Consider the following 144,179-nt stretch of genomic DNA (forward strand, 5'->3'; position numbering starts at 1 on the left):
GTATTATGCTGCAGAGGTGCTGGCCTGCCATGCTGCAGATTGGAGAGGGTGATTATGGCACCTAGAGTAGTGGTGACCAACAGGCAGTGGTGCTCAGCAGAGCTCGAATATTCGAGCTCTTTTTCAGCTATTCGAGCTCGAATACCGAGCTCGAATAGCTGCAGCTACTCGAATGGGCTATTTGAGTGAACTCGAATAGCCCATTCACTATTCGAGCTATTCGAGCTAACAGCGCTATTCGAGCTCGAATACCGAGCCCAGATTGGTGTCCTTAGAGCCAATCAGAGGGCTCCCAGGCCCTCTGACGGCAGCCAATCACAGAGGGGGACCCTGGCCAGCCCCTACCCTATAAATAGCGGCCGCCATGTTCCATTTTTCCGTCCTTACCTGACTTTGTACAGAGAGAGATCTGCTCCTTTGTGCTTTGGCTTAGCAAGAGCTTTATTGTGGTCAACTACCTAGCGTTTTTGCTCACATACACCTCCTATACACACCTATATTGTTGTTAGTTAGATAGACATTGTATTTTAGTTAGTAGCTTGTGTGTTACATAGAGACAGACACAGCTGCTGCAGGCAAGCTTACACTGCTTTAGGCCTCAGGGCCTTGCCTGTGTGGGCAGCTGTCCTCCTGTGACTGTCCTCTGTTAGTTTATTATACCAGTGTTTCTGCTGTCCTACCTTTACTACTGAGTGATTGTATTTTGTAGTAACTGTACTAGGACACTCACTGTCACTGTTTGTTCATAGCTCCTGCGTGTGTGCGTGCACAGTACACACACTCTATTTCCTTCTGATTACTATTGATTATTGTAATTTCTAGTTGTACTTACTAACTACTTACTACTAGGGACACTCAGTCACTGTTCATAGGCTAGCTCCTGCGTGTATGTGTGTGTGCACTGTCTGTACAGTACACACACTCTATTTCCTTCTGATTACTGTTGATTATTGTAATTTCTAGTTGTACACTTACTTACTACTAGGGACACTCAGTCACTGTTCATAGGCTAGCTCCTGCGTGTGTGTGTGCGTGCACTGTCTGTACAGTACACACACTCTATTTCCTTCTGATTACTATTGATTATTGTAATTTCTAGTTGTACTTACTAGTAACTACTTACTACTAGGGACACTCAGTCACTGTTCATAGGCTAGCTCCTGCGCTGCGTGTGTGTGTGCGTGCACTGTCAGTACACACACTCTATTTCCTTCTGATTACTACTGATTATTGTAATTTCTAGTTGTACACTTACTTACTACTTACTACTAGGGACACTCAGTCACTGTTCATAGGCTAGCTCCTGCGTGTGTGTGTGCGTGCACTCAGTACACACACACACTCCATTTCCTTCTACTTAATCTGATTACTACTGATTATTGTATTTTCTAGTTAGTGTACTAGGGGACACACTCACTGTTCACTGTTCACACTTATACTGATTACTGAATTATTGTATTTTGTATTAGTACTGTACTAGTAATCACTTAGCGATCTAATCACTTAGTGATTAGTGTCACCTCACCCACCAACCCACTCCATTAAAGTACCCCACTTTTTCACCCGCCCTTTTAAAAAACTTTTTTGTTTATGCCCAAAACATCAAAGATGTCTGGAAGTGGCAGCCAGCGCGGTTTGGGCAAGGGGAAGGGCAGCAAGGGAATCAAGAGGAGAGGGAGCAGCATTGTGGCAAGCCGCGGCCCGCGCCACCATGCACAGTTCCGCAGCAGCAGCTGCGTCAGTGGCTAACATTCCTCCTATAGCCACTGGCCGTGGATGCCTTGGGCGCCGCCCAGCAGGAGCAACTCACGCTGCAGAGACACAGCAGCAGCAGCAGCGTGTAGTACCTGCTCCTATTTTCCTCCAGCCGGGTCGGAAACGTCCCATTGAGGAAAAGGATGCAGACACTGTGGTGCAACTGATGACGGAGGATGAGCAGCCCGCCATCAGCTCTGCATCCGAGGCCTCCACCCTCACCACCACCACCACCCCTGTTCGCAGCAGCCGCCCAACAGGGCCTGGGGAGGAGGCCAGTTCACCGTCACAAGTTGGCGACCTGTCACTCAGCAGTATTTTTACCCCAGGCACCATCAGGGTATTGTCTGCTGTTGTTGGCGATTTGGAGGAGGAGATGCTGATGGGCACTTTGGGGGATGAGGGATTGGACAGCAAGACTGTGGCGACAGTCAAGCAGCCCATCCATGCATCAGGAGAGGAGTTTGGGGGGTCATCATCCCAGCAGGACATGTTTCAGGAGGGGGAGGATGATGATGATGATGATGATGACGTGGTGACAGACAAAGACTGGGTGCCGCCACCACCAGCACCTGGGGATGTCATCATCAGCAGCTCTGAGGAGGAGGAAGAGGATGCGCTTGTGGGCCTTGCAAGGAGGCGCATCATTGCAAGCATTGGCAGCAGTAGGCAGGTCCCACAGCCTGCTGGTGTCTCAGGCTCAGCAGCAGCAGCAGCAGCATCTGCCAGTACCACCACCAGCCGCACCCAAGCCCCCACCCCAACCACCACAGGGAGACAGGCAGCAGTGGCTCCAGGCCGTAGGGGGTTGTTTTTGTCACCAATCTGGCGATTTTTCACCATGCCCACAGTGTACAGCAAGTACGCCACTTGCAACCACTGTCAGCGGAAGTTGAGCAGAGGTGCAGACCCCTTAAAGTTCAGCACCAGCTCGCTCATCAACCACCTTGCTGCGAAACATTTCCACCAGCATGAGGAGTTCCAGAGGCTGAAGGCATCTGGTGCTGGCAGTGGCACCACACCCATCACTGCACAGCCTTCAGCAGCAGCAGCAGCAGCAACATCAGCCACCCGCCCCCCTGCTCCTCCAGCAGCACCAGCAGGAGTGCGGAAACGCACTGCTCCTCCCCCCTCTGCAACTCCTGCCGCCGACACTGAGGCCTGTTCTGGCAGCCAGTCCTCAGTGGCCTCCTCTGCTGTGTCCGCTGATTCCCGAGGCAGCAAAAGGCCACGCCAGAGCCTTTTGAGCGAGTCCTTCCAGGGGGTGGTTAGGGCTCTGCCTCCCAGCAGCCGTCGCGTGCGTCAGCTAAACGGCTTGCTGGCACGGGCCATGTGCTCCCAACTCCTGCCGTACACGCTCGTGCAGGAGGGGAGCGACATGCGTGCGCTGCTTGCTTGTGCAGCCCCAGACTGGCAGCTCCCCAGCAGACACTTTTTTGCCCGCAAGGCCATTCCTGCACTGCACCGCTTTGTGATGGCCAATGTGGAGCGAGGGCTGGAGCATGCGGTTGGTGAAAGGGTCCACGTCACCATGGACTCCTGGAGCAGCCGCTTCGGGACAGGCCGCTACCTGTCCTTCACTGTCCACTGGGTCAGCTTGGTGGAAGGGGGTGAGGATGGGAGAGCAGCAGCGGGCACAGCAGCAGCAGCAACACAGTGGGTGGTGCCACCCCGCAGGGTCAGGGGAACTGCAGCAGGTTCCTCCGATCCTCTGCCATCCTCCGGCACACCTGGCCAAACCCCCCGCCTCAGCAGCAGCGTGAAGGCCCGCCACTGCCAAGCGCTGCTGCACTTGGTCAGCCTTGGGAAGACCAAACTGACGGCAACCCATGTGTTGGCCAAACTCCAGGAGCAGGAGAGGATTTGGCTGACCCCCAGAGGCCTCAGAGTCAGAGAGGTGGTGGCCGACAATGGGGCCAATCTGGTTGCCGCAATAGACAGGGGAAACCTGACCCACATCCCCTGTCTTGCCCACGTGCTGAACCTGGTGGTGCAGAAGTTCTTGCGCACCTACCAAGGGATGGGCGAACTGCTGGAAACGGCAAGGAACGTTGTGCGTCACTTCCGGCGCTCGGCTGCAGCCTGTGCGAGCCTGGAAGACGTGCAAAAGGAGCTGGAGCTGCCACGCCATCGGCTGATCCTTGACGTTCCAACTCGCTGGAACTCCACCCTGGCGATGTTGGAGCGTCTGGTTGAACAGAAGCACGCTGTCAACCAGTACCTTGCCCAGGCCACTGTTTCCGCCGCTCAGAGAAGGGACAAGACCAGCAACATCCCGTCCATCATCCCCGATGATGACTGGAGGCACGTGCAGCAGGTGTGCTTAGTGCTGGCTCCCTTTCTGCAGGCCACTAACATGGTGAGCAGGGACCATGCTATGGTCTGCGAGTGGGTGCCCCTGGTTTGTCTGCTGAACAGGGCCCTTGATGCTTTGCTGGAACAGGGAGCGGCAGCCTTGGACCAGCAGGAGCGGCAAGCAGCTGCACAGTCCACCTCTGAGGGGGAGGAGGAGGAGGACTTGGTGGAGGTCCCTGACCTTGCTGCTGATGAGGGGGATCAGCACAGCGCAGCTGAGTTGGTGCGGGGGTGGAGAGAGGATGAGGCTGAGGAGGCAGACGAGGAGGATGAGGACAGCACTGCTGTCGATGTGCCAGCACACGTGGCCCGCCTCTTCCCAATGGCAGCGCACATGCTGATGTGCCTGCGCAAGGACCCCAGGGTGATCCAGATGAAGCAGAGGGAGGACATCTGGATCAGCATGATGTTGGACCCACGCCTCAAGGGGAAGTTGAGCCAGTTCCTGCCGCCTGCAGGAGGAGACCCAGCGCAACAAATAAGGAGCTTGCAGCAGGCCCTTGTTGAGCGCTTGAAGGAAGCCTTCCCCCAGCCTTCCACCCCCACTGTCCAGCCAGCACAGAGGCAGCAGCAGGTGCCTGCATCCAGCAGCAAGCGCCCCACAGACCTGCTGTCTCTCAGCAACAAGCTCTACAGGACTGTAGAGGCTCCGGCAGCAGTGACTAGAGAGGAGGTGCATGCAGCAGCATCCTCCTCCGGTCACAGCCAGCGCCTGACCCGAATGGTGGCTGACTACATGGGGTCCTATAGCGGGCTTGACAGCGATGCCCCTGTTGATCCCATGGAGTATTGGGTCAAGCGCCTGGAGATCTGGAGCGAGCTGGCGCAGTACGCCCTGGAAGTGCTGTCCTGCCCCCCTTCCAGCGTGCTGTCCGAGCGCTGCTTCAGTGCAGCTGGTGGCGTGGTCACCGAGAAACGCTCACGTCTGTCTCACAAGTCTGTGGACAGACTGACGTTTCTCAAGATGAACCAGGCGTGGGTGGAAGGCGAGTTCCTGGCCCCTGTTGTCGGCGAGAGGGGGACATGAACTGGCTGCCGGAAGAACCATCGTTAATGAGCCTTACCACCCTTTACCACCTCCTGGCTCCTGCTCACTAACCCAGCCTGGTTCACTTTGACTATTACGTCGCCTGCAGCCACACATTTTACATCTACAGTGGGCTGCTGTGTACTGCCCTTCTGCTGTCTGTCTGTCTGTGTTTCCCACTGCCAGGGTACACAGAATTACCTTCTGCTGCCACTCTGCCACCAGCTATTACGTCCAACAATAGCTATATCTGTGTAATTTGCTGTAAAAAAAAAAAAAAAAAAGTAAACCATTAAAAAAAAAAAAGGTTTAATTTTTCTGAGGTGCCCGGGTTGAAAACTGTGTTGTCCCAGTTGTGTATTGGACACGATGTGGGCTGCACGACCGCTGTCTGGGACCTCCTGTTGTGTTTATTTACAGCCCTGGTATCAACGCTAGGTACCAGGGCTATTATGTCACGCTGCCTACCTACCTGCTGCCACACTCACACTACTCCTCCATTCCTCCTGCTGCTGCTGCTTCCTGTCTGTGTTTCCCACTGCCAAGGGTACACAGATTTTACCTTTTGCTGCTGCCACTTTGCCACCAGCTATTACGTCCAACAATAGCTACTCTCATTACTCTTCCATTCCTCCTGCTGCTGCTGCTGTCTGTCTGTGTTTCCCACTGCCAGGGTACACAGAATTACCTTCTGCTGCCACTCTGCCACCAGCTATTACGTCCAACAATAGCTATATCTGTGTAATTTGCTGTAAAAAAAAAAAAAAAAGTAAACCATTAAAAAAAAAAAAAAGGTTTAATTTTTCTGAGGTGCCCGGGTTGAAAACTGTGTTGTCCCAGTTGTGTATTGGACACGATGTGGGCTGCACGACCGCTGTCTGGGACCTCCTGTTGTGTTTATTTACAGCCCTGGTATCAACGCTAGGTACCAGGGCTATTATGTCACGCTGCCTACCTACCTGCTGCCACACTCACACTACTCCTCCATTCCTCCTGCTGCTGCTGCTGCCTGTCTGTGTTTCCCACTGCCAAGGGTACACAGATTTTACCTTCTGCTGCTGCCACTCTGCCACCAGCTATTACGTCCAACAATAGCTACTCTCATTACTCCTCCATTCCTCCTGCTGCTGCTGCTGTCTGTCTGTGTTTCCCACTGCCAGGGTACACAGAATTACCTTCTGCTGCCACTCTGCCACCAGCTATTACGTCCAACAATAGCTATATCTGTGTAATTTGCTGTAAAAAAAAACAAAACGTAAACCATAAAAAAAAAAAAAAAAAGGTTTAATTTTTCTGAGGTGCCCGGGTTGAAAACTGTGTTGTCCCAGTTGTGTATTGGACACGATGTGGGCTGCACAACCGCTGTCTGGGACCTCCTGTTGTGTTTATTTACAGCCCTGGTATCAACGCTAGGTACCAGGGCTATTATGTCACGCTGCCTACCTACCTGACTGCCTGCTGCCACACACTCATCCTCCTCCTCCTGCTGCTGAATTTACCTCCTGCTGTCTGTGTGTTTCCACTGCCAGGGAGCACATACAATGGCGCTTCCAACATGCGTGCGCCACCAGCTATTCTTCTTCTCAGACAAAGTCTCCTCCATACGATCTGCCATTCAATTCACAGCCCCAGAAACCCATGCAGAGCCATATAACAGGTGCAAAAATAGCCTACCACCATGGTCTGATTTTAAGGTAATCACTGAAAAAGACATCTTGGATATCCTCTCAAACCTTCGCCAGACTACCTGCGATCTGGACCCTGGCCCCACTAAGTTCATGTTGAAATGCCCTGAACTATTTACACCGGCATTCCACAAAATAGTCAACGGCTCCTTACAAGAAGGGTGGTTTCCCTCTACTCTGAAAGAAGCAATCGTCAGGCCTCTACTCAAGAAACCATCCTTAGACCCAGATGCTCTAAACAGCTACAGACCTGTCTCAAACCTCCCCTTTCTGGGAAAAGTTATTGAAAAGGCTGTCTACCTCCAACTTAAAGCCAGGCTCTCCAGAAACAACATCCTTGACCCTCTTCAATCTGGTTTCAGGAAATATCACAGCTGTGAAACAGCCCTCACCCAGATTTGCAATGATCTGCTCATTGCAAGAGACAAGGGTCAATGTTCCATCCTGATTTTGCTCGACCTCTCAGCGGCTTTTGACACAGTCGATCATGAAATCTTACTCAACAGGCTACAAGAGTACTGTGGCATAGATGGCATTGTTCTCCGGTGGTTCAACTGCTTCCTGGCTGGCAGAACACAAAGGGTAGCCTTAGGGCCCTTCCTCTCCAACCCTGTACCACTAAAATACGGTGTACCTCAGGGCGCAATATTATCCCCTTTACTGTTCACCATATACATGCTGCCACTTGGAGAAATCATACAAAAACATGGCCTGACATATCATTGCTATGCTGATGACACCCATATTTGTCATTCAAACCTGACGTCACAGACCCTACTCCACAACTAAACGCATGCTTAGCTGAGCTTCAGGAGTGGATGAATAATAATTGGCTAAAACTTAATGCTGACAAAACTGAGGTTCTTGTTATTGAGGGCCAGGGCTCAACAGCAAAGCAGCTCCAGTCTCAACCAACACCGCTAAGGATAGGGAGCTCAGACCTGAACAACTCAGACTGTGTGCGCAGCCTGGGAGTACTGATTGATGGGAAATTAAGCTTCAGGAATCAAATCTCAGCTGTTGTGAAACATTCCTTCTTTCACCTAAGGAATATTGCAAGGATTAAACACCTAATTCCTTCAGAGGATCTTCCAACCCTAGTTCATGCCTTCGTCACATCAAGGTTAGACTACTGCAACGTCCTCTACACAGGCCTGCATAAGAAAGACTTACACCGCCTGCAATTAGTACAGAATGCCGCCGCAAGGCTGTTAACGAGCCAACCCCGCCATTGCCACATAACACCAACCCTGAGCTCACTCCACTGGCTACCGATGAAAAGGAGAATTCTGTTTAAGATTGGCTTACTGACATTCAAATCCTTGCACAATCTGGGCCCTGGATACCTGAAGGACTTGTTGCAACTACATCACACCCCCCACAATCTTAGATCAAAAGGACGTAACACCTTGGTCACCCCCAGAGTCCACCTCAAAACCTTTGGAGACAGAGCCTTTTGTCATGCTGCCCCTACACTTTGGAACTCCCTGCCACACCCAATCAGGACAGCCCCATCCCTGGAAACATTTAAGTCTAAACTGAAAACCTACCTTTTCAGTCTGGCATTCATGAACATCTGACTATCTCCTCTGTAACACAACCCAGCCTGAAACCCTGTATTAATCTGAGACACAGCTATGCGCTTTGAGTCCTATGGGAGAAAAGCGCTTTACAAATGTTATTGTATTGTATTATTGTATTATTTATTATGCTCAAAAATAGCTGCATTTCTTTAAAAAAAAATATATAAAAGAGAAATAAGTGAAGAAGAAGAAGACGATATAGAAGAAGAAGAAGATATAGAAAAAGAAGAAGACGAAATAGAAAAATAATAATTAGAAGAGGATATAGAAAAAGAAGATATAGAAAAAGAAGATGAAGAAGAAGATGAAGAAGAAGAAGATGAAGAAGATGAAGAAGATGAAGAAGAAGATGAAGATGAAGAAGATGAAGAAGATGAAGATGAAGAAGAAGAAGAAGACGATGAAGAAGAAGATGATAAAGAAGATGAAGATGAAGAAGATGAAGAAGAAGAAGATGAAGAAGATGAAGAAGAAGAAGAAGAAGACGATGAAGAAGAAGATGATGAAGAAGATGAAGATGAAGAAGATGAAGAAGATGAAGAAGAAGAAAATGAAGAAGAAGAAGATGAAGAAGAAGATGAAGAAGATGAAGAAGAAGAAGAAGATATAGAAGAAGAAGAAGATATAGAAGAAGAAGATATAGAAGAAGAAGAAGAAAATGAAGAAGAAGATATAGAAGAAGAAGAAGAAGAAAATGAAGAAGAAGAAGAAGAAGAAGAAGATATAGAAGAAGAAGAAGAAGAAGAAGATATAGAAGATAAAGAAGAAGAAGAAGTATATACACTACTGAACAGAATTTTGGACACAACTTATCTTCTCTTTCCACCTTTTGTTTTAAAGGAACATCCCCACATAATCACTTGCTGTTGTTACTTGGGAAAAAAAGATGTTTCTTGCATCATTCACCCTCAAAACAAGTGTTGGAAGCTATTTAAGGCCAATTCAGCTCGAATAATGAGCTCGAATACCGACTCGAATAGTGAGCTCGAAGTCCGAGGTCGAATCGAATAGCAAAAAATATTCGACTCGAATATTCGACCGAATTCGAATAATTTACTATTCGAATTCGACCAAACTCGAATAATAAAAAGGGGTATCCAAGCATCACTACCAACAGGCATCTCCTTCTTTTTACAAGCAATGTAGACTGTGAGACTTTCTTAGTAGTATATCTCCTCCTGTTGCTACCATCTTAGGAGACACAATTGTTTGTACCTAGTCTTGCATTCATACTTGCACAAACATGTATGACAATGGTACCATTATTACATCCTTGATCCCCTGTATTGCCTTAACCTGGCTTGTGGCTGGTAACTGCTTGTGAAGGAATAGATGTCTGTATGAGGAGAAAACTGTGTACAGAACCTTCTGTGTCTACTCTATTAACTGACTAATGTCTTTGTTGTAGAGATCTGAATAACATCCATACACACCCCAAATAAACTATAGTTTTACTCACTGACAATCAGTGGCGGTTGGCCCATGACGCCAAGTGACGCATTTTCATCAGGTGGCATGAGCCCTGGGGCGGCATTACACCCGATCCCCTCCCCCCGCCACTCGCAAATATACTATCTATACTGGGGCAACTATGCTATCTATACTGGGGGCAACTCTACTAGTTATACTGGGGGCAACTATATTAGCTATACTGGGGGCAACTATACTAGCTTATACTGGGGGCAACTATACTAGCTTATACTGGGGGCAACTAAGCCATCAAGACTGGGGGCAAATATACTATCTACACTAGGGCAACTATGCTAGCTATACTGGGGGCAGTTATACTATCTATACTGGGGGCAACTATGCTATCTACATTGGGGGACCTAAACTATCTATACTGTTGGGCCACTATGCTATCTATACTGGGGGCAACTATGCTAGCTATACTAGGGGGCAACTCTAGTATCTATACTGGGGGCAACTCTAGTATCTATACTGGGGGCAACTATACTAGCTATACTAGGGGCAATTATGCTATCTATACTGGGGGCACCTATGCTATCTATACTGGGGGCAAATATACTATCTATACTGGGGCAACTATGCTAGCTATACTGAGGACAACTATGCTAGCTATACTGAGGGCAACTATGCTAGCTATAGTGGGGAAACTACACTATCTACACTGGGGCAATTCTACTATCTATACTGGGGGCAACTATACTAGCTATACTGGGGGCAACTATACTATCTACACTGGGGCAATTCTACTATCTATACTGGGGGTAACTCTACTATCAATACTGGGGGCAACTATACTAGCTATACTGGGGCAAGTATACTAGCTATACTGGGGGCAACTCTACTATCAATACTGGGGACAACTATACTAGCTATACTGGGGGCAACTATACTAGCTATACTGGGGGCAACTATACTAGCTATACTGGGGAAACTATACTATTTATACTGGGGGCAACTATATCAGCTAGATATACTGGGGCAGCTATACTGGAGGCACCTATACCTGGCTACCTACCTATATTGTGGGTGAACATTTTTGGGTGCTGTACAAACACTCCAAATCAGCTGAAATAGGCAGCAAAAGTCTAGAACCAGCCCTGCTGACAATGGTGAAAAATTGGCATCTGGGAGGCAGGCCAACACTGTTTGTTACACTGATAGAGCCTGCTAGCTATACTGGGGCAACTATGCTATCTATACTTGGGGCACCTATGCTTTCTATACTGGGGGCAAATATACTATCTATACTGGGGGCAACTATGCTAGCTATACTGAGGACAACTATGCTAGCTATACTGGGGAAACTATACTAGCTATACTGGGGGCAACTCTACTATCAATACTGGGGGCAATTCTACTATCTATACTGGGGGCAACTCTACTATCAATACTGGGGGCAACTATACTAGCTATACAGGGGGCAACTCTACTATCAATACTGGGGGCAATTCTGCTATCTATACTGGGGCAACTATACTAGCTATACTGGGGGCAACTCTACTATAAATACTGGGGGCAACTATACTAGCTTTACTGGGGCAACTATACTATTTATACTGGGGCAACTATATCACCTAGCTATACTGGGGCAGCTATACTGGGGCCACCTATACCTGGCTACCTACCTAAATTGTGGGTGAAAATTTCCGGGTGCTGTACAAACACTCCAAATCGGCTAAAATAGGCAGCAAAAGTCTAGAACCAGCCCTGCTAACAATGGTGAAAAATTGGCACCTGGGAGGCAGGCCAACACTGTGTGTTACATTGATAGAGCATATCATGAGGATCATACAGAAAGAGAAACATATTTTTTAGGGTGCTGTTGATGCTGTATATAAAATAAAACAAAGCTTCTTTTTTTTTTTTTTAAGGTGTATCTAAAAGAGACAAAAGTGACTCAAGTACTTACCTCAGTACAGGTTCCCTTACAACTCAGCCATTCTAGAGGCTTCCCTCTACCGAGGTAAGTATCTGACATTCTCTTCTAAGGAACTCACAGGTTTCCTTTAACAAATATGTTGTCAAAGGATTGGTTACCAACATATGATGTTGCTGTTAGGAGTCCCAGAAATGACCCTTGGTGATGCTGTAAGATCTGTGACTTTCCAATGTTTCCCTTTCCAGCCACAGAAAGGGTCCCATCCTACCACTTTCTATGTTTTTCAACATTATTTTTAAATAGCAGACTTATTACGGGTGCCTTTGGCTCTTGTATTTGCTCTCTAGAGACAATAAACCAATAGGTTTCCACATCTAGTGACTAGCGTAAGGATAATGAAAAGACTTCTGAAAATCTCATCTGGACACCAAGAATATGGAAGTGCCACAATGCAGCTGACTTGCGAAAATGAACATCCTCGCTGGTTGCTGACTTGCTCGTTTCCTGCTCTCGACTGTCAGGAGTGGAGTGGTTGTAGCAATCTGTTTTTGTGCTTGAATTCGCTAAGAAAGGTTTTGAAAATTTGCCATTGATAAATATCAGTGATTGTATTTTGCTTTCCATGACATGTTAAAGCAAACCTAAAGCTAAAATTAACTTATGAGATAATGAATTGTATGTGCAGTTTAGCTAAAAATGGAATATTAGTCGCTAAGAAAGGAGTCTCCTATTGTTTCCAGTACAGGATGAGTTAAAAAACTAGTTGTTGTCTATGCAAAAGAGCTTCTCTGAGCTACGAATAGAGTCCTTTTTTATGAAACACTTAAACACAAGAAGCATTGAGAGATAGCTTGGGATAAAGTTTTAATGCAGGTAAGTTTAAAGGGTCATTATTGCTGCTTTGTTCCATAGCTTAAAAAGACAGAGCTCCATATGCAATTCACTTTTTCTCCTAAGTATTCTCCTAGGAGATCATTTTTCATCTTCAATTTAAAATTACTTTTTAGCAATTTGTGATGGAAAAAGTACCAAAAATTAGGTGAAAAAGTACTTACAAAATTATTTTGAGTATTTGTTTGCTTGTTGATGGTGTAAAAGGCATTTTATTTACACGTTGTGAAAAAATCACTTTGGAGAAAACTCAGGAGAAAAAGTGAATTGCATATGGGCCAGAGTGTGGTTCTAAAATGGCAACTCTGCCAGTATGATGCCATGTTACAAATAAAGCTATATAACTGAGAATAAAAATATGAGACTCTATTCTTTGTTACTAATGTTCTAGTCATTATCCGTACTACACATACAATGCATTGTATCATATTTTTTTTTCCGCTTTAGGTTTGCTTTAAAAACAAGTTTTATACAAATATCTCATCATTTTTATTTAGTGATATTCCCCCCTGATAACAGAAAGATACTATCCAATTAACGTGACTTATGAGAGGTGGCAGAGATAGTTTAAGAAGCAAACACCTCCACTTCTCTCTCTCCTCCATTCTAATGGAGATCATTAGCCCCTTCACATTGAGATCTTAGCATGCGGGCTTTAATGAGATGATTAAGGAACTACCGAAGCAGTGAAACTCAAGCGATTCACAATTAGTCTTCATAGTTTAAAATGTTAATAATAAGTTGGTTTAAAGTGTACTGTGCTTTTAAATGTCTGATTCCCGCTAGGCTTAATTAAGTTCTATCAGCAGTGTGTGCTATAATAAAAGGTTGAAGGGCTATGAGAAAGCACGCTAGCAACACTCAAATTCTAATTAAAACACAGGCAGAGTGTACATTCATTTAAAAATAAATAGTTTCCACTGTTTCATTTACATAATCAGATGTTTAAACATTCTGTGAGGAAAATGGATTGTGTAATATATCTATCTTCATTTCTGCATTGCTTCTACAGTGGAATCCCCTATGAAAGTTGGATCTGGTTAGCTGATTATCACAGAACTGATTCTGCTGGTAGTCTAACCTGACAGACATGCTTGGAAAACAGTATCTGTTATGCCTGGCTTTGCCTTATACATTGCATGCCTGTTGTCTAAAGAGAAAACTATAATACACAAACTCCTTAGAGGAAAAAGGCAGCAAACCACAAACCAGAAGGACTGTTTGCTCAGAAAGTTGCTGACACTTGCCAAGATTTTTTAAATGCTTATAATAGTTTACTAGCCAGATAGAAACTTGGTATTGATACAAGTATTTTTTTTCTCATTCTAAGATTCCTTAGTAAATTGAGTATCGCTTGGAAGCACTCAAATGACATACTGTTGGACTGAGAACAGCAAGCAGTCATGCAAGGAAGGTGTAGTAATACGAACAATACTCAAAATGCGTACGTACAAAAAGGGCGTCGGGAAAAAAGGGCGCGTGGCATAAACGATAAATGGAAATATCGTTTATAGAAATTATTGTGTAGAATTTCGTTTATAAATAGTGATTTAAAAATGTATAAATCACTAAATAATGTGTATAAGATCGGCAATTCTTAAAACGTTAATCTTCCCTGTTTGTAAAGTGAAACTTATATTTTCGTTTATTAAAAACCCTCCCTGTACCTATCCCTAACCCCTAGACCCCCTGTTGGTGCCTAAACCTAAGACCCCCCTGTTGGTGCCTAAACCTAAGACCCCCCTGTTGGTGCCTAAACCTAAGACCCCCCTGTTGGTGCCTAAACCTAAGACCCCCCTGTTGGTGCCTAAACCTAAGACCCCCCTGTTGGTGCCTAAACCTAAGACCCCCCTGTTGGTGCCTAAACCTAAGACCCCCCAGTTGGTGCCTAAACCTAAGACCCCCCTGTTGGTGCCTAAACCTAAGACCCCCCTGTTGGTGCCTAAACCTAAGACCCCCCTGTTGGTGCCTAAACCTAAGACCCCCCTGTTGCTGCCTAAACCTAAGACCCCCCTGTTGGTGCCTAAACCTAAGACCCCCCTGTCGGTGCCTAAACCTAAGACCCCCCTGTTGGTGCCTAAACCTAAGACCCCCCTGTTGGTGCCTAAACCTAAGACCCCCCTGTTGGTGCCTAAACCTAAGACCCCCCTGTTGGTGCCTAAACCTAAGACCCCCCTGTTGGTGCCTAAACCTAAGACCCCCCAGTTGGTGCCTAAACCTAAGACCCCCCTGTTGGTGCCTAAACCTAAGACCCCCTATGGATAATAATGTTTTACAGACATGAATAAATAAAGAATGTAAAGAAAAAAAATGTAAATTATTTTTTTGGGTGGATAATAATGTGTTAGAAATGTTTTAGAAATAGTGATTTATTATCTTCATAAACGTTATTCGTCACGGGTCATTTTGTAAACTTAAATCATCACAAACATAGTTATAAATCCTTAAAAATCTCCGGGCGCCGTTATAAATCCTTAAAAATCTCCGGCGCCTTATTTTCCCCGTTCAGCGCCCATTAAACGATATTTATAATGAAAGTGAATGGGGCGCCCTTTTTGTCCACTTGTCTCATGCGCCCAAATCTACTGCTTCCACTCAAAATACCCCTGTGTAGGTAAGAGGAATATATATAAACCTACATGATCGTGAAAAGGGGACATACTGTACCCTCACTGCTTCTCCTTTGACAGTGCAGTAATCCGAATCAGGTAAAATTGGCACACTTTAGGTGCCGGCATAGGCCACTATGTAAATTACGGCTATGACAGCACCAAGGTAATTTGGGTGCTGGAGTTTGGCTATAGTATGGATGAACTCCAGCTAATAGCGCTGTGGCAGTGGAGTGAAACCAGGCATTTGGCTTTATTATATCGGAACACTGGGGTGGGGGGGAGGGGATTTAAATTAGGCTCTGGGTTTTCAGTGGAGTATTGGAGGATCTATAATAAATAATTGGCTACTAGATGGGTGGTGGTTAGTGTTAGGTGTATACAGGGTAGAATTTCCTGGTTTCCTAGGTGCACTGCTATGTGCACTGCTACTTGCAGTGCATTACCTAGGGAGGACCCCCAATAGTCTTTTTGAGAACTCATCCTGACCACAAAATAGACAGGGCTGTATTTGGGATATTGGCTGTGTAGCTGCTTCCTAGATGTACTGCTACTTGTAGTGCACCAGCAGAGCCAGGACAAGGTCCTCCAGCACCCAAAGCTGAGACACCAAAGTTCGCCCCTCCATCCCTTCCACCCCAGCCGTCCCACACTGATTGCTATTAGAGTAAGAGGTTCCCCAGGGCACCCAACCCCCCAACATCTTAATCTCTAGTTATCTGGCTTGCAGTCACTGCTATGTATCCCCTTTTCTTATTTCTCTCTGCTTCAAACACAATAGGGGAATGATAGCTGAGTGAGATGTGTGCCCCCTACTATACTGCGCCCTGAGGCTGGAGCCTCTCTCGCCTCGGCCTGGCCCTGTGCACCAGCTATGGCCCCTCCAATGGTCCTCTTGGTGTACTGATATGGACGCTGCTGTACTGATATTTTGTTGTTGCATTGTGGTGTGGTTTGTGTTGTAGCAGCACAACACCTGTAGACATTGTTGTGCGTGGCTGGTTGCATCAACGTTTTAGCCTGCTGTCTTTGTGCATATGTGATTGATTGTCCCTGACTTTCACATAGTCACCCGTTTCACCGAACCTTACTGTGAGTTTACTGGCAATAATATCAAGCAGTAAGTGTCACAGTCAGACATTTATGTCCCTGAGTGATTTGCGGCCTACAGTGTTACACCAACAAACCTGTCACCTAACCTGACTGAGTTTACTATTGGTGATATCAGACAGTCAGTGTGTTCTTTAAAAAAAATAAATACATACATAAATAAATACAGTGGCATGGACACAATTGAATACAAGGAAAAAACTCCTGTAATCTCCCATGATGAATTGGGACACCTCCTGTCTAAGAGGAGTAGACTCAATGGACACCTAACTCACAAGACATGATTGGCTCACAGCAATCACGGGGTCAGAAGCCAATGATATACTGGAGCTGTGCTGTAAGCATGACAGCAGACCAAGCAGTTGCAATGACGTGAACAGCAGAATGGTAGAGGTGAGTGAGATCTATGTCCTGGCAGAAATAACAGCACACAAACAGGGTTAGATTTCAATCTCAGCTATCCAGAAGAGGTTAATTTGTACATATTTGTATTGTTTTTCTCCTCACTCTATGAATACCTGCAGTGATTATTGTTTGACACATCTAAGGGTTACAGATTACACTAGTCTCCATCTAAATGCCGGAAGCTGAGCTCAGCTGACATCTGCTGTAAATTGCCTAAGTGGAAATTTCAGTCACTTTTCGTTTGTAAAAATTGTTCTTTCAGTAAAGTTGTGATCGTTTTTTCAGGCCTATTTGAGGACTAGCGTTCGTTTTGGTTGAGCAGGGAGGATGGTGTGGCTGTAAAGTGGAGTTGTTGGCAACATGCAATCTTGAGTTGAAATATTTGAAATGTTGAGATTTTAGGTCACAAAAAGTCTCAGGACGTAATAGATACATTTGCGATAGAATGCATTTTTGGGTCTCTGTTAAAGTGGCTGAACATAACAATTTTTAGGCCTTTATTTGAAAAATCTAGAAACTATATGTGATTTAATTTTTTTTGGTTTGCATTTACACAAGAAAAAAGCCTCTGTGTAAAATGCATATTTCTTGTGTAACAATCAACCTTTGATCCCCTGTAAGATCATCGGAGTGCTCATGGCACCGGAACACCAAGAACCGTGCTGAGGCGCAAGCCGCTGACGTCACTGGAGCACAGCCTGGTGATCAGCTCCCATTGTATAGGCGGTGGACACGCTCTCAGTTTGCGCTACGCCGCTGTAAACATTAGCCATGTGTGTGTGTTGCATGTCAGCTGATCTGCTGACACGCTGGTATGCCATTGGTTACTTTCGATTCTTTTGCTTTCTGATTGGTTAGTGCTTGTATTTAACTCAGGTAAGCGCTCCCAGTTATCGCCCGTGATAACATTTAGCTTTTGGTGTGTTGCTGGGTATGTGCTCACAAACTATTTGCTTCCTGCCTTGGATTTTTGACCATGCTTAACTCTACATTGATTCCCTGTTGCCGACCCTGTCTTGTATCCTATTGGATTACTGGTTGCCGACTCTGCTATTGTACCCGGACTTTGCCTGTCTGATGCCTGGAATGACCTCTGCCTGGATAAGGACTGGAATGAACGCTGCCTGGACTGACATCTGGCTAGTAATGACCACGCTATCTCTTAAGTGCCTGAACTGCATAACCGTCATCTGACTCTCATCTGGATTGCCTCATCCTCCAGGCCTCAGGTGACTATTATACTTGTGAACACTATGCCTTGTATTACTACTATTGGTTCTGTTTGGTGAATACGATCTGTCAGTCTGTATGCTACATCTACCTGCAGGGTTATTGTAGTTCTGTGTTAGGTAGGAGCTTGATGCAGGTGTTACGGGCCGGGCTATAGGTCAGTCATATGGGCATACAGCCTGACCTATAGTCATTGACCAGACAAGCCTGACATCCCCATCTACCATGCCACTGTTCAGGTTTTTGTACACTTTGTAAACCTCTTTTTTTAAAGAAATTGTGGCTGCAGAAATGCCCTGAAGGTTTCAGAAGTTCATATGCCATTAACCACTACAGGCTTTTCCCCCTCTCCCCCCCCCCCCCCCCTCCGATGTGACCAGGCTACTTTTTACAATTCAGTGCTCTGCAGTTTTAAAAGCTTGCTGCACAGCCATACAATGTAGCACACAAACCAATCACCCCCTCCATTTTCCTGCCCAACAACAGAGTTTCTGTTGGTGGGCTCTGGTTGCTGCTGTCAGTTTTCTTTTTTTTTTTTTTTTGTTAATACATTTTTTTGTTATTATGTTTTGAATAAAATTTCTCTCTCTTTTTTAAATTTCTCCCTCCCCCTCCAGCCAATCACAGCGACCAGCTCTCATAGCCACCAGCCTATGAGAGCTGAGTGACACGGCTCTCCCCAGTACAGCGCTGCCATAGATCGCAGCTCTGTACAATGTAAGTAGATGGCGGTTTTTCCATCTATCAGTCTGCTAGCGGCGATCACTGCTGGTAGACTGATGATGGAGCCGAGCTCCGTCACTCAAGTGGGGATGCACCCGCATTGGTACGCAGTCCCTTGCAAAGCCCTGCCCCAGGACTTGACGCCTTTCAGCGTTAGGCGGTCCTAGGGCTGCCACCTTCCCAATGCCTATCAGCATTAGGTGGTCAGGAAGGAGTTAAAATCAACGGGCCCACCACGAACAATGGGTTTGCGAACATTCACTGTACCATTTGTGAACATGTTCACAAATGTGAAATCATGATGTTCAGACATCCGTAGTGTGCATTAAGGATTTGAAGGTGTAGTAGAAAGTACCATTAAAGGTGTTTGCACCTGAATGCATAAAGGGGCACTACAGCGAAAAACTGTAAAATTTAAAATATGTGCAAACATATACAAATAGGAAGTACATTTTATCCAGAGTAAAATGAGCCATAAATTACTGTTCTCCTATGTTGCTGTCACTTACAGTAGGTAGTAGAAATCTGACAGAAGTGACAGGTTTCGGACTAGGGGATTCTCAGGGATATATTTATTTTCAAAAGCACTTAGTGAATGGCAGTTGCTCTTTCCAACTGCCAAAAAACTGTGTAGGGAGCAGGGAAGCTGGTCAGCATCATTGTTTAAATCCTTTTTCGGGAATATCTTTATAAAGAATAAAAGCCTTGTTGAGAATCCCCTATGAAGAGATGGACTAGTCCAAAAGCTGTCACTCCTGTCAGATTTCTACTACCTACTGTAAGTGACAGCAAAATAGGAGAAAAGTAATTTATGGCTCTTTTTACTCTGGAAAAAAAGTACGTCTTTGTATATGTTTGCACATATTTTAAATTTTACAGTTTTTCGCTGTAGTGCGCCTTTAAAGAGGCCCTTAAATCTAGAAAAATCAGTTTTACTTACCTGGGGCTTCTACCAGCCCTCCTGTGCCACCGCAGTCACTCACGGATGCTACTGTCCGCTGCCGCCAGTTACTTTCATTTTACCGACAGGTCCGACAGGCCTGGCCATGCATCTCCCTCTATGTGTTCCCGTCTGCAATAGCATCCTGCACCTGTGCAGGGTGCTATTGTGGAAGGGAACACATAGAAGGAGACACACGGCCAGGCCTGCGCAGGCGCAGTAAGCCTGTCAGACGAAAATGAAAGTAGCTGGAGGTGGGGGCCAAGAGGATCCGAGATTGACTGTGAGGGCATGGGACGGCTGCAGGGGGCTGGTAGAAGCTCTAGATGAGTAAAAACTGATTTTTTTTGCTTAGGCTTAAGTATCCCTTTAAGGAATGTTAAAGGGAAGGTTCAAGCAAAATAAAAAAATGAGTTTCACTTACCTGGGGCTTCTACCAGCCCCATGCAGCCATCCTGTGCCCTCGTAGTCACTCACTGCTGCTCCAGTCCCCCGCTGGCAGCTTGCCGACCTCGGAGTTCGGCGGGCCGCATTGCGTACATTTTTACGCATTCCCGCTAGTGCAGGAACATTAACACATACATTTTTACGCATTACTGGTTCACTGCACTAGCAGGAACTCATTTTTTTATTTTGCTTGGACCTTCCCTTGAAGCATAAGTTGCACACATTTCAACAGAATTTGCAAGGTGTTTGCTGTCCCTGGTATGATATGATAATTTTCAACCACTTTGCAACCTCAAAAGAAAAAATAAAGCATCACCACTGTCGATTTGAAGGGCTGATTTTGACCTATTTGAAAATGCAGAGAATGCATCGCTACTACCACCACCATCTTCAAACCGACATTACGCAATATGCTGTTAATACTGAGCAATCACTTAACAAGGAAAACACCTTCATTTCCTTAGGATAAAATAATCACAGAACAACAGAATTGCATAACAAAAGAAGTACTTTGCCACGAACTAGCCTTTCAAAGATTGATGGGGCTGTTGCTAGGATCCTGGAAGACTTGGACCACCACCGAGCACCAAAGTAGCTGCAGATGTGTGGTGCACTATGTGCCCTGAAGCAAAGTTAAGAGCAGCCAGGAGAGCTGCTCCAGTGTGACTCTCTGCTTTGAGGCAAGACATGTCTAACACTGCGTGACACCGTCGTACCTGGCATGCAGCATAGGCCCTGGGGTGCAGGGGCTGTGTAGCTGGAGAGGAGATCGCGGCACCAGCCAAGGAGGAGGAGGATGATGACAGTGAAGAGGTGGTAGCAGGCAGAGAGGAGGTGGCTGGAGGCCTGCCTGCAAGCCGTGGAGGTGTGACAAGTCGGTCCGCTGCACAGCCACGTACTCCCTGCTTGCTGCTATCGGTCTCCAGGTTGACCCAATGGGCTGTGTATGTAATGTAGCGGCCCTGACCGTGCTTGAAAGACCAGGCATACGTGGTCAGGTTGGACCCTTGACCCAACGTTCTTCGCAATAGATGACACCACTTGCCTCTCAACTGCACGGTACAGTTTGGGTATGGCCTCTTGTGAAAAATAATTGCGGCCTGGTATCTTTCACTGCGGTGTACCAATGGCCACAAACTTACGGAAAGCCTCCGACTCCACCAGCTTGTATGGTAATAGTTGGCGAGCTAATAGTTCCGCCACGCCAGCTGTCAGACGCCGGGCAAGAGGGTGACTGGCAGACATTTGCTTCTTCTGCTCAAATACTTCCTTCACGGACAGCTGGGTACTGCTGTGGGCAGAGGAGAAGGAACCGCTCAAGGGAAGAAGCGGTGTGGAGGAGGGTGGCTGTGAAGGTGCAAGGGAGAAAGCGAATGAAGACGATGCACCTGAAGGAGGAAGAGGAGAAGGAGGGTGGCTTGTCTTTTGGGTGCTACTTTTCCTCAGGTGTTCTTGCCATAGCTGTTTGTGCCTTCTCTCCAGGTGCCTTCGTAAGGTACTTGTCCCTACGTGAGAGTTGGCCTTTCCACGGCTCAATTTTTGCTGGCAGACAACAGATGGCTTTGCTCCGATCTGAGACACACATGTTAAAAAATTTCCAAACCGCTGAGCCCCCCTGGGGTGATGGCGCTACGGTGGCATCAGCAGCTGATGTTGATGGGCATGTTGGCTGGCTGTCCATAGCTGGCGATACATGGCGCCGGACACTGCCCCCAGCTGTTTCTGAGGACGAGCTCCCTCTGCTTCTATCATGGAGTCCTCTCCTCTACTGGGAACATACGTGGCATCCATATAATCATCATCATAATCCTCCTGCCCAGCTTTGCTTTCCTCAGACACCTCCTCAACTGCACCAACTTCAGGTGGTTCATCATCCCCCTCCTCACACGTTACGTCCATACTATCGCCACCTAACTCAGACGTATGAGGTGGTGTACCTGCGCCTTCTTCTTGTTGTTGCAGTAGTGGCTGGGAATCAGTGATTTCACCACCACCACCAAATAACTCCTGTGAAGTGTCAAATGCAGCGGATGTGGTGCGCTGGTGGCGGCGGGAGATAAGGTGTTCTGTGTTAAATAGTCAAGCACGTCCTGATCTTGGGAAGTGATGGCACGTGCCTTCTTCTGAGCACTGTATTTTGGACTAGGTCCGCACAAAATCACAGCAACACCACCACGCACAGACCTGCCAGTGCCTGGTGGCCTTCCTTTTGGTCTGCCTCTACCTCTTCCTCTACCTGTTTTTTCCATTTTGTCCATCTCAGGGGGATGCTAGGTATATGCAGTGAGCTGGGTTCACTCAACACAACAGGTAGTTTTATGCAGTGAGGTGGGTTCACTGAACAGTAAAGGTAGTTAGATGTATTGAGGTGGGTTCACTGAACAGTAAAGGTACTTAGATGCAGTGAAGTGGGTTCACTCAACACAACAGGTAGTTAGATGCAGTGAGGTGGGTTCACTGAACAGTAAAGGTACTTAGATGCAGTGAGGTGGGTTCACTGAACAGTAAAGGTACTTAGATGCAGTGAGGTGGGTTCACTGAACACAATAGGTAGTTAGATGCAGTGAGCTGGGTTCACTGAACAGTAAAGGTACTTAGATGCAGTGAGGTGGGTTCACTCAACATAACTGGTAGTTAGATGCAGTGAGGTGGGTTCACTGAACAGTAAATGTACTTAGATGCAGTGAGGTGGGTTCACTGAACAGTAAAGGTACTTAGATGCAGTGAGGTGGGTTCACTCAACACAACAGGTAGTTAGATGCAGTGAGTGGGTTCACTGAACAGTAAAGGTACTTAAATGCAGTGAGGTGGGTTCACTCAACACAACAGGTAGTTAGATGCAGTGAGCTGGGTTCACTGAACAGTAAAGGTACTTAGATGCAGTGATGTGGGTTCACTCAACACAACAGGTAGTTAGATGCAGTGAGCTGGGTTCACTGAACAGTAAAGGTACTTAGATGCAGTGAGGTGGGTTCACTCAACGCAACAGGTAGTTAGATGCAGTGAGCTGGGTTCACTAAACAGTAAAGGTACTTAGATGCAGTGAGGTGGGTTCACTCAACACAACAGGCAGTTAGATGCAGTGAGGTGTGTTCACTGAACAGTAAAGGTACTTAGATGCAGTGAGGTGGGTTCACTCAACACAACAGGTAGTTAGATGCAGTGAGGTGGGTTCACTGAACAGTAAAGGTACTTAGATGCAGTGAGGTGGGTTCACGCAACACAACAGTTAGTTAGATGCAGTGAGCTGGGTTCACTGAACAGTAAAGGTACTTAGATGCAGTGATGTGGGTTCACTCAACACAACAGGTAGTTAGATGCAGTGAGCTTGGTTCACTAAACAGTAAAGGTACTTAGATGCAGTGAGGTGGGTTCACTCAACACAACAGGTAGTTAGATGCAGTGAGCTGGGTTCACTGAACAGTAAAGGTACTTAGATGCAGTGAAGTGGGTTCACTCAACACAACAGGTAGTTAGATGCAGTGATGTGGGTTCACTGAACAGTAAAGGTACTTAGATGCAGTGAGGTGGGTTCACTCAACACAACAGGTAGTTAGATGCAGTGAGCTGGGTTCACTCAACACAAAGCTAGGTATATGCAGTGATGAGGTGGTTTAAGTAAACACAACAGGTACTGGGTATATGCAGTACAGGGTAGTACAATGTTCAGCTCCCTGTCACACACACAGGTAGTCACTGAATGTGCTGGGCTGCTGGCAGTGGCACACACACTATCAATTAGCAAGGCTGTGCATGCAACAAAAGTGTCAGTTTGACACACAGAAAAAAAAAAGTACAGGAATAATAATCAGCCAGGAGCAAGCTAAGCAGCCAAGAACCCAACTAATCTGTCCCTAGAAGAACAAGTCTGCAGCAGCTGTCCCTAGTCTGTCTCTAGCAGGCACACGAGTGAGGCTAATGGCCGCCGGAGCCTGCCTTATATAAAGGGGGGGGGGGGGCTACAGGGCTTAGTGTAGCCTGAATGGCTACAATGTGCCTGCTGACTGTGATGCAGAGGGTCAAAGTTGACCCTCATAGTGCATTATGGGGTGAATCGAACTTCCGCAAAAGTTCGCCTGGTGCAGGCGAACGCGAACCACTAAAGTTCGCCTGGAACCGTTCGCCAGCAAACCGTTAGATACATTTCTAGTTTTAAAGCACTTTAGGCCTGCAATTTAGCATTCAATGTGATTTTTGCCCTTAAAATGTTGCTTTGCGTCAAATCCAGATTTTTCCCCGGCACTTTTGGCATCTATCCCACTCATCCATGTAAAAACTCCGATGTTAGACCTCTTGAAACATCTTTTCCATCACTTTTCTGGCCAGCATAAGTGTTTCTAGTTTTCAAAGTTCGCCTCCCCATTGAAGTCTATTGCGGTTCGCAAAAGTTCGCGCGAACCGAACTTTTGCAGAAGTTCTATTCCCATTATTATTATTATTATTATTATTATTTTTTTTGGGGGGGGGGGGGGGGTGACATTTATACCAGCCGAAAGGAAATTTGCATGCTTCAAGGACATAGGGTTCAGCAGCTACAATGTTTTCTGTCCAGCAGGTGGCACCTGTGCATTTGAGATAATACATTTTCTAGGATACAGGAATCTATCACCCACATCCAGGACAACTGAAATGAGAGGTATATGGAGGCTGCCATATTTATTTCCTTGTAGGCAATACCAGCTGCATGGCTATCCTGCTATCCTGCTGATTCTCTGCCTCTAATAGGTTTAGTCATAGACCCTGAACAAGCATGCAGCAGATCAGGTGTTTCTGACATTATTGTCAGATCTGACAAGATTAGCTGCATGCTTGTTTCAGGTTTAATGATTGCAGTACTGCAGCTAAATAGATCAGCAGAGATGCCAGACAACTGGTATTTAATAGGAAATAAATATGGCAGCCTGCATACTCTTCTCACTTCAGTTGTCCTTTAAATTTTACATATAGCATCCTGCTTGGAAGCTATTTGCTCTTTACAATCTACACTGAGCAATTAGCCCATGTTCAAGGGTTCATGTAAAGCTTCAACAAATTATAAAAAAAAAAACTAGCTTAATTTCTACCACTGTGTGTACTCTATAACTTTATGGTCAATTCACAGACCAGAAATAAGAATAGACTTACATAATGGACAGCACGGTGGTGTAGTGGTTAGTGATCATGCCTTTCAGCACTGGTTCCCTGGTTCCCTGGTTTGCATCCCAGCCAGGGCAACATCTGCATGGAGTTTGTATGTTCTCCTCGTGTTGGTGTGGGCGTACTCTGGTTTCCTCCCACGTTCGAAAAACATACAGATAAGTTAATTGGCTTCCCCCGAAATTGGCGCTAGACTATGATACATACACTACATGATGCATACATAGACATATGACTATATGTCATATGTTAATTGAGCACCTGTCTCATAACATTAAAATTCCTTACGTGTGGTGATGTGCATTTAATCCAGTGAAATTCCCCTTTCCTCTGTCTGTGACCATTGTCACTTATGCTGGTGGGTGTATGGTGCACATGGATTTATTTTGTTAGCTCCATTGTGGGATACGTTTGATGCGCTACCTGTCCTAAAAGAGAATGGCAGAATACTGTATGTGCTCCTATTCTTTAGATAGGTTTGATGCAATGAATGTTTGCACTATGCATGTTACAGAGCCAAACAAATTCTGTAATTACCTCGACTCCAGTGTAGGTGCCTATGCAAGAAAATGTATTCTTTTGTAACAAAGACCCAGCTTTTAACTTAGCTGTAGGGATAGTAGGGGTTCCTGAATGACTGATTTGGATGAAAGCATTTGCATAAGCATTTGCATAAGAGTTTGCAAAGAGCTAATTGACTTTGCCGTTTTGTTGGCCACACCCCATTTAGCATAACTTATTTAAATGTCCTCACGAGGTGATGTGCCTGAATCTGTGTGTTTTACTAGTAAAGCTTTCCTCTGATCCAGTTCTTCAATACAGTTAACCCAGCCAGTCCTCCTACCTTTCCTGTTCATTCTCCCTTCCCACACTGCAAGGTTCACACTTCTGTTCTTCCAGTCATCGAGGGGGCAATCTCAGGGGTCATGAACTGGCCCATCATCCCTTGTGGGTGCTCTGGTGAAGACCGATGGGCCCATCTACAATTAACTTTTTCTCCTATGTTTTCTCCTAGGTGAAGTGTTAACACCTTGTCAATAAAAGGTTTTTCAAACCACCAGCAAGCATGAAAATACTCAAAATAATTTTAATAGCACTTTTTCACCCACTGTTTGGTACTTTTCAATTGCAAAGTGATGAAAAATTATATTACATTAAAGAGAAGATTAAAAAGTATTTCCTAGGAGAAACCTCAGGAGAAAAAGTTAATTGCATATGGGCCAAGGTCACTTAGACTCCACATCATGGAAGTGGCCACACCAAACACTGGTGCTGTGATCAAAAGGGCTTTAACAAAGGGAGATTCTTAAATGTCCCTGCCCAGAGGTAGGAAGTGTCATTAAATATATATATATATATATATATATATATATATATATATATATATATATATATATATATATATATATAATTTTGGCACAGGTTTCTTCTAGTGGCAGAGTACTGTACCAAATCAGTTATCAGTTTAAGCACAAAGCTTAGACTCTGGGTGCTATTACTTAACCACTTCTGGACCACAGTGCTAAACCCCCCTAAAGACCGGGCTATTTCTTTCAAAATAGGCCACTGCAGCTTTAAGGCCAAGCTGCAGGGTGGCACAACACAGCACACTAGTGATTCCCCCCCCCCCCCTTTTCTCCCCACCAACAGAGCTCTCTGTTGGTGGGGTCTGACCCCCCCCCCCCCCCCCCTGTTTATTTTTTTAATCAATATTAAAAAAAAATCAATATTTATATTGTTTATTTTTAAATAAATATACTTATTTTTGTATTCCCCCCCCCGTCCCCCCCTCCCCGCAGTGAGCCGATCGCTCTCTTGTGCCCCAGGGGCAGGGATGGATCTCGGGGGGGCAAGCGGGTATCTTGCCCCAGGCGCAGTTTGTTGAATTTTTAAAAAGGCGGCAAAATGAATGGCAGTTTAGGCGCCAAAACCTGACCTTTAGGCGCCAAAACCTGACCTTGCCCCAGGCGCAACTTGGTCTTGATCCGTCCCTGCCCAGGGGGACAGCCATGTCACACAGCTGTCCCCAGTACAGCGCTGCTGCAGATCGCTGCGCTGTACTTATTAAAAAAAGGCGGTTTTGCCGCCTAACAGTCTCCCGAGAGGCAATTCCAAGTAGGAGATGCGCGCGCAGCCTGCGAGCGATCTCCTGCAGTAGCCGGCCCCAGGACTTGACGCCAATTGGCGTTAGGCTGTCCTGGGGCTGCCGTTACTATCACTCCCATTGGTGTGACGCGATCTTGAGGTAGTTTATAGTTGAACATATTAAGAAGAGTAGGCTTTAGATATAAAGGCCCATATTCTACTAACTTTTTCTCCAAGGAGATAATTTAAACCTTACTAATAAATTACCTTTACGTAAAATGAGCTCACTCACTATTATTTTTTTACCTACGTTTTAGTATTTTTTCAGTTTCAAAGTGATAAAAAAATTATTTTTTAGATAGGATGAAAAAAAAATTCTTGGGAGAAAAATCAAGAGAAAAAAAAAATAAGTTCATTGGATAGGGGCCTAAATGTTCAAATTCTCATCTTGTTAACGCACTACACGCTGACCATCTGGGAACCCCGTCAAATCCACTCCTCTATCTTCTGATATATGTAAATTTACAATACTGATAGGTTGATACATGATTTGTCATTTACCGCATTTAAATGTATGCTTTTTTCCTATCGCAACTTTAAAACCGATTTTCTCAGAAACTAAAAGGTCTTCTATGATTTTTTTCCCCCTTGTACCCATTCTCCTACTTTACACACCCTGCAAATCTGGTGATTGAAGCACATACAGGGGCTTTGCTATAAACCACTTAAGTCAGCAGCCATTAACTTTAAAGAGAACCCGAGGTGTGTTTAAAGAATTTTATCTGCATACAGAGGCTGGATCTGCCTATACAGCCCAGCCTCTGTTGCTATCCCAAACCCCCCTAAGGTCCCCCTGCACTCTGAAATCAGACATAAATCACAGCCGTGCTGTGAGGCTGTGTTTACATCTGTAGTGTCAGTCTCGGCTGCTCCCCCGCCTCCTGCATAGCTCTGGTCCCTGCCCCCATCCCTTCCCTCCAATCAGCAGGGAGGGAAGGGATGCAGGCGGGGACTGGAGTTCTGCAGGAGACGGGGAGAGTAGCAGACTGACACTATAGAGATAAACACAGCCAGCTCTGACAAGCTGTTTGTCAGCAGCATGGCTGTGATTTATGAGGGATTGCAGAGTGGAGGGGACCTTAAGGGGGTTTGGGATAGCAACAGAGGCTGGGCTGTATAGGCAGATCCAGCCTCTGTATGCAGATAACATTCTTCAAACCCACCTCGGGTTCTCTTTAACGCTGAATACAAATGCAAACTTTTGTCATGAAAATTCATTAGACTGGAGTGTTCACCTGAAAAACGTTTCTTCCATCCCTACTGGTCAGTCTCTTATAATGAGAGGTAATAAAATGTGGATCTTATTATAATTTATCAGCACTCCCTAGAAGAAGATAATGTAGTTTCAACATGTTGCCATGTTTAGAGAAGTAACTGCAGATTGTTCTCTCCCCACTCCACCTCCTTCCTCCATAGTAGATAGTACTTTTGGGCACTTAGAACACTTTCCTTTGGTACTCATCATACATAACACCTAGAGGGAGCCATTTTTCAAAGCATGTTTTCAAAGCAGATACAAAAGAAACTGAACAAAAGTGGACCAGTAGCCCAGAGTGGCCAATCAGGATTCTGGTACTGAAACATGGAATTTGATTTGTTGCTCTAAGCTATACATTTACATTTGCTTCCATTCTTTTTTATCGTCTTAATAAAGATGCCCATTAATCATATAAAACTCCGACAGAAGATTCTAATTCTAAAAATGCTTTTGCCATGGTTCATCAATGTTCTCTATTGTAGCCCTGCCTAGTATAACCTTATTGATCCCAGTGGCCCTCCTTAGGGTTACTGTTAGCTAAATGGTAATGTACATGAAGGACCACCATTGCCAGATAGCTACTCCAGCTCATGTATAAAAGTAAGCCACAGTAGCCTAAAGCTTTTTTTTTGCACATTGCCAAAGTTCACTTGCTTTCATTATTATGTATCAGCTCAATTCAAGTGATTCACTGAATAAATGGAAGACAATGATGCTTTTTCCAAAACATTTTTGAAATAATTTACAAATGTGGAAAAAGCAGCTTAACAAAATTGCTTTAAGGGCATGGTGTTATCAAAACTTTCTAGCTATTTCTAGACTTACTTATTTATATAAGGGTAATGTTTCATTTTTATTCTTATGACATGACTAAGTTAGAGGATGGACTTGTGTAAATACAGTTAGAGTATCGTGGACAACATGTTTGTTATAAAAGCTTCTTCATCATCATCCTGTTTTTTTTTTGTTTTTTTGTTTTTTTTAAAAAGCAAGCAGTTTTCATCAGTAGATAAATCCAGACACGTAGGTGTCTTTCATATATCACAATCTAAACAAGAGTACTGTAAATAAGTGGTTTAATATAGACTAAACTTCCCGCATGATTTATGTGATCAGTGACAGACATAACATAACAGTTTGTTTCGGCAATCTGGGAAAAAGGGAAGTGACTAGCATCTATCTGTGTCACATTTATTAGTACTTTTCAGAAGGAAATTACGTTAAAGGACGTACTATACAAGCACAGGAAAAAATGGGAACCTTTTCATTAGTCACAATGGTGATTTGCTGACGGATGTGCTAAAATAAATGTCATTTATTTGGCTGCTAACTTGATTATGTGTCATCCTAATTCTTCCCTTCAGAGACATTTGCTAGGCAGGTCTTTCATTGTGTGTGTTCTAAATAAATTGACAGATGGATAAATTTAGACTGACCACCATCTCGTAGTAAAGAAACTTCATTTCATATTGAATCAAATGCGGAGTCCAGCAGTTTACACTATGTCACAGTGTTTATTGTTTATACAGCTGTGGTGAGCGAACGTTCCTAGTAGTCCTAGTAACAGCTGATCATTGATCTCAAGCTGCTCTGCATCCATCTTCTTTGATTTTCTTCCATTACAGTAGTATTATTAAAGGTCCCTAACAATGGGAGCTGTGGTTATTATTAGTGTCCACAAATGTGAAATTTGCAATGATATTGAGTACCTTGTCCTATTCTGCTGTCCAGTGCTGAGTTTGGTGATTAATTATGGTCCCCTCCTAGTGCAATAATGCAAGAAGAGATAAGGCTACCAATCTGGATTTTATCCAGTTTGAATACTGGTAACTACATTCACAGAGAACAGTTTGTAAAATAGAGAACTAAAAAATAAATAGTTTTTCTTTTTGAGCTCAACTTTTTAAAATGTGATTACCCCATTTATAACTAGAGATGGCCCGAATGGTTCGATCTATAAAAGAGAGCTAATACTGTAGTTGAGGGAGGACCCTTCAGGGCCCCTCTGGCCCAAGGGCCCCGAAGCGGTCGCAACCAGATGAAGGTGCTAAGCAAGTTACACAACCTCATATATCTGAGTTAGGCGACACTATGGATGTAACATGTGCGGAGGGGGATGATGAAGTACCTGCTGTTGGTGCAGTTTTTGAGGTGTCTGAGGCAAGCGAAGCTGGGCAGGATGATTATGATGATGACAATGATACGGATCCCATTTATGTTCCCAAATGAGGAGATGAACAGGGGGACAGTTCAGAGGGGGAGTCAGAGAGGAGTAGGAGGAGACGAGTTCCTGAAAGAAGCAAGGGGAGCTCATCAGAAACAGCTGGTGGCAGTGTCCGGTGCAATGTATCGCCACCTATGTACAGCCACCCAACATGCCCTTCAACATCAGCTGCTGATGCCACCATAGTGCCATCACCCCAGGGGGGCTCAGCGGTTTGGAAATGTTTTAATGTGTCTGCCTCAGATCGGAGCAATGCCCTCCGTTCTCTCTGCCTTCAAAAATTGAGCCATGGAAAGGTCAACATCCACGTAGGGACAAGTGCCTTACGAAGGCCCATGGAGAAAAGGCACAAACTGAAATGGGAAGCGCACCTGAGCAAAAGCAGCACACAAAAGAAAAGCCACCCTCCTTCTACTGTTCCTCCTTCAGGTGCATCATCTTCAGCCGCTTTCTCCCTTGCACCTTCACAGCCACCCTCCTCCACTCCGCCTCTGACCTTGAGCGGTTCCTGCTCCTCTGCCCACAGCAGCCAGGTGTCTGTGAATGAAATGTTTGAGCGAAAGAAGCCAATTTCTGCCAGTCACCCCCTTGCCTGGCGTCTGACACATGTCTTGGCAGAACTGTTAGCTCTCCAGCTGTTACCATACCAGCTGGTGCACTCTGAGGCCTTCCATAAATTTGTGGTCATTGGGACACCGTAGTGGAAGATGCCAGGCTGCAATTATTTCTCTAAAAAGGCGATACCCAAACTGTACCCTGAAGTTGAGAGGCAAGTGGTGTCATCTCTGGCACACAGTGTTGGGTCAAGGGTCCACCTGACCACGGATGCCTGGTCTGTCAAGCACGGTCAGGGCAGGTACATTACTTACACAACCCATGGCAAGCAGGGAGTACGTGGCTGTGCAGCGGACCTAATTGTGACACCTCCACGGCTTGCAGGCAGGCCTCCTAGCACCTCCTCTCCTCCTGCTACATCCTCTTCGCTGTTGTCATCCTCCTCCTCCTTCGCTGAGTGGCAGTTCAACTCTACTGGTGCTGCAATCTCCTCTCCAGCTACACAGCCCCAGCTCCCCAGGGCCTATGCTGCATGCCAGGTACGATGGTGTCCCGCCATCTTAGACATGTCTTGCCTCAAAGCGGAGAGTCACACTGGACCAGCTCTCCTGGCTGCTCTTAAAGCGGTATTGTCACCATAAAAATCAAATTTCAACAGCAACTGGTCTGAGTGTATTAAGTGATAAAGATGCTAATCCTGCATTCAAAACTTTTTCTGCTGTTATGGTTTGGAGTTATCACATACTTTAGGAGCACTGGCCCTAGTGCGAAACAGTGCCAAAAAGTTAAATGCTGGGAGTTCTTTTGAATTCTGGGAGTTCTTTTTATCTACAATATATTCCTCCTCTTCCGTTTATTTCCCTGCTTAGCTGATCACTTGTGTTTACAAGCAAGGCTGAAGTGACTCAGTGATTGGATGTGTAAATAAAAAAAAAAGACTCTGGGAGGAGGGCAGCTAATGAATACACAATGAGCAAGAGAAGGGAGGGGGGAAACAAGAGTCAGGGAGGATATGATGTCAGCATTAGCTTGGTAAGATGGTCACTGCCTAGAAGAGGATTTTCTTTCCCTTTATAAAATTCATAGGAATCATTATGTGGATAGCACAATACAAGCACAATACATCTGTTATGTAAGTAGAAGTAGTATTTATCTAATTATATATGTGTTTTTTATTTGTAGGTTAGCATGGGTGTCGCTTGTTCTTTAACAAACAGGTGGATCAGTGGCTGACCCCGCACCAGCTGGAGATCGGCAACGTGGTGTGTGACAACGACAGCAATATCATTTCCGCTTTGAATTTGGGAAAGTTGACACATGTACCCTGCATGGCACATGTGCTTAAACTAGTCATTGAAAGATTTGTGTCAAAGTACCCAGGCTTAGAGGATGTCCTGAAGCAGGCCAGGAAGCTGTGTGGGCATTTTAGGTGGTCTTACATGGCCATGGCATACTTTGCAGAGATTCAGCGGAGAAACAAGTTGCCGGTGAGATGTCTTATTTGCGATAGCCCAACTCGCTGGAATTCGACCCTCCTTATGTTCTCTCGGCTGCTAGAACAGGAGAAAGCGTCACCCAGGACCTCTACAATTTCAGTAGAAGGACACAATCTGGGGAGATGAGGATATTTTGGCCCAACAACTGGACACTCATACGAAATGCATGCATGCTCATGCGGCCGTTTGAGGAGGTGACCAACCTGGTGAGTCGCAGTGAAGGCACCATCAGTGACTTGATCCCGTACGCTTACTTCCTGGAGCTTGCCGTGCGTAGAGTGGTGGATCAAGCAGTGGAGGAGCGTGAAGAGGAACAGTTATGGGAGGAACAGTTGTGGGAGCAATGTTCAGCAGAACCAGATGTTTCCTCAACACCTGCGGCAGCACAGAGGGGGAGGAGGAGAATGAGTCGTTTGGGGAAGAGGAGTCAGACTCGGATGATGAGGAAGGTGTTTCTTTGGAGGAGGAGGAGGCGGCGGCAGAAGATCAATCACAGCAGGCGTCGCAGGGAGCTTGTGCTGCTCAATGTTCCCGTGGTATTGTTTGTGGCTGGCAGGAGGAGGAGGACTTACCTGACGTCACTGAGGAAGAGCAAGGGGAGATAGATAGTACGTCTGCATCTAACTTTGTGCAGTTGGCGTCTTTCATGCTGTCCAGCCTGTTGAGGGATCCCCATATAAAAAAACCTCAAAGGGAATGAGCTGTACTGGGTGGTCACGCTACTAGACCCTCGGTATCAGGCACGTGCACAGGGGGGTGCTCTGGGTGCCCAGGCACCCCCCTTTTTAAAATCTTCAAAAAAAGGCCCCTCTCGTCGCGCAAATTAAGCTCCACCCCCCACCACGATAAGCCCCGCCCACCCGCGGGAAGCTCCGCCCCGTCTGGGACACTTTCAAGTGAAGAGGCCCAGACCAGAATCCTAGTGTGGCATACTGACCTCTCCCTCCACCTAGGACCCATACTGACCTCTACCTCCCCCAGCACCCATAGTGACCTCTCCCTCCACCTAGTACCCAGTGACCACTCCCTCCCCTAGCACTCACAGTGACCTCTCCCTCCACCTAGGACCCATACTGACTTCTCCCTCCCCAGCACCCACAGTGACTTCTCCCTCCACCTAGCACCCACAGTGACCTCTCCCTCCCCCAGCACTCACAGTGACCTCTCCCTCCACCTAGCACCCACAGTGACCTCTCCCTCCCCAGCTCTAGCAGTGATCCTGCCTACCCCAGCACCCACACTGACCTATACCTCCCCCAGCACCCACAGTGATTTTTCCCTCACCCAGTGGCTACCTTCCTTTCCCCTGCAGCACCCACAGGGACCTCCCATCCCAAAAGCAGCACCTACAGTGACCTCTCCCATTGCCAGCACCCACAGTGGCCTCTCCCAACACCCAGCACCCACTCCCTCCTCCAGTAACCACACTGACTTCTCCCAGCACCCACAGTGACCTCCCCTTCCTCCAGCACCCATACTGATCTCTTCCTTCCACAGCACCCACAGTGGCCTACCCTTCCCCCAGCACCCACGTTGACCTCTACCTCCCTTAGCAGCAACTATGCCATTCATAGCAGCACCCATAGTTACCTCCCACCCCCTGCACCCACAATGACCTCTACCTCCCAAGACCCACAGTGACCTCCCCCAAAGGACCCACAGTGACCTCCCTTTCCTCCAGCACCCACACTGACCTCTACCTTCCACAGCACCCACAGTTACTTCTCCACCCAGCACCCACAGTGACCTACCCTTCCCCCAGCAACCATACTGACCTCTATCTCCCCTAGCAGCAACTATGCCATTCATAGCAGTACCCACAGTGATCTCCCACCCCCTGCACCCACAGCAGTCCCACCAATATCCAGCACCCACATTACACTCAACCAGTAAACCCCACTATAGCAAGCACCCAGTACTTGCACTAAGCACCCTGCACCCAATACTCACATCTGGCCTCAATATGGCACTTAGTACTTGCATTAAAAAGCCACATGACACCCAGTACCTGCACCCCTTCACCCTATAGCTGGCACCCAGTACTCACACCTACATGGCACAGTACTTGCACCTAGCCCCAACATGGCACTCACTATTCACACCAGCACACCGCCTTCACATGGCACCCACTATCTGCACTCACATAATTAGTACTAACACCCAAAGTACCTGCACTCAGAACCCACATGACACACAATGCCCACCCATAGCTAGCACCCAGTGCAGGCATGGCACCAAGTATTTGCACCTATGTGATACCCAGTACCTGCACCCAACACCCACATGTTTCATCTGCAGTAGTTCCAGTTGCACTAAGCCTCCACTTGGTGCCCAGCACCCACACCAAGCACTCACATATGACATCCAGTACATGCACCCAGAACTCACAAGGGACTGAGTACCTGCAATCAACACCTACATGATGGTTGATACCCACCCATACTGACAGAATCCACATGCCACCCTGTGCCAGCACCCAGAACCCACATGACACTCAGCACTTACACCCAGAACTCACATGGCACTAAGTACTTGCAATCAACACCCGCATGGCACTCGATGCCCAACCATAGCCAGAACCCACATGACACTCAGTACTCACACCCAGAACCCACATGGCACCCAGCATCTGCATTCAGCAGCATGACAATCAATACCCCCCTAGCCAGAAACTAGGAGGGGGGGGGGCATGCGGGGGAAGGCATTGCCAGGCCCCTTTTTTAAATTTGAGCACCCCCTACTTAAGGACCCTCTGCACGGCCCTGCCCGGTATAGGCACAAAGTGGCAGACATGCTACCTACTCACCTGAAGGCAGAAAGGATGCAGCACTTGCAGTTGCAGAACAAGCTGGCAACTATGCTTTACAGTGCGTTTAAGGGTGACGTCACAGCACAACGGAATAAAGGCGCCACTGCCAGTAATCCTTCTCCCATGTCCACGCAGGCAAGGACAGAATGCTCCAGCGATCTCATGGTGATGTTGGACATGCGGACATTCTTTAGTCCAACGCCTCACCTTAGCGCTTCCGGAGCCACCCTCCCCCAACGCCTGGACTGGTAGGTTGCCGACTACCTGGCCTTAAAGGACTTCCGAGGCCAAAATCCGGGCCCAAAACATAAAAAAAGTTAGCTACCTTCATGGCTTTGTAAGGCACGGAGGACGCCGTCCGCGCCCTCCGTGCCGTTCCGCCTGGTCCCCTCTGGTGAATAGCCCCCCGAAAGGCTGCGACCCCACGGTCCGGGTCGGCATCTTCTGCCCCTATAAAGATGGCCGCCGGAGCTGGCCACGGCTGCGCAGTCCGCATAGCCGCTACTGCGCAGCTCTAGGGCCAACCCTCCGATCCACGCTGCCTGTTACGTGATCGGGGGGTTGGCCCTAGAGCTGCGCAGCCGCAGTAGCGGCTATGCGGACTGCGCAGCCGTGGCCAGCTCCGGCGGCCATCTTTATAGGGACAGAAGATGCCAACCCGGACCGTGGGGTCGCAGCCTTTCGGGGGGCTATTCACCAGAGGGGACCAGGCGGAACGGCACGGAGGGCGCGGACGGCGTCCTCCGTGCCTTACAAAGCCATGAAGGTAGCTAACTTTTTTTATGTTTTGGGCCCGGATTTTGGCCTCGGAAGTCCTTTAAGTGTGGATGTAGACACTGAGAGAAGCGATGAACCCTTGGACTACTGGGTGCGCAGGCTTGACCTGTGGCCAGAGCTGTCACAATTTGCAATCCAACTTCTGTCTTGCCCTGCCTCAAGCGTCCTGTCAGAAAGGACCTTCAGCGCTGCTGGAGGCATTGTCACTGAGAAGAGAAGTCGCCTAAGTCACAAAAGTGTTCAGTACCTGATCTTTATCAAAATGAATGAGGCATGGATCCCAGATGCCTACTGCCCGCCCCAAGACTAAGTCAGTCCCCACACAGCATCTCTGCCTACAGGCCGCTTGACTGCCTTCTCCGCCACCACCAACAGGGTCCAGGACTCCAGGTGGATTCCTGAATTTTTAAGGCCGCTGCTAGCAGTGGTCGCTATACTAATTTTTCTGGTGCGTGTACATGCCTGCCTAATTTTTCTGACTGCACTGCAGCTGCAACAACAAAACAAAAGGCATATACATGTGCCAATTCCCCTTCATGATCATTACCTTTCTGTGGTGAAGGGGCTTGCGTATCACAATGAAGCAATGACCACCGGCTATATGAGTGTCTCAGGGGGGGGCACACCCAAGATAATAAGGTCGTTGCTTCATTGTGGACAGACCAAATTTGATCAGCTGGACAGTCACTGTTCTGCCATTCAGCTATCTCAGCCCGGCAACCATATGGGCTGTAAAGCCACCATCAACTGCACTCTCGTCATGGTGCGCACCAGTCCAGCACGGCCGTCACTACACAAACAGCTGTTTGCAGTCACTGCATACCTTTCACTGCATCTGTGATTGCACATTGTATTATACCTGGCAGTCAGTGCATACCTTTCCCTTGATCGGATGGCAGACTTGCCCTCCATAAAAGATTCTCGTTACAGGTAGTAAAGTCGATCAGTGTCATATACAGCAGGGCCTTGAAAGTCCTCCTGTATTGTTATTTTTGGTCATTACCTTGGGACATGCATGCCATGCCTGCTGCCTTCCTTGGATGTGTGGTAGCCATTCCTGCTCCTTTGCCCACAGCGTGCCTGCTGCCTTCCTTTGATATTTGATGGTGGTAGCAGTTTCTTAGGCTCCCACTCCGGACCGGAATCGAATCCTGATTCCTCGGCCATTACCCGTGGTCACCATGCTACTGAGAAAGTACCATAGAAAGTTTCACACAGTTGAATGAATGGCACACTTGCCCTCCATAACACATTCTTGGCAAATGCTTTCGATTTGGTTCGTCTTGCGCTGGGTCAAGGGTCCATCTGACCACAGATGCCTGGTCTGCAAAGCACGGTCAGGGCAGGTACATTACTTATACAGCAAATGGGTCCTTACTTGGATGTGTGGTGGTGGTAGCCAGTTCTCAGGCTCCCACTCTGGACCGGAATCGAACCCTGATTCCCCGACCATTACCCGTAGTCAATCACAATGGCAGACTTGCCCTCCATAAAAGATTCTCGTTGCAGGTACTGAACAGCAAGCTGAACAAGTATTTAAAAAAATAGATGTAAGCTTTAACAATGGTAGAGAAAGAACCATCGAAAGTTGATAAGGCAGTCAGACATTACCTGATATCACTGAGGAAGAGCAATCTCGCCATGGTGCGCACCAGTCCAGCACAGCCGTCACAGCATAAACAGCTGTTTGCGGTGCGTTACACAGTGAGCTTGATGTGTCAGTGTGAAGCAGTACTTTAATTACACTCCCTGATTGATGTATGCACATGCAAAATGTTTTAAAGCACTTTAGGCCTGCAATTTAGCATTCAATGTGATTTCTGCCCTTAAAACGCTGCTTTGTGTCAAATCCAGATTTTTTTCCCGGGACTTTTGGCATTTATCTCACTCCGCCATGCCCCCTTCCAGGTGTTAGACCCCTGGAAACATCTTTTCCATCACTTTTCTGGCCAGCATAAGTGTTTCTAGTTTTCAAAGTTCGCATCCCCATTGAAGTCACGGTTCACGAAAGTTCGCACAAACCGAATGTTTGGCGGAAGTTCGCGAACTCGAAAATTGGAGGTTCAGGCCATCTCTATTTATAACACCATACTGTAGATCTAACAGGTCAACCATATTTCATCACTGGCAATCTACTGCATGATCTCCGGTACTGTAATTTACCTAAATTCACTACCCACAGTTCCACTTCAATGTAATAATTTATTGCCAGCCACAGCTGTCACATCCAAAGCAGGTAATTTGGGTGCCAGTGTTGCTATGTTAAAATGGGCACAGCATAGACTGCAATATTAATTACAGCTATCGCAGTGCCCAGGGGGTGATTTGTCCACGTGTTTCCAGACTGGGTGGAGTCTGGATAAAAAACGAGGACCCTTGAGTACCAGGAAGTAAGAGGGAAGTATGTAATGGAGGAACAGCTGGAGGCGTGATGTGTGATCTCACCATAGCAGTTTGTGACACCTATGCATTTAGGCTTGTCTTTAACCTTTACATTGTGTAGGCAATTTTATTGGATTGATTTTAAAAATAAATACAGTGTTACACTATGAAAGGTTTTATAATCTCTTGAGGTATCACAGAAGCTGCTATGCCTAGATCATAGGAGGGCTTATGTGCATTGTGACAAGTGGGCACACGGTAAGTGAAACTCACTTAGGGGAGTGTTTCCATTCCCCTCCCCTGCAGTTTTTTTTCCTGGAGTGACCACATCCTTGCTTGCAGTGCAGTGGTCACACCAGTGTTTCTATCATACCTGCAGTTTCATGTGCAGTACATATTTCGTATAAGGTGATCTCTGGATCCCTGTTTATATAAACTTGGTATTGATCAGAGGACATTTAGATCAGAGTGCTGCTGTACCTGGAACTGTCACAATACCAACACAATAGGAAAGGTTTTTAATGACCAGTAGACAGACAGAACACTATAGACAGTAGACAGAAAACTATAGTAAAATGAAACCAATCAGGTTTCATCAGATAATTTAAACCTGATTTTGTTTGCTGGCTCTGCACCACTTACTCTTGTCTTAGTAAATCTTCTCCACTGTGCGTAACATAAGTAGAGTATCTGACAACTAGCTTAGATTAGACTAATATTATCACACATGCATGCACACTTAATGTAATGGAACGATTAAGATAGCACAATCATTTTCTTGTACCATATAAAAATTAATTGTTGTCATACTGCCTGACCTTAGCTCATAGTAGATTGAAGTGGTCATGGTAACCAGAATCTTAGCTATAATAAGCCTACATCAGCAAGATATTTTCAGACTGCATAAAGAAAACAAGAGAGAAAAATACTTGCAAATACTTAAGTGGTTTTCAGACTTAAAGAGAAACTGTAATAACAACCCCCACCCCGGGGGGATACTTACTTCGGGAGGTGGAAGCCTCTGGATCCTGTTAAGGCTTCTCCGTCCTCCTAAGCCTAAGGGATTCAGCACTGGCAGCCCCCAAGATACAGCCAACAAGCATGTCAGCTGTTGTGTAGCTGCAGTAGCGCCCCTAATATTTACCTTCCCCGGTCCAGCGCAGGGGCAGCAGCGGCTTTCCGTTCAGGCTCAGGCAGAAATAGCCAAGCCTGATCGACTCTGCTTTATTGCGCAGGCACAAATTTCCTGCACAGTAGATTGCAAGGTGGGTACGGGCAAGTCTACTCCACCCACCAAGCTCAAGGAATTTGGAGTACGCATTGCATCATGTGACTGTCATTATTACAGTGGCCTCTGGGCAAGTTTTGATTGATTCATGCCCTGCTGTGATGCAGCTGTAACCAGCAGAGAACTGTAGGCTACCAGACCTCTGTGTGCATCAGGAGCCTTGAATATAGCACATGTCCCTGGATGTCTCCTTATCCATTATCAAGCATTGCAAAACATCAGCTTCATCATTTCTGAATAAATCAGTAACCATAAAGCCATGTTTGCGCATTTATACATGTGCGAGGTATAAAAAATGGAAAATGTGAAAAAAAGAGGTTTTTTTTGTTTTTTTAATGGTCTTTTTTATGCTTTATTGATCAATCATGAAAGTTGTTTAATCAAGATGGAGAAGGCCAGAAGTGGTAATCCCGAGCCTGACTTGGGGTAGCTGCCGGGAGGTATATGCAGAGCCTGAAGTGCAGCGAGTGTTTAAACTTACCTCCCTGGGATCCAGACACTGGCAGACCTTCTTACATTCCTCTGAGACTTGGGTGAGATTGCCATTTGTCATCATGACAATAGACGTCGATCTCACTTTAGGGTTACAGTGCCACATGGAGGACGGAGGGGGAATTGCAGCGCTGGATCCAAAGGAAGGTAAGTAAATCAGGGCTATTGTAGATCTCTCTGTGGTAAGTTTTTTTTTCTGGTTTTAATGTCTAAAAGTGTGCAAAAAAATTGCACCGCTTTTAGACCCTAAAATGTGTAAATAATCATGCCACCAGTGAAACTAATGAGGGCAGTGTTCAAATAATCATCTGTACTTATGCAAATATGTAAATGAGTAATTTCTTGTTGCAGATGAGTCACTGGGTCCATATGGTGATGGTGAATTGCACATGGGGAATGCCCTGCAAAATAAACTTGCAATCTAAGGTTATAGTTGCATTGTCAGAATTGACACTTTTTTTAAACACCATTAAATAACCATGCTTGCTTATAAGTACACCAAGCCTTTAAAATATTTTTTCTGACAGTGGTTCCAGCTATGTGTTAATAGGTCCTGGCTGGTTTAGTAAACACACAAATGTCCCCTTTACATTTTAGCGGTTTGTGAATAACAATATGCTTTAATGTTTCGGATTATACATAGTTATTTTTAAGAAAAATATCCTTTTATATTGGGACTTTGGGGCACGCTCTAGAAAAAAGTGTCTGTGCCATTGTCAGGAAAACAACATATCTGTGCTTTTTTTGCAACACTGACTTGATGTGCAGAATTGTAAGTGACATGACATTGCAACCATGTAGTCACGATATAAAACAGCTTGACACAGAGGTCTGGGAATAACAACTTCTGAACTATTTTATAAACACACAAGGCCGGCCATTTTGCTGATGCTGTGCAGGAATCCTATACATTGACAAGCCATCATAAAAAATGCATCATTCCCACTGAAGAGGTCAACAGAATGATCAGATCTGTATCAGGGGCCAGACAATTGACTGCACTGCAACTCCCAGGGAGCATCCTTAAAGGTGACAGATTGCAGTGCTAGGATTAGAAGGGATGCTCACAGTTTATGTTTGTGCTTATTTTGCCTGCAGGAATGGAAGACGTATAGCTAACAGGAAATACATTGCATAAAATATTTAACATAGCTGTCTAAATCAACTTTTACATTTACTGTACACATTTAAATTCACATTGTACATGTGCTATGTACTATGCATTTGTTTTGACATTTTTTTCATTTTTCAATGATACCTAATAAAATAATATTGCCTTAGAGTATACTGCTTTATTTTTAAAGCTAATGCTGTGTAAAGAACCTGATTGCCTTCTAAACATAAAAGTCTATTGAAGCTCAAACATCTCTCCACAGTCTATTGAAGCTCAAACATCTCTCCACAGATATTAGTATTAAACTTTATTTATAAAGCCCCAACATATTATGCAGCACTGTACAACAGATAGGGGAGACATTATAGCATTACATTGTTACACAAGGACATTATAGTGTTCAACAATGGTATCCATAATAGTGAAGTAACAATTGTATCAGAAACGTCACTGAGGTCATATGGTGGTGGAGTAGAGCACATGGGTAGGAGGGTCCTGCCAAATAGGATTTAAAATCTAAGGGAAAAGGTGGGGAAGAAGTAAACATAAGGAAGGGGAAGGGGAAGTCCAAGAAAGGGGGAGGGAGCAATGAAAATGGCAGTTAAGCAATAGTGAACATATTGGTCTTTAAGGCCTGCTTGAATGAGTTGAAGGTGGGGGTAAGCTTGAGGGGGGGAGAGAGGACATTCCAAAGAGTAATGAAAGCTCTAGAGAAGCCCTGGATCCTTACGAATGAGCAAGTGATGTGAAGGGTGTGTTGGGAAGAAAATGAACATAAAAATGAAAATGCTGCCTTAAAGGTATACAGGAAAAAGAGGTGCATGGTCATTTCGTTCCTTCCTAGCTAACCAATGATCATTGAACAGAAGTGCTGGTGACAAAAGTCTAGTATGTATATGTTTCTCAAGTGAAAGTTAGGGATGGGGATCTTGATAAAACAAGGTCTGTACACAGCCCACCAGCAGGGCTATACACACAGAGACCATGGCCTTGTTGTTATATTCCCTGAAAATAAATGTTTTTATAATGTCTTATTTATTTTTCTGAAGATGTATGAGAATATTAATGTCGCCAATTATCAACAAACCCCTCTCACCAGCAACTTCTAAATTGTGCATACAGTACACCAGTGCATATGCAAATCACCTTTTCTCCTAAGTTTTCTCCTAGGAGATCATTTTTAATTATCTGTTTACAATAACATTTAAACAGACACTGTAACATCAAAAAAGTTCCCCTGGGGGGTACTCACCTCTGGAGGGGGAATCTTCAGGGTCCCAATGAGGCTTCCCATGCCATCCTCTGTCCCACGGGGGTCTCGTTGCAGCCCTCTGAACAGCGACAGCTAGTTCAATATTTACCTTTCCAGGTTCCAGCGGGGGCGTTGTTGCAGCTTTCGGCTCCGAAGTAGATGGAAATACCCGATCTCAGTCGGGTCCTCTCTACTGCGCAGACGCCGGAGACTTGCGCCTGCACAGTAGAGCAGACCCGCGGGCAATCAAGTATTTCCACCTATTTCAGAGCCGAGAGCCACCACAGCGCCTGCGCAGGAGCCGGGAAGCTAAATATTTACATTGCCGCTGTTCGAAGGGCTGCAGAGAGACCCCCGAGGGACATGGGACGGCGTGGGAAGCCTCATTGGGACCCTGAGGCTTCCCCCTCCTGAGGTGAGTATCCCACAGGGGAACTTTTTGATGTTACATGTTTTCTTTAAGCACTTTATAATTTTAAAAATACCATAAGTAGGAGAAAAAGAAATACTGTCAAAAATTATTCAGTGTATTTTCTTTTTTCCTCGTGGCTTCAAAAGGCTTTTTATTGACAAGGTTTAAATTTTTTACTTGGAGAAAACTAATGAGAGAAAGTTAATTGCATATGGGCCATTGGCTCTCATTCAATTCACTTTTTCTCCTAAGTTTTGTCCTGGGTGATATTTTCACACCCTATCAATAAAACTCTTTTTAAGCCACCAGCAAGCAAGAAAGTAGAGTAATTTTGACATTACTTTTCCACCTACTTTTTGATACTTTTTTAACTGAAGAGTTCTGAAAAGTTTTTTTTACACAGAAGATTAAAAAAATCTAGGAGAAAACGTAAATGAAAAAATGCATTGCATATGGTGAAATGGGGTCCTAGACAAGTTGCCAGCTTTGATTGGTGGCCATCTGTCTTTGATATGGGTGAGGTGGAGGACAGGATTAAGGGAGTTGCCTGGACACACAGCAGGTCCTATTAACCTGTCTGGCATGAATATTAATGATCCAGCTCTGTAGCGCTGTACTAACTTATTTTTCAACTGTATATTTGGGCTCTACATGTGGTCTGATACGTATGCTGCCATCGTGTTTTTTGAAAATGTCAAAAGAGATGCAATTTTTAATATATGTGAAATCTGGTAGCACTACTTCAATGGATTCTGAATTAGATTGTACTGCAGAATGGTGTGTGGGTGAATGATGGAGTAAATGGTATTTGTTGGAGGTTTGTCAATGAGATTTTGAGAAGAGGCTATTAAGGGTTACAATGTAGGACCCTTGGCTTGATTGAATTACTGAGTGTTGCAGCAATTAGCAGTGAAGTAGACAGAATTCATAAGGGGGTTCTTCAGTCAAGACTTTGCAAAGTGAATGTCAAGGGACAATAACAATGATGGGTAGGTTTGTATGGAGCAGAGGGAGGCTTCAGAGCAGCAGGTAGCACCCACAACACTGCTGATGCTTTCATACAGTCTCTCAGCCTGTGGTAAAGGGGAGGCACATTTGAATGAAGAGCAGCCATGGAGGTATAAAATCTCCCTGGTGGAGGTGGTGGGCTTGGGGGGAGAGTAAAGGCAGAATCAGTAACACATTCATTATATTTGTGTTACCAGTGTTATCAGTCAGAGAACAGTCTGCAGTTTCTTTAGCATATTTATAGTATAACCTCAGCTTTCCCTTACAAGTTTTACTTCCATCGTACTCATGCCAAATGTCCTCAGTAACCAGATTTCAAACATGTTGAAAGCAATTCACATGTATAAATCACTGAAAATAGCTTAAAATATTTAATAATTGGTAGTAAACACTGTCGCAAAATTGTACCATAAAAATATTTTACATTTTTGTTTGCGCATTCTTTTGTAAGTGAATATGTGTTTCAAGCAAAATTTCCTAATATTTATGTTATGTTAACTTTTTTTGGTGAAGGCTGGAAAGTGTTGTATTAGTATCACAGGGTTTAATTCAAACATAAACTTTCAGCTGTTTCACTTGCAGCATGAGCTCATCGTGTCTGTCAGGAAATAAGCAGAACCTAATGTCTCTAGAGTACTTTTTTTGTTCTAAGGTAGAATAGGGTAATGTGAACAGACTGTAAATGCTGTGCAGTGTCAACTCAACTGCTTAAAGTGTGTCCTCCCCCTGCAGGGTGTGAATGAGTTTCACACTGTGGGGCTGTTGCTGAAGCCATTAAGCGTGGAATTTCAGTGTGAGTACTCATTGCATCCATTCCAAGAAGGATATTGTTTGTCTCTAAATGAGCAAAGAAATGTTTGATAATGTAGGAACTATAGTGTGGGTGGGAATGGAACTTTTGTTGTTCTTTGCTTTTTTGATTGAAGTTTGTATCGTTCCTAAGCAAATTCTTGGCATTCATAACTTTCAGTTCCTCATTCAGGTATGATCATCAACTTATGAACACTGTAACATAACACGTATTAAAGTAAAAAGTAATACAATAAAGCAGAAATAGTATTATTATTATTATTATTATTATTATTATTAATAATATTGATAATAATAATACGTTTCTATTTCTGGTGGTCACCAAGAGTGCACATTTCCCAGCTGGCCTTAAAGAATCTCATATGTAACAAGCATGGCTTTTGGAAAGCACAAATGAAATCATATTAAAAATAAGAAATCGGTGTGAAAGTGTCTTCGAAGCAGCTGTACTTATTAGGCTCACCAAGTCTACCAAGCTGTCCAGCTGTTAGCTCCTTATTTAGCCCTATCCCATTGTGACTTCTTTCCAAACCAGTGGCAGACAGTAGGAAGCAATGTGAATGCACCGGCGTGCAGACAGTAGTTCAAGACCTGAAAAAAATAATTTGAAGGAAATCTGCTGTGACAGCAATATGGAGACTGCTATCCTTATAATGTATATTTTTAAAATACAATGTGCCTGGCTGTCATTTTGATGTTTTGGCTTAGTGGCGTCTGAAACACATGCCATTGCCTGCAATAAGCATGCAGTCAGCAGAGTCATATCAAAGAGCACCTGTACTAACTCATAGCAGGACATAAAAAATGAAAAAAATGATTTGGGATGCCTATTCAGTTATCTTGGTTTCAGCATCAAATATTATATATTGTTGTATATTGTTATGTAACCCCACCCTCTCAGGGATGTGTAGTGTAGGCTTAATGTCACGCAGCCTTCTGCCCAAGAGCACTCTGGGAGATCAATTGACATTACTGCTCACTACAAATGAGGGAAAAAAACATCCCACAATGATTCATTTTACCAAAGATGTCGGCACCACTGGTAAATTTGGGAATGTAAATCAGGGTGCGGTAAGATTTTACAATGACCAAATACAGACTTAATAATTTTTAAATTAACTAACCACTTCACCATTGAGGTTGTTTTCACAGTTCAGTGCAACTCTGATTACTTTGGCAATAACGTTATCACTACCTATCACACCTGAATGATTAACTTTCAGTTGGCTGCATGAAATAGTTTTTTTTTTATTAAAAAAAAACCCTCATGCAGCCGCCCTGGCGATCTTAATAGAACGCCAGGGTGGTTAAAGTGTAACTGTCACGTGAAAAAAAAATCTTTATTTTTAAAGTTTTAAATCAGGATGACACCATTTATTGGCTGACTAAAATGAATAAGAATAAGCAAGCTTTCAGCCTTGCAGCCTTCGTCGGGCTTACATCCTGTAGTTTGCAAGCTGGTGGTACAGACAGCTATATACATGCAACATCAAAAGGGAAAACAGATTTTTTTTTTTAGGCTGAGAAAGAGTTTTTAAATATCATCAGCCTCATACCAATATAAAAAGTTTTTGTCCTTACTCAAGCCCTTGTCCACAGCTTTGAACCAATTTATACATTTTGTTTCTGCTATTAATCGATCACTTGACGTTTTTAAGCCACCCTTCAGGGCAGTGACACGAAGATCATACATGCTGTGTCCATTGGACTAAAAGTGTGTAGCAACTGGGAGTTCAGGTTCGGTATAGTTAATAGTGTGCCTGTGTCCATTCATACGTTTGCGCAGAGTTTGTCCAGTTTCTCTCATGTACATAACATTGGGGCATTTACCACACATGATCAGATATACCAGATTGGTGGAACCACAGGAAAATGTGCCTTGTACTCTGTACTCCTGTTGTGAACCTGGTATCGTTAAACTGTTAGTGGAGTAAATGGAGTAAAAAGGCACATTTTCCTGGGGTTCTACCAATCTGGTATATCTGATCATGTGTGGTAAATGCCCCAATGTTATGTACATGGGAAAAACTGGACAAACTCTGCGCAAACGTATGAATGGACACAGGCACACTATTAACGATACCGAATCTGAACTCCCAGTTACTACACACTTTCGGTCCAATGGACACAGCATGTATGATCTTCGTGTCACTGCCCTGAAGGGTGGCTTACTTGTTATGTAATAAAGATGGTTTACACTTAGATGTGCCGTACATCTCTTTCATGTCACTATCCTACTAGACTCCCCTTTGGTGAGTCTCTGCGACCTCAGGATATCTACTATATTCCGGAGGAATCTGTGGTGTGCAACATCGCTGGTGAAACGACACCATTTGAAAGTTCTGCGGACCATCTATCAAACTCATTTACAACCTTATAATGTGGGTTGTTGGAATCTGGTAAGCCTTGCTTCTTTACCCTTTTGTTCGAAGATCCTGTATACCAGAAAATGACGAAAGCTGTATTACTATAGACCTGCGCTGACTTTATATATTCAGAACATCATCATGGTTGTCGAGCAAAAAATTAAAAAGAGGAAGCCTTCATATCCCTTTCATCAAAAGTTTCCTTTAAAACAGCCCTCAAGCATAAAAGGATCTGCCTCTTTAATAGACTTACTTTTATTTTTTTATTTTATTTATTCTTACAAATTCATTTTAAAGTGATTCTAAGATGAAGTTCGGAATCAAAATAAGATATTTAGCTAAATAGAGGGAAACCTCAGGATTCTACTGAGGCTTCATGTAAATTTTTCCTACCTTTTGTAAAAACATCTCCCTATTTCTAAGCAGAAAGATTGTTGAAGGAATTTCAAAGCAAAAGGATTAGCATTAGCAGGCAAAGACATGAAGGCTAAAAGAGTGGATGCATGCCCCATGAGTGAGAGTATTGAGAAAAATTGAAGAAGGAATGATATTTGAAGAACTTGAATTATTTTAATTTATGCAAATTTTTCTGATTACACAAATCAGCCTCTGATTCCAACATTAAGTAAATGCGTTATAATTAATTCAGATTTTTAATGACTATTAACAGATTTAAAATAAAGCTTACTTTCCCAAGTCTTTGGAAGCTGCAGGAAGAATTCCTCATCGTCACCGAATGAGATTAGAAAGTTAAATCGTACTTAGCAGTGTAACAAATCCTACATTACATCATATAGCAGATTCAGACTGAAATTCTATGCGCTTAGTGTGTGGCCAGATCATTATGTCAGGGTTAGGCCTGGTCAGTTAAGGCTAAGGGTGAACGAGCACAGTTTCACGAGAAGTGAAACTGCACCTGCTTATACCCAAGAAGGGGTCAGGGCAAAGAGAGTTAATTTGCTTGGATGTCCACCTTTTGCTGCAGCATGCAGCACATTCCCCCCAATACTTCCAACCTGTGAAACAGGATGCAACAGAAGGATTGAGAGCAGTGTGGCGAGTTACATCAAGATGCATACATCAAGCTAAGTTAACTCTCTTTGCCCCGACCCCCTTCTCGGGCAGGATCAGGTAGCAACCCTAGTCAAGGTAGGCTAAGCATGTATGTATACTAAGGTGAACCTAAATGTATGTAATTTATGTATGTATACCTTTCTCCGTTAGAAATGACAGCAAACACAGCGGCATTCATCCTAACAAGTTCTAGTAGACATCAGATAAAGAGGTAATCATTGGGTAAGATGAATGCATAATCAACAAATCCAGCCAGAGGGCAGATGCTAGGAAGTCAAAGGCATCAGCTAAAACAGAACACAGAACCACGGGATCAGGGAAATGGATTACAGTGTCAGGAACACCGAATCAGAGAAGTGCTAACAACCAAGTAGGAATGCAGAATATGGGGTTGAAGCAAGGGACAAGGGTGTGATCAGATAGTCCATATTTATTCACAGAAAGATCCGATAAATCTCTACAAACCAGAAAGTGCTTATGTAGACAAGGAGTGAGATTTAATCATGGCTATTGAAATATTAATGAGACAAAGCAAACCTCTGTGATCCCACAGACAATGGCTCTGGCTGCCCATAAATGTACAGGCTGATTTTGTGATGCACAGCAGTTGCTCAGTTTTGGGACAAAAGTAGAACACCACCACCACTCAACCACTATGTTAACCACTCCAAGCAGTGCAGGAATGAAAGCTTATCCCATTTTAAGTCCACTGTACATAGTGACGTTTAGTTTGTGTCTTTTTAAAGCCACTTTACATACACTACAGATTTTTGTCATGTGAAACAATAATCTGTGATCATTTCAAGGAGACAATTTAACATTGATCAGTGTACAACCTCTGCTGAGTAGCATGTAATGTACTATGGAGAGGAGCTTCTGCATGGAAAGTAATAGTTGGCTAAGGATTTTTTATCCTGGTGGACTCCTAAAGAGGATGCCAAAGTCATCAATGTTAGTAGGTACCTTTTATATAGTCATGAACAATTATTTGTACAACAAAAGTTTACTATGGGCATGTAGTTTTAACCTTCCATTTGCCTTGTTTTACATTTTACAGACAGACTGCCTGTATGATTTATTTAAATGTTGCTAGGTGCTTAGATACTAAAATGTGCATGATGGCAACAAATCTGCATTGTTCTTAGTATCCTTGCCTGCAGAAACATTTTGGAACCATCTAATCTTCTAAATACTAAAATTAACTATATGACCCAGAGAACTCAGAGACAAAGTTAAATATGTATACACATTACACATGGCGTGAAGTTAAAATTGTCCTACTATTAGCTTTCATCTGTGGCCGAGAGTTTAGATGAATAACATAAAACTTTTAATTTTATATCTTTGACTAGCTATTTACTTGCATTCACATGCTTATCATTATCTTTCGCTAACATTTAAAACAAACAATCTTTACGTGACATTTTAGTGGAAAATACATTTATTCAAATGTGATCATGATTACTTAATGCTATAAGCCAAAGAATAAGGACAAGAGTGGAAAATGAAATAAATAACCTCACAGTACATCTAAGTCTTCAAAGCAAATGGTTCTTCAGGGACCTCTAACCCATGTTGTTATAAGTCATGTTTTTTCTTGAATGTGTTGATGTGTGAATGGGCCTTACCCTTTGCAAATTCGTCATAGTCTTAGTGACACAGTCAAAAATCACCATGTTATTTACCTCCCTGCTATGGTCCTGCCAGTTCTGCTATCTATCAAAACCCAGCAGGGTATCTGTTACAAAACCTGTTCTACTGATGTTTATTTAGTGGAATGTGAAAAGGTATTTGAAGAATAATAGATATGAATGTATTGACGGCATGCATTAATGGAAGGTAATGGGTTAGAAAACAAAAGTCTGCTTGATCAATGTAAATCACAGAAACAGATGACAAGAATGGAAGAACATTACATAGCAAGGCATACCATTAAATAAGGATTGCCTATATCTTAAAAGGACAGACTGAAATACTGCACTGTTAAAGATACAGACTCAAATATTACTCTGTTAAAAGAATATATATTACATTTTTTAATTGGCTTTTAAACCTAAAACTTTAAAAATGTGGAAGTTTCTCTCTGCAACGGTTCTAAGTTTACATAGGTTGAGGACAATGGCTAAAATTGTGGTAAAGAAAATCCATAGGAAATAAAGGGGCTTTAGCTTACTTTCTTAATTAGTGTAGATTTTGCTCTTTAATCTGGTAATTTAGGTTTTTTCTTTTTTAAATTTGGTCCACTGGCTCACAATAGCCTTTTTAGATGTTATGCATTTAGTACTGCAATACAAGGCACAAGGACAATACATCAATAGGATCAAACAACAGAACTAGCCCACACTTGTGGGAATGGCCGGAACTCAACATAAAACCTGTCAGGATGATGAACAGAAACAGCTAAACTCCGCGATAATAAGAACAAGATTTCTGCAGTATTCGCTTGTTAATGGCTTTCACTGCACTCGGATAAATTAAAAAATGTTAGCTCTTAATTTGAATAACTTAGCATTTTGAATAGTGATTATTTAAGATAATGAGCAGATGCCATTCAAAGACTGTAACAATTTGAGTGATCGCTTGCCTGGATTTCTTAATTTATCCATGGAAGTTCAATAGATTTAAAGAATGCTTCCTTTATAGCACACCTGTCGTTACAGAGTTAAGGAGGCTGCCATCTTGACCTCCTTAAAAAAAATACTCTCTTCTTTGCTCTCATACAGTCTACAAATTCACAAATCTCTTGCCTGCAAGAAATAACCAAATGTGCGTTCTGGTGTTTGCAGTCTGAATAGCACTATGGCATAAGCAAAGCACCAGCAGCACCCCCACCATATTATTTTGAGACACTTTTTTCACCCACTTGCCTTTCCCTAAAATTCCACTCATGCATACAGTAACGGTAGAGAACACAGAAAATGTGAACTTGTACTTATGTTAAATAACTGTGTAAAATAAATCTTGTGTTGCTAAAAAAAATGTACCCTTATTGCGGCCAAACCAATGATAACACTAGCAAATATCTTATAGTAATGTTGCCTGTCCTTGGAGTGATATTCTGCCTATAGCTGTTCATAGAAGTGATACCTAAATCTTCAGATGATAGGCTGAGAACCTATAACCAGCCTTCATTCAGTATATAAGAGAATAGTCATTGCATTGCAATGCCTGCAGAAACTGTGCAGTGTTTGTTTCAGAGGTCAAGTATTGCTTGAGGGAGTGTTAATTGTGCCAAGAAGTTTTCCAGCACAGGCGGGATTGTCTGATGCCAGACAACTTGAGAAGTCAAGCAACCAGCATTAAAATTAACACTTCCCTTCCCCCCTCCCCCACGACTGACAGAGTGGTGCGCAGTAGCGGCTATCACTTACAAATCCTCCAGGCGCTGGTCTGCTTCAGTCCTGTAGTTCCCAGTGGCTTTAGAGCATCCTCCGTACGTGGCTCCAATGCATCACGTGACCCTATGTGGGTCAGGTGACAGGCCGGGTAGCTATACGAAGACGCCACAAAGCTGCTGTGAGCTACAGGAGTGAAGAAGACCTGCACCCAGAGGATTCGTAAGACCAGCACCCAGAGGATTTTCGTAAGTAGCTTTTGCTGTGCACAACACTGCAAATGTAGGAAGGTACCCCTCATGTCTCCCTCCCCAGGCATGCCGGTTAGTTGAGACTGCGAGATGCCTGAGTTCTAGTTAACCGGGACTTTACTGTATAACACTCTCTCAACACTTGACCATAATAATATGTAATACATAAATGTGTTTTTGGTCAGAAATATTTTCTTTTTAAAGCAACTTGCTAGTCAGCTGAAATGACACATATTAACCATTTCTTTTGATCAAATTATCATGTTTATGGATAGTTTAAAGTACATATTTCTTTCCCTAAGAAAATAAAAATCCTTATTAAATCATCACTACAAATTAAAGATATTTAACAAGCTGTGCCACACAGACACACCTATGATTATTCTGTTGTTTGAAAAGAGTACTAGAGCTAAGAACCTACTGCAAGACTGAATCACTGGACACTACAGATGAATAAAGTTTCCACGATCTTTATACTAAAGATATTTAGCAATAGGATGTGGACAACAGCAGTAGACCACTTGTACCACTTTTCTTTAAAAGCTAGTTATACAATAGCCTCAATTTACTAAGCAGTTTAGACTAGTCTACAGATGGTTTTTAGTCTATAGATGGTTTGGTGTAATGTTTTAGACCTGTTTTTAGACCTGGTCTAAAACATTCAGTAATTACACAATTCACAAAGACAAACAAGAAGTAACCACGCCCACTTTTTCTGACAGAGATTAGACCAGCTGATTTCTGTTGGTAAAGTAATTCTTGTTAGATGTGAGGATGGAACCTTTTGAATTAATTATGCAGGAGTTTAATTGTATCCAGAGGAGAGCTCGTCAAAGAAGAAGGATGTCAGTCATAGCTACTTGTTTGTGAATTGCATCTTTTGATAATTTCCCCTGCTTTACCAACCTAATTACCAAATGTTTTAGACCAGGTCTAAAAACAGATCTAAAACATTTGGTAATAGTGAATTCCCCTTTTATGCAACTGACCAAACCATCAGTAGACTAAAAACCATCAGTAGACAAGTCTAAACTGCTTAGTGAATCGAGGCCATTTTTGAAAAGACCTATCACCAGTCATTTTGACGAATAAAATTTTGCAGTGGGTATGGACCCTAAAGAGGAACTTTGACGAAAAGGCAGAAAACATAAATCACCACGTTGCAAAGTAAGAAGTTAAAAATACAAGAGAAATCAAGAAATGATTGATATTTGCCATGTAATTTGCTCATATTGTTTTATCCATCGTTACTACTAGTAGATATGAACAAAACAGAAAGCACCAACTGCCATTATCTATAATTACACCTTAAAGGAGTTATCAGGGAAAATAAATAAAATAAGTGCTACTTCCCGGGGGCTTCCTCCAGCCCCAAGCTCCCAGCATGTCCCTCTCCACAGCTCTCCCTGCAGCCGTTTGCCGCAGCTCGCTCCCGGTCCCCGGTGATGACGTCAGGCCGACCTCCAGGTTGGCCTGTACTGCGCCTGCGCGAGCGGTGCTGTCAATCACCGACACGTGATTGACAGTTCTGCACCTGCGCAGTCCGCTCCAGCCCACGTGTTGGTGATTGACAGCGCCGCTCGCGCATGTGCAGTACAGGCTGACCTGGGGATCAGTCTGACGTCATCGCCGGGGATCGGGAGCGAGCTGCGGTGAACGGCTGTGGGGAGAGCTGTGGTGAGGGACATGCTGGGAGCTTGGGGCTGGAGGAAGCTTCCTGATAAGTAGCACTTCTTTTATTCATTTTTCCCCTGATAACTCCTTTAACTTAACTCTCTACTAAGCTACTAAGGGCCTGAGCCCACTGACACAGGTGTATCTGCTTATGTCCACTTTTCAGCATCTTTAATCACCCTGAGCTATTTGGTTACTCAGTTGTACTGGGCCAAGCTCTATCCCATACAGCGATAGCAATCCCTGCCATGTACTGATGAGGACCAAAGTTTGAAACAAGCTGTCTACATGTGGGGTTGATGTGGCTGTGTAAAATTTAAAGCTATAGGCTTGCTATACACCAGCGGTTCTGATTGCTTGCCTGGCTTAAAGGGGTGAAAAGAGATAATTTGCATATTCAGTAGTGGTGCATTGTGGGTAACCACAAATGTTCACTTATAGCTGAATTATTGCAAGTGTCCATCTGTTTTAAGAAGGCAAATTACACCAAGCACCGCTATTTAATAGGACTTTTTTCGGTCTGTTTTATCCCCCTATACATTCCTAGTGATTTGGGTCACCCCGAGCTACTTGGTTACTCTGTTGTAACATTGATGTGTAACTGAAAAATGGACACAACTGCATCAGTGGGCTCAGGCCCTTACTTAAATTTGGATTTCTGTTGGTACAGAATTATGGACCAGTAACGGCTCAGCAGTAAATTCAAGTTAGCAGCAAGGAAGCGACTAAAACAGATAACAAAAGGTTGCAAAAGATAGAAGAATACCCAATGACAAAAAAAGGAATGGATTGGGTGTTCATGCTGAAGAAATATAAAAAATGGGAGAAGATGGTAATAGGTAATATTATAATGGGGGTTAGAGTTAGGCATACAAAATGGGATTGGTTAGAGTTAGGTAACATTTTAAAGTGAAAGGTTAGGTTTATGTTTTAAGAAGTGAAATGATTGTGCAATTATTGGGTGTAGAAACACTATAATTAAATACAGAAAAGAAAACATGAAGTTAAATAGCGAAATGAGGAGTAGGAGGTAAAGAAGCGCTCAATGGTAATATAAAACAAAACAATAGTAAAATTACTAAAATTAAAAAAATGAGGTAGCTTATAGAGATGGCTCGAACCTCTGATTTTCGGTTCGCGAACCTCGAACTTCTGAAAAAGTTTGCGAACCTGCAAACTTTTCAAACCGCAATAGACATCAATGGGCAGACGAACTTGAAAAACTACAAAGCATCTTTGGGGTATTTTCAATAAATGTGTATATCTATATATTTACAGTCCTTGGTGTCTGCTTTAATGGAGGCGAGTCCACCACTTCCTCCCAGCAATTTTTTAAAAATGTTATGTACTTTTATCCTTCTGGCGCCTCTGTTCACCTACCAATATATTTGAGTCCACCCCAGGTGGAGGGGTGATCTACCCCCTTTCTGCCTATCTACAGAGAGGTAGCACGGGAGCACAGCGTGACCAAGCGTCTAGCAAGACGTGAAACGGCCTTCGCAAGCCCCCACTGATGCCCGGCATCCCCACCTCCACCTCACAGCCACCATATTGATCACTCGTGGTATGTAACTCTGATGGATGTGGACATTGCACAATAAATTTTAAAGACGGAAGGTGCCCGGACGTTTTCTTTCCTCTTTGTTTCTTTATCTACAGAGAGTGACTTCTTAATCCTGAGTGAGGACAGGTCTAATCTCCTCACCCGCCTAATGAGTGGTTACCTAGGTGGTAACCCGTGTTTGTGAGTATTACCATCTCACTGTTTCATTTATCCAATCAATTTTGACATACTACACCATATTCGGCTCTCGATTTCTCTTCAAATTTTGAAAAACTACAAACACTGTTTCTGGCCACAAAAGTGATGGAAAAGAGGTTTCAAGGGGTCTAACACCTGGAGGGGAGAATGGCGGAGTGGGATACATGCCAAAAGTCCCGGGGAAAATTACGGAATTGACGTACAGCAGGTTTATAATCCCTAAAAGGCAGAAATCACATTGCATTGCTAAATTGAGGCCTAAAGCACTTGAAAACTTCTTGTGTGTGTATACATGGATCAGCAGTTAGTGTAAGTAGTGTACTGCTTCACAATGACAGACCAAACTCACTGTGTAATGCACCACAAACAGCTGTTTGTGTAGGGATGGCTGTGCTGATGCACATGATGGCGAAAGTGCAGGTGATGGTGGTTTTCAAGCCCATATGGAACGGCTGAGGTAGCTCAATGACACAACAACAGTGACTGTCCAGCTGATCAAATTTGGTCTGTCCACAATGAAGCAACAACCTTATTATCTTGGGTGTGCCCCCCCCACACACATTCATATAGGTCATTGCTTCATTGTGATATGCAAGCACCTTCACCACGGCAAGATAACGATCACAAAGGGGAATTGACACCCATGCCTTTTGTTTTGTTGTTGCAGCCGCAGCGCAGCCAGAAAAATTAGGCATGTACATGCACCAGAAAAATTATTATTATGTTTGGTAGCAGCCGCTGCTAGCAGCAGCAGCCATAAAAATTTAGGAATCCACCTGGAGTCCTGGACCCTGTTGATGGTGGCAGAGAAGGCAGTCAAGCGGCCTGAAAGCAGAGATGCTGTGCGGGGACTGACTTAGTCCTGGGGCAGGCAGCAGCGGCCGGCAGGCAGAGATGCTGTGTGGGGACTGACTTAGTCTTGGGGCACGGATTCACATGGCATGCAGGCAGAGATGCTGTGTGTGGGGACTGACTTAGTCTTCGGGCAGGCAGTAGCCCTCCGGGATCCATGCCTCATTCATTTTGATAAAGGTGAGATACTGAACACTTTTTTGACCTGACTGCTGGTGGTATAATACAGTGTGCAGTCACACAGGTGCAGGGAAAAGGTAGCAGTGACTGCTGCTATAATACAATTGTGCAGTCATACAGGTGCAGGGAAAAGGTATGCTCTGACTGCAGCATTAATACAATTGTGCAGATACACAGATTCAGGGAAAAGGTATGCACTGACTGGTGGTGGTATTGTATAATACAAAGTGCAGTCACACAGAGGCAGTGAAAGGTATGCACTGAATGTGCTGGGCCTGGCACAGTACCACAATTGGCAAGGGCCAGCTGCGACAGACAGGGCTGTATATGCAGTGTCAGTGACACACACACACAAAAAACATAAGAACAGTAGCTCTCAAAAGAGCTGTTTTGGGGTGCTTTTCATCAACAAATATCAGCAAGGAGCAAGCTAACAGACATCCTAAATATCACTTTCCCTATCTCTCCAATGTCTCTCTCTTCTCTCACTAACACAGCAGCACACAGAGTGAGAAAATGGCAGACGCTGTTGGCTTTTATAAAGGGGGGGGGGGCTCCAGGAGGGAGTGCTGCCTGATTGGCTGCCATGTGTCTGCTGACTGTGATGTAGAGGGTCAAAGTTTAGCCCAATGAAGTAGTATAGGGGGCGGGTCGAACTCGCTAAGTGTTCGCGGTTCACCGTAAACTCGGACCAGCTAAGTTTGCGCGAACAAGTTCGCCGGCGAACTGTTCAGGCCATCTCTAGTAGCTTACCTCACAGATGAAACTCACTATAGACAGAACAGTTTAATAATGACAAGCACAGGTAACACATTTCGTGGGATCTAGCCCACTTCCTCAGGCCAAATAAAGTGCCGCTGTAGTCAACAAGCTTCATATGGGGCGCCTCTGTGAAATGAAGAAGCTTTCTGTTTATTCATCTCTAAGTTAGCCAATACATGGTATCATCCTGAGTCAAAACTCCTTGCTATCACTGAACCAGCAACCAAAACACCAGTGTTTAATTCGTGCATACCTTACATAGCCCCCATATTACCACCTTCTCCTAACATAACGAGGATAACGAGTTCTGTGCCCATCACCAGTGGGCATTGTGCTTTATGTTTGGGTGATTGCATTGGGGATTCCTCCAGTTTTGGTGGAGTTGGCAGCAGGGGACTTGTATACTTGCCAGCTCTATTCCTGCTCACCCCCAGTCCTTGTGCCTAGTGCATGTGGGCTAATGTACACATGTAAGCACACAGGTTTAATTATTTATATTTAAAAAAAAACAGATAACACCTGCTTCCTGCTGCATTAAAATTGATTCTTTAGTATTGTTTTACAAACATTGCAGCTAAAACACCATTCTCAATTGACCAGTGACATCTCATGGAAAAATCTTTGTGCTGATACTTAGACATAGAAAGTTTTATGCAAACTTGTACAAAGTTAGTATAACACTTCTCTCACATCTATTAATATTAATAGATCATGAGTAAAGTGTTCAACCAAAAATATGATTTAACAAAAGCATTAAAAGACTAATGATTTAATAAGCTCAGCTGTATTATATTTTCATTAAGTCACGTTAATAGAAATTCCATTACATATAGAATGAACTGCTATTAGATGTGGATCTGCTGCGTACGAATCAGACACTGATTATGCAGGCAGGATTATCACACAGTTTAGTCTGATGCAGTAGTGCGGGTGGTATTATTGGACGTACCATCATGGAAAGCAGGGGCATCATTTTTTTTATCATAGTTTAAGCGTAAAGAATGTGATGCGTTACAGCACCACACAGAACACCCAGGATGAAACTTCAGCTACGGATGTTTTATACAAATACAAGCTGCAACTTGAACTCAATGCCTTTCTTGTCTCTTTAAAGGATCTCTAACACTGGAACATTTTAAATAGCATTAACTAACAAAAAAGAAAGAAAGATATAAGCCCAAAAAGGTACCAAAAGGCTCATGTCAAGGGAAGCAAATCTGGTCATAAAGAGTTTGACAAGTGACTAATGAATGACAGCAAATGGTGAACTATAGATAAGCAAGCAGCTGGTTAATGTCATGGTAATCAGACAGAGCCCTCAATCATGGACTTTGCCTGCTGTTCCTTTAGGTGTAAGAAGGATTGGTTAATGTTTACCACTTCTCAGTTACATTCTACCAAATAAGAAGTATCTCACCATTGCAGAAGAAATAACAAGAAGACTGATAAGAACAAGAAAACTAAAATGTGCTCTGTTCATTTATTTTGTAAATGGATCAATCAGTTCATGCATAGGGCAACTTCTTCTCACAATGGAGTGTATTCACTAAACATCATTAAAATGTATGTGCATAGACAGCACAGGTACATTTTAACAGGCATTATACAAACAAGGTAATGGACATTAAGTAGTTTGTTTTACTCATGTTATACAATGTGTACATTGCTTGTATAACATACATTACACTATTAATGCCCTTTGTATAAGCAGCATATGTGGTGTGTGTATAGCAAACTAGGAAACCTTTATTAAGCTGATGGCCTAACCACTGGTACAATTTAAATGACCTGTTTCTGCACATAAATTGTACCAATGTTTAGTAAACCTTCTGAAATAAATAAACTGTGACAACAATACACTCATGTTTACATTAATTTCCTACATCATCACTCAATACATACGGAAATTTCTTCACTATTACAATCCTTATCTGGCTGTGGACAAATATCTGGAGATCACCTTAAAGCGGAATATAACCCTGCATTTCAACTTTGCTCTAAAACATTATTTACAGCATATTATATGCAACCAGCTTTTTTTTTTACTAGACCAGCATTGGAAGGGTTACACACAGAGCTTTAAAGTTCCTGGAGAGAACTGCTCCCCGCAGCCGAAGTTTAGATAGATACATTTAAGCAAAACAAAATTTAACAAGTGTGGAATGTGACTCACTCTCTCTGACTGTGCAGGAGCTGGAAGACAGCCAAAGAGTGTGTAACATTCCTCATTTGTTACATTTTGTTTACTTAAATGTATCCATCTAAACTTCAGATGTGTCTGCATTTCTCTCCATGGAACTTTAAAGCTCTGTGCGTAACCCTTCCAATGCTGGTCTAGTAAAAAAAAATGCTGGTTGCATATAATATGCTGTAAATAATGTTTTAAAGCAAAGTTGAAATGCAGGGTTATATTCCGCTTTAATAAAGGAAGCAGATACCAAACAAGTTCTCTAATCCCCATATTGTTCTCCTCTTGCTTATTGTGGCACAGGGCTCCAGTTCTTAACAGTGAAAAATAGTGTTGGGGGAGTTTGCAAGACAGGGCTGGAGAATTGCTCCTCTCTCCTTGCAAGTTATACCCAATGTTATTTAAGCGGTACATGAAAATCATACTGTACTGTAACACCACACACAGTCTTCAGGAACCATCCAATAATGTTCTTTAGAAAATTACAGTTGACATCACTAATAATAAATATTAATTTATTTCCAATTAAGGTAATTCAACCAGATGTTTATAAGCAATTTGCTGCTTAAAGGACACCTGAAGCGAGAGGGAGATGGAGGCTGCCATATTTATTTTCTTTTAGAACACCAGTTGTCTGGTTATCCTGCTGATCTTCTGCCTCTAATACACTTAGCCATAGACCCTGAACAAGCATACGCAGATCAGGTGTTTTTGATATTTTTTCAGAAGCTTAATTTCTGGTGGGATTCAGACTCTACTGCAGCCAAATACATCAGGAAGACTACTAGGCAACTGGTACATTTTACAAGGAAATACATACGGCAGCCTCCATAACCTTGTTGTTTTAGGTTCCCTTTAACCACTTGCTGGTATTAAGGCAGTATATCTATGCCCCATGAGAGGACTGTTACTGCTCCAGGGGCGTAGATATACGTACCTCACCTCATCGCCACTGTGCGCGCTCCCTGCTGTCTCCCACATGTGCTCCCACACTCGTTCTTATCGCCGCCGGTTAGAAGGGAGATCAGTGAATGGATACACAGTTCACAATCACTGAGCTATGTCCTAGTGTCAATGATCGCCGGCATCAATGAGATGCCTGTGGTTATTGTAACAAACTAAGTAACACACACACATGTTTATGAATAAAAACACCTACACATACCATTAAAATGAACCCCTTACCTCCCCTACTCTCCTATAGTTAAACAAATAAATAAATTGCATATTTAGAAAAGGCAATAAAAAAACATAAATAGTTACCTTAGGGACTTAACTTTTTTTTAATATGTATGTGTTGAGGGTATATTACTGTTATTTTTGCATATATGGACTTTTAATTAGTGATGGATGCAAAACGGAAAAATACACCTTTATTTCCAAATAAAATATTGCAGCCATACATTGTATTAGGGAAAATATTTAAACGTTACAATAACCGGGACACATGAACAATAAAATGTTTGGGTTTTATCCACAGTAGAATGTTTTTATTTTAAAACTATAGTGGCCGAAAACTGAGAAATAATGATTTTTTTCCCATTTTTTTCTTATTATCCCTGTTAAAATGGACTTTGAATAAAATAATTCATAGCAAAACATACCACCCAAAGAAAGCCTAATTAGTGGCAAAAAAACAAGATTAAGATCATTTAACTGTGATAAGTAGTGGGGAAGTGAATGAATGAATGGGAGGAGTGCTGACAGTTGAAAATTGCTCTAGACCATAAGGGCAAAAACCCCTCAGTGGTGAAGTGGTTAATACATAAATAATAGCTTTATAGACAAAGTGCCACTGCATTTCATATATACCCCTTTTCAAGCATGGGTTTGTGAATCCCCCTACTCAGGCATACTCCCAGGTAATGCTAAATTAACAATGGTTAATTTGCATATATTCAGCAGTGATGCACTGGGAGACATCTCAGAGCTCACTCCAACCTGAATTATTGCAAATACTTTCTGTTTTAAGAAAGCAAACTTTTTTTTTCCAGGTAATGCTGAAGAGAGACATTATTGGAATTCACTTATAAATTGGCTTGTTCTGTTTTGGGTTTACTTGATTTTTAAGACTACACCTCATCGACAAGAAGGCAAATTGAATGGATATCAGCGCACTCTACTTGAGCACTGCTGAGGGATCATGGATGCTCTATCAGGACAATATATAGAACATTGTAAGAATACATATTGTGAGAATAATAACACATATATATATATATATGTTGATATGTTGCAAATGTTACCCAGTACTCCTGCTAACACCTAGTTTATTTTGGCCTGCACTAAGTACTGATCTTTGTGAGTCTGAGAGGGGGCATAATAATCGATGAAACCAGTCAGCACTCATTTATTAAGTCTGTATTTGTTTGCATTGAGATACAGTGCTCACTATTTTTGTTGTGTGTTTTTTTTGTTTTGTGTATAATTTACCATTATATCCTTTATGCCAATTTAAAGAGTTTGCATTATTGTTACATGCAAGGTGAGTGCAATACATTTTCCACAAACTTTTCCATGGCTTTTTTTTTTTGCTTCCTGTATTTACACCCTAACTTTTTATTTTCTTTCCTATTTGATAGAGTCTTAAATAAAAAGACAAGTTTTGGTAACATTGTTGAAAGTACCTTCTTGTCCTGAGAAAGCTTAACTTCGTTTTTTAAAGACAAAGCTTCTTGTTTGTTTATTACCCTTGCTTGTGCTGTCATGGATAAGTGCAGCTTACACCAGTGGATTGGCAAAGGGCCAGTTTAATGATGCTGATAATCATTTCATGCATGCCTGTACATTTATAGCAACCTCAGCATCTGGAGCAGCTGTTATGCGTTGTCTTTATCCTGAAACACTTCATGTCCTTGACATGCTTTTTAAAATACAAATTAGAGCATCCCACTTAGACATTACTCAATAAAGCAGGATCTCTCAATGATTACAACGTATCCATGTAGAGCAACATCTTGTGTAAAAAAAACAACAACACTGTGCCGAACGTCATAAAGTAAAAAGCAGTCTACTGTGTAACTGCCAGTGATGCTTCCCACATTTACCAAAGGAGCACACTGTGCTTGTGTTTATAGATCTATATAGAGATTTCCATAGGCTGCTTGCATATTTCACATTTCAGACAGTAAACCTATGCCAGCATCTTCTGTGAACTTGCGCTTGTTTGCCTTAACTTTGCCTTAAATTTACACTTTTATGAGTCTGTGACCACTGAGAATTAGATTTGTTTTCCTGATAATAGCTTTGAAGTCTTGGAATAATATGTAAACATACATTTTCACAACAAATAGGAACCACTTGTCCTACTCACTTGTCTGCTGACTTTCCTGTCTACTCTGAAACCTCAGACTTTATTTGATCTTAGGCTAAATCTACTGCTATCTTGGCTCTATAGAAAAGCCAAAGTTATATTATTCCCCTGGTAAAGGAAATTGATCAGTATCATTGTTATTCTAAAGTGTGTTTTGCTGATTTTACGTCCCAAATGGAATAATGAATTGACATTGCTTTATTCTGAACCCCACAGATTTTGCATTAGACAGATTTATAAGATTGCAACACTTTAGTTGACAATTTCCTTGCTATCTTCCAAATTCCTGGAAATATATAGGGGCATCCACAAGGGATCATAGTGGTAGAATAAATTCACTCTTTCTTCTTTCTATTCATCCTTAGCACAACATTTAAACAGCATAATGTAATTTATTTTTCACTCTGATTCTTATCAGCTGGTCGGGTAAAATTGCTTTCTCTTTTTCACAGGACTAAAGCACCAAGATTACTTCCAGAGATCCACTTAAACACTAGTTATTCATACATTGTTGATATTTTCAGTCTATTAATTAATGGCCATTATTACCAGTATGTTTTAAACTGATTTTTTAATGTACTCTAGTACAATAGTACAAACTTATTTTGATAAAAAAAAAGAGATAAACAGCAAAGACACAAATAATTATGGATAGTCTGTAAACTTAAAAAAAAAACAATGTACTGTATATAAGCTGCATGTTCCAGCATCCTGTAATAAGTATACAGGAATTGAGTCTGAAGAAGACTTATTAGCTGAAAGCTTACTCTTTTTCTCTTAAGTTAGCCAACGAATGGTATCATCCTGATTCAAGGCTTCTTTCTTAAACCTAAACAAGTGACACTAATCCTAACCATATAGATTAGACATGCAGATTAAGGCAGATAATGAATCCACCTTTATGGCCCATACTCACGGGCTACAAATGTCGCCCGTGAGTATAGGCCGTTGCACGGGCGCGCACCCCGAACTGTCGCCCGTCGCTGCTGTCGCCAGGTGATTGGCGCGGTCAATCGCCTGGCGGCAGTTGCCGCCGCATCTCCGCCGCAACTGTCGCTAGTCCGCGTGAGTATGCGGACTAGCGACAGCAACACCCAGGGAATCCCTTCAACTTCCGGCGGGGGGAGGAACAGCAGCGACAGCTTCCGCCACATTAGTTGCCAGGTCCCTCCGCCGTGTGTATGCGGAGGGACCTGGCGAGGAGCTGTCGCCAGCCTGTCGCGCACACGCTCACGTGTGCTGGCAACAGGCCACTTTCGTAGCCCGTGAGTATGGGCCATTAAAGTGGATCCAAGATAAATGTTTACTCATTGCATAATTGTGTTCCTTTCATATAGTTTATAGGGTATTCCTCAAGACCAATACTTTTTTTTTAAATACTCTAATTCCCTAAAAACTAAACAAGCCTCGTCCACAGCTTCTCCAGTGCCTTGGCACTCTCAAACTAATGTAGCATGGGCTTATGGGAGCTTAGTCTGGGCAAGAGGAGGTGTTACTAGCCATATATTTCAGAGGCAGAGGGGAGGAGGGAGGAGGATAGGGGAGTGAAGTTTTCACAGGCTGAGGGGAGGAGATGCTATCAGCTTGCCTGTGTGTAATGATTACAAACAGAACATGGCCACTCTCATTGTATCACAGGAAGAAATAATCAGATACTGTTGAAGCTGTTTGCAACTAGATTTGATGTCAACTATCTAACCTTTAGATAAGATATATAGACAAGTTACTTGTTATAGTTAGTTTTTCATCTCGCATCCGCTTTAAAGAGAATCTGTATTGTTAAAATCGCACAAAAGTAAACATACCAGTGCGTTAGGGGACATCTCCTATTACCCTCTGTCGCAATTTCGCCGCTCCTCGCCGCATTAAAAGTGGTTAAAAACAGTTTTAAAAAGTTTGTTTATAAACAAACAAAATGGCCACCAAAACAGGAAGTAGGTTGATGTACAGTATGTCCACACATAGAAAATACATTCATACACAAGCAGGCTGTATACACCCTTCCTTTTGAATCTCAAGAGATCATTTGTGTGTTTCTTCCCCCCTGCAGCTATCTTCCACTGAAGTGTCAGGCTGTTTCTTCCTGCAGAGTGCAGACAGCTCTGCCTGTATGTAATTCCTCAGTATGTGAAAGCCCAGCCAGCTCAGAGGAGGATTTATCCAGCTTGTAAAAGATAAGAGAGAAGAGAGAAGCTGTCCTAATCTAAATTATACACAGGCAGTGTGCAGAGAGGGGCATGGAGGGGGGAGATGCATCACAGAACCACAACACTGAAGAACTTGGCAGCCTTCCAGACACAGGCTGACAAGTCTGACAAGAGAGAGATAAGTTGATTTATTACAGAGATGGTGATAGTAGAACGTGCTGCAGTAAGCCAGAACACATTAGAATAGCTTTTGGAACTTGTAGGATGATAAAAAACAGGATGCAATTTTTGTTACGGAGCCTGTTTAAAGCAAACTTGAAATGAAAATAAATTGATAAGTTAAACAATTGTATGCATAGTCCTACTCCTTAACATGGCTTTCTTAGGATCCCACAGTTTTATTTAGAGTTTAAAAAAAACAATGAGTTAAACAGTTGAATACCATACATGTTCTTACTCAAATATAGGTAGAATATAAAAACTCCATGGAGTGACTGTTCCTGACAAGAATCAAACCTGGGACTAGATGCTATGCATTCTTGTTGCTAGGGCAATTAGTTGCACTCTGTAAAGTTCTGCTGAAGATATTAGCACTATATAAATATAAAATAAGTAAATCAAGCTGAAGTAATATTTCTATTTTTTTGTAATATAAAGAGCTAATATGAAGGTACAGAATTTCTCTAAACTAAAGATACCCACAAATATTAGGTGGTAGTCAGCCATGCAAAGCAGCTTCCAACTGATATTTTTTCATAAGCAGCAATAATTGCACAGAGACGTGCCAACTTTTTTAACTTACGAGCGATCGTTTCCATGATCTCACAATGTGGGTACAGGTGCACAATTACACAGTGTTTGCCGACATGCGGTGATAAAGACCGTTACAGCGGATCGGATCTTTAAAATCCCACATGACACCGCCCAAAGTACTGTGATCACTTGATTTCCCATTTGCGCCCATCATGTGCCATTGTGTGATGTCTCGTGTACCCATCCGCAGAAATATGTATTGGGGAGCGCTGGTCATCAAGGAACGTTGCTGGGGTCCATCATCCTGGGTTGCAAGGTGATTATTCAGCTTTAGAAGGAGCAGCAGATGGTGTTTTAGACTGTGGTCATGAAATAGCACTTATTTAAAGAAATCCAACAAAGCCAATAACTCCCCCACCCCCATCTCCAGGAGGGTAAAGCAGGAACTATCAGGCACTCCACAACACATCCAATCAGTGGCATAGAAATAGGGGATGCAGAGGTAGCGACCACACGAGGGCCCCAGGACCAGAGGGGCCCTCCATCAATGGCTTTGTTAGGTCTTTATTGGTGCTGAGCTGGTAATGATCACCTCTATATGTGTTTTGATTGGCTGTAACCATTAATAGACTGTTCTCCTCCCCTGATTACATCACTCTTACACTGCACGTGCCCTTGGCAGATGTTGGTGCTCCATATCAATTGTTATGTATAGAGCGCTAGAGTGGGACCCAATGTAAAACTCACACTGGGCTCCAGAGCTCCTAAGCTATGTCACTGCATTCAGTTGTACTCAGCAATTAATGGCCAGTTCATGTTTATCCAGAGCTTAAGTAAAGTTTCTGACTCTCTGTATTTTCTGCATTTCCCTGTGCCTTCTTACACTGCTGGCAGTCTTGCTGATCCCACTCCATCTGTTTCTGCAGCATCCTCTGGGTCCTCAAACACTCTATGCTCTTTCCAAATGTATGAGCACTTGATCTAGTTATCCCTGCTCTGAGCAACCCACGCATGTAGGGGGACAGACTTCAGCTCCTTAAATGCATGATTCAAAATAATTGCATGACAGTGAACAAAAATGTTTTATAACTTAAGCTGTAAGAAAGAAGTCTTCTGTTCTCATGGCTGTATGGCTCAATTCACTGGAGGCATTAAGAAACATACTTCACATTTAATTGCCAGGAAGTGTCATTTCTTTATTGTCATTTGTTATCTAATTTGCTGTCTGTCCTTTTAAAGTAAAATAATCACATGGACATGGTCTCCCATTAGAACTTTGACTGACACAGCTATAATAAACACTGTAATCAAGTTTCCTTCAGTTTTACAAAAGCCACACTATGATCAGATTTAGGTCCCATCATTGGGCCCCATTAGGCCTCTTGCACACTGCAAGCAAATCAGATTCAGATTCAGATTTTTAATCTGTTTTTACATCCGATTCCGATTCAGATTTTTAATCTTAACTGCATGCTGCGTTTTTTGATCCGTTTTTCTGTTGAATGTATTCAAGGAAAATCGGAAACGGAATCGGAATCGGAATCGGAAACGGAATCGGAATCGGAATCGGAAAACGGATTTGCAGTGTGCAGGGAGCCTTACACTGGATCACTGGTTACATTCTCTGCCTGTCAGCCACTCCTGTTTATCTGCTGAGTGGGCACTTGTAGGAGGCTAACACCTCCTACAAGTGCCCACTGATAAGGTGATAAGGTGACACCTGTCCCATGCATGTGCATGGCGGGTGTCAGACTCCCACTAGATGGGACATGCAGCAGTTTTTTAACCAGGCACTGACACACGTGGTTACAAACGGTTTCATTTCTTTTGCATTATAGAGCAACCTGAACTTGCTTGCTCCTAGCAGTCTGGCAGCTGAATAGCATGGTCAACGTGACATTCTGCTATCCACGTCAAAGGGCCCTTACACCGGTTTTCCAAGATGAGAAATCCCTTGAGGGCCTGAATGATCTGCCAGATCTGTCCTTTCAATTTTTTTAAAATCTGCTATTAGTCTTCAAAACTTTGAAACTTTTATCTGGATTATATTAAATAATAGTGAGAGTTCCCGAATGCTTAATGAAATAGCAGTGATGAAATTGCAGTCACATACATGAGCTGTGGCGCAAATATTTGTTATAAATACAGGTTGTTCTGAATTTAGTACAAAAATAATTAACTAAAGGGGGAAAATAATATTATTGCAATTGCATGACTACTAAGACAATAACCTTCTAGCCATTCTCCCTGACCCTAAGGCCTGCTTTGAATTAGGTGTGGGATGCAAATGTTTGTCACCTAATACGTGACAATACTGTTTAGATTCTATACTACTCCCTTGTTTTCACTATAAGGTACTGTATATCCAGAAGTTAAAGTCTTTCATTTTGGGTGTCCTGCGTTAAAGTCCAATTCTCTGCATCATTTTATTTGAAATAAACAGAGCTTATTTAAAATGTTTTATGCATAAAAAAAAAAAAAAATAGGTCTTGCATACTTCCACTTTTGGTTGGCCAATCAATGGCCATTTTACCACCTCCATGTAGTATGAGAGCTTACCTACCCAATCTCTTCATAATACTCCAAATCTGTTGGCTCTCACACTAAATGGAAGTGGTAAAACTGGCCGATCAAAATTGGATGTGTGTACGCACCCTTACACCTGCACATTGGTCCTCACTTTCTCCTCATCAGCTTTCTGCCTGGTTACATTCCCACCCATTTCCTTGGCAGTGTAAAGCCATGCCTCAATGCTAGGGACTGTAAGATATCATAGGCTATCAGTCAGTAGCTTCAGCTGACAAAGCAATTACCTCCCCATTTTATATCCCATTGACTATTATTAGTGGAATGGTTCACTTTTACTGGGAGTATGCAGGCAGTTGTAGGTTGCTGAAGAGGAGTTGAAGATGAATGGTTGCAGCAGGCATTTTCCCTTTTTATGTGGGAAAATATGATTTTTAAATAAATATGCACAGTTAATCCAAAATAGTGTTCAGTTACATATATGTATACAATATAATAATGTCCGAATTGGGGTTTAAAGTATGGTGAAAACTGAACAAGGCCAAAAGGTAATTGGTGATGCCATTGCATACTCAAAAATAATGAATATTGAATGACTAGTCATGGTCAGTAACAAAAGCGATGATTCTGAGACACAGAAAATTAGGTTTACTGTAAAAGCATCTTAACCACTTAAGGACCACAGGCTTACACCCCCCTAGCGACCAGGCTATTTTTTTACAGTTCAGTACTCTGCAGCTTTTACAGCTCGCTACAGAGCCATACAACTACGCACACACATTATTTTTCCTCCTTTTGTTGCCACCAACAGCTTTCTGTTGGTGGCATCTGATTGCTGCCGCCATTTTTTAAATTAATTTTATTCATATATATTTTAAAATAAATCCCCTATTTTCTTTTATTTCCCTCCCCCCCCACCAGAGATCCAATCAGTGATCACCTCTCATAGGCTTAAGCCTATGAGAGGGTATCATGTTGTGAGCCACTCGAGGGGACAGCTTTTGTCACTAAGCTGTCCCCTGTACAGCTCTGCGCTAGATCACAGCGCTGTACAACTTAAAGGGAAGGTTCGCGCAGACTATAAAAAACAAACTGCACTTACCTGGGGCTTCTTCCAGCTCCTGGCAGTCAGTCGGTGCCCTCACCGCAGCTCCTCTCCCTCCCGGCGGCCAGCGTTAAAGAAGCCGACCTCTCCAGGTCGGCTTCTGTGCGCTCCACGGTAGGGGGTCACGTGGTGTAGGGACGTCATCGGGTCTCTACTGCGCAGGCGCAGAATTACTGTGCCTGCGCAGTAGAGACCAGATGACATCACTTACACCATGTGACCCGCGTCGTGGAGTGCACATGAAGCCGACCCGGAAGCCGACCTGGCGAGGTCGGCTTCTTCACCGCTGGACCCTGGGAGGGAGAGGAGCTGTGGCGAGGGCACAGATCAACTGCCAGGAGCTGGAAGAAGCCCCAGGTAAGTTTTTTTATAGTCTGCGCAGATCTTCCCTTTAAATACACTTTTTTTTACATTTCTAACAGCCTGCTAGCCACGATCGTGGGCTAGCAAGCTGATCTCGGAGCGTAGCTCCGTCACTAAAGCGTGGATGTGCGATCCCCACTAATCTTCTCCCCCAGGACCGCCTACGGCCGATTGGCGTCAAGTCCTGGGGGAGGAGATTAGTGGGGATTGAGCCACCAATCAGCATTAGGCAGTTGCAGAGTGGTTAAACACATAACAAATTGGAAACATGGCCAATATTACTTTAAAGTTGTCTTCACAAAAACTGCTTCTTTTATGAGTCTTTAGCTGTTAATAAAGTTGTGTTTATATAAACAAGATCCAGCAATTCTCTCAGACCTGTTCTTTGTTCCGCTTTTACAAAAAACAATACTGCATTTTTTGTTTTGTTGTTGAAAAAAAATATATAATGCAAGTAACTCAAACTATTTTTAGCATTTACTGAGTACTGGAAAGACAATATATTAAGAACTCTTGAGCTTCACAGCTTTTTTTTTAAAGAGTTTATATAAAGAAAAAAATTGCATGGTATTGTATGATCTGTCGGCAAACCTTTTATTATGATTATTATTATTATTTATAAACATATAAAAGAGATACATGGAAAAAGTTTAAATCAGCAAGTTTTAGAAAGTAAATAATGCTTAGCGGGGTGCTATATTTTTATTTCAGTGGTGTAGTGTGCAGGTCACAGCTATCAAAACTTTCCTAACACAATTGTTTGCTCAGCCTCTGTATGAACTTTCACTGAAAGCAAGGACATTGCTAACACCATGTAAAAAATTACTCGTATTTTGTAATTACAATCACTTGTCACTCACTTTGAATTCTCTCTATTGCATTCTTTAGAAATAATATCTAATGTAAACATTTTAGCCACAGGTACATTTTTGGATTTATGCATGTGGAAATCCTAAAATTATGATATGATAATTTCTTTGCGAAAACTCAGCTTCATTGGTACCCTCTTAGGGTCGCTCTACACTCAAGCAGTTCTGTCCGCTCTTGTGTACAAAATGTACACAACGCTACTTAATTCTGAAAAGCGAACTGAAAAGCAGACTGGGCTGCACAGAACAGCGCGGGTGTACACAGGCCCTTAGTGTTTGGGGTGGGGCATTTTGCCTTTATTTCAATGCTTTCAATATTAATGGATCAGCTAAGCAAAACATTACCAAAATGCAAGGTTGTAGGTTTCATTCCCTCATTACATACATACAAGGGCCAGAAAACAGAAACACTATTCCTATATTTTCTTTCTATTTTCCCTTTCCTCTTCTCCTTCCTTTATCCTTCCTTCTGTTTTTATTCTTTGAACCAGGAAAACCATATACTTCTTGTGACTGTGATCGTAGCCTATTTCTTGCCAATTGTCATATCACTTTCTATGTGAAAAAATATGAACATCCCCAATATCCAGTCAATTTATGTAACAATGCTTTCACACTCCACCAGTGTGTGAATGTTTCTTTTTGGTTTGGTAATTCATCCTTATACATGCCCATTATTGGTGATTGTGCTGCCTCAATATCTATATCTGGATATAATTTTATTCTAACAAATTAATACCGTGAAAAATTGGGTTCCAGGAACCTTTCCTTCTTGTAGGAATAATCGCTTTGATCTGTTTTTTTTTTTAATATATATTTATAAAGTCAGACAACTTGAGCAATAACCATTTTTTTTAAAGATATTATTCTTCATTGATAATCTGTCATTTCACACAAATCTCAAATGTTAAAATGTTAATTTTGAATTAATATCACTTTGATCAAATCAGTACTAAATAAATAACTTTTATGACTTCTCTACTAACTTAGATCAGGAAGCAAACAAGTTCAGGTTGCTTAAAAAACCTGTGAAACATGTTAAAAATATTTTCAGAAAGCTTTTGTGTCCATCAGTTAAGAAATAAAATGGACCTTAAGTCAGTATTAATTAAAGGCAGCTAGAGGTGACACCAAACATAGTTCATCTCTAGACTCATATGAACAGGTAATTGAACACTAACTCTAGCCAATCAGAGGGGATATTTCACTGAAGTCAAACATTAGGCACTGACTGATGCACTTTTTTTGAAATCTTCCACATTGTGATTCCTGAAGAGGAGCAGCTATGCTTTGTATCCGGTTTAGCTGCTTTAATTCTAAGAATTTTTTACACTTTAGTCTTTAGCAAGCTTTTTTATTTTATATTTCTACATAGTAACTTTCAAAGGAGCCTGGAATCTAAAAAAAAATTGACGTTGAGAGTGCTGCTTTCTTGACCCAGGGTGGGAGTAGTATATAAGGACTGACAAAGGGAACCTCAACGAACTTTTATAGGTACCCCTTTTTGTCACTGAATTTAAGAAATGTAAATGCAACTTACTTTTATTTTTTTTTAAAGAAAAGATAAACAGAATAAGTTTCACTTTTTGTTCTATCACACAAGAAGAGTTTCATGAAATTCCAAATCGCCAGAAACCTCTGTCACAAGTATAGTCATGGTGAAGCTATAATTGTGCAAGCAGTTTCTCATGCAGTATACATGAGTTTGTATTACTTTTGCTGTGAATCTGTGATGCACGCACTCTGCTTGTTTTATAGTAAACACAGCTGCATCCTGCATGTGTCTTCCTCTTTCTTCAATATTTAACTTATGTAGCAATTAACATTTAACGAAAACAACAAAATGAGAGATGTGTTTAGAGTTCATATCAAAGAAGAATTGACTTACTGCTATAAACATTGCTTAAAAATTAAATGACAAATATTGCAGAACAGATGGCTTTGTTTCAATAGTTATAGATCATTGAAAAAAAGACCCATGCTTGCGTTAAAGAATCACTGTCACAAAAAAATGTGAAATTGAAAAACGTGTAGCCATGCCTAAAATATGTATATTTGTCCCAGGGTGGAAATGCACCATAAATTACTTTTTTTCTTGTTTTTGATAGTTACAATATGCAATAGGTATTATTAATCAGACAGAACTGAAAGGTTTTGGACTAGTCCAACACCTGATGGGGCTTCGCAATGAACTTTATTTTTTTTTTTCAAAAATACTTCCCGGACAGCATTGGCACAGTCCAACTGCTAGGAGTAGTTTGTTTCGACTAAAATAAAAGTTTGCTTTCTAAAAACAGAAGGTATTTGTGATTATTCAAATTGAAGTGAGCATATGATGTCTCCCACGATGCATTACTGTTGGATATGCAAATCATCCTTTGTTGTCCCTGTAAGCTAAACGCACATCTTGTTAATTGCACAGACCCACGAGTAGCGTTAATTGTACAGAGCCATAAGTTGCTGCGAGTAGACAGGATGGCCATTCAAATTTGTAAAGCGCCTTTCCAGAGAATGCTCATGAAAAGGATAAAGAAAGCTTTGAAAATCCTGTATAAGGAGGTGAACTAGTAAACAACTAGAAAATACTGACATCATATGAATACATACTGTAAGCAGCAGCAACAAAGAAAAAAAGTAATTTAGTGCCATTTATGCTGGGGAAATGTACATTGTATATGATTGTATATGAACATATACATTTTACTGTTTTTGAAAGTCATCTTGTAAAACCCTGATATGAGTGCTCTTATAATACTCAAACTACCCTCAAACAACAGTTTCTGAAATTGGCAAATCCCTTTAAAGAAAAACTGTGGTGAGAAAAATATATAAACTTCCATATTTTTTTTCCAATCCTCTGTTGCTGGTTTGGGATATTTTGTTGCCTGGCTCTTGTGCTGCTGATACTCTGCCTCTAATGCTGGCATAGGCAAACTTGGCCCTCCAGTAGTTAAGGAACTACAAGTCCCACAATGCATTGCCGGAGTCTGACAGCCACAGTCATGACTCATAAAGGCAAATGGATTGTGGGACTTGTAGTTCCGTAACAGCTGGAGGGCCGAGTTTGCCCATGCCTGCTCTAATGCATTCTAAATTACTTGCCCAAAATATAATATGTTCTAACTCTTCTGATTGCCTGTTTGTTGCAAGTGTTTCAGTCAGTATTTTAAAAGGAAACAAAAATGGTATAGTCCTCGAAGATCTTCTGTGAACTTTTATTTTCCAATTTATATGGTTTTAGTTGCATGTTATGGACATTAATTGTAGGACTGATATTAAAATGGGAAGCCACAAAGTGTGTAGAATGTTCACTGGACAGATTTTAATAATTTACCAATTACCTGAAGCTATGGCCATATACATAAAATATTGATACATATTAATACTGGGGTTAAGGGATGAACTTTAATGTTTTGCCAAACCACAGTTAATCACTTAAAGATTAATTATCACAAATACCTTCTGTTCTAAGAAGGCAAACTACATTGAGTGTTGGTTTTTGAGTAGGAGGGCTTTTCGGCCTCTTTTAGTCCCTTTTACTTTCCTAGTAGTTTCGGGTCACCCTGAGCTGCTTGGAAAAACAAAAGTTTGCTTTCCTAAAACAGAAAGAATTTGCGATAATTCAGGTTGGAGTGAGCTTGAGATGTCTCCCAGTGCATCACTGCTGAATATATGCAAATTAACCATTGTACCCTTAGAAGCTAAACACACCTCCAGAACCGCTGGAATGCAATGATGTGTCAGCTTGTTAATTTGTACAGAGCCATAATAATCCAACATGCATACAGACTGTTTCGGATTGTTTGATCCTCATCAGTGCATGGCATGGATTAATTTGGCTCTATGGAGTAGGGCTTGTGAATCCGAGAGGCACAGACTAACCAGCAAGCTCATGGTGACCTGAGCTGCTTGGGTATTCTGTTGCCAAAGTAATTGTTTTTTTTTTGTGTGTGCTCATATATTCACCCTAATGTTTTCATCTGTGCAAAAATGAAGGCAAAATGAAAATGGCCTAAACACTTATCACCATGGGGGAGCTATTAACCCTGTCTTTTGCATACATGTAAGAAAGGTGACTGGAAAAAATGGGCACTAAATGAAGCTAATAAACATGATTTTGTTTATAAATGGTGCCAGTTGTAGCATATAACATGATTTTGTTTATAAAAGGACACCGGATATAGCCGATAAATGTGATTTTGTTTATAAGAGGGAGTCGGATGTAGCTGATAAATGTGACTTTTTTTTATAAAAGGCTGCCTGTTTGTAGCCAGTGAGTGTGATTCTGTATACAAAAGAAACCAAATGTAACTGATATTAGAATATTACCCTAATTCTAACCTTAATCCCCCTAATCCTAACCTTAATTCCCCCCTGGCACCTAACCTTAATTACCATGGTAATGCCCAACCTTAACCCCCCCCCCCCCTTCATGGTAGTGACTAACCTTAAACATCCCTTGGGCCCAACCTTAACCCTCCATGGTGGTGCTCAACCCTTAACCCCTTGGCACCTAACCTTAACCCCCTCATGGTGGTGCTCAACCTTAACCTCCCCTCGCCCATTTGGCTTGATCAAAATAAGTGGTATTGTGTGTGGGTTGTAGTAGGCACAAATAAAATGAAACAAAATAGGGCATATACTGTAGTGTAAACTTAATTAAAATCAGGTCTGTTATTGGCATACATATGAAATCACTGCTGGGAGACTTGGGCGCAGGATATAGCCAGTATATGGCTGATCCTGCTTCTGCACAAGTACCAGCTATGTTAATTACTATTCCCCTCTAGGTCCACGTGGATAGTTGGGAATTATGTAATTTGGCTTCCAGCTATTGCTGGAGGCCAAATTACAGGGTTACGGCGCCGAAGGTACTCAATTCCTATTACGGTCTATGGTGGCGCCGGCTGCGCCCAAATCTCCTGCACTGTTATTACAGCCCTCATGTTATTGTGACCACAAGCATTTCCATATTATAGCTGATATAAACATAATATAGCCGATATAATAACAGTCGCCATTTTCACTGCTTAAAACCACTAACCTTGGAAAATAACATTGAAGTCTATGGCGGCCTTTTTATACAGATGGCTCTGGTGCCTTTTTCAACTGATGTCTGTTTTTCTCCTTGTCATCAATACACTATCAATATCCTAATGCAGTCTGACCTCCAGCCTGAGATTATGCTGTCAAATTTGACACCTTTTTCTGATAATAGCTCCTAATAGATGTGACAGCTCATGACTGTCTGGCATTCCTCAACCATAGTATTCCTTCAGTCAGCCACAATGTCTTACATAGTGATGAAAACCAAACATGTCTTCCTTCATGATAAGCCCACTATCCAGCCAGTGACACAAACATTGCGGCCACTGGCATATCTGTCTGAGCACTTTAAGGGTTAATGGTCACACCATTAAGAACATTGACAAACTAGATGGATGCATTATCTCACAAAGAACTATTATTTACAAATATATTGTGTCAACAAAGTCAAATAGGATGTGTGAATTCTGTTGCTGAAGATTCTACAGGAAAAATATGAGCAACATAATGAAACGCAAAAGATGCAAACATAAAATTAATGATTTGGTTGTTTACATTTGTAACTAACAATTATTTCTTTGTAGTTGGTGTTATCTGGACTGGTCTGTCTGCATGTTGATTCAAACAAGTTTGGGCAAATCCATTGCAAGTGAAGGCATTCATTTTGGATCAGCAAATTCAGAGTTTCCTCAAATTGTAAGATGATCATTAGTAAGAATTTAGGAATTTGCGAAAGTATGTTCACAAGAGGCTGCAATTTTGCTTCAAATGTTTGCTTAGAATTTTCCCTTTTTCAGATTGACGACTAGTTCACAGTACTCAGTTGCGTTGCAGAATAATTCTACATGTCAACGCACTGCCCATACAATTCTATGGGGCTGGTCACACTACTGCGTTGTAATTGATCCCGCTATTCTAACACAATGCATGCAGGCTTTGTATTTAAGTCTATGCCCAGTCTCCATCGCAGTTCACAGTTATTATAACACCTTTATTATGAAACTGACCACTGTGATCCAAGCCTGAATCTTTGCTTTTATGTCCCTTGGGCATTCTCATTAGACATTTTTTGCTATTTAGCTATTTATGTGAAAAAGCCATTTGTGCATTTACACAAACACAACTGTGTGTAGCTTTCAGAATTGCAGAATTTGGCAAAATGTGTGCGCTCATCCCTGTGTTTAATATTTTAAATGCATTGAGGCAGGATATATTCTTTTTGTAAATCTCAATAAGGACCAACCAATAATTCACTTGGAATGATGAAATAAGTATTGGTGGTCTGTGTAATATGCTGTTTGAACATCTGGTGCAAAACACTTTGCAGATACAGAGGGAGCAGCTGTGTGGGAATATTCTCTAGTGACAAACATATTCAAGTGTTCTGGACTCTCGGCATATGAGCATGCCTGGCACAGTACTTGTATACAACTTCCTCCCTCTGAGGCTACTAATTCGATTGATCCAAACACTGATGAAAACACTAAAAACGACACTTCACAGTAAAATTATGTAAGAGGAACCAATATTTCTACCCCCCACCAAAAAAAAAAAAAAAAGAAAGAAAAAAAAAGAAAAATGCCCTAATATTTAAATGCGATAAGGTAGTCACTAAAGACATAATTAATAGCACTCCTTTTCTAACCAGTGCAAATGGCAGGAATAAATTAAATGCCATTTTGATATTAGCATAAAGGATTCTTAGGGTCCTGGCATAGTGGCACGTTAGGAGAGGGTTGACTGTAAACAACCATAAAGGTTTCGGTTGTGTACTTTTTTCTAGCTAATTTGGATTCAGGTACAATTTAAGCCTGCAACAATGATATAAAAATCTAGTTTCATGGAAACTTCCGCTGGCTGAGTTTGGTAGTGCAGCAACTCAGCAACCAATTGCACTGGATAATAGCAACTGGATGTTGTCTTGAAACCACAGGAGTAAACAAAAGAATAGTCTTGTAGGCAGTCCAGAAATTAGCAACAGAATGGGTTCCCTTTCAAGCAGGGGGTCGGCAGCAAATCAGGAAGTCATCCAAAGCGAAAGTCAGCAGTGATCAGGAAGTCCGGACAAACAGAGGCTGGCAACAGAGCGAGTAGTCAAAGCAGGGAAAGTTCGGCAACAGAATGGGCACACATACAGGTAAAGGTCAACATACATGGGCAGAGCACCAGGACACCTGCAGATATCCGTTTGTGCCAGCTGCTACATCCAAGCAAGTAACTGACCATAACAATATCTCAAATGAGTACACAGACATCAATAATATGATTTACAGTATGTAATCTTGAAATGTACTTATATAAGAAGGGGTTAAGACATATGTGAATTTTTTCATGTATCCACACTTACTTCCTGTTTCTGTGATTGAGAAAAGGAAGTAAATTAATCAAAGTAGATAAAAGAGACAAATTTTGCATATGTTACTTGCAGGGTTAGTGGCCAACAGCTGTAAAAGGGTGCTATTTTGTTACAAAGGGCATCAGAGGCATCTGTTAACAATAGCAGGCACAGGTAGAGGGAGGGTTTTGTATATAATATTTCCAGGATTAACTAGTAGAACACTGGTAATAACAGTGGCTATAACTAGTAGAATATTGTTAATTTTACGGATATTCTAATAAAGGGTATAACTAGTAGAATAACAGTAATTTACTGATGTTCTAATATTGGCTATAACTAGTAGAATATCAGTAATTTTACTGATATTCTAATAGCGGCTATATCCAGCACCCTTTTTACCAGGTGCCTTTTTTATATATACGTGTTGAAGGCAGCAACCACCATTATCAGACTTTACCTGAGCAGTTTACTTTGCTTGGTCTATTCACGTTTTAAGTGCAACCCCAAAAAAAGAATTTCATTTATGTTTTGAATACAGTATAAAAATGTTATTGCTATCTTTGCCCTGTTGGTTAGATATTAACCACTTGAGGACCAGAGGTTTATACCCCCCAGTGACCAGGCCATTTTTTTTACAATTCCGCACTTCATAACTTTGACGATGTATTGCTCAGTCATACAACTTAGCATCCAAATTAATGTTATCTCCTTTTCTTCGCACAGATAGAGCTTTCATTTGGTGGTATCTGATTGCTGCTGATTTTTATTTTAATTTTTTTTAATTAAGCCAAATTTTAGTATTTTTATATCCCCCTGCCTTACTCTCCCCTTTCCCCCTTAAATTGGCCCTACACTACAATACATACGCAACACTGTACATATAGGCATATACCTATGATAGGAATTAGATTGTGAGCCCCTTTGAAGCGACAGTTAAGTAACAGGCCTATCCTCTGTACAGAGCTGCCTAAGATGGCAGCGCTATATAAACATTTAAATGTGTTTTTGTTTTTTTAAAGCCTGCCAGCACTGATCATCCGCTGGCAGGCTGATCGATGTGGCCATCTGTTTACAGGGACAGGAACTCACGCTTGTCAAGCTTCTGTCTAATCTCGCTCCTCGTGAGATGACTCCATATGGCGTGACTAAGGAACACGGAAGCCACTCCATGGCCACCAATCGGCATTAGGTGGTCGCAGAGTAGTTAATTCATTAGCTTAAAAAAGGTGCCCCATAAAAAGGGTGCCTTCAACTGCCAACAGATGAGTTGTAACCATATACACTTGGCTCAATTGTTATCATACATTGCAGGCACAAGTTTTGGCATTGCTATGGCACTAATGAGTTAATGGGGTGGGGTGTTCCCCTGATGCTCGTAACAGTAACATTTTGTGCAGACCCTATATACCTTGTCATTCAACTATATTTACAGATATAAAATTTGGAGATATGGGCTATGTTTTCTGCTCCATATGTCGTACAATTTGATGCCGGTCAATCAGTAGATATGAATATAAATAATATTAAATATTAATATATTGTAATGTAATATGTTTAATGCACAGATGTGCATATTTGATGGCTACTATTATATTATACTTCAACAAGAAGGAATATTTTAGCTTAATGCTGACAAAACATAGTACATGCTGTTTCAAACTGACATTTATGGAAGTAAGGACAGTAACAAAATCCAATACATATGTTCTGCCTCTACAATATTCAACATCCATGTAATCCAAGCTAATATATGTCATTGGACAAGAATGGGATAGGAAACATCTGTGCTCTAATAAACATATAAAAGTGGATTGCGATATCTGAAAAAGAACAGAATAGCTCCATATAAATAAATATACTTGAAGAATGCAAATAAGTATGGCTTTGGCTCATGTGTTTTAATTCTATTGTCTTTCCCCCAAAGCTTGGGACAAATGAAAGGATTTAAATGTGGTTGAATTAAAGATCACTTAATGTTAAGAGGAATGTTTGGTATTAGCTGAGAACATTACAGCACATCTATAAAATCAATTAAACAATAACGAGCTTGATTTTAGGGTTTGTTGAGTTCTGCTCATATTGGCAACTGCATAACAACACCTGTTTTTCAGCTCAATATGTAACTTTATGCACTGAAACGCTAATCTTTTAATGACTGTTGTGATTGGACTAGAAGGTCATTTCTAACTTTTGAGAAACTGTCAGCATCTGGTTAATAAACAAAAGTGCATATCATTGAATGTCTGTGACATGCCAAATTAGGAATGAGGTGTAATTTCCTGTAATTTAATTAACAACAAATGAATGATTTACGTTACATCACCTGTCTTTACTGACTGCTTGTCAAGCACTAAGCAACATTAACATAGCATAAATATTAAAAAGTTCTGACGTTCTTTCAAGTTTAATTTTCCCCTGTAAATTCTCAGTGAGCAAGAGTATATGCTAGAAAAATAAACCAATGCTATGAATAGTATAGTAAAATATATATAAATAGAATTCTCTCCAGTGGTGCTCACCGCCAGGTCGTGATCACGCTTACGCGTGGATTCACGACCATTTTGACGCATTCCGCCTCGGACACGAAAATCCGTGAATAGATTTTCAACCATGAAAATCTACTTCGGCTTCGCGTGAATGCGAACAGAAATCCGCATTCACGCTCGTGAAACCCGGCGCTGAAGTCGTGGTTTGCGGAAATGCGTCAAACTATGCGGAAGTGACACATTGCAGGCCAATCAGAGTGCCCCAGCCAGGCCCTAGCAACCAATCACAGGAGGGGAGCTATGCCCTCCCCTCCTGAATATAAAGCGGCGGCCATGATGGAAAAGCTCTGTCCTTGCTAGACTGTGGTGCTGAGAGGATTATCTCCAGGCCATTGTTGTTTGAGCAAGTGCATTTATTGTGTTAAAAACAAAGCGTTTTTTTTGCTAACACTGCTCTTATACTGTACACAGTTAGCTAGTCAGTGAGTGATTGCAGTAGTTAGTTGTAGTCAGTGTAGTGTAGTGGGAGTGTGGGAGTCTAGTGATTATTTAACTGTGTGTAGTGCAGGCAGGTTCAGTGCTGCAGTGTAGTCAGTGTAGTGGGAGTGGGGATTATCTGTGTGTAGTGCAGGCAGGCAGGTTAGTGCAACTGCAGTGTTCACTTGCATATTCCAGTGACAGTTATACACTTGTACTATTTGCAGGCAGCCAGTCACACCGCCGGCTCCACCACTCTCTGCCAGCGCTGTTCACTCATTCTGTCAGTGACCTTGTGCCGTGCCCAGTGCCCACTGCTCGCTCGCTGGCATATGAGCATCTCATTACACAGTGTGACATCCTTGTGTGCCCACTGCATCCTTCAGTGACCTAGTTGTATATCCAGTGCCCACTGCTGTGCCCACTGCATCCTTCAGTGACCTTGTACTGTGCCCACTGCATCCTTCAGTGACCTAGTTGTATATCCAGTGCCCACTGCTGTGCCCACTGCATCCTTCAGTGACCTTGTACTGTGCCCACTGCATCCTTCAGTGACCTTGTACTGTGCCCACTGCATCCTTCAGTGACCTAGTTGTATATCCAGTGCCCACTGCTGTGCCCACTGCATCCTTCAGTGACCTTGTACTGTGCCCACTGCATCCTTCAGTGACCTAGGTGTATATCCTGTGCCCACTGCTGTGCCCACTGCATCCTTCAGTGACCTTGTACTGTGCCCACTGCATCCTTCAGTGACCTTGTACTGTGCCCACTGCATCCTTCAGTGACCTAGTTGTATATCCAGTGCCCACTGCTGTGCCCACTGCATCCTTCAGTGACCTTGTGCTGTGCCCACTGCATCCTTCAGTGACCTAGTTGTATATCCAGTGCCCACTGCTGTGCCCACTGCATCCTTCAGTGACCTTGTACTGTGCCCACTGCATCCTTCAGTGACCTAGTTGTATATCCAGTGCCCACTGCTGTGCCCACTGCATCCTTCAGTGACCTTGTACTGTGCCCACTGCATCCTTCAGTGACCTTGTACTGTGCCCACTGCATCCTTCAGTGACCTAGTTGTATATCCAGTGCCCACTGCTGTGCCCACTGCATCCTTCAGTGACCTTGTACTGTGCCCACTGCATCCTTCAGTGACCTAGGTGTATATCCAGTGCCCACTGCTGTGCCCACTGCATCCTTCAGTGACCTTGTACTGTGCCCACTGCATCCTTCAGTGACTTTGTACTGTGCCCACTGCATCCTTCAGTGACCTAGGTGTATATCCAGTGCCCACTGCTGTGCCCACTGCATCCTTCAGTGACCTTGTACTGTGCCCACTGCATCCTTCAGTGACCTTGTACTGTGCCCACTGCATCCTTCAGTGACCTAGTTGTATATCCAGTGCCCACTGTTGTGCCCACTGCATCCTTCAGTGACCTTGTACTGTGCCCACTGCATCCTTCAGTGACCTAGGTGTATATCCAGTGCCCACTGCTGTGCCCACTGCATCCTTCAGTGACCTTGTACTGTGCCCACTGCATCCTTCAGTGACCTAGTTGTATATCCAGTGCCCACTGCTGTGCCCACTGCATCCTTCAGTGACCTTGTACTGTGCCCACTGCATCCTTCAGTGACCTAGTTGTATATTCAGTGCCCACTGCTGTGCCCACTGCATCCTTCAGTGACCTTGTACTGTGCCCACTGCATCCTTCAGTGCCGTTGTACTGTGCCTGGTGCATCCTTCAGTGACCTTGTACTGTGCCCACTGCATCCAGTGATTCATTACTAGCAACATGTCTGGCAGAGTTTCGCGGGGTGAGAGGAAAGGGAGTTCAATTGCCTCAGCCACTTCTGGGACTGCTCCACGTCCAGGGAGAGGACGCCCAGCTGTACGTGGTCGTGATGCAGCAGAAAGGGGGGCAGCAAAGCCTGGGCCGAGTCAGCGGACGCCATTGTCCAAATATTTTAAAGTTTCTGGTCCCCGTGTGGTGGTTGAGCAAATGGAACCTGACGTACTCATGGACATCATGACTTCCTCCCAGACCTCTACTGTGAGCACCACTCCAAGCAGCAGCAGCAGCAGCAGCCAACGTCCCACGCTTGTTGTGACATCCACCCCAGCACCCACTGGTCAGCAGCCCTTCCAGGATGACAGCGTTCTGTCCCTCAGTCCGGCTTCTGGGAACCTGCTGATGCAAGAAGCTCAGGACTTACTGGGGACTGATGTGGCAGAGATTGAGATCGGGCCACAATCACAAGCGTTGTTGAGTTCTGGTGATGAAGAAGAGGGGTCTGTGTCTGGGGATGTAGGGACAGAAGAGGAGGCGGTGGAGTCAGAGGAAGAGCTGGATTATGAAGATGCTGCTGATGATGACGACGTTGTGGACCCTAACTATGTGCAGCCTGCTGAGTCCGTGGAAGAATGGTCAGAGGCAGAGCAGGATGACGAGTCACCTCGGCCTAGGCAAGGATATCACCATATGTCAGGCAGGGGCAGGGGCATCGGCATCAGTGGGCGTGGAGGAAGTAGACAGGACACTGCTTCAGGCGGCACCACCACCATGCAACCCCCGGCAACTACTACCACACATTGTTCCGCTGCACCCTCTGCTAGTGGGGGCCGCAGTAAATTAAAGTCACCAGTGTGGGATTGCTTTGAGGAATGTACTGATGACAAAAGGCATGCGGTGTGCAGGTTATGCAGCAAAAGATTGAGCCGTGGGAAAAGTCTGAGCAAGATGGGTACCTCATCCCTCCAGGGCCACCTGAGAAGCCGCCTCTGCCGCGAGTATGCGGAGTTTAAGAGGAAGCAGGCACTGCTGGCAGGGGTTCCTGAGAGCAGAAGGCCAACCAGCGCAGCAGCATCATCCCTCCCTCAGGGTCGTGAATCCCCCACAGCAGCAGCAGTAGTAGCACGCAAGCGCTCTTCCACCTCGGCTACTCAGGACACAGACATTGAGGCTGGCAGCCAGTGTTCGTCTCTCTCCTCTGTCTCCCCTGCATCCCAGCGTCGTCAGACCCTGCTGAGCGACACCTTTCAGGGTCTGACCAAGCCTCTGCCTCCAAGCCACAGGCGGATCCGCAAACTAAATGGCTTGCTGGCCCGGGCCATGGCATCACAGCTGCTTCCCTACTCCCTGGTGCAGGAGGGGAGCGCCATGTGGACGCTGCTCCAATTTGGCATCCCCGAGTGGCAAGTCCCCAGTCGCCACTATTTCAGCAGGAGCGCGATCCCAGCCCTCCACAAGTTTGCGGTGGAAAACGTGGCCTGTTCCCTGGACTACTCTGTGGGCAAGTGGGTCCACGTGACCATGGACTCGTGGAGTAGCAGATTTGGGACAGGACGCTACCTGTCCTTTACGGCCCACTGGGTGACACTGATGGAAGGGAGGGAGGACAAGAGCGCATCAGCCCAGCTAGTGGTGCCACCACGCAGGATCAGGGGGGATGCAGAAGGGTCCTGTCACGACACTCCCTCTGCACCCGGAAAGCAAGCCCGCCTCGGCAGCAGCAGCGCCAAGCCTCGGCACTGCCAAGCCCTTTTAAAATTGGTGACCCTGGGGAAGGAGAGGGTTACGGCCACCAACATCCTGGCTGCCCTCAGGAATCAGGAGCGGAGGTGGCTGACCCCCAGAGGCCTGGAAGTGGGGTATGTGGCAGCCGATAACGGGGCCAACCTGGTGGCAGCAGTGCAGCAGGGAAACCTCCAGCACATCCCCTGCTTGGCCCACGTGCTCAATCTTGTGGTGCAGCGCTTCTTGCACACCTACCAGGGGATGAGCGAGCTGCTGCAGGATGCCCGGGCGGTGGTACGCTTTTTCCGCTTGTCAGCCACTGCCTCTGCACTCTTGTCCACCTTACAGCAGCAGTATGGAAGGCCACAACCCCGGATGATCATCGACATGCCAGTTCGCTGGAATTCGACTCTGGCCATGTTGGAGCGGCTGTGTCAGCACAGGCTGGCTCTTAGGGCCTACATGCTAGACCCAAGTGTCCCCAGCAACCAGCAAGTCCCCATGATTACTGCCACTCAGTGGACACTGATGCAGCAAGTATGCCTGGTGCTGAGTCCCTTCCTGGAGGCAACCAAGATGGTCAGTGAGGAGCGGGCCTCTGTGTTCCAGTGGGTGCCCTTGGTTTGTCTACTGGAGCAGGCAATGGACAATTTAATTGAGCGTGGGGATGAAGCCCTGAGGCAGTTGGAAGAACAGGAGCAGATGGCAGCACAGTCCAGCTCAGAGGAGGGCTCACAGCAGGTAGTGGAAGAGTTGGAGGTCCCTAACCTGAATGAGGAGCAGGAGGAGGAGCAGAGTGCAGCAGGCGTTGTACGTGGATGGCGGTTTGAGGAGGACAACGACATGGCACAGGAAGAGGACAGGCATGTGTTATGGGACAATGGCGAGGACGAGGAAGATCTTGCTGGCAGGGCCCACTTGTTTCCCATGGCTGTGCACATGTTGCGCTGCCTTCGCAGGGACCCCTGGGTGATCCAGATGCGTTCAAGGGAGGACATCTGGATTACCTTGATGCTTGATCCCCGTCTGAAAGGGAAGCTGGGAGACTTAATGACGCCATCCACCACCGAGCAACGCACAAGGGAGTTGAAGGAGGCCCTTGTGCGCAGACTACTGGAAGCATTCCCCCAGCCTTCCACCCCCACTGTAACTGCTCTCCCAAGCCAGCAAGAGGTGCCTGCCATTGCCACTAGCAGCACAACAACAACCACCAGCAGCAGCAGCAGCAACTGGCGCCCCGGAGACCTGAAGAGCCTAAGCAAGAGCGTGTATGCAGTGCAGCAGCCCAGAACAGAGGTGCCCGCCACAGCATCCACCACCAACCAGCACAAGCAACGACTGACCACCATGGTGTCTGACTATATGGGGTCATCCAGCGGGCTCAATGACACCGACAGCCCTGTGGACCCCTTGGAGTACTGGGTCAAGAGACTGGACATCTGGAGCGAGCTTTCCCAGTACGCCCTGGAACTCCTATCCTGCCCTCCTTCCAGTGTCCTCTCAGAGAGATGCTTTAGTGCGTCCGGTGGCGTGGTCACAGAGAAGCGCTCTCGGCTCTCCCACGCCTCTGTGGACAAACTCACCTTCCTGAAAATCAACCAGGCTTGGGTGGAAGGTGAGTTCCTGGCCCCTATTGTCGGACACAGGGGGACATGAAGTGGCTGCTGCATGTGCTGTTGTTAACTATGCCTGCCTTTATAAAGACAGTTACTACCTGCCTAGTGCCTACCTTGGTTAATTTTTTGGTGTTATGGTACTACTACCAGTAAGTTGCCATGGTCCTCCTTCTGAGCTGCTGAACTGACCGCCCGCTTTGTCCTCCTGACTCAGTCGCTACTACACTCTGCGTTCACACTGCCCGGGTCGCCGGGTGCATTTAATTTTTTGGCCAGCACTATGACGCTGTGCTGCTACTGCTACTACTACCACTAGTATGTTGCCATGGTCCTTCTGTGCTGCTGCTGCTGCTGAACTGAACGCCCGCTTTGTCCTCCTCCTCCTCCTCCTGACTCAGTCGCTACCACGGTACCACCAATGTACTCTGTCTGCGTTATCACTGCCCGGGTCACCGGTGCATTTAATTTTTTGGCCAGCACTATGACGCTGTGCTGCTACTGCTACTACTACCACCAGTATGTTGGCATGGTCCTTCTGTGCTGCTGCTGCTGCTGAACTGAACGCCCGCTTTGTCCTCCTCCTCCTCCTGACTCAGTCGCTACCACGGTACCACCAATGTACTCTGTCTGCGTTATCACTGCCCGGGTCACCGGGTGCATTTAATTTTTTGGCCAGCACTATGACGCTGTGCTGCTACTGCTACTACTACCAGCAGTATGTTGGCATGGTCCTTCTGTGCTGCTGCTGCTGAACTGACCGCCCGCATTGTCCTCCTCCTGACTCAGTCACTACCACGGTACCACCAATGTACTCTGTCTGCGTTATCACTGCCCGGGTCACCGGGTGCATTTAATTTTTTGGCCAGCACTATGACGCTGTGCTGCTACTGCTACTACTACCACCAGTATGTTGCCATGGTCCTTCTGTGCTGCTGCTGCTGAACTGAACGCCCGCTTTGTCCTCCTCCTGACTCAGTCACTACCACGGTACCACCAATGTACTCTGTCTGCGTTATCACTGCCCGGGTCACCGGGTGCATTTAATTTTTTGGCCAGCACTATGACGCTGTGCTGCTACTGCTACTACTACCACCAGTATGTTGCCATGGTCCTTCTGTGCTGCTGCTGCTGAACTGAACGCCCGCTTTGTCCTCCTCCTCCTCCTGACTCAGTCGCTACCACGGTACCACCAATGCACTCTGTCTGCGTTATCACTGCCCGGGTCACCGGGTGCATTTAATTTTTTGGCCAGCACTATGACGCTGTGCTGCTACTACTACCACCAGTATGTTGCCATGGTCCTTCTGTGCTGCTGCTGCTGCTGCTGAACTGAACGCCCGCTTTGTCCTCCTCCTCCTCCTGACTCAGTCGCTACCACGGTACCACCAATGTACTCTGTCTGCGTTATCACTGCCCGGGTCACCGGGTGCATTTAATTTTTTGGCCAGCACTATGACGCTGTGCTGCTACTGCTACTACTACCAGCAGTATGTTGGCATGGTCCTTCTGTGCTGCTGCTGCTGAACTGACCGCCCGCATTGTCCTCCTCCTGACTCAGTCGCTTCCCGCTGCTGCACTCTGCGTTCACACTGCCCGGGTCACCTGCTGCTACTACTAGCACCAGTATGTTGCCATGGTCCTTCTGTGCTGCTGCTGCTGCTGCTGCCCGCATTGTCCTCCTCCTCCTGACTCAGTCGCTTCCACCAATGTACTCTGTCTGCGTTCACACTGCCCGGGTCACCGGGTGCATTTAATTTTTTGGCCAGCACTATGACGCTGTGCTGCTACTACTACTACCAGTATGTTGCCGTGGTCCTTCTGTGCTGCTGAACTGACCGCCCGCATAGTCCTTCTCCTGACTCAGTCGCTACCACCACTGCACTCTGCGTTCACACTGCCCGTGTCCACTGACAACTCTGCTGCGATGTCATTGCTAATTGCTGCAAAAAAAAAATAAAAAATTACAAAAACCTCTCTGGGGCCTTTTTGGCGTCAGCCACTCATCCTCCTCCAGCGGTACCTTCGCCGCCAAGTGCCATTGGAACTCGCCTTCACCCCTTTGACTGCTTAACGCGTATATCCCTTTTTAAAACCACTTATTACCAATTAATAGCCCCATTTAAACTGTTGATTTCACTTTAAAATCCATTTTCTCTAGAAAAAAAAATTTGGGGGGAATTTTTTATGTTGAAGTTATGTTGCCCCTTATCACATCGATAATCCATGCAATTTGGGGGATTGTAGCATGTATGGGGGCTTTGTTATTAACGTTAAAAGAAAATCCACCTCCGGGCGGGAATCCACGCGTGATTACGCCATTCACGGCAGAAAATCCACGTGGTTGCGTGGACGCGAACGAAAATCCGCATGCGGCGGGGCCGAATGCGGATTTTTTTTTGCAACCACGCGGATTTCCGAATTCGTGGATGAGGTACATCCGAGCATCCCTGATTCTCTCTCTTGCTCTCTCTCCAGTCCTCATTATTTTCCTGAGCCAGATAATCATAAACATTTTCTACAGGTGCATCATCCACCTCTTCTGCATGGATGATATCAAGATGTATAAGTATAAACATGAACTTACTGAACCACTTGACACCGATTTACAGTGAGGCCTTTGGGATGTCATTCACACTGGAGAGTTGTTGCCAGTTGGTTCTTAAAGGAGATAACATGCTCAAGATGGATAGGGTAAAGCTATTGGTAGAAAAAGTGGATGTTAAAGTCAGCTACACATATTTTGGCATCCAACTATATAAATTCCAAATGCACTGGAACCCCCTACAATTAGTACTCACTGGTGTAGAATCTAGTTAACTAGATAGTAGAGAGAAGAAAAAGATCCACATGCTCAAATGAGCTCTAAAAGCTTGTATTCTTTGTTGGAAATAAATCCACACAGAAGACATTAACATCTACAGAATCAACTGATGTGTGTCAGGCATTCAATGCACCCTTTAGTCACCAGAGACGTATTTGGCACCCTACAGTAACAAGGGAAACATGATGTGGAGAAAGGGACAACAGCAACATTCAAGAACCAACAAAGGGTAAAACAGAACCCAAAGAGTTAGCTCTATGGAAAGAACAAGATGTAGAAGAAGAGAACTGTACACCATTCCAGTCATCAGATGAGTATGCTAAACTGACCAATGAAAGTCACCAAAGTTGTCAAAGAGAAGACCTGGAAGATCTTCACCATCTGTTTCATCCAGTGCAGATGGTTTGGTGTCACTGCATTGGGACCAACCAAGCATCTCCTGACCTGCCTAGATTGCCTGGTGGATGATCCTGCTCTGCTTATATATGGCTTCAAGAAAGATATCCTGGCAAATTTAAACATACACATACTGTAGTAATTACTTCTCCAGCAAAAATACAGAGGAGCTGAAAAATTAATGCAAAGTAAAGGAGTCATCCATATATTATATCAGAGACATCCACATATTGTAATATATGTTAGCAGAGGCATGGCATGCTGGCTGTCTCATATCCATACCCTAACCTCTCTATCTTAAATAGTGCATTCAGTGGTGCTCACCGCCAGGTCGTGATCACGCTTACGCGTGGATTCACGACCATTTTGACGCATTCCGCCTCGGACACGAAAATCCGGGACTAGATTTTTAACCACGAAAATCTACTTCGGCTTCGCGTGAATGCGGACAGAAATCCGCATTCACGCTCGTGAAACCCGGTGCTGAAGTCGTGGTTTGCGGAAATGCGTCAAACTATGCGAAGTGACACATTGCAGGCCAATCAGAGTGCCCCAGCCAGGCCCTAGCAACCAATCACAGGAGGGGAGCTATGCCCTCCCCTCCTGAATATAAAGCGGCGGCCATGATGGAAAAGCTCTGTCCTTGCTAGACTGTGGTGCTGAGAGGATTATCTCCAGGCCATTGTTGTTTGAGCAAGTGCATTTATTGTGTTAAAAACAAAGCGTTTTTTTTGCTAACACTGCTCTTATACTGTACACAGTTAGCTAGTCAGTGAGTGATTGCTGTAGTTAGTTGTAGTCAGTGTAGTGTAGTGGGAGTGTGGGAGTATAGTGATTATTTAACTGTGTGTAGTGCTGTGCAGGCAGGTTCAGTGCTGCAGTGTAGTCAGTGTAGTGGGAGTGGGGATTATCTGTGTGTAGAGTGCAGGCAGGCAGGTTAGTGCAGCTGCAGTGTTCACTTGCATATTCCAGTGACAGTTATACACTTGTACTATTTGCAGGCAGCCAGTCACACCGCCGGCGCCGCCACTCTCTGCCAGCGCTGTTCATTCATTCTGTCAGTGACCTTGTGCCGTGCCCAGTGCCCACTGCTCGCTCGCTCGCTGGCATATGAGCATCTCATTACACAGTGTGACATCCTTGTGTGCCCACTGCATCCTTCAGTGACCTAGTTGTATATCCAGTGCCCACTGCTGTGCCCACTGCATCCTTCAGTGAACTTGTACTGTGGCCACTGCATCCTTCAGTGACCTAGTTGTATATCCAGTGGCCACTGCTGTGCCCACTGCATCCTTCAGTGACCTTGTACTGTGGCCACTGCATCCTTCAGTGACCTAGTTGTATATCCAGTGCCCACTGCTGTGCCCACTGCATCCTTCAGTGACCTTTTACTGTGCCCACTGCATCCTTCAGTGACCTTGTACTGTGCCCACTGCATCCTTCAGTGACCTTGTACTGTGCCCACTGCATCCTTCAGTGACCTAGTTGTATATCCAGTGCCCACTGCTGTGCCCACTGCATCCTTCAGTGACCTTGTACTGTGGCCACTGCATCCTTCAGTGACCTAGTTGTATATCCAGTGCCCACTGCTGTGCCCACTGCATCCTTCAGTGACCTTGTACTGTGGCCACTGCATCCTTCAGTGACCTTGTACTGTGCCCACTGCATCCAGTGATTCATTACTAGCAACATGTCTGGCAGGGTTTCGCGGGGTGAGAGGAAAGGGAGTTCAATTGCCTCAGCCACTTCTGGGACTGCTCCACGTCCAGGGAGAGGACGCCCAGCTGTACGTGGTCGTGATGCAGCAGAAAAGGGGGCAGCAAAGCCTGGGCCGAGTCAGCGGACGCCATTGTCCAAATATTTTAAAGTTTCTGGTCCCCGTGTGGTGGTTGAGCAAATGGAACCTGACGTACTCATGGACATCATGACCTCCTCCCAGACCTCTACTGTGAGCACCACTCCAAGCAGTAGCAGCAGCAGCCAACATCCCACGCTTGTTGTGACATCCACCCCAGCACCCACTGGTCAGCAGCCCTCCCAGGATGACAGCGTTCTGTCCCTCAGTCCGGCATCTGGGAACCTGCTGATGCAAGAAGCTCAGGACTTACTGGGGACTGATGTGGCAGAGATTGAGATCGGGCCACAATCACAAGTGTTGTTGAGTTCTGGTGATGAAGAAGAGGGGTCTGTGTCTGGGGATATAGGGACAGAAGAGGAGGCGGGGGAGTCAGAGGAAGAGCTGGATTATGATGATGCTGCTGATGATGACGACGTTGTGGACCCTAACTATGTGCAGCCTGCTGAGTCCGTGGAAGAATGGTCAGAGCAGGATGACGAGTCACCTCGGCCTAGGCAAGGATATCGCCATATGTCAGGCAGGGGCAGGGGCATCGGCAGCAGTGGGCGTGGAGGAAGTAGACAGGACACTGCTTCAGGCGGCACCACCACCATGCAACCCCCGGCAACTACTACCACACATTGCTCCGCTGCACCCTCTGCTAGTGGGGGCCGCAGTAAATTAAAGTCACCAGTGTGGGATTGCTTTGAGGAATGTACTGATGACAAAAGGTATGCGGTGTGCAGGTTATGCAGCAAAAGATTGAGCCGTGGGAAAAGTCTGAGCAAGATGGGTACCTCATCCCTCCAGGGCCACCTGAGAAGCCGCCACTGCCGCGAGTATGGCGGACTTTAAGAGGAAGCAGGCACTGCTGGCAGGGGTTCCTGAGAGCAGAAGGCCCACCAGCGCAGCAGCATCCTCCCTCCCTCAGGGTCGTGAATCCCCCACAGCAGCAGCAGTAAAAGCACGCAAGCGCTCTTCCACCTCGGCTGCTCAGGAGTCGGACACAGACATTGAGGCTGGCAGCCAGTGTCGTCTCTCTCCTCTGTCTCCCCTGCATCCCAGCATCGTCAGACCCTGCTGAGCGACACCTTTCAGGGTCTGACCAAGCCTCTGCCTCCAAGCCACAGGCGGATCCGCAAACTAAATGGCTTGCTGGCCCGGGCCATGGCATCACAGTTGCTTCCCTACTCCCTGGTGCAGGAGGGGAGCGCCATGCGGACGCTGCTCCAATTTGGCATCCCCGAGTGGCAAGTCCCCAGTCGCCACTATTTCAGCAGGAGCGCAATCCCAGCACTCCACAAGTTTGCGGTGGAAAACGTGGCCCGTTCCCTGGACTACTCTGTGGGCAAGCGGGTCCACATGACCATGGACTCGTGGAGTAGCAGATTTGGGACAGGTCGCTACCTGTCCTTTACGGCCCACTGGGTGACACTGATGGAAGGGAGGGAGGACAAGAGCGCATCAGCCCAGCTAGTGGTGCCACCACGCGGGATCAGGGGGGATGCAGAAGGGTCCTGTCACGACACTCCCTCAGCACCCGGAAAGCAAGCCCGCCTCGGCAGCAGCAGCGCCAAGCCTCGGCACTGCCAAGCCCTTTTAAAATTGGTGACCCTGGGGAAGGAGAGGCTTACGGCCACCAACGTCCTGGCCGCCCTCAGGAATCAGGAGCGGAGGTGGCTGACCCCCAGAGGCCTGGAAGTGGGGTATGTGGCAGCCGATAACGGGGCCAACCTGGTGGCAGCAGTGCAGCAGGGAAACCTCCAGCACATCCCCTGCTTGGCCCACGTGCTCAATCTTGTGGTGCAGCGCTTCTTGCGCACCTACCAGGGGATGAGCGAGCTGCTGCAGGATGCCCGGGCGGTGGTACGTTTTTTCCGCCTGTCAGCCACTGCCTCTGCACTCTTGTCCACCTTACAGCAGCAGTATGGAAGGCCACAACACCGGCTGATCATCGACATGCCAGTTCGCTGGAATTCGACTCTGGCCATGTTGGAGCGGCTGTGTCAGCACAGGCTGGCTCTTAGGGCCTACATGCTAGACCCAAGTGTCCCCAGCAACCAGCAAGTCCCCATGATTACTGCCACTCAGTGGACACTGATGCAGCAAGTATGCCTGGTGCTGAGTCCCTTCCTGGAGGCAACCAAGATGGTCAGTGAGGAGCGGGCCTCTGTGTGCCAGTGGGTGCCCTTGGTTTGTCTACTGGAGCAGGCAATGGACAATTTAATTGAGCGTGGGGATGAAGCCCTGAGGCAGTTGGAAGAACAGGAGCAGATGGCAGCACAGTCCATCTCAGAGGAGGGCTCACAGCAGGTAGTGGAAGAGTTGGAGGTCCCTAACCTGAATGAGGAGGAGGAGGAGGAGCAGAGTGCAGCAGGCGTTGTACGTGAATGGCGGTTTGAGGAGGACAACGACATGGCACAGGAAGAGGACAGGCATGCGTTATGGGACAATGGCGAGGACGAGGAAGATCTTGCTGGCAGGGCCCACTTGTTTCCCATGGCTGTGCACATGTTGCGCTGCCTTCGCAGGGACCCCCGGGTGATCCAGATGCGTTCAAGGGAGGACATCTGGATTACCTTGATGCTTGATCCCCGTCTGAAGGGGAAGCTGGGAGACTTAATGACGCCATCCACCACCGAGCAACGCACAAGGGAGTTGAAGGAGGCCCTTGTGCGCAGACTACTGGAAGCATTCCCCCAGCCTTCCACCCCCACTGTAACTGCTCTCCCAAGCCAGCAAGAGGTGCCTGCCATTGCCATTAGCAGCACAACAACAACCACCAGCAGCAGCAGCAGCAACTGGCGCCCCGGAGACCTGAAGAGCCTAAGCAAGAGCCTGTATGCAGTGCAGCAGCCCAGAACAGAGGTGCCCGCCACAGCATCCACCACCAACAAGCACAAGCAACGACTGACCACCATGGTGTCTGACTATATGGGGTCATCCAGCGGGCTCAATGACACCGACAGCCCCGTGGACCCCTTGGAGTACTGGGTCAAGAGACTGGACATCTGGAGCGAGCTTTCCCAGTACGCCCTGGAACTCCTATCCTGCCCTCCTTCCAGTGTCCTCTCAGAGAGATGCTTTAGTGCGGCCGGTGGCGTGGTCACAGAGAAGCGCTCTCGGCTCTCCCACGCCTCTGGACAAACTCACCTTCCTGAAAATCAACCAGGCTTGGGTGGAAGGTGAGTTCCTGGCCCCTATTGTCGGACACAGGGGGACATGAAGTGGCTGCTGCATGTGCTGTTGTTAACTATGCCTGCCTTTATAAAGACATTTACTACCTGCCTAGTGCCTACCTTGGTTAATTTTTTGGTGTTATGGTACTACTACCAGTAAGTTGCCATGGTCCTCCTTCTGAGCTGCTGAACTGACCGCCCGCTTTGTCCTCCTGACTCAGTCGCTACTACACTCTGCGTTCACACTGCCCGGGTCGCCGGGTGCATTTAATTTTTTGGCCAGCACTATGACGCTGTGCTACTACTACTGTGCTGCTGCTGCTGAACTGACCGCCCGCTTTGTCCTCCTGACTCAGTCGCTACTACACTCTGCGTTCACACTGCCCGGGTCGCCGGGTGCATTTAATTTTTTGGCCAGCACTATGACGCTGTGCTACTACTACTGTGCTGCTGCTGCTGAACTGACCGCCCGCTTTGTCCTCCTGACTCAGTCGCTACTACACTCTGCGTTCACACTGCCCGGGTCGCCGGGTGCATTTAATTTTTTGGCCAGCACTATGACGCTGTGCTACTACTACTGTGCTGCTGCTGCTGAACTGACCGCCCGCTTTGTCCTCCTGACTCAGTCGCTACTACACTCTGCGTTCACACTGCCCGGGTCGCCGGGTGCATTTAATTTTTTGGCCAGCACTATGACGCTGTGCTACTACTACTGTGCTGCTGCTGCTGAACTGACCGCCCGCTTTGTCCTCCTGACTCAGTCACTACTACACTCTGCGTTCACACTGCCCGGGTCACCGGGTGCATTTAATTTTTTGGCCAGCACTATGACGCTGTGCTACTACTACTGTGCTGCTGCTGCTGAACTGACCGCCCGCTTTGTCCTCCTGACTCAGTCGCTACTACACTCTGCGTTCACACTGCCCGGGTCGCCGGGTGCATTTAATTTTTTGGCCAGCACTATGACGCTGTGCTACTACTACTGTGCTGCTGCTGCTGAACTGACCGCCCGCTTTGTCCTCCTGACTCAGTCGCTACTACACTCTGCGTTCACACTGCCCGGGTCGCCGGGTGCATTTAATTTTTTGGCCAGCACTATGACGCTGTGCTACTACTACTGTGCTGCTGCTGCTGAACTGACCGCCCGCTTTGTCCTCCTGACTCAGTCGCTACTACACTCTGCGTTCACACTGCCCGGGTCGCCGGGTGCATTTAATTTTTTGGCCAGCACTATGACGCTGTGCTACTACTACTGTGCTGCTGCTGCTGAACTGACCGCCCGCTTTGTCCTCCTGACTCAGTCGCTACTACACTCTGCGTTCACACTGCCCGGGTCGCCGGGTGCATTTAATTTTTTGGCCAGCACTATGACGCTGTGCTACTACTACTGTGCTGCTGCTGCTGAACTGACCGCCCGCTTTGTCCTCCTGACTCAGTCGCTACTACACTCTGCGTTCACACTGCCCGGGTCGCCGGGTGCATTTAATTTTTTGGCCAGCACTATGACGCTGTGCTACTACTACTGTGCTGCTGCTGCTGAACTGACCGCCCGCTTTGTCCTCCTGACTCAGTCGCTACTACACTCTGCGTTCACACTGCCCGGGTCGCCGGGTGCATTTAATTTTTTGGCCAGCACTATGACGCTGTGCTACTACTACTGTGCTGCTGCTGCTGAACTGACCGCCCGCTTTGTCCTCCTGACTCAGTCGCTACTACACTCTGCGTTCACACTGCCCGGGTCACCGGGTGCATTTAATTTTTTGGCCAGCACTATGACGCTGTGCTACTACTACTGTGCTGCTGCTGCTGAACTGACCGCCCGCTTTGTCCTCCTGGCTCAGTCGCTACTACACTCTGCGTTCACACTGCCCGGGTCACCGGGTGCATTTAATTTTTTGTCCAGCACTATGACGCTGTGCTGCTACTACTACCACCAGTATGTTGCCGTGGTCCTTCTGTGCTGCTGAACTGACCGCCCGCATAGTCCTTCTCCTGACTCAGTCGCTACCACCACTGCACTCTGCGTTCACACTGCCCGTGTCCACTGACAACTCTGCTGCGATGTCATTGCTAATTGCTGCAAAAAAAACACCCAACAAAATTTACAAAAACCTCTCTGGAGCCTTTTTGCCGTCAGCCACTCATCCTCCTCCAGCGGTACCTTCGCCGCCAAGTGCCATTGGAACTCGCCTTCACCTCTTTGACTGCTTAACGCGTATATCCCTTTTTAATACCACTTATTACCAATTAATAGCCCCATTTAAAGTGTTGATTTCACTTTAAAATCCATTTTCTCTAGAAAAATTTTTTTGGGGGGAATTTTTTATGTTGAAGTTATGTTGCCCCTTATCACCTCGATAATCCATGCTATTTGGGGGACTGTAGCATGTATGGGGGCTTTGTTATTAACGTTAAAAGAAAATCCGCCTCCGGGCGTGAACCCGCACGTGATTACGCCATTCACGGGAAAAAATCCGCGTGGTTGCGTGGACGCAGACGAAAATCCGCATGCGGCGGGGCCGAATGCGGATTTTTTTTTGCAACCACGCGGATTTCCGAATTCGTGGATGAGGCACATCCGAGCATCACTGAGTGCATTCTTAATTTTTACCCAAACATTTAACTAGCTGTCCCCAATCCCTGTAATGGTATTCCCACTCCATATGCCTAACCTGCTGTTAGCTCATTGAAATTTGACCTTTTGCTATTATTTTATCAGTTCAGCTATACCATTCATATATTAAACCAATTACTACTGGAGGTTTTACTCATTAAAACTGGCTGTAATATGTTTCACTGATGCCTCCAGAGGACATTTGGTAACATTTGACGGGCAAATGGCAGGATCAGGCAATCCCCAATCAACAGACACAGAGCATTCTGGTGCATATTTTTTTTTTAATCTGGGCTCCATTATTAGGTAGAATTTTAATATGAATGCCTCTTATGCTTTTATAAAGGTTTTGTCTAAAATTAAACCACTATTAGGAGATAACATTTAGAACAATTGTGTTTTATTTCATATCATACATGGTTCACTACCCTGGAAGAATTTGACTGGGAATGGATCGGAGGTGACTTGTCCTGCTTGAAGCCATTTAGAGGCATGTTGCTGTTATAGACCTTGTAGCTTGGGTCTATTGCTTACCAGTAAGCTCTCTTTTTTGTGGAGATCATTGTGATTACTATAACCTATATAATAACCAAATGATTTTAATCAAGACCTAGACTGAGTATTGTTTTTAAGGTACTATTCTCTTTACAAGATTTAGTTTCCTGCAAGGAACAATCTGATTATCATTATATCAACCAGATGGGAAATAGGCAATCCAACAGGAATCTAAGAACACACATCCAGGAACTATCTATTTCCCCTTAACACCCACACATTGGTGATAAAAGGCCTGTCAATGACTCAGTTATGGTACAAGTGATATTCTTTATACACTTGAAAGAGCTAAAGCATTACATATTTATGTACGTAGTATACAAGCTGCAGGAAACAACGCCTGTTAAAAACTGGATCCAAAGCAGGTCCAAAATATATTCTTATTTCTAACGCATATTCCATACAATTACTGTATATTCTGGCGTATAAGACTACCTTTTAACCTGTGAAAATCTCCTGAAAAGTCAGGGGTCATCTTATACGCCGGGTGTCATTGATGCCGGGTGATACAGCCTATCCTGTTACCGCCTCTCACATCTCGCTGCTGAGGACTGTAGTGAAGCAGCACAAGCGCACATGTGCGAGATCTGAGAGGCTGAAAAGGAGGTAAATAGGATACAAAAGCGGGGCCAGACAGGTGAAAGAGGCATGTTTTATGGGCACAGCAGGATCTATTCTTCCATACCGCTCTGATAAACAGGGAGACAGGGAGAGCTGACCAATCCGCTTAGGGAGAGGGAGAGCTGACCAATCCAACCAGTCAATCCCCTATATACTGTTATATACTGGGTACCATGTAAAGTACAGCTCCAGTATCTGTTTATACATAGCACCAGTATATGATGTTTTCTTTTTATTTTATTTTGTGTGCGTTGGAAGAGGAGTAGTCTTATACGGCGAGTATTAGTGATGGGCGAACACCTGGATGTTCGGGTTCGGGCCGAACAGGCCGAACATGGGCCAGAGGTTCGGCATGTTCGGCCCGAACCCCGAACTCAATGCAAGTCAATGGGGACCCGAACATGCCGCAATACGGCCCCCCTATGGGGTCGCAGGCATAAGGGGGGAGCATGCCCCGATCGCGGGGGGGGGGGTCGGAAATTCCCCCCACCCCCTCCGCTAGCGCTCCCCCCTCTGCCCGCTTCCCCATAAAAAAGTTGGCGTAAAGTTAAATATTACCGGTGGTGGCTGCTGCAGTGGCTGGCTGGCAGTGGTGTGAGTGAGGACTAGGAGGAGGAGTCCGAGTATGACGCGTTGAGGCCAGGCAGCGGGCGGTTCAGCGGTAGTACCCTTGTGGTACTTCCGCCCTTTCTCTGACCTCACGTCCTCTACGTGATGACGCATACGATGGTACGCGTGATGCGTACCCTCGTATGCGTCATCACGTAGAGGACGTGAGGTCAGAGAAAGGGCGGAAGTACCACAAGGGTACTACCGCTGAACCGCCCGCTGCCTGGCCTCAACGCGTCATACTCGGACTCCTCCTCCTCATTCACACCACTGCCAGCCAGCCACTGCAGCAGCCACCACCGGTAATATTTAACTTTACGCCAACTTTTTTATGGGGAAGCGGGCAGAGGGGGGAGCGCTAGCGGAGGGGGTGGGGGGAATTTCCGACCCCCCCCCCGCGATCGGGGCATGCTCCCCCCTTATGCCTGCGACCCCATAGGGGGGCGGTATTCGGCCGAACAGGGCCCTGTTCGGCCGAACAGGGGCCCTGTTCGGCCCTGTTCGGCCGGGCATTTAGTAGTTCGGGCGAACCCGAACGGTTTGGCCGAACACTGTTCGCCCAACACTAGCGAGTATATCCCAAACTCTATATTTTAACTGGAAAAGCTTGGGGGTCGTCTTATATGCCCAGTCATCTTATACGCCGGAATATACGGTAATACAGTTGGGATATGCCTGTTCAGTTGTCGTTGCAAACTTGACTGTACTGACTTGAAGCTTAAAAGGAAGACACATTTAATAAAACAAACAAATAAAATATTAGTAAGTAAGTAAGGACAATTGGAACTAGGTAGTGCAGTTTTGGATTTGGATTTTGTAAAAAAAATCAAAGTCATATCAAATTGTATTCACTCAGTTAAAAAAAAGTCTAAAATTAAAGATGAAACTGTTTGAATTAAAGACTGGTGTATACAATGACCTACCACGTGATGTTCTTGTTCACCATAGCACACTATCTGTGGTTGGAGTTGACCAGGGAGGCTTTGGAAGCCATGTTTGTTCTGGTAGGTGTCCTGCTGGGATGTCTTTATCACCTGTCTGATCTATGGCTCCACACAGTAGTATAAAACAAGGGTGAAAATGTAGATCAAAGACCATTGTAATTATTGTGTTATAGCTAGTTAGATTAACATTTTTGCTGAAATAGTTACCTAGGAAAGTTAGGGGAGGGGGCATAATTGATTTGTATTGCTGAGGGAGTTTATAGTTCATAATGTTCTGGATATTAGAACTTAGCGCAGGCCCCATTGTAAAAATTGCATTGGGGCCCACACAGCTCCTTAGCTATGCCACTGGTGCGATGATTGAAATCTACATCCTGGCAGGTACAACATGATCAAAACAGGGCGTAGATTTCAATCATTGAGGTCCGGGAAGTGGTTAAAAAAAATAACATGTGAACTGGTGTTGCTTACCCTAAAATATATATATATATATATATATATATATATATATATATATATATATATATATATATATATATATATATATATATATATATATATATATACATATAAAGAGAGAGAGAGAGAGGCTGTAGCACACAATTTATTTTATTTATTTTTAAGTATTTATGTAGCGCTGACATATTACGCAGTGCTGTACAGAGAATATAGTCTTGTCACTAACTGTTCCTCAGAGGGGCTCACAATCTAGTCCTTACCATAGCCATATGTCTCTGTATGTATCATGTGGTGCATGCATCATAGTCGAGGGCCAATTTAGGGAAAAGCCAATTAACTGAATGCTTTTTGGGATGTGGGAGGAAACCAGAGTGCCAAGAGGAAACCCACACAGACACAGGGAGAGCATACAAACTCCTTGCAGATTTTGACATGGCTGGAATGCAAACCAGGGACCCAGCGCTGCAAGGCAAGAGCGCTAACCAGTAATCACTATGCCACCGTGCTGCCCACAACAATAAAAAACAGCGACAGGTGCTCTTGGTTACGCTTTACAGCATTAGTACAAGAGTCCTCTTGGAAACTGTAGGTCCCAGAGCCTTCTGTCATGCTGCCCCTACGTTTTGGAACTCCTTACCTCAACAGATCAGGACAGCTCCATCTCTAGAGGTGTTTAAATCTAGACTGAAACCCCACCTGTTCAGTTTGGCATTTGCAGAAATGCCAAACAACTTTTGTTGTGTGAATACTTCATCCTATTATGAATTACTGAATCTGAGAAAGCCTAAGCGCTTCTCCTATTGGAGAAAAGCGCTATAGAAATGTTATTGTATTGTATTGTATTGTATTTAAGCTCACAGAGTGCAGCAAAGTGTCCCCAATAGAATGTGTCTTAATCTAACTATGCACAAATGCTAGTTCTTTCTATGTCTTTCTAATGGGAACAATGCCAAAAGCCCAAGAGTCAATTAAACGGGAGAGAAAATTAAATTTAGAACACCTCACCTTCTACCTCACCTTCTAATATATATATATGTTGTGATGTTTTTATAGTTTTAATTTATTTGCTATGAAATATCCTTGCAACATATAGCAGTTAGGCGATGTGTAGATGTGTGATTAATAAATGGTGTCATTCAGCCCCCTTGCATTCACTGTAGCAAGAACCTTGTTGCATTCATCTGGGAATATTTATTCTCTACTGCCATATTTGCACTAAATAGATGATAATCAAGTATGACTTTCACAGAACTTTAAAAAGGTCTACAGGGAGTTTTGTAAGGTATGATAGAACCTTGACTCACATTTCCTAGTGATTTACACATGTGTATTGCTCATGCTAGAAGCGTGGGAAGAGCAAAGACAGGTTGCAGGGAAAAAGCATTATAGGGCATTGCAATACATTATACTGCTGCAATACATCATTTAGATTTCAGCAAGTCTAAGAAAAGTGTCAGAAAATATTTCATTGTAGGTAAACAAATTGGAATTTCTATGTCATCTGGATGAACAGGTAAGCAATGCATCACTCCCTACAGTGCGACATGAGATAAAAATACTTGTGGTATGTATAATAAATCAGGGTTGTCCCTTGGATCTCAGTTTTGTTTCTTGACTGGAATTTTAAAGGTCACAAAGACAGCTCAAGCTGTGCTGACATAGGTCGTTGGGGCAAAAATAAGTCAAATTAAGAAGGCCTAATGTATTTTTACATAATGATTAAAGCACACTAAATTGTGTGTTTCCACCTGTAGTATGTAATATCCGTAACCATAGAGATAATTGTATGTGGATAATGAGCAAACAAATGATTCATTGATAGACAAAGTAATATGCACTTTTGATATTCTTAGCACTATTTTGGATGTAAAAGTAGACATAATAGCTATATATTAACTGTATAAGTGTAAAACAAGTGGCTCTCACATATTGATGAAATAACTCATGAATCTGGCTTCTTACTCTGTAAATCTTAATTCAGATTTTGATATGTGATTCCAATTTCAATAGATGCTAGCAACACTAGAAGAAAAACACTGAAAAAACACTAAAAAAAATGCTGCATGCAGGGCTTTTTTAATTGCATCAACAATAGCAATCACATGTAAGATTGCATCAAAATCAGAAACCAGAATCGCATGTAGCGTAAAAGAGCCCTCAAGCTGTAATCAAAGCAATCGATCCGGCATGCTGGAAAGATCGAAAGTGATTGGTCAGGTGCACGGCGCTAGTGACGTTCATTTTCCAGATGGACCCAATGGACCCTGCACTGATTAGTCTCACCCCCATATGTAATGTAATGTTCCTTTCCAGTTTTGTTCCTTTTGGCTCACCTGTCTGCTGGAAGATTCGATCAGACAGAGATCTATTATTCACTCTATTGAATCTGCTGCCCCATATACCAATGTATGGTTAGCTTTCTCAGCAGTGCTGTAAACAAAAGCTCATTTATTTCTGTTAAGGAAAACATTCAGGGGGGAAGTAGTTTGATGAACATAAATGCCTGATGAGAACTCATCTGGTCAAAGGATAACAACTGTTTTTTTCTTTTCTTTTCTTTTTTTTGCCCATGTAGACTTTGTGCTTTAAATAAAATAATAAGTATTACTATTACGATTTTCAATTTAAATTCAAATATAACATTCCTCCCAGCTGTGTAGCTGTAATTACAGTTCCTGCCTACTTGATCATATAACAACAGGACTCTGGCACTTTTTAGGCCTGGCTCCTGCCATTACGCTTATAATATTACTGTCTGATTTTTCACCTTTCTTTTGCAATGGTTAGTGTTCAGGCAGCAGATGGCTAATCTCAGCAGCTGTAATTTGAATAGTACTTGTGAGAATCTGCTCAGCTGCCTGCGCAGGCAGGCAGCTTTTTGACCATTGTTTAGGTTTGCATGCTGCAGGACTCTGGAACAGAGACCTGTCTTTCCATTGCAAGTTCTGGTCTGTTCTCTTGCTGGGGAATTTGCATACATTCGTTATGCAAATCCCCTACCTGCCTTCTTTGATGACTGGCACTATAAGAGCTTTATGTTTCCCAGAAGGCTTGGCTGGTCATTTCCCTTCCATAGTCTGTTCCTGATGGACACTGCTGGAGTGTCAGCCATTGCTATCTAGTATAGTTAATTCCTGGGGGTTGCTTTAGGCTCCCCTTCTAGCCCAGTCAGATTGTATTATCTGTATTGCCTGTTCTGTCTTGTCTTGCCTGTTGCCATTGTCCTGTCCCAACGGTGGTCGACAGGAAATGGTTCTGATCTCTGTTCTTGGAGTATAGCTGGTGCAGCGGTTGCTACCAGCTATCTCTTTTGTTCTGTTTCCTGGGATCGCGCTAGCTACTTTGTGCTAGCGCTGGGGATCCTTCTGTTCTGTCTTCTGGGATCGCGCTAGCTACTTTTCGCTAGCGCTGGGGATCCTTCTGTTCTGTCTTCTGGGATCGCACTAGCTACTTTTCGCTAGCGCTGGGGATCCTCCTGTTCTGTCTTCTGGGATCGCGCTAGCCACTTTTCGCTAGCGCTGGGGATCCTTCTGTTCTGCTACTCTGTACCTGGATCGCGCTAGCCACTTTTCGCTAGTGCTGTGGATCCTATCTCTCGCTTGTCCCTGTTTTCGTGTGTCTGTCTTGTCTGCTACGCTTGCTGGAGGCTCGGTGAGGTAACCGTTAAGCAAGCACTCGCGTCTTCTTTTTCATGTTTGTCTGTCGATGGTTAGTTAGGCGTGCTTGTCTCTATTGTGCTTATCATGTGGAGACCGCGCATAACCGCGTGCACTGTTGCAAATGAGTGCGGTGTTCGCGGTTAGCTAGCGTTTGTTATTTTCCGCATCTTCTCATTGTATTATTTGCTGTGCCTTTGCTACCCTCGTATTCTATTCTGATCTGCCTTGTGTCACGTCTGGCGATCGCACCTCTCGCGATCGCGTTCCTATTTCATATCTGCTGTTGTGTGTGCACGGTCGCGGGGTTGCGACTGGATTGGCGCACACACATACAACCTGTCCCTTTGCTCGCTCTCATTCGCAATCGCCTCTCTTGCAATTGCGTTCTGCGCTTCGTACAATTCCTGTCTGGCACTTGTGCAGGTACAGAGGATTGGTTCCTCTGCACTCCCCAGCGTCATCTGTCGACAGGAATTTCCCTCTACAGGTGCGTAGCACCTTTTGCTGGGTGCCTGCAAATATACGCTTATGGAGGATTTCCGTCGTGTCAGCGCAAGCGTTGTGCGCTGATCACGGAGAAAGTTCCACAATCGTTACAGAATGACCAGCCTAACCCAAAACCCCAGTGTAGACGGAATTTCTGATTTGTACGATTTTGTCGAGTTTGGGTCCTGTGTGTTTAAGAGCTTTAAAAGGCTAAATTCAGAGACCAAGGCGGAATTTCTTTCTGAATGTGTGAGGTTTTGTCTGAATCCCACCTTTCAGATTTCTGATCCGTCCACGTCGGCTCTTCTTTTTGCCTATGTGCTCTTAAAAGACGACTTGTTCACCTGGGGATATGATTTGTTAAAAATCAATTCTTGGAATGGTAATCTGTATCAGTTGCTTGCAGTGATATTCTCTCACTGGTTTAAACTGCCTGGCTTGCCACCTGCTCTGATTGAGTGTGTAGCTGCTGATAAGTCAGCTGATCTTTCCCTTCCATGCAAAACTTTTCAGTATGACAATCAGTTCAATGTGTCTGTTGCCACTTCAGGTTTTAAACAGCAGACATGCAAAGTGGCTAAAAAGAGAAAAACTAAAAAACACAAGCATCGGAATAAAACACTCCCTATTGATGTTTGTAATGATGTTGTTCCATCTCCGGCTTTTTTGCCCCAATCCAAAGCTCATGTGGATCCTGCTATAGGTAGGATCGCACACTATATTAAAGCAGTTAAAAAATCTATTCTTGTTCCTGAACTCCACCCCTGTGGAGATTATTTGGATACTGGCCTGTTTGAACCCCCATTTGCTTTCTGGGATATTGGGGCCTTGCTGGAAGAATTCGATTTTGATTGGAAAGCCTTTTGCGATTTTTACATCGCAAAAAGCGAAAATGTCTTGAATGCTTGTCTCGATTCAATGTACCTTCTGATTGATTCCGACGAATTTGACAAGGATGATGTGGATCTGGTGATCTATGTATGGCAAACGATTTTGGATGAGTTGCACACACACCAACCAATTGATTCCAATAAAGAGACATCGTTGTCAGATGATTGTTCCTGCCTTTCTGGGGTAAAGCATGAGAGTCTTGACTTTGTGCAATCTGAAATGAATGAGTGTGCCGCTGTGGTTGATTCCTGTGCGAATCCTGAAGGATTCTCTCCTGACAGTGTGCAGTTTGAATCTGCGATCTGATGCCTGTTTCTCGGATGTTCCTGCAGATTGTGATCGGCATGAGTCTGCCGGTTTCCTCAAGGATGTGTGGGATCCTTTGTCATTTAGTAACAGATCTTTGAGATCTTCCGTCTGTGACCCTGCTATGGGGAAAAGTTCTCGACTATGCAGCGTCAAAAGTAAAATTAATATGCCTAATAAAGTTTGTCCTGTTGATGTCACTATTTCTTCTGCAGATGAGTCTCTGTCTCACCCTGTTCACACCTGTAAGGGCCCGTTGCCTGGGGACAGTTGCTCCAGTGTTTCGGTCCTAGATGCCTTGCAGTCTGCTCTGCAGATCGCGGAGGTTTGCGCTATAGAAGCGTCAGTTTCACAACCTAAAGTGAATTTTGATTCGCAGGTTTTGCGTTCTGATTCCTCGGATTCGACATTGTTAGCTGAATCTAAGAGTGAGACAGCGCTTCGGTTTTGCAAATCTGATGCTGAACCCTCTTTGCCTTATTCAGAGACGCTTTCTCTGAACCTGCCCTGTACCATGAATAAAAACATGTTTTCCTTTCACACTGACGTTTGTGAGCCCCTTTCTTGCTCTGAGGGAAGTTCTGACTCTCCATCCTGTACTCTGGATGAGTCAATATTGCCTTGTACAATATCTCCTGCCCTGCCCCTAGAGGCTCGTCTAGGTATTGCTGATATTTTTACCTGTTTTTCTGCAGTTTTGGAATTGCAAGCTAGTTTGACTGCTACGCAGAATTCTGGGTGCAGTGAGATAAAAGTTAGGGAGTCAGTGTGTGGTCCAGTGAAGATGCCTGTACATTCCCCTCATGATTATGAAATTAAATCTCAGTTTATGGTGGAACCTTCCTTGGGACATCTGCCCTGTCCACAAGATAAAGTTCCAGTTTTGCCCTGTAACATGGATAGTTCAGAATCCTTCCTAGAAAACTTGAAAAATGATGTTCCTGAGGTCTTGTTTGATGTCCTGGAGATCTCTGAGTTCCTCCCAAAGGGTGCAGAACGTGTAGGAGATGTCTCCTGCCCCCCAGGTCCTTCTGAGGTGTTGCCCACTTCAGTAGGCATTGCTGCCTTGCTGACTACTTTTGCAGCTCTTGTGGAGCTTCATTCATGTGTAGTCAATGATGATATTACAGTTACAGAAAATTCTGAATTTGAGTCCGAGTCTTCTTTTGAAAGACCAGTACCTGTGACCTTTACTCGTGATGATTTTCTGCCCGGTACTGGTTTTGGTCTTGTCGTGTTGGACTCTGAGGTTGGCAGTTCCCCGACATGTCCTGAGGTTTCTCCTGTACTAGTGTACCCCGATGTGCTCTGTGACCCAGAAAGCCAAAGTGTGCCTCGGTTATCAGCGTACTCAGATGCTTCCTCAGTGGAGACATGTTCCGATATAGCCTGCCTGCTTGCATGCCCAGAAGTGGCCCCTGAAAGTTCTGATCTTGATGGGTGTCCTGCTAATTTTGAGTCTGGAATGATCATAGGTTCCATAGGGGTTCTTGGTGGTTCTCCATGTGAGCCTGGTGAGCGTTCTGGCTTCTTGGGATCTCTGCGGAGCTTCAAGGTGTTCTGGGAGATTCTGGGAAAGGTTTTGCTTGGTGCCCTGAATACGATCAGCAATGGCTTTGGTGTTGTAAGGGACACTTCGAACAGGTATTGCGGCAGGTTTGGTATTCTTGGACGCTCCTTGGAAGGTGGTGGGTATTGTCTGGAGGGTCTCGATGGCTTCTTCTCTGGTATCCACAGTCCTGATGGGTGTTATGCTGAGACTTGTAGTGCTGATGGGCATGTTTCGGTGGCTTCTGCTTCCGATGAGGTCGGTTTCGGATGGACTGACTCTGGAATTGGGCCTTGTCGGGCTGCCCCGACCTTCAGGAGTCTTCAGTTAGAGTTTTGTGATGATACCAGTTTTGAGGGATGTCTGGAATCCATCCCTAGAGGGGGGGGGGGGGGGGGACTGTGAGAATCCGCTCAGCTGCCTGCGCAGGCAGGCAGCCTTTTGACCATTGTTTAGGTTTGCATGCTGCAGGACTCTGAAACAGAGACCTGTCTTTCCATTGCAAGTTCTGGTCTGTTCTCTTGCTGGGGAATTTGCAAACATTCGTTATGCAAATCCCCTACCTGCCTTCTTTGATGACTGGCACTATAAGAGCTTTATGTTTCCCAGAAGGCTTGGCTGGTCATTTCCCTTCCATGGTCTGTTCCTGATGGACACTGCTGGAGTGTCAGCCATTGCTATCTAGTATAGTTAATTCCTGGGGGTTGCTTTAGGCTCCCCTTCTAGCCCAGTCAGATTGTATTATCTGTATTGCCTGTTCTGTCTTGTCTTGCCTGTTGCCATTGTCCTGTCCCAACGGTGGTCGACAGGAAATGGTTCTGATCTCTGTTCTTGGAGTATAGCTGGTGCAGCGGTTGCTACCAGCTATCTCTTCTGTTCTGTCTCCTGGGATCGCGCTAGCTACTTTTCGCTAGCGCTGGGGATCCTTCTGTTCTGTCTTCTGGGATCGCGCTAGCTACTTTTCGCTAGCGCTGGGGATCCTTCTGTTCTGTCTTCTGGGATCGCACTAGCTACTTTTCGCTAGCGCTGGGGATCCTCCTGTTCTGTCTTCTGGGATCGCGCTAGCCACTTTTCGCTAGCGCTGGGGATCCTTCTGTTCTGCTACTCTGTACCTGGATCGCGCTAGCCACTTTTCGCTAGTGCTGTGGATCCTATCTCTCGCTTGTCCCTGTTTCCGTGTGTCTGTCTTGTCTGCTACGCTTGCTGGAGGCTCGGTGAGGTAACCGTTAAGCAAGCACTCGCGTCCTCTGTTTCATGTTTGTCTGTCGATGGTTAGTTAGGCGTGCTTGTCTCTATTGTGCTTATCACGTGGAGACCGCGCATAACCGCGTGCACTGTTGCAAATGAGTGCGGTGTTCGCGGTTAGCTAGCGTTTGTTATTTTCCGCATCTTCTCATTGTATTATTTGCTGTGCCTTTGCTACCCTCGTATTCTATTCTGATCTGCCTTGTGTCACGTCTGGCGATCGCACCTCTCGCGATCGCGTTCCTATTTCATATCTGCTGTTGTGTGTGCACGGTCGCGGGGTTGCGACTGGATTGGCGCACACACATACAACCTGTCCCTTTGCTCGCTCTCATTCGCAATCGCCTCTCTTGCAATTGCGTTCTGCGCTTCGTACAATTCCTGTCTGGCACTTGTGCAGGTACAGAGGATTGGTTCCTCTGCACTCCCCAGCGTCATCTGTCGACAGGAATTTCCCTCTACAGGTGCGTAGCACCTTTTGCTGGGTGCCTGCAAATATACGCTTATGGAGGATTTCCGTCGTGTCAGCGCAAGCGTTGTGCGCTGATCACGGAGAAAGTTCCACAATCGTTACAGAATGACCAGCCTAACCCAAAACCCCAGTGTAGACGGAATTTCTGATTTGTACGATTTTGTCGAGTTTGGGTCCTGTGTGTTTAAGAGCTTTAAAAGGCTAAATTCAGAGACCAAGGCGGAATTTCTTTCTGAATGTGTGAGGTTTTGTCTGAATCCCACCTTTCAGATTTCTGATCCGTCCACGTCGGCTCTTCTTTTTGCCTATGTGCTCTTAAAAGACGACTTGTTCACCTGGGGATATGATTTGTTAAAAATCAATTCTTGGAATGGTAATCTGTATCAGTTGCTTGCAGTGATATTCTCTCACTGGTTTAAACTGCCTGGCTTGCCACCTGCTCTGATTGAGTGTGTAGCTGCTGATAAGTCAGCTGATCTTTCCCTTCCATGCAAAACTTTTCAGTATGACAATCAGTTCAATGTGTCTGTTGCCACTTCAGGTTTTAAACAGCAGACATGCAAAGTGGCTAAAAAGAGAAAAACTAAAAAACACAAGCATCGGAATAAAACACTCCCTATTGATGTTTGTAATGATGTTGTTCCATCTCCGGCTTTTTTGCCCCAATCCAAAGCTCATGTGGATCCTGCTATAGGTAGGATCGCACACTATATTAAAGCAGTTAAAAAATCTATTCTTGTTCCTGAACTCCACCCCTGTGGAGATTATTTGGATACTGGCCTGTTTGAACCCCCATTTGCTTTCTGGGATATTGGGGCCCTGCTGGAAGAATTCGATTTTGATTGGAAAGCCTTTTGCGATTTTTACATCGCAAAAAGCGAAAATGTCTTGAATGCTTGTCTCGATTCAATGTACCTTCTGATTGATTCCGACGAATTTGACAAGGATGATGTGGATCTGGTGATCTATGTATGGCAAACGATTTTGGATGAGTTGCACACACACCAACCAATTGATTCCAATAAAGAGACATCGTTGTCAGATGATTGTTCCTGCCTTTCTGGGGTAAAGCATGAGAGTCTTGACTTTGTGCAATCTGAAATGAATGAGTGTGCCGCTGTGGTTGATTCCTGTGCGAATCCTGAAGGATTCTCTCCTGACAGTGTGCAGTTTGAATCTGCGATCTGATGCCTGTTTCTCGGATGTTCCTGCAGATTGTGATCGGCATGAGTCTGCCGGTTTCCTCAAGGATGTGTGGGATCCTTTGTCATTTAGTAACAGATCTTTGAGATCTTCCGTCTGTGACCCTGCTATGGGGAAAAGTTCTCGACTATGCAGCGTCAAAAGTAAAATTAATATGCCTAATAAAGTTTGTCCTGTTGATGTCACTATTTCTTCTGCAGATGAGTCTCTGTCTCACCCTGTTCACACCTGTAAGGGCCCGTTGCCTGGGGACAGTTGCTCCAGTGTTTCGGTCCTAGATGCCTTGCAGTCTGCTCTGCAGATCGCGGAGGTTTGCGCTATAGAAGCGTCAGTTTCACAACCTAAAGTGAATTTTGATTCGCAGGTTTTGCGTTCTGATTCCTCGGATTCGACATTGTTAGCTGAATCTAAGAGTGAGACAGCGCTTCGGTTTTGCAAATCTGATGCTGAACCCTCTTTGCCTTATTCAGAGACGCTTTCTCTGAACCTGCCCTGTACCATGAATAAAAACATGTTTTCCTTTCACACTGACGTTTGTGAGCCCCTTTCTTGCTCTGAGGGAAGTTCTGACTCTCCATCCTGTACTCTGGATGAGTCAATATTGCCTTGTACAATATCTCCTGCCCTGCCCCTAGAGGCTCGTCTAGGTATTGCTGATATTTTTACCTGTTTTTCTGCAGTTTTGGAATTGCAAGCTAGTTTGACTGCTACGCAGAATTCTGGGTGCAGTGAGATAAAAGTTAGGGAGTCAGTGTGTGGTCCAGTGAAGATGCCTGTACATTCCCCTCATGATTATGAAATTAAATCTCAGTTTATGGTGGAACCTTCCTTGGGACATCTTCCCTGTCCACAAGATAAAGTTCCAGTTTTGCCCTGTAACATGGATAGTTCAGAATCCTTCCTAGAAAACTTGAAAAATGATGTTCCTGAGGTCTTGTTTGATGTCCTGGAGATCTCTGAGTTCCTCCCAAAGGGTGCAGAACGTGTAGGAGATGTCTCCTGCCCCCCAGGTCCTTCTGAGGTGTTGCCCACTTCAGTAGGCATTGCTGCCTTGCTGACTACTTTTGCAGCTCTTGTGGAGCTTCATTCATGTGTAGTCAATGATGATATTACAGTTACAGAAAATTCTGAATTTGAGTCCGAGTCTTCTTTTGAAAGACCAGTACCTGTGACCTTTACTCGTGATGATTTTCTGCCCGGTACTGGTTTTGGTCTTGTCGTGTTGGACTCTGAGGTTGGCAGTTCCCCGACATGTCCTGAGGTTTCTCCTGTACTAGTGTACCCCGATGTGCTCTGTGACCCAGAAAGCCCAAGTGTGCCTCGGTTATCAGCGTACTCAGATGCTTCCTCAGTGGAGACATGTTCCGATATAGCCTGCCTGCTTGCATGCCCAGAAGTGGCCCCTGAAAGTTCTGATCTTGATGGGTGTCCTGCTAATTTTGAGTCTGGAATGATCATAGGTTCCATAGGGGTTCTTGGTGGTTCTCCATGTGAGCCTGGTGAGCGTTCTGGCTTCTTGGGATCTCTGCGGAGCTTCAAGGTGTTCTGGGAGATTCTGGGAAAGGTTTTGCTTGGTGCCCTGAATACGATCAGCAATGGCTTTGGTGTTGTAAGGGACACTTCGAACAGGTATTGCGGCAGGTTTGGTATTCTTGGACGCTCCTTGGAAGGTGGTGGGTATTGTCTGGAGGGTCTCGATGGCTTCTTCTCTGGTATCCACAGTCCTGATGGGTGTTATGCTGAGACTTGTAGTGCTGATGGGCATGTTTCGGTGGCTTCTGCTTCCGATGAGGTCGGTTTCGGATGGACTGACTCTGGAATTGGGCCTTGTCGGGCTGCCCCGACCTTCAGGAGTCTTCAGTTAGAGTTTTGTGATGATACCAGTTTTGAGGGATGTCTGGAATCCATCCCTAGAGGGGGGGGGGGGGGGGACTGTGAGAATCCGCTCAGCTGCCTGCGCAGGCAGGCAGCCTTTTGACCATTGTTTAGGTTTGCATGCTGCAGGACTCTGAAACAGAGACCTGTCTTTCCATTGCAAGTTCTGGTCTGTTCTCTTGCTGGGGAATTTGCAAACATTCGTTATGCAAATCCCCTACCTGCCTTCTTTGATGACTGGCACTATAAGAGCTTTATGTTTCCCAGAAGGCTTGGCTGGTCATTTCCCTTCCATGGTCTGTTCCTGATGGACACTGCTGGAGTGTCAGCCATTGCTATCTAGTATAGTTAATTCCTGGGGGTTGCTTTAGGCTCCCCTTCTAGCCCAGTCAGATTGTATTATCTGTATTGCCTGTTCTGTCTTGTCTTGCCTGTTGCCATTGTCCTGTCCCAACGGTGGTCGACAGGAAATGGTTCTGATCTCTGTTCTTGGAGTATAGCTGGTGCAGCGGTTGCTACCAGCTATCTCTTCTGTTCTGTCTCCTGGGATCGCGCTAGCTACTTTTCGCTAGCGCTGGGGATCCTTCTGTTCTGTCTTCTGGGATCGCGCTAGCTACTTTTCGCTAGCGCTGGGGATCCTTCTGTTCTGTCTTCTGGGATCGCACTAGCTACTTTTCGCTAGCGCTGGGGATCCTCCTGTTCTGTCTTCTGGGATCGCGCTAGCCACTTTTCGCTAGCGCTGGGGATCCTTCTGTTCTGCTACTCTGTACCTGGATCGCGCTAGCCACTTTTCGCTAGTGCTGTGGATCCTATCTCTCGCTTGTCCCTGTTTCCGTGTGTCTGTCTTGTCTGCTACGCTTGCTGGAGGCTCGGTGAGGTAACCGTTAAGCAAGCACTCGCGTCCTCTGTTTCATGTTTGTCTGTCGATGGTTAGTTAGGCGTGCTTGTCTCTATTGTGCTTATCACGTGGAGACCGCGCATAACCGCGTGCACTGTTGCAAATGAGTGCGGTGTTCGCGGTTAGCTAGCGTTTGTTATTTTCCGCATCTTCTCATTGTATTATTTGCTGTGCCTTTGCTACCCTCGTATTCTATTCTGATCTGCCTTGTGTCACGTCTGGCGATCGCACCTCTCGCGATCGCGTTCCTATTTCATATCTGCTGTTGTGTGTGCACGGTCGCGGGGTTGCGACTGGATTGGCGCACACACATACAACCTGTCCCTTTGCTCGCTCTCATTCGCAATCGCCTCTCTTGCATTTGCGTTCTGCGCTTCGTACAATTCCTGTCTGGCACTTGTGGAGGTACAGAGGATTGGTTCCTCTGCACTCCCCAGCGCCATCTGCCAACAGGAATTTCCCTCTACAGGTGCGTAGCACCTTTTGCTGGGTGCCTGCAAATATATGCTTGTGGAGGATTTCCGCCGTGTCAGCGCATGCGTTGTGCGCTGATCACGGAGAAAGTTCCACAATCGTTACAGTACTACTGCCATCTTGCTATTAAGGCAAGATTTGGACACTCTTGTTTCCCCCCACATTCCAAAAACCTACAGATAAGTTAATTGGTTTCCCCCTAAATTGGCCCTAGACTATGATACATACGCTACATGATACATAGACATATGACTATGGTAGGGATTATATTGTGAGCTCCCCTGATGGACAGTTAAGTGACAACACAATATGCTCTGTACAGCACTGCGGAAGATGTCGGCACTATTTGAGTACTAAATAATAAAGCTGGCCATGCACTAGGCTGATTACCCGCCAATTGACAGCAGATTCGATCACTGGGATCGAATCTGCTGTCAAATCGTTCACGCAACGCGCTAATTTTCGATCTACTTCGGCCCGAAATAAATCGGTCCAGTCGATCGCGCCGTGCGGGAAATTACCGTCGATCGCCGCGGGTAAGAAGCGCAACGCTAGCGGTGTACGACCGACGCAGGTATACATTACCGGAAGCTGGCTCCCGGCATCTTCTCTGCATCACATCCCGCAGGCATCTTCTCCGCATCAGCTTCCGCATCCCGCCATCCGGCATAACTTCCTGTGTCACTGCAGTGACAGCGGAAGTACAAATAGAGGGCGCTCTATTTGAACGTCCGCTGTCATTGGAGTGACAGAAAGTTATGCCGGATGCCGGGATGTGGAAGCTGATGCGGAGAAGATGCCCACCGGGAGCCGATGCGGAGAAGATGCACGGGACCAGGCTTCAGGCAATGTCTGCGAGGGCCCGGGGTGCGACAGCGGCAGCTCAGCCGATTGTGATCGGTTTCAGGCTGAAATCGATTCACAATCTGTTTGCAGTAAAGGCAGCCATACAATCCCTCTCTGATCAGATTCGATCAGAGAGGGATCTATCAGTTGGTCGAATCTGATGGCAAATCGACCAGTGTATGGCTACCTTAAAGCTCTTTATTGTACTTTTTTTTATAAAGCTCCTTATTGTACTTTACAATAAAGGATTGATAGGTTAACAGCTTTACATTTTTAGCAGTGATCTATAATCTGTTTGGCAAACAATTGAAGAACCAACAATGTAAAAATTTAAGGAATTCAAAACCTCTGTATGGATTCATTAATTCAGCACAGGCAGCTAAGAAGCAATATGTTTTGTTAGTTTAACTTGGAAAGGTGTGAAACATAAATGAGATGAAAGTGCTTACTCATGTAGCAATGTGTAGGAATCTAATTGGTGTCGTAAATTGTAGATTGGAAGGTGTGAGACGCATGTGTTCAATCCAGTTTAGTTTTTTTCAGATAAGTAATTCTTCCATGAAAGATGACACATTACTGTACTTTTCCAAGCATAGCTTTAAAGGTATGTGAATCTGCAGAGTAGTAAACAAAACCCTTCCAGGCATTGGACATAATTCATTTCAACGCATGTAGAGTATGCAGACACAACCAATGACTGATCCCTGGAGTCTGAAAAGGAATAAATGATTTCCAATATACGATGGAATCATTTGAACACTGTCAAGTGTAATAAAATGTACATAACAGGACCCAGTAGATTAATGCTTCCCTGCATATGTAGCATCTGCTTCATTCCTCAAAACATCCTACACTGATAAGGGTTTAAAAATATGTTTTCTATTATAGTACTGTGATTCTAAGCTTTGTCTAGATGATAGAAGCACCTATTTAAACATTTGTACTTTAAGCTTTTTCTTTACTTATATTTACTTTTCTTATAAAGAAGCACTTCCATCCACAAAGTTTACAAACTGACATTGCAAGGGTAAAATCAGACCACTCATGGATGATGTATCCATCAATCCAATGCACAACAACCTTATATTTCAATAGTCTATCTGAAATCTGATCAAAATCTACTGGAACCTGATTTGCAAAGTTTTATTTGATTTTGGCCTCATATCTGGTGTGGTCGGAAACATGTAAAAGTGCGTGATAAAAAATGCATGTGTTGGTGTGCGTTTTAGTGCACATTTCAGTGCGTTGTGGTGTGCTTTTTTAAGTGGACCCATGTGTTTACATACGTTTAAACACTTTTTTTAAAGCATGTTTTGCTTATTCTAGCAGTGGCAGTTATCAATAAAGATTTGCTTTCATTTGAAAATGTAAATTTTTCAAATGGGGAAAAAATTGCATGCACTTCTATGCGCTAAAAAAGCGCACCCATTCACTTTTTTGTAATGCAGCTTAGCGCAGCACATAAATGTGAACCAGGCACATTCAATTACATGGGAAAATCAATCAATACCTTGCAAAACGCACAGCACAATGCGCCGTAAAAAGCACACAGAAACAAGGCCTTATGCTCTAGTTATTGATCTACCCACCATTGAACCCAACCAAGTTTTGAAGATATTTTCTAGATATCGAGTCGTTTTCTGCCAGTAAATCCAAAGAGGAACTCTTTACAGAAGATTTAGGGTAAACATAATTAAAGGTACTAATATTGTGTGTGTGTGCATATACAGTGGCTTGCAAAAGTATTCGACCCCCTTGAAGTTTTCCACATTTTGTCACATTACTGCCACAAACATGATTCAATGTTATTGGAATTCCACTTGAATGACCAAAACAAAGTGGTGTACACCTGAGAAGTGGAAGGAAACTCATACATGATTCCAAACATTTTTTACAAATCAATAACTGCAAAGTGGGGTGTGCGTAATTATTCGGCCCCCTGAGTCAATACTTTGTAGAACCACCTTTTGCTGCGATTACAGCTGCCAGTCTTTTAGGGTATGTCTCTACCAGCTTTGCACATCTAGAGACTGAAATTCTTGCCCATTCTTCTTTGCAAAACAGCTCCACCTCAGTCAGATTAGATGGACAGCGTTTGTGAACAGCAGTTTTCAGATCTTGCCACAGATTCTCGATTAGATTTAGATCTGGACTTTGACTGGTCCATTCTAACACATGGGTATGTTTTGTTTTAAACCATGCCATTGTTGCTCTGACTTTATGTTTAGAGTCATTGTCCTGCTGTAGGGTGAACTTTCACCCCTGTCTCAAGTCTTTTGCAGACTCCAAGAGGTTTTCTTCCAAGATTGCCCTGTATTTGGCTCCATCCATCTTCCCATCAACTCTGACCAGCTTCCCTGTCCCTGCTGAAGAGAAGCACCCCCAAAGCATGATGCTACCACCATCATATTTAACAGTGGGGATGGTGTGTTCAGAGTGATGTGCAGTGTTAGTTTTCCGCCACACATAGCGTTTTGCATTTTGCCCAAAAAGTTCCATGTTGGTCTCATCTGACCAGGGCATCTTCTTTAACATGTTTGCTGTGTCCCCCACATGGCTTGTAGCAAACTGCAAACGGGACTTCTTATGCTTTCTGTTAACAATGCCTTTCTTCTTGCCACTCTTCCATAAAGGCCAATTTTGTACAGTGCATGACTAATAGTTGTCCTATGGACAGATTCTCCCACCTGAGCTGTAGATCTCTGCAGCTCGTCCAGAGTCACCATGGGCCTTTTGACTGCATTTCTGATCAGCGTTCTCCTTGTTCGGCCTGTGAGTTTAGGTGGATGGCCTTGTCTTGGTAGATTTACAGTTGTGCCATACTCCTTCCATTTCTGAATGATCGCTTGAACAGTGCTCCGTGGGATGTTCAAGGCTTTGGAAATCTTTTAGTAGCCTAAGCATGCTTTACATTTCTCAATAACTTTATCCCTGACCTGTCTTGTGTGTTCTTTGGACTTCATGGTGTTGTTGCTCCCAATATTCTCTTAGACAACCTCTGAGGCCCTCACAGAGCAGCTGTATTTGCACTGACATTAGATTACACACGGGTGCACTCTATTTAGTCATTAGCACTCATCAGGCAATGTCTGTAGGCAACTGACTGCACTCAGATCAAAGGGGGCCTGATGGTCATTCTCAGGTGGGATAACTGGATCCTACTTCAATAACTTATAAATAAAAGGTTAAAAGTTACATGACTTATTTCTACACATCTAGCCTTGGTTGAAGCACCAGTCATCGGACTTTCTCACAAATGTCACTTTAGGACAATACCTGTTAGTCTGAGCAGAAGACATTATCATAATGACTTCCTCTGGTGTTTTCTTACAGAGCTTTGGAAAAAATTGTGGTAAGTTTTGTTATAAAGCCTTGTGCTTGAATAGACAAAACCAATGCTTATTTTAACATCTACATGACCGTTGTATCATGTATTTACGCTTCCATGCACAATGCTTCCCAACCAGGGATGTAAACACATACTGTATACCCTCTTTGTTTACTAGTTTACCCGATACTTGGTGCTCGGAAGTGAAGTGTAGTACCATCTTGTGGCCGAAAAGTAAAATGCACCCAAACATACACTCTATATATAGAAATACATTTTTTTATTTAACCCCTTACACCCTTACACCCCTACGCTATAGTTACTAAAATAAAACACTTGGAAAAAAAAATAAAAAATACACCACTTAAAAAAAACATAAATAGTTACCTTATGGACTTTTTAATATGTATGTCATGAGGGTATAGTATTGTTAATTTTACAAATAAAGGCTTATTTAATAGTATTATAGTACTAAAAATCACTAAATGGAAAAAAATGCACCTTTATTTCCAGATAAAATATTACTGCCATACATTGCATTTAAACACAATTTGAACAGTGTAATAATTGAGAAAAATGGGCAATAAAATGTGTGGGTTTTATGCACAACAGCAAGATTTATTTTACAATTTTTATTTAAAAACTGGCCGAAAACTGTGAAATAATTATTTTATTCATTTTTCTTATTATTTCTTTTAAAATGCATATAAAATAAAATAATGCTCAGCAAAAAGTACCACCTAAAGAAAGCCTAATTTGTGTCGGAAAAAAAACAAAACAATATATAGATCATTTCTGAACGTATGTGTGATTAGTAACAAAAGAGTTATTGGCGAATGAATGGGAGGAGCATGGTGTGAAAATTACTCTGGTTTTTAAGGGAAAAACCTGTGGTTGGGAAGTGGTGTTTGTCTACCACTAATGGTCCTATACTTTCAGCTGATCTCTGTAATTGATTGCTACTGGAAAAAGAAAGCAACATTATTAACGGTTGCTTTGCTTTAAGTTCATTGAGTCCCTGCATACATAAAGGGATAAGGGTCTAATGCAGTCAAAGAGCATAGTGTGTATGGATGAGGAAGAGTATTGATGAGTGTAAGCAACCCAGGAAGGTATTTAAGCTAAGGCAAATCCTGTGATCAGTAAGCTCTGATTGGTGCTATTGCTATCCACGACTGTTATGATCTGTTAATAGCTGTATATTGTACAATTATTAATCAGGGGTGCTCATCCGGATTCCGGATATCTGGGTAACCCGGATATCCACCCTTTTTTCAGCTAACCGACCTCTGATCCAGATTCTGGATAGCTATCGGCGGATAGTTGGCTGACCTATGCGAATATCTGCGGATACCGCGGATACCGCGGATATCTGCGGATATCTGACTATTGAAATGCTGTCAGAGGTCCAGGACATCCTGGGAGCCAATCAGAGGGCTCCCAGCAGAAGCCCCAGCAACCAATCACAGAGGGGAACCCTGGCCAGCCCCACCTGACCTCATTGAGCCAATTAGAGGGCTCCCAGCCTAAACCCTGGAACCCAATCACAGTAAGGAACACTGGCCAGCCTCCCCTGTATAATAAGGAGGGATGCCATGATGAGACAGATCGTCCTGGCTTGCTGAATGCACACTGAGAGACATGCTCCAGTGCTGCTGGCCTACAAAGGGCTGTATACAGTGATAAACCTAAGCTGTTCAGTGATTAACCCCCTTCACTATCACTACAGTATTGTTAAATCTATAATTAGCTTGATTGATGTCATAATGTGACAGTTAGAGTGTGTGCTGCAGTGCTGCTAGTCCAGGAAGGGCTGTACACAGTGATAAGCTGTTCAGTGATTAACCCCTTCACTATCACTACAGTATTGTTAAATCGTTAATTAGCTTGATTTCATTATGTGACAGACAGTCAGAGTGTGTGGGCTGCTGCAGCTGCTATGTGTCTGTTTGTGTTCTGTGCACAGACCAGGCCAGCTGCTGCCTGCTGGCCAGCTATTAGCCTTAGCTAGCCACAGTTTAGGTTAGGTTAGGGATTAGGGAATAGGAACATGTGCAAAGTGCAAAGTGCCACATGCAAAGTGCCACGTGCAAAGTGCCAAGTGCAAAGTACAAAGTGCCATGTGCAAACACGTGCAAAGTGCGAAGTGCAAAGTGCCACATGCAAACACATGCAAAGTGCCACGTGCAAAGTGGCAAGTGCAAAGTGCCACGTGCAAAGTGCCACGTGCAAACACATGCAAAGTGCAAAGTGCTAAGTGCAAAGTGCCACGTGCAAAGTGCCAAGTGCCACTTTGCACGTGGCACTTTGCACGTGGCACTTTGCACTTGGCACTTTGCACTTGGCACTTTGCACGTGTTTGCACGTGGCACGTCACACTTTGCACGTGGCACTTTTCACTTTGCATGTGGCACTTTGCACGTGTTTGCGCGTGGCACTTGGCACTTGGCACTTTGCACGTGGCACTTTGCACTTTGCACGTGGCACTTAGTGTTGGGCGAACAGTGTTCGCCACTGTTCGGGTTCTGCAGAACATCACCCTGTTCGGGTGATGTTCGAGTTCGGCCGAACACCTGACGGTGCTCGGCCAAACCGTTCGGCCACATGGCCGAACTAAGAGCGCATGGCCGAACGTTCCCCGAACGTTCGGCTAGCGCTGTGATTGGCCGAACGGGTCACGTGGTTCGGGCCCGAACGCGCTCTGATTGGCCGAACGGTCACGTGGTTCGGGTAAATGAATACCCGAACCACGTCATATCTCCGCCATTTGTCTGTGGGTTTAGCTTTGGGTAGGCAGGCAGGGTAGTTCGCTCTCCAGCCACGCTAGCCAGGGTCCCCCCCAGTCATTGTGTGTCGCTGCTGGGAACAGTAGTACACCGCTCGCTCAGCCACACTATATATAGCATTGTTTACTGCCACTGTGTACCTCGCTCAGCCACGCTATATATATAGCATTGTGTTTTCTGACACTCTGTGTACACGGCTTAGCCTGACTAATATAGCATTGTGTGTACTGCCACTGTGCACCTCGCTCAGCCACGCTATATATAGCATTGTGTGTACTGCCACTGTGCACCTCGCTCAGCCACGCTATATATAGCATTGTGTGTACTGCCACTGTGCACCTCGCTCAGCCACGCTATATATATAGCATTGTGTTTTCTGACACTCTGTGTACACGGCTTAGCCTGACTAATATAGCATTGTGTGTACTGCCACTGTGCACCTCGCTCAGCCACGCTATATATAGCATTGTGTGTACTGCCACTGTGCACCTCGCTCAGCCACGCTATATATAGCATTGTGTGTACTGCCACTGTGCACCTCGCTCAGCCACGCTATATATAGCATTGTGTGTACTGCCACTGTGCACCTCGCTCAGCCACGCTATATATATAGCATTGTGTTTTCTGACACTCTGTGTACACGGCTTAGCCTGACTAATATAGCATTGTGTGTACTGCCACTGTGCACCTCGCTCAGCCACGCTATATATAGCATTGTGTGTACTGCCACTGTGCACCTCGCTCAGCCACGCTATGTATAGCATTGTGTGTACTGCCACTGTGCACCTCGCTCAGCCACGCTATATATAGCATTGTGTGTACTGCCACTGTGCACCTCGCTCAGCCACGCTATATATATAGCATTGTGTTTTCTGACACTCTGTGTACACGGCTTAGCCTGGCTCTATAGCATTGTGTGTACTGCCACTGTGCACCTCGCTCAGCCACGCTATATATAGCATTGTGTTTACTGCCACTCTGTGTACACCGCTCAGCCAGACTATATACCGTTGTTTACTGACACTCTGTGTACACCGCTCAGCCAGACTATATACCATTGTTTACTGACACTCTGTGTACACGGCTCAGCCTGACTATAAAGCATTGTGTGTACTGCCACTGTGCACCTCGCTCAGCCACGCTATATATAGCATTGTGTTTTCTGACACTCTGTGTACACGGCTTAGCCTGACTATATAGCATTGTGTGTACTGCCACTGTGCACCTCGCTCAGCCACGCTATATATAGCATTGTGTTTACTGCCACTCTGTGTACACCGCTCAGCCAGACTATATACCGTTGTTTACTGACACTCTGTGTACACCGCTCAGCCAGACTATATACCATTGTTTACTGACACTCTGTGTACACGGCTTAGCCTGACTAATATAGCATTGTGTGTACTGCCACTGTGCACCTCGCTCAGCCACGCTATATATAGCATTGTGTTTTCTGACACTCTGTGTACACGGCTTAGCCAGACTATATAGCATTGTGTGTACTGCCACTCTGTGTCTGCTGGGCCTGGGAACAGTAGTACACCGCTCACCCGCCACTGTATAGCATTGTGCTCTGTGTCGCTGCTGGGAATAGTGGTACTGTATAGCATTTCTGTACTGCCACTGTACTGCTGCCAGTCAGCGTGTACTGTAAGGATAAGTGAAATGAGGAAGAAATCCGGTGAAAGAGGAAGGGGCAAGGGAAGAGGTGTTTCCCCTGACGGTTCACGTACAGGCCACAGGGGAGCACCCAAGAAAACCCACTCAATACCGCCCATGTTGTCCAGGACAACAACCCTCACAAATCCAAAAGAACAGGACCAGATAATTACTTGGATGACCTCTCAAGCGTCCAGCAGTGGGTTAAGCAACACCAGCACATCACGCACGAGGTCCGAGTCCTCAGCCAGTTACAAGGAGCCAGTGGGCACAAAGCTGACACAACCGGCAGCGACACCACGCACACAACTGCCAGATAACCAGTCCTATGAATTACCTCAGGACACAATGGGGTATTCGCAGGAGCTATTCCCAGCCCAACAAACTTCCACCTATGAAAGGTCAATGGAGGAACAGCCAGAAATGTTGTGCCCGGATTCACAACCATTAACTGTGGGAAATGCACCGCGCACTGAAATACAAGGCGAGTCCGAGGAGGACTCGGAAACCCAAATCCCAGAGCAAGTTGGGCAGGAGGGGTTGCAATTGCAGGAGGTCGGCCGACAAGATCTGGAAGACGACGTTGGAGTGAGCTGCGCAGAGGTTGTTCTGGGGAGCTCTACTCCACGGCGGCGGCCCCCCACAATGACATATGACGAGTTTGAGGAGATGGAAGAGGAGGGTATGGACAATGTGGACAGAGACCCAGATTTTATTTGTTAACGAGAACATCACCGTCGTAGCAGCAGCACAGATGAGTCTGTTGAAGAACCCACTGCTGCACGAGTTCGCCTTGTGCCACAAGGTAGGCGGCGCGCAATTTCAGGCACCACAAGCGTGGAAGTTAGAGTGAGAGGCAAAAGAGGAGGAAACAGAAATCGCCAGCAAGGAGGCAGGTGCTCCAAAGTCTGGGCTTTCTTTGAAGACTGCACTGAGGATGTTACCATGGCGATTTGCAAGGTGTGCAAGACTCGCCTGAGCAGGGGGAAAAGTATTAACAACCTCTCCACCACCAGCATGAGCCGCCACATGCTATCCAAACATCCCACTCTGTGGGCAAACGCGGCAGGACAGGGTACCAGCAACACTGCCTCCCTTGGGTTCACCAGACTCACCACCAGACCCGCCTCAGCAGCAGCAGTAGCCCAGCCATTGCGTGGTTCACAACATTCACAAACATCAGACGACGCTGACACTGTCACTTTCCGGAGTAGTGCTCTTGAGGTCTCCCAGTGTTCATCAAACACAACAACCAACAGCCCTTCCGTGTGCAGCGCTACGGTTCAGTTGTCTGTGTCGGAGATGTTTGAGCGCAAGAGGAAATTGCCAGCAAATGACCCCCGGGCCGTGGCAGTAACAGCCAGCATAGCCAAGCTTCTGGCCTGCGAAATGCTGCCATATCGAGTGGTGGAGACAAACAGCTTCAAGGGCATGATGTCAGTGGCCATCCCACGTTACGTGGTTCCCAGCCGCTACCACTTTGCGCGCTCTGCAGTGCCTGAGTTGCAAGAGCACGTGGTCAGCAAAATAACCCGAAGCTTGAAGAATGCCGTTGCCTGCAAGGTTCACCTCACCACTGACACTTAGACGAGTGCGTTCGGCCAGGGTCGATACATCTCCCTTACCGCGCACTGGGTGAACCTTGTGGAGCCTGGCAGCGATTCCTCACCTGCTACGGCGCGGGTGTTGCCCACGCCGCAAACAGCTGCACCGCCGTCCCTCCCACTGGATAACAACAGCAGCACCTACCTCTCTGACTCCTTCTCCTCCAACGCATCTCAAAGCTGTACCTCATCCGGAAACGCTAACCCAGCAGCAGTAGGATCGTGGAAGCAGTGCAGCACAGCTGTTGGCATGCGTCAGCAAGCGTTGCTGAAGCTGATCTGCCTTGGGGATAAGCAGCACACAGGGGAGGAAATTTGGAAGGGAATAAAGGAACAGACGGATTTGTGGCTGGCACCGCTGGACTTGAAACCGGGCATGGTTGTGTGTGATAATGGGAGTAATCTCATTCGCGCTTTAAGGTTGGCTAAGCTGACACACATCCCTTGCCTGGCGCACGTGATGAACCTAGTAGTTCAGCGGTTCCTGAGGACATACCCAGGCATGGCCGATCTTCTGTTGAAGGTGCGTCGAGTGGCCAAACATTGTAGAAATTCCAGTACTGCTTCGGGGGCACTCGCCAAGATGCAGGAGCGCTTTAATCTCCCCCACCATCGCTTGCTGTGTGATGTCCCTACGCGCTGGAATTCTACGCTGCACATGCTAGCACGCTTTTGTGAGCAGAAGAGTGCAGTGGTCCAGTACATGACGGCGCAGTACCGAGGCGCATCCGGACAGCTGCCAAGCTTCTGTGGATCCGATTGGGCCAACATGTTGGACCTCTGCCAAGTCCTCCAAAATTTTGAGCAATCCACGTTGCTTGTGAGCAGTGACAACTCTTCAGTCAGCATTACCATACCACTGCTGTGTTTACTGAAGAGGTCAATGTTGAAAATCAAGGAAACAGCTGTCATGATGCAACTGGGGGAATCTGAAGGAGAAAACGATCAGCGTGATGGTACCAACATCAGGCCATCCGCCTCAGGGAACGCTGGCCCCAGCAGCTATGACGAAGAAGAGGAGGAGGAACAGCTGGAGTTGGAGCAGGAATTTCATGCCACCACTGACGAGGGCCAGAGCGGTGCACGTTGGACTTCCACAATTCAACGCGAATGGTCAGCAGAAGCAGACCAGGAGGAAGGTGACGACTATGATGCATCACAACAACTATCACAACGCTCACAAGAGGATGATGAGGATTCTGGTAGGACTCTGGCACACATGGCTCAATTCATGCTAGACTGCATTGAACGTGACCCACGCATTGTGCGCATTCTGGACAACACCAATTACTGGGTTTATACCCTTCTGGATCCACGGTACAAACACAATGTTCCAAAACTGCTTGAAGAAAGAGTCAGACAGGTCAAAATGGAAGAATACCAGCAGGCCCTTGTGGAGACTTTAGAGAGGAGATTGACATCCTCCCCCTCCTCTAGCCAGTTGTACGCAGACAGACTGACTTCCGCAAACCCAGGACGACCAGGAGGGCAGCAAACAACGCAAGCCGCAGCTAGTGCCCAAAAGGGAACGGTATCGGCAGTGTCCTTGGAGTGGGAAAATTTTCTGACACCCATGCAGCAGCAGCCCACTGAACAGCAAGCGTGCAGATCCACCTCCAACACCGATCGCCTGGAGAAGATGGTCAAGGACTACATGTCAGATGACGTAGCTGTGTCGAACAATCCATCTGCACCCTTCAACTATTGGGTATCAAAGCTAGACACCTGGCACGAACTGGCAATGTACGCAATAGAGGTGCTGGCTTGCCCGGCAGCCAGCGTTATGTCGGAACGTTGTTTCAGTGCTGCCGGAGGCATCATCACAGATCGGCGTATCCGCCTCTCCACAGAAAATGCAGACCGTCTGACTCAAATTAAAATGAATCAATCCTGGATTGGAAATGACTACGCAACACTCCAGGACCCCAACCAAGTAACATGACCAATGAACATCTGGGATGGTGTAGCATTTCCGGTCCCTGTTTATTGAACCTCTCATCTGTATTACATTTATGACTGCATGGCGGCAAAAAGCATTGCTGCTATATCCGCACGCTTTTTGTCCTCATGCAAGGCCTAGGTTGTTGTGTCTCAAAAACCGTGGCCTTCTCCTCCTGCGCCTGCTCCTGTTCCATCACGTCTGCTGCTGCTGGGTTAGCGTTGCCGCGTGGTCCCTGTTTATTGAACCACTTATCTTTATTACATTTATGACTGCATGGCGGTACAAAGCATGCTATCCGCACGCTTCTTGCCCTCATGCAAGGCCTGGGTTGTTGTGTCTCACAAAGCGTGGCCTTCTCCTCCTGCGCCTGCTCCTGTTCCATCACGTCTGCTGCTGCTGGGTTAGCGTTGCCGCGTGGTCCCTGTTTATTGAACCACTTATCTTTATTACATTTATGACTGCATGGCGGTACAAAGCATGCTATCCGCACGCTTCTTGCCCTCATGCAAGGCCTGGGTTGTTGTGTCTCACAAAGCGTGGCCTTCTCCTCCTGCGCCTCCTCCTGTTCCATCACGTGTGCTGCTGCTGGGTTAGCGTTACCGGTCCCTTTTCCTGGAACCTCTTATATGTATTACATTTATGACTGCATGCCGACAAAAAACATGTTACCTGTGCAAAGAAAACAGACATTTCCCGCATTTAAAAGACAGTTTTCCCTTTGAAACTTTAAAATCGATTTTCTCAAAAACTATAAGCTCTTTTTGCTAATTTTTTTTTTCCTCTTGTACCCACTCCCAAGGTGCACATACCCTGTAAATTTGGGGTATGTAGCATGTAAGGAGGCTTTATAAACCACAAAAGTTCGGGTCCCCATTGACTTCCATTATGTTCGGAGTTCGGGTCGAACACCCGAACATCGCGGCCATGTTCGGCCTGTTCGGCCCGAACCCGAACATCTAGATGTTCGCTGTAAGGAAACGCGGAAATGCCGCCGTCTCTCAAGGTGAGGCGGCTGTTTCCGCGTCCAGCATGGCGTCACAACGCGGAAAAAACGCTGCATGCCGCATAGGCAGTGCGGCGGAATCCGCATCAGAGGCGGCCCCCGCACTAGATACATTGCATGACAGTACTGGTGTGGCTGGGACTGATAGTCCACCAAGATTCAGACTTACACGCGTGCGAGCAGAAAGGCAGAGTTTAAATAACAGTTAGAAGGGTGTCGGCTGACCAGCTGGGTCAGCTGACAAATTCCACTGCTCTCATTGGACCAGCAATTAGGGAGGTCCTGGAAAGGTCCTAGAGTATATATACTGCTGGTTGTTCACTTGCTCTTTGTCTGGCGTGCGATCACATACGTGGGAGCACCCAGATCCGTAGTCAGATCCTGAAGTGTGCCGGGACCAGCTGGAGCTGTAATCCTACACTTAGCTAGATATTTGATAGCTAAAGTACTAGTTTGATTGTGATTATATGTTATGACTTTTGCCTGCCTCGACTATCCTCCTGAACTCTGACCTTGTACCTCGATATTTCTGATACTCTGTTGCCGAACCTCGGCTCGTTCCAAGACTCTGTTTCTGCCTCCTGATTTTGTACCCCGATATATCTGATACCCCGTTGCCGAACCCTGCCTGTACTTTGACTCCGCCTTTGCCTACTGTATTTGTACTTTATCTGTCCGTGTGTGTACGACCTGGCTTGTCTGACCTCGAGAACCGACCTCACGATTGGAGGCGGTTCCCAGTCCTGTTAGTGACACTTCTTCCTGAGTGTCACTCTCGGACTTTCCTTCCTACTGTCAGTCTGACTCCTCCCGTCTTGGAGAGCTCAGGTCTGCAGAAGGAATACGTGCAGTTCTCCTTGCTGCACTGAGGCCTAGGCCTCCTAGTGTTACTGTTACACCAAAACACTACACTCTACTCAGGCGAACAGAGGTTAGTTTGTATATCGGATTATCGGTGAGACTGCAGATCACTTATAATCTGGTATATATCTGTATTTCCGGCGATACTGCAGATCACCGGTAAATCAGATACTCTCTGCGCCCACCGATCGTTACAGAACGCCAGACCCAAATACAAAATGGACGCAAACACTGATTGTCTGGGTGTACTTGCCGCTTCGGTGGACAACATCAATCAAGTACTGGGCACCCACATAACTCTTATTGATGCCCTATCAGGGTCTGTACAAACCCTCCAGACATCAGTGAATCATGTGCGATCCTCTCCTAGCTCTGACATACGTATGCCTGTCCCTGAAAGCTTTTCCGGCCACAGATCTGACTTCCGGAATTTTAGGAGTAGAGTATTTTCCTATTTTGAGTTGAGACCCCAATCTTCGGGTACTGAGACCCAGAGGGTCACGTTTATTAAAACTTTGTTGTCCGGCGACTCCCAGTCATGGGCATATAGCCTGCCCACCGGAGACAAAGCGCTTACCTCTGTAGAGGAATTCTTTAAGGCTATGGCGGTAATTTACGACGATCCAGACCTTGCCTCGACTTCTGAGCGGAAGCTCAAGCTATTGCGTCAAGGCGAAGGTCCGGTCGAAGATTACGCGGCCGAGTTTAGGAGGTGGTCAGTTACGGCCAGGTGGGACACTCATGCCCTGTTAGATTGTTTCTTGTCAGGGCTGTCCGATGAGGTCTCTGACATGATGTTAAGTCAGCCCGAACCCAGAACAGTCGATGAGGCCATCTCAGCGGCCATCCGGATCGACCGCAGGCTGGGCTACCAAAGGCAGACCAGGGGTAGTTCCCGTGTCAGAGGGGTGTCTTACGCCACAGCCCCAGTGATTCCACCTCCTACTGTTTCGTCTTCTCCGGTCTTGCTTCCATCCGAGCCAATACAGATTGGTCGGTCAAAATTGACCCAGGTGGAGCGAAGACGGAGAATGACCGAACAGCTGTGTCTGTATTGCGCTGAAGGGGGGCATATAGTACGAAACTGCCCTAATAAGCCGGGAAAACGCTACCGCCTGGGAGTGGTAGGGGGTAACACCCTGGGCGTCCGACTTTTACCCTTAGAAGAAAAACGGTTGCTTCTTCCCTGCACCATTACGTGGGAAGATAAAACCGAGGTCACGGAAGCCTTTATCGATTCAGGCTCCGCGGCAAATTTTATGGATTTTGAGTTTGCTAAGAAATTGGGTATCCCACTCACACCTGTACAACCACCCATCCAGGTTACGGCAGTGGATGACTCTCCTCTGCAAGGGAGTCACCCACTGTCTCAGACACCAGAGGTGGGAGTCACCATAGGGGTTCTGCACTGGGAAAAATTACAATTCTTTGTGTTGCATATGTCTACTTCCACCATTATACTCGGCATGCCATGGTTGCACCTTCATTCTCCGCACATCGATTGGGCCACCGGCCAACTGGTTTCTTGGTCAGCACGCTGCTTTCAGCAATGTTTAGGGAAGGTGACACTGGGCCAAACCAGGGTTCATGTACAAGGGGTACCTGAGCAATATTTAGAATATTCTGATGTGTTCTGTCCCAAGGCAGCAGACAAATTACCCCCACATCGCTCTTTTGATTGCCCCATAGATATCCGTTCTGGTTGTATGCCTCCTCGGGGTCATCTGTACAATTTATCTGGGCCAGAAAAGTTGGCCATGCAAGAATATATCCGTGAGAATTTAGCCAAGGGTTTCATTCGTCCGTCCCGATCGCCTGCTGGAGCAGGTTTCTTTTTCGTTAAAAAGAAAGACGGGGGCCTGCGGCCCTGTATCGATTACCGGGGACTGAATAAAATCACGGTAAAGAACCGATATCCGTTACCCCTGATAGACGATTTATTTACGCAGGTCACAGACGCCAAGATCTTCTCAAAACTGGATTTACGGGGCGCGTACAACCTGGTACGCATAAGAAAGGGTGATGAGTGGAAAACGGCCTTTAACACGCCAGACGGGCATTACGAGTACCTAGTGATGCCCTTTGGGTTATGTAATGCCCCGGCCGTTTTCCAGGAACTCATCAACGAGGTCTTCAGAGAGGTGTTGGGGAGATTCGTGCTGGTCTATCTAGACGATATACTTGTTTTCTCCAACAACCTCTCTGAGCACAGAACGCATGTGAAATTTGTACTCAGCAAACTAAGACAAAACTCGTTATACGCTAAACTTGAGAAATGTATTTTCGAAGTAACATCTGTCGCCTTTCTGGGTTACATTATTTCCACCACGGGCCTGTGTATGGATCCCGCCAAAGTCTCTGCTGTGTTAGAGTGGCCCCAACCCGTGGGGTTAAAATCTTTACAGCGGTTCTTAGGCTTTGCGAACTATTACAGAAGGTTCATAAAGGGGTATTCCACGGTCATTTCACCCCTCACCAGTCTTACAAAAAAAGGGGCAGATACTAACCACTGGACTCCAGAAGCTCTACGAGCATTCTCCACTCTGAAAGACTTGTTTTGCTCAGCACCCATTCTGAGGCACGTTGACACTTCTTACCCCTTTATTGTTGAGGTGGACGCCTCAGAGGTCGGGGTAGGGGCTGTGCTGTCTCAGCGATCAGGGTTGCAGGGAAGATTACATCCCTGTGCCTATTTCTCTCGTAGGTTCTCTCTGGCAGAGAGAAACTACGATATAGGCAACAGAGAGCTCCTTGCCATTAAACTTGCCTTTGAGGAGTGGCGTCATTGGCTGGAAGGAGCAGAGCATATGATTACGGTATACACCGATCACAAAAACCTGGAATACATCGAGGGGGCTAAGAGGTTAAGTCCCCGTCAGGCTCGATGGTCGTTATTTTTTTCGAGGTTCAGGTTCCTGATTACATACACCCCGGGCAGCAAGAACGTTAAGGCAGATGCTCTGTCCAGATGCTTTGAGCCAGAGACAGCCGAGCCTCCTGCCCCAGAGTCCATTATCCCACAGAGGCTAGTGTTAGCGGCAGCTGAGACTTGGGAGGACTGGACAGAGACCCTGAGGCCTTTTCAGCAGGATGTCCCCGAAGGGAAACCTGAAGGGGTGATGTTTGTACCCCTACCCTTTCGTCTCCGCACTTTGCAGATGTTTCATTCTCACAAGAATGCGGGACACCCTGGGGCATCTAGAACTCAGGATCTAGTATCCAGGTGTGCCTGGTGGCCTTCTTTAGCAGCAGACTGCAAGGAGTTCGTTAGGGAGTGTGCAGTTTGCGCTAAGAGTAAACCCTCCCGGCTGGCACCTGTGGGTACCTTGCAGCCTTTACCCACCCCGAGTGAGCCATGGACTCATTTGTCCATGGATTTTGTGGGCGAACTTCCCAAGTCAGAAGGTATGTCGGTCATTTGGGTGGTAGTCGACCGCTTCAGTAAAATGGCCCATTTCGTGCCCTTGAAAGGACTCCCCTCAGCCCAGGAATTGGCCGACTTGTTTATTACACATGTCTTCCGGCTGCACGGCATTCCGGAAAATATAGTGTCGGATCGGGGAGTCCAGTTCGTTTCTAGATTCTGGAGGGCATTCTGCCAACAGATGGGCATGAAGCTGTCATTTTCATCGGGCTACCACCCACAGACCAATGGGCAAACGGAGAGAATCAACCAGTCATTGGAGCAATTTTTGAGGTGCTACGTTGCGGAGATGCAGAGCGACTGGGTTAAATTTCTGCCCTTCGCGGAGTTCGCACAAAATAATTTGAAAAGCTCTTCCACCGGATTCTCTCCGTTCCAGGTTGTGTCTGGAAAATTGCCCAAGTTCTCACCATTTCCAGTGGCCTCCACCCCGTTTCCAGCTCTGGAGGCCTGGCAGAGGTCTTTTAAAGACATTTGGCGCACGGTGAGAGATAGTTTACAAAAGGCGTTTTTGAGTCAGAAGGGTCAAGCTGACAAAAAACGCTCAGTGGAGTGGAGGTTCAGACCAGGGGACTTGGTCTGGGTATCTACACGTCACTTGACCCTGAGACAACCTTCTGACAAACTTGGTCCCAGGTTCGTGGGTCCATTCCCGGTTGCTAGGAAGATCAACGAGGTCACATATACCGTTGATCTTCCCACCAGCATGCGGGGAGTGAGGTCCTTCCACGTATCACTTCTTAAACCCGCAGTCCAGGTGGGTCCCACTCCTCCTCCTCCTGTGTTAGTAGATGCCCAACCTGAATATGAAGTGGAAAAGATTTTAGATTCCCGCACGGTTCAAAACTCGGTTCAGTACCTCGTACATTGGAAAGGGTACGGCATTGAGGAGAGACAATGGGTACCGGGTTCACGCATGCATGCAGACGAGTTAAGAAGGGAGTTTCATGCCTTACATCCCGAGAAACCTGGTAGGAGTTGTCCGGAGTCCACTCCTCGGGGGGGGGGTACTGTAAGGAAACGCGGAAATGCCGCCGTCTCTCAAGGTGAGGCGGCTGTTTCCGCGTCCAGCATGGCGTCACAACGCGGAAAAAACGCTGCATGCCGCATAGGCAGTGCGGCGGAATCCGCATCAGAGGCGGCCCCCGCACTAGATACATTGCATGACAGTACTGGTGTGGCTGGGACTGATAGTCCACCAAGATTCAGACTTACACGCGCGCGAGCAGAAAGGCAGAGTTTAAATAACAGTTAGAAGGGTGTCGGCTGACCAGCTGGGTCAGCTGACAAATTCCACTGCTCTCATTGGACCAGCAATTAGGGAGGTCCTGGAAAGGTCCTAGAGTATATATACTGCTGGTTGTTCACTTGCTCTTTGTCTGGCGTGCGATCACATACGTGGGAGCACCCAGATCCGTAGTCAGATCCTGAAGTGTGCCGGGACCAGCTGGAGCTGTAATCCTACACTTAGCTAGATATTTGATAGCTAAAGTACTAGTTTGATTGTGATTATATGTTATGACTTTTGCCTGCCTCGACTATCCTCCTGAACTCTGACCTTGTACCTCGATATTTCTGATACTCTGTTGCCGAACCTCGGCTCGTTCCAAGACTCTGTTTCTGCCTCCTGATTTTGTACCCCGATATATCTGATACCCCGTTGCCGAACCCTGCCTGTACTTTGACTCCGCCTTTGCCTACTGTATTTGTACTTTATCTGTCCGTGTGTGTACGACCTGGCTTGTCTGACCTCGAGAACCGACCTCACGATTGGAGGCGGTTCCCAGTCCTGTTAGTGACACTTCTTCCTGAGTGTCACTCTCGGACTTTCCTTCCTACTGTCAGTCTGACTCCTCCCGTCTTGGAGAGCTCAGGTCTGCAGAAGGAATACGTGCAGTTCTCCTTGCTGCACTGAGGCCTAGGCCTCCTAGTGTTACTGTTACACCAAAACACTACACTCTACTCAGGCGAACAGAGGTTAGTTTGTATATCGGATTATCGGTGAGACTGCAGATCACTTATAATCTGGTATATATCTGTATTTCCGGCGATACTGCAGATCACCGGTAAATCAGATACTCTCTGCGCCCACCGATCGTTACATTCGCCCAACACTAGTGGCACTTTGCATGTGGCACTTTGCACTTTGGATTTTGGACACAATGTGGGCTGCATGACCGCTGTCTGGAACCTAGGCCTGATGTTAATTGACAGCCATTTTTTTGGGGGGGGGGGATTTGAAGTCCCCACATCATCAATTAGTGTTCCCCTTTACAAAATAATGATGGTACATGCCTCATTTACCCTAAAAACCCCTTTTAAAGCAATTTAAAGGCCAATTCCATTTTTTCTATACAGATATCCGAATCCGGCCCGGATACTGAGGTCGGATATCCGATTCGGATCCGGATTGGAAAATTTTGAACTCGGATATCCGACCCGGATCGGATATCTGGGTATCTGGATCCGGATCCTACCCGGATTTTGAAAAGTGGTATCCGAGCACCCCTGTTATTAATGTACTATTGCAAAGTCAGAGCCCAAAGGAAAACTTCAAAAGCACAGGGAGGAAGCACAAACTCTATGCCGATAGTGTACTGGCCCTAGTTTGACTCATTGATTTAGCAGAACAAAGCAAGAGTGCTATCCACTCTGTCACCATGCCATTATTTGCAGAGAACAGTGATGGTCCTGAGTTCCCATTGCATTACAACAGCATTAGAGCCATAACATTCATTAGGCCATAATAAGCTGGAGGATTGCAGTCGGTAAGCCTCTGCCTTAGTAATCTAGGTCCACAGCCTAGTTGTACTGGTATCATTGAATAGATAGGCCAAGATGAATAATCCTAGAATGTTATATTAGTGAGCACGATACTTTTTAAAATGTTTTAGATAAAGTGGACCTAAACCCAGGACTTCCTCTCTGCTTTATAAGATAAACAACAGCATAATAACCTTTACAGAAAAAAACATGTCCTTGTTACAGCTTATAGAGCTCCTTCAGAGATCCTGCAGTGTAGTTACTTCCTGGTTTGCCGGGAGCACATACAGGGTTACTGTTGTGTTTACATATAGCCAGCACACCGCAACACAGTTCAGGCAGAGATGACAGCGCAAATTACAGTGGCTCATTCCTAGCAGATAAGTGAGAATTAGACAGACTGTTATCTCTAACTACAAACAGGGTGGGTTTCTCTGTGTTTTCCTTCTCCCCTGTGGAAGAGTTTAGGTCCTCTTTAATCTGAAGCACAAAGGCAGTACATTTTTATAGAAAAACATATATTTTCTAGAGGTTCTGTGCATCTTATGGTTTCCAATTGTGATGGCTAGTATCCTATATAATATTGGCTCATACATTTGTTCAGTTACTGTCCTCGAATGATCAAATTGGAGACTGTTCCCTGTGGCACATTTAGAGACACATGCTAATACAGATGTGCTATGTAGCTATAGCTGAGCAACATGTTCTGTTATCCACAGAGGGAAGCAGAGATGGCAAGTAGTAAATGAGTAGGGGCCACTTAAAAATAGTGATTTTTCATTTAGTGATAGGGCCTAGAGCAGGGATTTCAAACCGGTCCTACGAGGGCCGAGGTCCTCACACATTTTGGACACATTTCAAATGAATTGATGGGTCTGAATCAGGAAAGGTGTGGGCCTTCAGGTAGAACACATTCCTCTCTTTCTCAGTCCATCCTAAACACTGGCATGGATCTGGCCCTCCAGGCCTTGAGTTCAACACCTGTGGCCTAGATGATCACTACTTGGCATTGTGCAACAATTTAAGATAATCATATGCCGTAATTAATTATGAAACTGTAGAATCTGAATGATGGGTCACCCTGATGCCACTCAAATTACTGGTGTTGTAAAATACTATTCCCCCTCCAGGTCTTCAGAGGGAGAAGTAATTTGTGGTCCGGCAATCGCTGGAACCCCAAATTACCCAATGCGTCGGGGATGCAATATAACAATAGTTCTATGGCAGCATCCAAGTCAGGCGCTACGCAGCCGGCACCACGTGCCGAAACCACCTGCTTTGTCTGTATGTAGCTCAAGAGTGTCATGTAAATGAGCAGAGACTGAACATCTCTGTTCTTTTACAAATAGCAATGCTGACTGTTTTTTCCTAGCAATTCTACTTTTAACTAAACGTGTCCTGACACATACGGTAATTACTAGCGAAACCCTATTGCCAATCATTCTAGTGTATTTTTCCTCATATAAAACATTACCAATGTTATCTACATTCAAATCATAGAAAGGGGCAATGATAAGTGATGCTCAGCTAAAGAGTGGTGACAGAAGGAACAAACATGGGGAAAAAGAAATATTTTTATGAGTGAAATGGACCAACAAGTTACGTCAAAAACCAGCTGTTCCATTTATCAAATGTCAGCTTCTGAAATATGGTGTCTGACTGTCATAGTGATTTCAGCTGTGATAGGAATGAATAAGAAAATAAAGAACGCAAGATGTAATTAAAACAAGACAGTGTTCATGTCTTTTTACTTTAACTGCTTCAATTCTAATTTCCAGTTTGATCATTTCCTATTGACTAAATTGACTAAGAGCATTTAAACATTCCATATAGACTTCTAAAAGTATTTCCTTCTTTTATGTGAACAATAAACTAATTTGCACTTCAGAGACAAAAACAAAAGACCGAGAGCCCAAATGGTGTGGTATTTCAAAGCAGGAGAGATACAATTAATTAAAATAGATTTATACTCACAAACATAGGTTGCCCCTAGGCAACCACTCCATATGCGGGTGGGGAGAATTAGGACCTGACCCCACTCAGGTATAAGATGTCGCTCTCTGTAGAAGGAATTAGGAAAAATCCTTGCCACCAACGGTGGACTGCATTCTGAGTAGGATATGGACCAGAGGCGCCAGAAAGAGTAAAAACAATACTAGGTTTAAAAGACTAGGGGGGAGCCGTACTCACCCCCTATCAACAGACCAAAAGCCAATAGAACCAACAATCTTTGGTCAAAAATTCAACAATTTATTGGTACTCCCAGGTGCTACGCGTTTCACGGGATTATCCCGCTTCCTCAGGCAATCATACAGGAGTACAAGCAGTTGGGGGTCTGGAACGCAGTGCAGCGCCTCTGTGACGTACCTCCAGAGTAGGATACCGTTGAGCTGAGAGCAGCAACCCTTGCAACTAGTCAACTGTTCACCCTGGAGTTGGAACAGGGATTCCCAGTAGACAAGGGGCAGGAGTGCTCGCGACACTGATGGCGTGGCGCCGAAACGCGTGACCAAGTTAGCGACGTGGCACTCCCGCGGACCAAGTCGGGTGGTGCAATGACTTGGTGATCCGAGGAACCTGTAAGTGAGGCAAGCAGAGAGGTTAGTTCCACCGGCGAAGGTCGGCAACAAGACAGGTCTTGGGACAGGCAGAGAGTCGGCAACAGGACAGGTTCTCAGACAAGCAGTGGTCGGCAACAGAGCGGGTAGTCGTACGGAGCAATAGTCGGCAACAGAGCGGGCAGTCAGACAAGCCAGGATCAGCATCCAAGAGGTTAACGGGAAGAACAAAGTTCACACACAGGAGTACATACAACAAGCTGCAATACTACAGCACTGGTCGCTTGCACTCTCCAGACTGAAATAGGCCGTTTGGCGCGAATGGCATGACGCGTCACGCACGCACGCGCACACGCAAGCGTGCCCGCGCGCATGCGCAACGCGCCCGCAACCCGGAAATGCACATAACAGACCCCTAATGCGCGCGCGCGTGCCGTGCTACGTCGACAGCCTTCGCCGCCAACGCTTGCGCCGCGCCACGCAACGCACATAGGCACTGAACGCCAGACCCCCATTCCTGGGACCCCGACGACCCCCGCCAGGATGTCTGCCGGCATTCGTGTGTACCAGCCGCCACGTCTGGACAGGTAACTGACCGTGACAATGCCCCCCCCCAAGGAGCATCCTCCGGATGCCAACCGTAATTGGTTTACCCGGGAACTTGGCATAAAATTCCTTCAACAGTTCAGGTGCATGCATATTGGAGGCTGGTTCCCAGGTATTCTCTTCTGGGCCATAGCCCTTCCATTTTACCAAGAACTGTAACCGACTACCCCTCTTCCTTGAATCCAAGACTTGTTCCACCTCAAACTCCTCTTCACCATCCACCAGCACAGGAGGTGGGGGTGGAATGATTCGGTCAGGAAAGGGATCTTCCTCCACAGGTTTCAGTAAGGCTACATGAAAAACAGGATGAATTTTTAGATTCTGGGGTAACTCCAGTTCATAGGCCACTTGACTGATCTTCTTTTTTACAGGAAATGGTCCAACGAACTTAGGCCCCAATTTTTTGGAAGGACATGACAATTTCAGGTTTGTCGTAGATAACCAGACTAGATCTCCTATCTTGAAATCCAGATTACCCCTCCTGTGACGATCCGCTTTCTTCTTGAATGCTTCCTGGGCGGCTTTCATGGTTTGTTGCAATAACTTATTGTTATCAGAGAAAAATTCAATTAATTCAGTAGCAGCAGGTACGGATGATTCTGATATGAGATTTGGCAAGAAAGACGGATGATAGCCATAATTGGCAAAGAATGGCGTCTGTTGAGTAGATGAATGAACCGAGTTATTGTATGAGAATTCAGCCAGCGGAAGAAGATGAACCCAGTTATCTTGAGAGCAGGTAGAAAAACATCTAAGGTACTGTTCAAGTGTTACGATACCAATGCACTGGTAACATAAAACATCACATGCAGTGCATAGGAATTGCAGGTTAGTCACTAATGTGGAAATACACCAAGACTCAGGCCAGGAATAGGGAAAAATAACAAGGTTTATTGCAACATAAATTAAGCACATAGCATTAAACGTACATTAGCTTCATGCACGGAAACCAGGCAAAAATAAGAAGATATGCAACTGCAAAAAGGAAACCATACACAGGACTAGTAATAGTCAGGGATATATATGCACTAAGTGCTCCTTGCATATAGTGAATATGCAAGGCAGCCTTAAGCATATATCACTAGTGTGCACACTAAACCCTGGAACCTGGTTAATATATATACACACAAACTATATACAATATATACATAAACAAGGCGGCTAAAGCAGATATCGACAGGCAACGGATAGTCATACAAGCAGAGTCAAACCAGGAAATCATACAGAGATATAATCGCTTAGGCAAAAGATTAGTCGAGGAAAATAGCAAAAGGTCATACACGGCAGGTAACAAGACTGAATCAGGGAAGGCTAGAACTCGGGGATCAGGTCCAGGAAACAGGTTTGAAGAACTAGCACTGAACTGGTCTGCTGAAGCTGGTTAAATGGTGTGCTGGGAGGTCAGGTGACAATGTCCATGTGATCCCAGACCTGCCTTCATTAGCAGTCTGTAACAGAAATGTTTCTGGAAATAGAGACCTCTGCTGGTGGGCAGAGAGCAGTTCAGGCTGCACAATCCCTGAAGAGATTGGTGACATCTGCTGGTGAGACATAGGAAGTCCATCCATAGAGTTCATGATGTTACCAGCAGATGCAGATCGTGACATTACCCCCCCTCAAGGAGCGGCCTCTGGACGCTCCACATGAACTCACACCCACCTGGATCCCAGGAAACACTTGGCAAAAAGGCAGGTAGTAATTTGGTCAGAACACTGTGCAGTAATAGATAAGGAAGGAACTCAAATGTTACCGGGCTGAATACATTTAAGATCACCAAGCAAGAAAGCAAATTGGAGACCTTTCGGAAATGCAGGAAACCAGAAACCAACTGGAGAAGCAATAGGCAGAACACACGTAAGAATCCTGGATCCATAGTAGAGTAGCACAGTAAGCTGGATACCAACAGGAAGAACAAAACACCCTCAAGAAGAGTAGCAGATGGGAGGGCATCGGCAGGAGCAGCAGACGGGAGGGCATCGGCAGAAGCAGCAGACGGGAGGGCATCGGCAGCAACTGCGGACTTGGAGGCAACAGGAGCAGGAACTGCAGACTTGGAGGCAACAGGAGCAGGAACTGCAGACTTGGAGGCAACAGGAGCAGGAACTGCAGACTTGGAGGCAACAGGAGCAGGAACTGCAGACTTGGAGGCAACAGGAGCAGGAACTGCAGACTTGGAGGCAACAGGAGCAGGAACTGCAGACTTGGAGGCAACAGGAGCAGGAACTGCAGACTTGGAGGCAACAGGAGCAGGAACTGCAGACTTGGAGGCAACAGGAGCAGGAACTGCAGACTTGGAGGCAACAGGAGCAGGAACTGCAGACTTGGAGGCAACAGGAGCAGGAACTGCAGACTTGGAGGCAACAGGAGCAGGAACTGCAGACTTGGAGGCAACAGGAGCAGGAACTGCAGACTTGGAGGCAACAGGAGCAGGAACTGCAGACTTGGAGGCAACAGGAGCAGGAACTGCAGACTTTGAGGCAACAGGAGCAGGAACTGCAGACTTGGAGGCAACAGGAGCAGGAACAGCAGACTCTAGGTCATCAGGAGCAGGAACAGCAGACTCTAGGTCATCAGGAGCAGGAACAGCAGACTCTAGGTCATCAGGAGCAGGAACAGCAGACTCTAGGTCATCAGGAGCAGGAACAGCAGACTGGACACTATCAGGATGGATAAACTGAAAGTCATTTACCAGTAGGGCAGGCAAAGCAGCAGACTGGATAATCTCAGGCAAAAGTTTGTAAGGCTGGGCACTAGTTAATGAATGCAGAGTCTCCGGAGGATCAGAAATTTTTGAGAATAAACCATCAGCCAGAATGTGTGTGCACTGTGCCTCAGCAGTAAACTGTGGGGACTGACTTTCAGCAGAGCATCGGGAGAACTGGGTCTCGGCAGGTGTAAATGAGTACAGGGCCTCAGTGGAAGCCTGTGAAAACAGAGCATCAACAGGGGTCTTTGGTGTCTGGATTTCAGTGGATGACTGTGGGAACTGCATAACAGTGGAAATCAGTGGAAACTCAGTGTCGGACACCTGTGCGAAATGAATGTTAGCGAGAGTCTGGGCTCTAGCAGAAGTCAGAGGGCAATGAACATCAGCAGGGATTTGAGAAAGCTGGACCTTTGGCTGAGCGACTGGCTGGACCACTGGCTGCATAGCTGGCAAGACCTTCGGCAGAGCAATCAGCTGAACCTTAGATCGGGCAGCTGACAGACCTAATGGCCGAGCATCCGGCTGGGCCTTCGGCTGAGCTGTAGTGTGCGGTTCTGCTGAAACGGCAGACTGAGACTCTGCTGGAACAACTGGCATGAGATCCACTGGTACGTCTGGAGAGTCCACCGCCGAACTGGCTGGCAGGGGTTCTGCCGAGCTGTCCGACTGGGCCACTGCCAAACTGATCAACATGGACACAGCCAAGCCGACCGACAGAGACACCGCAAAACCGTCTGACAGAGGGGTCAGCAAGCTGACAGGCAAGGGTGCTTCTGAGCCTACAGACAGGGACCTGGCAGAGGTGGCAGGCACAGGCATGGCAGAGGTGGCAGGCACAGGCATGGCAGAGGTGGCAGGCACAGGCATGGCAGAGGTGGCAGGCACAGGCATGGCAGAGGTGGCAGGCACAGGCATGGCAGAGGTGGCAGGCACAGGCATGGCAGAGGTGGCAGGCACAGGCATGGCAGGCACAGGCATGGCAGAGGTGGCAGGCACAGGCATGGCAGAGGTGATGGATGCAGCTGGAACGGCAGGCTGGAATACAGATGGCACCTGTTTCTGCAAAGAAACGGTTTGTGAGTCTGCAGAAGCTGTCAACATAGCTGTTGTAGTCCTTGCGGAGGTAACTGGAAGGATGGAAGATGTAGGAAAATATTTGCGTCTTGCCTTTGTCTTCTGAACTAGTCTGGAGGCAGGCGTACATTTGTAAGAGTCTATGTATGTGGTTGCTGGATGCTGGAATGACCAGGGTGTGGATCTAATAGCTGTCTGCAAAGGAACAGGTTTCTTTTGAATCACAGGTGAAGACAAATTAAAGTCTCTGGAGCGGGTTTTAGCTGCTGTAGGTGGTGAGTTCTGGTCAGAGGTAGGTACGGAGTTAATAGAGGAAGGATAAACATGGGAATAGGAAGACAGAATCTTTTGCCAAGCGATTATTAAAGCAGAGGCAGGTTCATGCTTACAAAGTTTATGATCAACCATAGATTGAACTGCACGCATGCATGCCAACACATACAGATCCCCCTTTTCTAAGTAAAATTCAAGAAAATGATCCCTGTCTTTCTTAAGATAAGCAAACATATGATCAATTTGTTCAGGCTGAAATACTGGATCAAAGTTAATAAACTTGGTACTGGAACTGACAAGGTTACCATTGGTTACTGAGTGCTGCATAAACTGACTGTTAGAAACATCGGCAAAAGGAAAATTGGCATGCAAAATCTTTTCCCATGCATCAATCAATGGGGCCACAAAGTCACGTGTACAAACATTCATATTTATCAGAGCTGTTGCAGAATTAATGCAGGCAGACAAAAACTTTGCATCTTTTGTTGCATAGTAATCAGAAAATGATTCCCAGTCATACCTTAATTCATCATTTAAAGCCTCAATTTCCCACTTTCCGAATGGGGGATCCCAATCACTCTTGGTGGGGGTAGATAAATTACTCTGAGTAGCAGGAACTGAATTTGTTTGAGTTGGTTTGGTCTGGTTTGTTATTGTGGAGAATTTGTTGTGAAAAACTGGTAAGGTTCTGGTTTGAGTCCAGGTGGTAGAGGGATCTCTTACTGTAACAAGGGTTTGCAGAATCTGCAATAAAGATTGCACCTCAGTTTCTGCTATATTGCCCTGTTGCATAAAAGATTTAACATGCATAATTATTTGCATTAACTCTTCATGGGAATATGCTGACAATTTCTTATAACAGTCATATTTGTCTCTCTCTGCAAGCAGGGAATAATACTTATTATGCTGGATGGTCCAGTCAACTTCCATAGCTGAAGCAAATGCAAATTCAGTATTAATGGAAGCAGCAGGATTATGATTGAATTTAATTGGCTTAGTCTGCTTAATTACTGGCGGGGATCTGGCTTGATTCCAAGAGGTAGCTGGATCTTTAATGGGGTCTGATAAGTTAACTTTTACAGGTACTGGCGGCTGAGAGCAGGAGGAAAAATTAACTGAACTTGGTTGGGCTTCAGAACAACATTCCTGTAATACAGACAAGAAATCCTCTAACTCATAAGGAAAGATTTTTTCTCTGATGTAGGATTGAACCTGTAAAATTAACTGTTTTAAATCATCATAGGAGTCATCAGCAAACATATGATAACAGAGTTTCCTTTTATTTCTCGCTAAAGCAGCGAATTCAAGAAGTTGCTTAGTATTCATTTCAATCATGATTGCAACAATGGAGTTTTGGTATTTCCCAGTGACAGTGTATGGCTAGTTCTTCTGTTACGATACCAATGCACTGGTAACATAAAACATCACATGCAGTGCATAGGAATTGCAGGTTAGTCACTAATGTGGAAATACACCAAGACTCAGGCCAGGAATAGGGAAAAATAACAAGGTTTATTGCAACATAAATTAAGCACATAGCATTAAACGTACATTAGCTTCATGCACGGAAACCAGGCAAAAATAAGAAGATATGCAACTGCAAAAAGGAAACCATACACAGGACTAGTAATAGTCAGGGATATATATGCACTAAGTGCTCCTTGCATATAGTGAATATGCAAGGCAGCCTTAAGCATATATCACTAGTGTGCACACTAAACCCTGGAACCTGGTTAATATATATACACACAAACTATATACAATATATACATAAACAAGGCGGCTAAAGCAGATATCGACAGGCAACGGATAGTCATACAAGCAGAGTCAAACCAGGAAATCATACAGAGATATAATCGCTTAGGCAAAAGATTAGTCGAGGAAAATAGCAAAAGGTCATACACGGCAGGTAACAAGACTGAATCAGGGAAGGCTAGAACTCGGGGATCAGGTCCAGGAAACAGGTTTGAAGAACTAGCACTGAACTGGTCTGCTGAAGCTGGTTAAATGGTGTGCTGGGAGGTCAGGTGACAATGTCCATGTGATCCCAGACCTGCCTTCATTAGCAGTCTGTAACAGAAATGTTTCTGGAAATAGAGACCTCTGCTGGTGGGCAGAGAGCAGTTCAGGCTGCACAATCCCTGAAGAGATTGGTGACATCTGCTGGTGAGACATAGGAAGTCCATCCATAGAGTTCATGATGTTACCAGCAGATGCAGATCGTGACATCAAGAGTCTGGTTGGTACGCTCGGTTTGCCCATTAGATTGTGGGTGATATGCAGAAGAAAAGTGCAGTTGGATGTTCAGTAACTTACACAGGGCTCTCCAAAACTGTGAGGTGAATTGTGTACCCCTGTCTGAAATGATGTCTCCAGGAATTCCGTGTAGCCGAATAATTTCTTTAATAAAGGTACGGGCAGTTGTCTGAGCTGACGGAGTGTTCTGCATAGGCACAAAATGTGCCATCTTCGATAAACGATCCACCACTACAAAAATTGTATTGTAGCTGTCGGACTCAGGTAGTTCGACAATAAAGTCCATAGATATGGAGAGCCATGGCCTCAATGGTACTGGAAGAGGGTTTAGAAGCCCCCAAGGTCTAAGTCTAGTTCCTTTGCAACGGTTACAGACCCGGCAAGACGTTACATAAGCTTTACAGTCTTTCCGTAATTCTGGCCACCAGAAATTCCGCTTAAGCAGTTCCTGCGTCTTGCTTACCCCGAAGTGGCCTGCCAACTCGTGATCGTGGCATAACTTAAGCACAGCTGATCGTAATTCCCTAGGGACAAAAATTTTTCCCTCCCATATCCAGAGACCATCCTTCTGTGATAGTGGTATCTTAATCTCTTCAGGATGAACAGGTACGGCCTGACGGATCTGGTTAACTAGTTCTGGCTGTAGCATCAAAAAATTTTGGCTAGACAACACTGTATCCATAACTGGTTGGACCTCATCATCAGGGAACATTCGTGACAAAGCGTCAGGTTTAGTGTTCTTCGATCCGGGTCGATAAGTAATATGAAATGTAAATCGAGTAAAGAAAAGAGCCCATCTGGCTTGCCTAGGATTTAGACGTCTGGCGGTCTTGAGGTACTCCAGATTCCGATGGTCGGTATAAATCAGTATTGGGTGAGATGCTCCCTCTAATAGGTATCTCCACTCTTCTAGAGCATCCTTAATGGCCAATAGTTCCCTGTCTCCCACATCATAGTTCTTCTCAGACAGGGACAACTTCCGGGAATAAAATGCCACTGGGTGGAGCAACACTTTTGGACCCCTCCTTTGTGAAAGTACTGCCCCTACTGCGGTTTCGGATGCGTCCACTTCCAAGACAAAAGGTAAAGCTGGATCTGGATGTTTGAGTATCGGGGCAGAGGTAAAGTAAAGTTTCA

The sequence above is a fragment of the Hyperolius riggenbachi genome, chromosome 3, assembly GCF_040937935.1.
Source record: "Hyperolius riggenbachi isolate aHypRig1 chromosome 3, aHypRig1.pri, whole genome shotgun sequence".
Lineage (NCBI taxonomy): Eukaryota > Metazoa > Chordata > Amphibia > Anura > Hyperoliidae > Hyperolius > Hyperolius riggenbachi.